Source organism: Coffea arabica, chromosome 10e (genome assembly GCF_036785885.1).
Source record: "Coffea arabica cultivar ET-39 chromosome 10e, Coffea Arabica ET-39 HiFi, whole genome shotgun sequence".
NCBI classification, from domain to species: Eukaryota; Viridiplantae; Streptophyta; class Magnoliopsida; order Gentianales; family Rubiaceae; genus Coffea; species Coffea arabica.
Genome location: NC_092328.1, coordinates 31183150 through 31327328, shown reverse-complemented (window position 1 = coordinate 31327328; position 144179 = coordinate 31183150). Strand labels below are relative to the sequence as shown.

General features: G+C 39.1%; 1 protein-coding gene across 1 annotated transcript; it reads right to left on the bottom strand.

The window, feature by feature from the left end:
- Positions 1 to 45065: 45065 nt before the first annotated feature.
- On the bottom strand, positions 45066 to 120795 carry LOC140015195 (uncharacterized). Its single transcript, XM_072067104.1, has 6 exons — positions 120591 to 120795; positions 48163 to 49565; positions 47313 to 47652; positions 46004 to 46640; positions 45130 to 45640; positions 45066 to 45083 (listed from the first exon to the last, which is right to left on the bottom strand). The coding sequence occupies exons 1-6, from the start codon at positions 120793 to 120795 to the stop codon at positions 45066 to 45068; spliced, it is 3114 nt and encodes a 1037-aa protein (XP_071923205.1).
- Positions 120796 to 144179: the final 23384 nt, after the last annotated feature.

Below are 144179 nucleotides of genomic sequence, written 5' to 3'. Positions count from 1 at the left end.
ACTTTAAATTTGGAAGGTAAAATTTCCAGGGCGAAATTCTTTTAAGGGGGAGAGAGTGTGAGAACCCGTAATTTTTCTAATTTCTAGGTTTTATTATATTTCTAGGTTTTCTTATTTTCAATGATTTGTTTTCTGCACTTTCTGTATCCGGAAAATTTTCTAGATAAATTTTATGAGTAAATATAATTTTTAGATGATTTTTCTAGTATTGAATAGGTTTTGAGAAATTAAGAGTGAATACCGGACGTGGGACCCACTAGTGCGAAAAGTTCGGCAATTTTCGGCCAACTAGGTTAAGTTTTGGATACTGGATTTAATTTACCAGGTGTTAAGGGATAAGTAGAGGATGTTATTTGGATTGGTGTGAGAGGGAACAAAGAGATAGAGATTCATTAATTAGGTGACAAGTGTCACCATTTGGTTGGATTGACTTGTATGACCGCTATTCATGTCTTTACCAAATTAATATCAAAATTGACCAAAAATTTCCTTATTTTCTTCTCTCCTTGGCCGATTCTCTTCAAGCAACAAAAGGGAAAGAAAACTCTCCAAACTCTTGCTTCAATCTTGCTCAAATTCAACCAATCAACCGTTTAATCTTGTTTTTGTTCCATAGAAACCCTTAAGGGAGTGGTAGTGAGTTGTTTTGTGAAGTAATTTGGAAGATTTAAGTGCAAGGTTGCTCCATTCCTTTGGGTATCAAGGTGAGTAGTGAAGAAACTCCTTTTCTCTTTCCAATAATGCTTAATGAGCAACCTAAGTGAGTTAAAGTGATGATCTTTGGTGTTATTTCATGATTTTGGTTGAGATTGATGACACTTTCTATTTAATTAGGATTTTTCTGTTTTCATATGATTATTATTATGTGGTTATGTATGATGTTTGGAAATGATATTTGAGGAAGCTAGGAGGTGGAAAAAGTGATTAATTGCAAGAAATTTCTGTTTTGGAAGAAAATTGAAAAAACTAGGGTTCCTTGTTCTTCATTCTGTCCGAAATTTTAGGTCCTAGTTAGAGGCCGAATTGGACTTTGCTAAAAACATGAAAGTTGTAGGTATTGATGAGTTTGAAGTGCCTACAAAATTTCAGGTCATTTGGATTAGTGTAGAGTGAGATATGTTGTTTTTTCTGTTGCTGTTCTGGGTGATCAGAATGTGCGAACTGTGATTGTAATCGTCTGTTTTGACTGGAATTTCTTTGGATTTGGATGTTGGTGTCTTCTGATGAAATGTAGCTTGATGTCTTAGCTATCATATGCCTTTGGAATCAATGCATTTGGACCTGTGTAGACTGAGTTGGACGAATTACAGCATTGTGTGATTTGGGAACCTGCAATTACGGTTCTGGGTTGGTTTTCTGCATTTTTGACCTCGTTGTGCTAGGATTTGGACTGAGTGGCCTTCTACATTATTGTAGCCCTGTATTTTAGCTTCGAGATGGTGGGTCTTACACCCTCATCTGATAAGCGTAGCGCATTGTGTGCCATTACCGCATTAGGAGGCCAAAACTGTTTTTGGTGTTGGGACAAATGAGTTCCATTTCCTGATTTTCTGGTTTGCTTATATGTCTACATATGCATATGAAACCCTATTGGGGTTATGTTTGGCTTGGTTTTATGACGCGTTATCGAGTCTCATTGTACTTGTTTGTATGTTTTAAGGCTTACTTTTATTCCGATCATTTCCTAGTTAACTTTTACTTTGGGCCTAGTGAATGGCTTTTGGAAATGAGGTGAATTTTGTGTGAGATGTTGGGACTGATTCGAGGAAATAATGAAGCCTTTATGGCTGGAAAAGTAAGAAATTTAGGGGAAGTGCTGCCCGATTTTCTAGGCCGTTTGGTTCTTTTAAGTTGGATTTGCCTTTTGGTAGAAATAAAAGGGCTTTTGAGTTATTGAACCTAGGTCTTTATGCTATCTTTTGTTCCCAAAAATCATGTTTTGTACCCTTGCATTAGTAATTATTTGGCGAGGCATACGACTAGTAGTCGAGCCTCATGTGCATTGTGTTTACTCGATTACGGATGTGAAACCTTCAATTGGTTTATTTTGGTTATTTTAGGGTTTCTTGGCGATTAAGGCCAATCTGAAGTAAAAACTTTTGAAGTTGAGCCGGTGAGTGTACCACTCCCCTCCATTGCTGTTTAACTTGATTTCTGCTCTGCAATCTGTTTATTTGTTTGAGACGAGGGTGTACTTTATCACACTCGTTCTCTTGTCTGTTCATATGCCAATTTACTATGCAAAATTTGAATCTGTTATCTGTGTCTGCATCTGTTCGGATTTCTATGACCTATGAGCTCAGTCCTGTGGCTAAGTTATTCGAGTCGGGCCGGCAAGGGCCTGGACGATTAGATAACGAACCACGGTAGTCTGTTCGGGGATTTTGGGTATTGAGACCCTTGATTCCGGGTATACTCGAGTAGTACCATTTCTGTTCGGTTACGGTGAGCGGGCCCGGTAAAGGGGTGTTTGGTGGACGGAATTCGGTGTAAAGAGGGGTCTACGGACGTTTTGGTTCTATATACGTTGACGGAGAGTCAACCGGTTTGGATCAAGTACTGCGCTGGAAATTTGGCTCCTGAGAGCCACCCGTATCCTTCTGATTTGAATCATTGGTTCCTTTGCTTTACATCTGGCATGTGTATCTGATTTGTTAAATGTGAAATGCCATGATTTTTCTGCTATATGTTTGGTACCTCATTGAGCGCAAGCTCACCCCTTTCTGTTCCTTTTTGTTTTCCTTACAGGAAAATAAACCCTTTTGGTCTGCATTTGACAAATGGCTGCCAAATTGAGCTAGTTGAACATATCTTTTGTATAGCTCATGTATTAAAACCCTAAGTGTACTTTTGGGGCGTTTTCTCATTTGATTTGGCAAACCGTGTATATGTATTAACTTTTGAAAACTTTTGTATGTCATTTTGGATTGAAATTTTGGATTGTAATCACTAAAGTTCAGATGTGAATGTTTGCGTGCTCTTTCGGTTGGGTTCTGACGGGTCGGTTACTATCATGGCCGACTCCGGATTTCATTTTTTTCTTATTTTGGGTTATTTTTCCATTTTGACTTGTTTACGCTCGTTTGTAAGTTCCGGATCGCAATAGATAGTTCTAGTCTGCATCGTTAGTCCTGACGAGAGCTGGGCAGGCAGCCCGCTAACCCCTTTGGTTCGCCTTAGGGGAAAGTGGGGCTGTTACAAGTGGTATCAGAGCCAGGTTCGCGTGGTCTCTGCGCGGAGTGAGCTTGGGCCAAGTGGTGTATGGTCCTGATTGCATGAATATGTCTAAGTGCTCGTTTGAGCGTAAGTTACGAACCAGACATGTCATAAGTGTAAAGATCTTTATCATGGGATTTGAGGAAGATAGATATGTATGTCGGGTAGGAATCTGTAATATAGATGATTTACTCTTGGGACTGGCCAGCTCGAGAGGTGAATTGTCTTATTTCGGATTCTTGTGCCTGAGTACTCCAGAGTTGAAACGGTGTTAAGTATGTGAGATTTGCATTTTGGCAACATGAATAGGCTTTGTTTGGCTGGAATGAGTCCATGAGGTTATTGGATATCTAGTTTGCATGGTAAGTGACGTGAGGGATCGGACGGGGTTATTTTAATTGGGTCTGGGACTATATCGCCTTTACTCTTGATTTGCTTTGATACCGCTATGACATAACAGTGGTTTGAGTATTGTGCATAGGATTATCTGTCTAATTTGGCATGTATTGGTGTATTTGATTAACCGTTTTCTTGATACATGGTGTGTTATATGTGCATATGTCATTGGTGTAATTGGTGTGCTAGAATTTGATTACTTTTGTCACTTTACTGTATTTATGCGTTGAATTACCTTGGGGAAGGCCATTGGTTACTTTAAATTTGGAAGGTAAAATTTCCAGGGCGAAATTCTTTTAAGGGGGAGAGAGTGTGAGAACCCGTAATTTTTCTAATTTCTAGGTTTTATTATATTTCTAGGTTTTCTTATTTTCAATGATTTGTTTTCTGCACTTTCTGTATCCGGAAAATTTTCTAGATAAATTTTATGAGTAAATATAATTTTTAGATGATTTTTCTAGTATTGAATAGGTTTTGAGAAATTAAGAGTGAATACCGGACGTGGGACCCACTAGTGCGAAAAGTTCGGCAATTTTCGGCCAACTAGGTTAAGTTTTGGATACTGGATTTAATTTACCAGGTGTTAAGGGATAAGTAGAGGATGTTATTTGGATTGGTGTGAGAGGGAACAAAGAGATAGAGATTCATTAATTAGGTGACAAGTGTCACCATTTGGTTGGATTGACTTGTATGACCGCTATTCATGTCTTTACCAAATTAATATCAAAATTGACCAAAAATTTCCTTATTTTCTTCTCTCCTTGGCCGATTCTCTTCAAGCAACAAAAGGGAAAGAAAACTCTCCAAACTCTTGCTTCAATCTTGCTCAAATTCAACCAATCAACCGTTTAATCTTGTTTTTGTTCCATAGAAACCCTTAAGGGAGTGGTAGTGAGTTGTTTTGTGAAGTAATTTGGAAGATTTAAGTGCAAGGTTGCTCCATTCCTTTGGGTATCAAGGTGAGTAGTGAAGAAACTCCTTTTCTCTTTCCAATAATGCTTAATGAGCAACCTAAGTGAGTTAAAGTGATGATCTTTGGTGTTATTTCATGATTTTGGTTGAGATTGATGACACTTTCTATTTAATTAGGATTTTTCTGTTTTCATATGATTATTATTATGTGGTTATGTATGATGTTTGGAAATGATATTTGAGGAAGCTAGGAGGTGGAAAAAGTGATTAATTGCAAGAAATTTCTGTTTTGGAAGAAAATTGAAAAAACTAGGGTTCCTTGTTCTTCATTCTGTCCGAAATTTTAGGTCCTAGTTAGAGGCCGAATTGGACTTTGCTCAAAACATGAAAGTTGTAGGTATTGATGAGTTTGAAGTGCCTACAAAATTTCAGGTCATTTGGATTAGTGTAGAGTGAGATATGTCGTTTTTTCTGTTGCTGTTCTGGGTGATCAGAATGTGCGAACTGTGATTGTAATCGTCTGTTTTGACTGGAATTTCTTTGGATTTGGATGTTGGTGTCTTCTGATGAAATGTAGCTTGATGTCTTAGCTATCATATGCCTTTGGAATCAATGCATTTGGACCTGTGTAGACTGAGTTGGACGAATTACAGCATTGTGTGATTTGGGAACCTGCAATTACGGTTCTGGGTTGGTTTTCTGCATTTTTGACCTCGTTGTGCTAGGATTTGGACTGAGTGGTCTTCTACATTATTGTAGCCCTGTCTTTTAGCTTCGAGATGGTGGGTCTTACACCCTCATCTGATAAGCGTAGCGCATTGTGTGCCATTACCGCATTAGGAGGCCAAAACTGTTTTTGGTGTTGGGACAAATGAGTTCCATTTCCTGATTTTCTGGTTTGCTTATATGTCTACATATGCATATGAAACCCTATTGGGGTTATGTTTGGCTTGGTTTTATGACGCGTTATCGAGTCTCATTGTACTTGTTTGTATGTTTTAAGGCTTACTTTTATTCCGATCATTTCCTAGTTAACTTTTACTTTGGGCCTAGTGAATGGCTTTTGGAAATGAGGTGAATTTTGTGTGAGATGTTGGGACTGATTCGAGGAAATAATGAAGCCTTTATGGCTGGAAAAGTAAGAAATTTAGGGGAAGTGCTGCCCGATTTTCTAGGCCGTTTGGTTCTTTTAAGTTGGATTTGCCTTTTGGTAGAAATAAAAGGGCTTTTGAGTTATTGAACCTAGGTCTTTATGCTATCTTTTGTTCCCAAAAATCATGTTTTGTACCCTTGCATTAGTAATTATTTGGCGAGGCATACGACTAGTAGTCGAGCCTCATGTGCATTGTGTTTACTCGATTACGGATGTGAAACCTTCAATTGGTTTATTTTGGTTATTTTAGGGTTTCTTGGCGATTAAGGCCAATCTGAAGTAAAAACTTTTGAAGTTGAGCCGGTGAGTGTACCACTCCCCTCCATTGCTGTTTAACTTGATTTCTGCTCTGCAATCTGTTTATTTGTTTGAGACGAGGGTGTACTTTATCACACTCGTTCTCTTGTCTGTTCATATGCCAATTTACTATGCAAAATTTGAATCTGTTATCTGTGTCTGCATCTGTTCGGATTTCTATGACCTATGAGCTCAGTCCTGTGGCTAAGTTATTCGAGTCGGGCCGGCAAGGGCCTGGACGATTAGATAACGAACCACGGTAGTCTGTTCGGGGATTTTGGGTATTGAGACCCTTGATTCCGGGTATACTCGAGTAGTACCATTTCTGTTCGGTTACGGTGAGCGGGCCCGGTAAAGGGGTGTTTGGTGGACGGAATTCGGTGTAAAGAGGGGTCTACGGACGTTTTGGTTCTATATACGTTGACGGAGAGTCAACCGGTTTGGATCAAGTACTGCGCTGGAAATTTGGCTCCTGAGAGCCACCCGTATCCTTCTGATTTGAATCATTGGTTCCTTTGCTTTACATCTGGCATGTGTATCTGATTTGTTAAATGTGAAATGCCATGATTTTTCTGCTATATGTTTGGTACCTCATTGAGCGCAAGCTCACCCCTTTCTGTTCCTTTTTGTTTTCCTTACAGGAAAATAAACCCTTTTGGTCTGCATTTGACAAATGGCTGCCAAATTGAGCTAGTTGAACATATCTTTTGTATAGCTCATGTATTAAAACCCTAAGTGTACTTTTGGGGCGTTTTCTCATTTGATTTGGCAAACCGTGTATATGTATTAACTTTTGAAAACTTTTGTATGTCATTTTGGATTGAAATTTTGGATTGTAATCACTAAAGTTCAGATGTGAATGTTTGCGTGCTCTTTCGGTTGGGTTCTGACGGGTCGGTTACTATCATGGCCGACTCCGGATTTCATTTTTTTCTTATTTTGGGTTATTTTTCCATTTTGACTTGTTTACGCTCGTTTGTAAGTTCCGGATCGCAATAGATAGTTCTAGTCTGCATCGTTAGTCCTGACGAGAGCTGGGCAGGCAGCCCGCTAACCCCTTTGGTTCGCCTTAGGGGAAAGTGGGGCTGTTACAAGTGGTATCAGAGCCAGGTTCGCGTGGTCTCTGCGCGGAGTGAGCTTGGGCCAAGTGGTGTATGGTCCTGATTGCATGAATATGTCTAAGTGCTCGTTTGAGCGTAAGTTACGAACCAGACATGTCATAAGTGTAAAGATCTTTATCATGGGATTTGAGGAAGATAGATATGTATGTCGGGTAGGAATCTGTAATATAGATGATTTACTCTTGGGACTTGCCAGCTCGAGAGGTGAATTGTCTTATTTCGGATTCTTGTGCCTGAGTACTCCAGAGTTGAAACGGTGTTAAGTATGTGAGATTTGCATTTTGGCAACATGAATAGGCTTTGTTTGGCTGGAATGAGTCCATGAGGTTATTGGATATCTAGTTTGCATGGTAAGTGACGTGAGGGATCGGACGGGGTTATTTTAATTGGGTCTGGGACTATATCGCCTTTACTCTTGATTTGCTTTGATACCGCTATGACATAACAGTGGTTTGAGTATTGTGCATAGGATTATCTGTCTAATTTGGCATGTATTGGTGTATTTGATTAACCGTTTTCTTGATACATGGTGTGTTATATGTGCATATGTCATTGGTGTAATTGGTGTGCTAGAATTTGATTACTTTTGTCACTTTACTGTATTTATGCGTTGAATTACCTTGGGGAAGGCCATTGGTTACTTTAAATTTGGAAGGTAAAATTTCCAGGGCGAAATTCTTTTAAGGGGGAGAGAGTGTGAGAACCCGTAATTTTTCTAATTTCTAGGTTTTATTATATTTCTAGGTTTTCTTATTTTCAATGATTTGTTTTCTGCACTTTCTGTATCCGGAAAATTTTCTAGATAAATTTTATGAGTAAATATAATTTTTAGATGATTTTTCTAGTATTGAATAGGTTTTGAGAAATTAAGAGTGAATACCGGACGTGGGACCCACTAGTGCGAAAAGTTCGGCAATTTTCGGCCAACTAGGTTAAGTTTTGGATACTGGATTTAATTTACCAGGTGTTAAGGGATAAGTAGAGGATGTTATTTGGATTGGTGTGAGAGGGAACAAAGAGATAGAGATTCATTAATTAGGTGACAAGTGTCACCATTTGGTTGGATTGACTTGTATGACCGCTATTCATGTCTTTACCAAATTAATATCAAAATTGACCAAAAATTTCCTTATTTTCTTCTCTCCTTGGCCGATTCTCTTCAAGCAACAAAAGGGAAAGAAAACTCTCCAAACTCTTGCTTCAATCTTGCTCAAATTCAACCAATCAACCGTTTAATCTTGTTTTTGTTCCATAGAAACCCTTAAGGGAGTGGTAGTGAGTTGTTTTGTGAAGTAATTTGGAAGATTTAAGTGCAAGGTTGCTCCATTCCTTTGGGTATCAAGGTGAGTAGTGAAGAAACTCCTTTTCTCTTTCCAATAATGCTTAATGAGCAACCTAAGTGAGTTAAAGTGATGATCTTTGGTGTTATTTCATGATTTTGGTTGAGATTGATGACACTTTCTATTTAATTAGGATTTTTCTGTTTTCATATGATTATTATTATGTGGTTATGTATGATGTTTGGAAATGATATTTGAGGAAGCTAGGAGGTGGAAAAAGTGATTAATTGCAAGAAATTTCTGTTTTGGAAGAAAATTGAAAAAACTAGGGTTCCTTGTTCTTCATTCTGTCCGAAATTTTAGGTCCTAGTTAGAGGCCGAATTGGACTTTGCTCAAAACATGAAAGTTGTAGGTATTGATGAGTTTGAAGTGCCTACAAAATTTCAGGTCATTTGGATTAGTGTAGAGTGAGATATGTCGTTTTTTCTGTTGCTGTTCTGGGTGATCAGAATGTGCGAACTGTGATTGTAATCGTCTGTTTTGACTGGAATTTCTTTGGATTTGGATGTTGGTGTCTTCTGATGAAATGTAGCTTGATGTCTTAGCTATCATATGCCTTTGGAATCAATGCATTTGGACCTGTGTAGACTGAGTTGGACGAATTACAGCATTGTGTGATTTGGGAACCTGCAATTACGGTTCTGGGTTGGTTTTCTGCATTTTTGACCTCGTTGTGCTAGGATTTGGACTGAGTGGTCTTCTACATTATTGTAGCCCTGTCTTTTAGCTTCGAGATGGTGGGTCTTACACCCTCATCTGATAAGCGTAGCGCATTGTGTGCCATTACCGCATTAGGAGGCCAAAACTGTTTTTGGTGTTGGGACAAATGAGTTCCATTTCCTGATTTTCTGGTTTGCTTATATGTCTACATATGCATATGAAACCCTATTGGGGTTATGTTTGGCTTGGTTTTATGACGCGTTATCGAGTCTCATTGTACTTGTTTGTATGTTTTAAGGCTTACTTTTATTCCGATCATTTCCTAGTTAACTTTTACTTTGGGCCTAGTGAATGGCTTTTGGAAATGAGGTGAATTTTGTGTGAGATGTTGGGACTGATTCGAGGAAATAATGAAGCCTTTATGGCTGGAAAAGTAAGAAATTTAGGGGAAGTGCTGCCCGATTTTCTAGGCCGTTTGGTTCTTTTAAGTTGGATTTGCCTTTTGGTAGAAATAAAAGGGCTTTTGAGTTATTGAACCTAGGTCTTTATGCTATCTTTTGTTCCCAAAAATCATGTTTTGTACCCTTGCATTAGTAATTATTTGGCGAGGCATACGACTAGTAGTCGAGCCTCATGTGCATTGTGTTTACTCGATTACGGATGTGAAACCTTCAATTGGTTTATTTTGGTTATTTTAGGGTTTCTTGGCGATTAAGGCCAATCTGAAGTAAAAACTTTTGAAGTTGAGCCGGTGAGTGTACCACTCCCCTCCATTGCTGTTTAACTTGATTTCTGCTCTGCAATCTGTTTATTTGTTTGAGACGAGGGTGTACTTTATCACACTCGTTCTCTTGTCTGTTCATATGCCAATTTACTATGCAAAATTTGAATCTGTTATCTGTGTCTGCATCTGTTCGGATTTCTATGACCTATGAGCTCAGTCCTGTGGCTAAGTTATTCGAGTCGGGCCGGCAAGGGCCTGGACGATTAGATAACGAACCACGGTAGTCTGTTCGGGGATTTTGGGTATTGAGACCCTTGATTCCGGGTATACTCGAGTAGTACCATTTCTGTTCGGTTACGGTGAGCGGGCCCGGTAAAGGGGTGTTTGGTGGACGGAATTCGGTGTAAAGAGGGGTCTACGGACGTTTTGGTTCTATATACGTTGACGGAGAGTCAACCGGTTTGGATCAAGTACTGCGCTGGAAATTTGGCTCCTGAGAGCCACCCGTATCCTTCTGATTTGAATCATTGGTTCCTTTGCTTTACATCTGGCATGTGTATCTGATTTGTTAAATGTGAAATGCCATGATTTTTCTGCTATATGTTTGGTACCTCATTGAGCGCAAGCTCACCCCTTTCTGTTCCTTTTTGTTTTCCTTACAGGAAAATAAACCCTTTTGGTCTGCATTTGACAAATGGCTGCCAAATTGAGCTAGTTGAACATATCTTTTGTATAGCTCATGTATTAAAACCCTAAGTGTACTTTTGGGGCGTTTTCTCATTTGATTTGGCAAACCGTGTATATGTATTAACTTTTGAAAACTTTTGTATGTCATTTTGGATTGAAATTTTGGATTGTAATCACTAAAGTTCAGATGTGAATGTTTGCGTGCTCTTTCGGTTGGGTTCTGACGGGTCGGTTACTATCATGGCCGACTCCGGATTTCATTTTTTTCTTATTTTGGGTTATTTTTCCATTTTGACTTGTTTACGCTCGTTTGTAAGTTCCGGATCGCAATAGATAGTTCTAGTCTGCATCGTTAGTCCTGACGAGAGCTGGGCAGGCAGCCCGCTAACCCCTTTGGTTCGCCTTAGGGGAAAGTGGGGCTGTTACAAGTGGTATCAGAGCCAGGTTCGCGTGGTCTCTGCGCGGAGTGAGCTTGGGCCAAGTGGTGTATGGTCCTGATTGCATGAATATGTCTAAGTGCTCGTTTGAGCGTAAGTTACGAACCAGACATGTCATAAGTGTAAAGATCTTTATCATGGGATTTGAGGAAGATAGATATGTATGTCGGGTAGGAATCTGTAATATAGATGATTTACTCTTGGGACTGGCCAGCTCGAGAGGTGAATTGTCTTATTTCGGATTCTTGTGCCTGAGTACTCCAGAGTTGAAACGGTGTTAAGTATGTGAGATTTGCATTTTGGCAACATGAATAGGCTTTGTTTGGCTGGAATGAGTCCATGAGGTTATTGGATATCTAGTTTGCATGGTAAGTGACGTGAGGGATCGGACGGGGTTATTTTAATTGGGTCTGGGACTATATCGCCTTTACTCTTGATTTGCTTTGATACCGCTATGACATAACAGTGGTTTGAGTATTGTGCATAGGATTATCTGTCTAATTTGGCATGTATTGGTGTATTTGATTAACCGTTTTCTTGATACATGGTGTGTTATATGTGCATATGTCATTGGTGTAATTGGTGTGCTAGAATTTGATTACTTTTGTCACTTTACTGTATTTATGCGTTGAATTACCTTGGGGAAGGCCATTGGTTACTTTAAATTTGGAAGGTAAAATTTCCAGGGCGAAATTCTTTTAAGGGGGAGAGAGTGTGAGAACCCGTAATTTTTCTAATTTCTAGGTTTTATTATATTTCTAGGTTTTCTTATTTTCAATGATTTGTTTTCTGCACTTTCTGTATCCGGAAAATTTTCTAGATAAATTTTATGAGTAAATATAATTTTTAGATGATTTTTCTAGTATTGAATAGGTTTTGAGAAATTAAGAGTGAATACCGGACGTGGGACCCACTAGTGCGAAAAGTTCGGCAATTTTCGGCCAACTAGGTTAAGTTTTGGATACTGGATTTAATTTACCAGGTGTTAAGGGATAAGTAGAGGATGTTATTTGGATTGGTGTGAGAGGGAACAAAGAGATAGAGATTCATTAATTAGGTGACAAGTGTCACCATTTGGTTGGATTGACTTGTATGACCGCTATTCATGTCTTTACCAAATTAATATCAAAATTGACCAAAAATTTCCTTATTTTCTTCTCTCCTTGGCCGATTCTCTTCAAGCAACAAAAGGGAAAGAAAACTCTCCAAACTCTTGCTTCAATCTTGCTCAAATTCAACCAATCAACCGTTTAATCTTGTTTTTGTTCCATAGAAACCCTTAAGGGAGTGGTAGTGAGTTGTTTTGTGAAGTAATTTGGAAGATTTAAGTGCAAGGTTGCTCCATTCCTTTGGGTATCAAGGTGAGTAGTGAAGAAACTCCTTTTCTCTTTCCAATAATGCTTAATGAGCAACCTAAGTGAGTTAAAGTGATGATCTTTGGTGTTATTTCATGATTTTGGTTGAGATTGATGACACTTTCTATTTAATTAGGATTTTTCTGTTTTCATATGATTATTATTATGTGGTTATGTATGATGTTTGGAAATGATATTTGAGGAAGCTAGGAGGTGGAAAAAGTGATTAATTGCAAGAAATTTCTGTTTTGGAAGAAAATTGAAAAAACTAGGGTTCCTTGTTCTTCATTCTGTCCGAAATTTTAGGTCCTAGTTAGAGGCCGAATTGGACTTTGCTCAAAACATGAAAGTTGTAGGTATTGATGAGTTTGAAGTGCCTACAAAATTTCAGGTCATTTGGATTAGTGTAGAGTGAGATATGTCGTTTTTTCTGTTGCTGTTCTGGGTGATCAGAATGTGCGAACTGTGATTGTAATCGTCTGTTTTGACTGGAATTTCTTTGGATTTGGATGTTGGTGTCTTCTGATGAAATGTAGCTTGATGTCTTAGCTATCATATGCCTTTGGAATCAATGCATTTGGACCTGTGTAGACTGAGTTGGACGAATTACAGCATTGTGTGATTTGGGAACCTGCAATTACGGTTCTGGGTTGGTTTTCTGCATTTTTGACCTCGTTGTGCTAGGATTTGGACTGAGTGGTCTTCTACATTATTGTAGCCCTGTCTTTTAGCTTCGAGATGGTGGGTCTTACACCCTCATCTGATAAGCGTAGCGCATTGTGTGCCATTACCGCATTAGGAGGCCAAAACTGTTTTTGGTGTTGGGACAAATGAGTTCCATTTCCTGATTTTCTGGTTTGCTTATATGTCTACATATGCATATGAAACCCTATTGGGGTTATGTTTGGCTTGGTTTTATGACGCGTTATCGAGTCTCATTGTACTTGTTTGTATGTTTTAAGGCTTACTTTTATTCCGATCATTTCCTAGTTAACTTTTACTTTGGGCCTAGTGAATGGCTTTTGGAAATGAGGTGAATTTTGTGTGAGATGTTGGGACTGATTCGAGGAAATAATGAAGCCTTTATGGCTGGAAAAGTAAGAAATTTAGGGGAAGTGCTGCCCGATTTTCTAGGCCGTTTGGTTCTTTTAAGTTGGATTTGCCTTTTGGTAGAAATAAAAGGGCTTTTGAGTTATTGAACCTAGGTCTTTATGCTATCTTTTGTTCCCAAAAATCATGTTTTGTACCCTTGCATTAGTAATTATTTGGCGAGGCATACGACTAGTAGTCGAGCCTCATGTGCATTGTGTTTACTCGATTACGGATGTGAAACCTTCAATTGGTTTATTTTGGTTATTTTAGGGTTTCTTGGCGATTAAGGCCAATCTGAAGTAAAAACTTTTGAAGTTGAGCCGGTGAGTGTACCACTCCCCTCCATTGCTGTTTAACTTGATTTCTGCTCAGCAATCTGTTTATTTGTTTGAGACGAGGGTGTACTTTATCACACTCGTTCTCTTGTCTGTTCATATGCCAATTTACTATGCAAAATTTGAATCTGTTATCTGTGTCTGCATCTGTTCGGATTTCTATGACCTATGAGCTCAGTCCTGTGGCTAAGTTATTCGAGTCGGGCCGGCAAGGGCCTGGACGATTAGATAACGAACCACGGTAGTCTGTTCGGGGATTTTGGGTATTGAGACCCTTGATTCCGGGTATACTCGAGTAGTACCATTTCTGTTCGGTTACGGTGAGCGGGCCCGGTAAAGGGGTGTTTGGTGGACGGAATTCGGTGTAAAGAGGGGTCTACGGACGTTTTGGTTCTATATACGTTGACGGAGAGTCAACCGGTTTGGATCAAGTACTGCGCTGGAAATTTGGCTCCTGAGAGCCACCCGTATCCTTCTGATTTGAATCATTGGTTCCTTTGCTTTACATCTGGCATGTGTATCTGATTTGTTAAATGTGAAATGCCATGATTTTTCTGCTATATGTTTGGTACCTCATTGAGCGCAAGCTCACCCCTTTCTGTTCCTTTTTGTTTTCCTTACAGGAAAATAAACCCTTTTGGTCTGCATTTGACAAATGGCTGCCAAATTGAGCTAGTTGAACATATCTTTTGTATAGCTCATGTATTAAAACCCTAAGTGTACTTTTGGGGCGTTTTCTCATTTGATTTGGCAAACCGTGTATATGTATTAACTTTTGAAAACTTTTGTATGTCATTTTGGATTGAAATTTTGGATTGTAATCACTAAAGTTCAGATGTGAATGTTTGCGTGCTCTTTCGGTTGGGTTCTGACGGGTCGGTTACTATCATGGCCGACTCCGGATTTCATTTTTTTCTTATTTTGGGTTATTTTTCCATTTTGACTTGTTTACGCTCGTTTGTAAGTTCCGGATCGCAATAGATAGTTCTAGTCTGCATCGTTAGTCCTGACGAGAGCTGGGCAGGCAGCCCGCTAACCCCTTTGGTTCGCCTTAGGGGAAAGTGGGGCTGTTACAAGTGGTATCAGAGCCAGGTTCGCGTGGTCTCTGCGCGGAGTGAGCTTGGGCCAAGTGGTGTATGGTCCTGATTGCATGAATATGTCTAAGTGCTCGTTTGAGCGTAAGTTACGAACCAGACATGTCATAAGTGTAAAGATCTTTATCATGGGATTTGAGGAAGATAGATATGTATGTCGGGTAGGAATCTGTAATATAGATGATTTACTCTTGGGACTGGCCAGCTCGAGAGGTGAATTGTCTTATTTCGGATTCTTGTGCCTGAGTACTCCAGAGTTGAAACGGTGTTAAGTATGTGAGATTTGCATTTTGGCAACATGAATAGGCTTTGTTTGGCTGGAATGAGTCCATGAGGTTATTGGATATCTAGTTTGCATGGTAAGTGACGTGAGGGATCGGACGGGGTTATTTTAATTGGGTCTGGGACTATATCGCCTTTACTCTTGATTTGCTTTGATACCGCTATGACATAACAGTGGTTTGAGTATTGTGCATAGGATTATCTGTCTAATTTGGCATGTATTGGTGTATTTGATTAACCGTTTTCTTGATACATGGTGTGTTATATGTGCATATGTCATTGGTGTAATTGGTGTGCTAGAATTTGATTACTTTTGTCACTTTACTGTATTTATGCGTTGAATTACCTTGGGGAAGGCCATTGGTTACTTTAAATTTGGAAGGTAAAATTTCCAGGGCGAAATTCTTTTAAGGGGGAGAGAGTGTGAGAACCCGTAATTTTTCTAATTTCTAGGTTTTATTATATTTCTAGGTTTTCTTATTTTCAATGATTTGTTTTCTGCACTTTCTGTATCCGGAAAATTTTCTAGATAAATTTTATGAGTAAATATAATTTTTAGATGATTTTTCTAGTATTGAATAGGTTTTGAGAAATTAAGAGTGAATACCGGACGTGGGACCCACTAGTGCGAAAAGTTCGGCAATTTTCGGCCAACTAGGTTAAGTTTTGGATACTGGATTTAATTTACCAGGTGTTAAGGGATAAGTAGAGGATGTTATTTGGATTGGTGTGAGAGGGAACAAAGAGATAGAGATTCATTAATTAGGTGACAAGTGTCACCATTTGGTTGGATTGACTTGTATGACCGCTATTCATGTCTTTACCAAATTAATATCAAAATTGACCAAAAATTTCCTTATTTTCTTCTCTCCTTGGCCGATTCTCTTCAAGCAACAAAAGGGAAAGAAAACTCTCCAAACTCTTGCTTCAATCTTGCTCAAATTCAACCAATCAACCGTTTAATCTTGTTTTTGTTCCATAGAAACCCTTAAGGGAGTGGTAGTGAGTTGTTTTGTGAAGTAATTTGGAAGATTTAAGTGCAAGGTTGCTCCATTCCTTTGGGTATCAAGGTGAGTAGTGAAGAAACTCCTTTTCTCTTTCCAATAATGCTTAATGAGCAACCTAAGTGAGTTAAAGTGATGATCTTTGGTGTTATTTCATGATTTTGGTTGAGATTGATGACACTTTCTATTTAATTAGGATTTTTCTGTTTTCATATGATTATTATTATGTGGTTATGTATGATGTTTGGAAATGATATTTGAGGAAGCTAGGAGGTGGAAAAAGTGATTAATTGCAAGAAATTTCTGTTTTGGAAGAAAATTGAAAAAACTAGGGTTCCTTGTTCTTCATTCTGTCCGAAATTTTAGGTCCTAGTTAGAGGCCGAATTGGACTTTGCTCAAAACATGAAAGTTGTAGGTATTGATGAGTTTGAAGTGCCTACAAAATTTCAGGTCATTTGGATTAGTGTAGAGTGAGATATGTCGTTTTTTCTGTTGCTGTTCTGGGTGATCAGAATGTGCGAACTGTGATTGTAATCGTCTGTTTTGACTGGAATTTCTTTGGATTTGGATGTTGGTGTCTTCTGATGAAATGTAGCTTGATGTCTTAGCTATCATATGCCTTTGGAATCAATGCATTTGGACCTGTGTAGACTGAGTTGGACGAATTACAGCATTGTGTGATTTGGGAACCTGCAATTACGGTTCTGGGTTGGTTTTCTGCATTTTTGACCTCGTTGTGCTAGGATTTGGACTGAGTGGCCTTCTACATTATTGTAGCCCTGTATTTTAGCTTCGAGATGGTGGGTCTTACACCCTCATCTGATAAGCGTAGCGCATTGTGTGCCATTACCGCATTAGGAGGCCAAAACTGTTTTTGGTGTTGGGACAAATGAGTTCCATTTCCGGATTTTATGGTTTGCTTATATGTCTATATATGCATATGAAACCCTATTGGGGTTATGTTTGGCTTGGTTTTATGACGCGTTATCGAGTCTCATTGTACTTGTTTGTATGTTTTAAGGCTTACTTTTATTCCGGTCATTTCCTAGTTAACTTTTACTTTGGGCCTAGTGAATGGCTTTTGGAAATGAGGTGAATTTTGTGTGAGATGTTGGGACTGATTCGAGGAAATAATGAAGCCTTTATGGCTGGAAAAGTAAGAAATTTAGGGGAAGTGCTGCCCGATTTTCTAGGCCGTTTGGTTCTTTTAAGTTGGATTTGCCTTTTGGTAGAAATAAAAGGGCTTTTGAGTTATTGAACCTAGGTCTTTATGCTATCTTTTGTTCCCAAAAATCATGTTTTGTACCCTTGCATTAGTAATTATTTGGCGAGGCATACGACTAGTAGTCGAGCCTCATGTGCATTGTGTTTACTCGATTACGGATGTGAAACCTTCAATTGGTTTATTTTGGTTATTTTAGGGTTTCTTGGCGATTAAGGCCAATCTGAAGTAAAAACTTTTGAAGTTGAGCCGGTGAGTGTACCACTCCCCTCCATTGCTGTTTAACTTGATTTCTGCTCTGCAATCTGTTTATTTGTTTGAGACGAGGGTGTACTTTATCACACTCGTTCTCTTGTCTGTTCATATGCCAATTTACTATGCAAAATTTGAATCTGTTATCTGTGTCTGCATCTGTTCGGATTTCTATGACCTATGAGCTCAGTCCTGTGGCTAAGTTATTCGAGTCGGGCCGGCAAGGGCCTGGACGATTAGATAACGAACCACGGTAGTCTGTTCGGGGATTTTGGGTATTGAGACCCTTGATTCCGGGTATACTCGAGTAGTACCATTTCTGTTCGGTTACGGTGAGCGGGCCCGGTAAAGGGGTGTTTGGTGGACGGAATTCGGTGTAAAGAGGGGTCTACGGACGTTTTGGTTCTATATACGTTGACGGAGAGTCAACCGGTTTGGATCAAGTACTGCGCTGGAAATTTGGCTCCTGAGAGCCACCCGTATCCTTCTGATTTGAATCATTGGTTCCTTTGCTTTACATCTGGCATGTGTATCTGATTTGTTAAATGTGAAATGCCATGATTTTTCTGCTATATGTTTGGTACCTCATTGAGCGCAAGCTCACCCCTTTCTGTTCCTTTTTGTTTTCCTTACAGGAAAATAAACCCTTTTGGTCTGCATTTGACAAATGGCTGCCAAATTGAGCTAGTTGAACATATCTTTTGTATAGCTCATGTATTAAAACCCTAAGTGTACTTTTGGGGCGTTTTCTCATTTGATTTGGCAAACCGTGTATATGTATTAACTTTTGAAAACTTTTGTATGTCATTTTGGATTGAAATTTTGGATTGTAATCACTAAAGTTCAGATGTGAATGTTTGCGTGCTCTTTCGGTTGGGTTCTGACGGGTCGGTTACTATCATGGCCGACTCCGGATTTCATTTTTTTCTTATTTTGGGTTATTTTTCCATTTTGACTTGTTTACGCTCGTTTGTAAGTTCCGGATCGCAATAGATAGTTCTAGTCTGCATCGTTAGTCCTGACGAGAGCTGGGCAGGCAGCCCGCTAACCCCTTTGGTTCGCCTTAGGGGAAAGTGGGGCTGTTACAAGTGGTATCAGAGCCAGGTTCGCGTGGTCTCTGCGCGGAGTGAGCTTGGGCCAAGTGGTGTATGGTCCTGATTGCATGAATATGTCTAAGTGCTCGTTTGAGCGTAAGTTACGAACCAGACATGTCATAAGTGTAAAGATCTTTATCATGGGATTTGAGGAAGATAGATATGTATGTCGGGTAGGAATCTGTAATATAGATGATTTACTCTTGGGACTGGCCAGCTCGAGAGGTGAATTGTCTTATTTCGGATTCTTGTGCCTGAGTACTCCAGAGTTGAAACGGTGTTAAGTATGTGAGATTTGCATTTTGGCAACATGAATAGGCTTTGTTTGGCTGGAATGAGTCCATGAGGTTATTGGATATCTAGTTTGCATGGTAAGTGACGTGAGGGATCGGACGGGGTTATTTTAATTGGGTCTGGGACTATATCGCCTTTACTCTTGATTTGCTTTGATACCGCTATGACATAACAGTGGTTTGAGTATTGTGCATAGGATTATCTGTCTAATTTGGCATGTATTGGTGTATTTGATTAACCGTTTTCTTGATACATGGTGTGTTATATGTGCATATGTCATTGGTGTAATTGGTGTGCTAGAATTTGATTACTTTTGTCACTTTACTGTATTTATGCGTTGAATTACCTTGGGGAAGGCCATTGGTTACTTTAAATTTGGAAGGTAAAATTTCCAGGGCGAAATTCTTTTAAGGGGGAGAGAGTGTGAGAACCCGTAATTTTTCTAATTTCTAGGTTTTATTATATTTCTAGGTTTTCTTATTTTCAATGATTTGTTTTCTGCACTTTCTGTATCCGGAAAATTTTCTAGATAAATTTTATGAGTAAATATAATTTTTAGATGATTTTTCTAGTATTGAATAGGTTTTGAGAAATTAAGAGTGAATACCGGACGTGGGACCCACTAGTGCGAAAAGTTCGGCAATTTTCGGCCAACTAGGTTAAGTTTTGGATACTGGATTTAATTTACCAGGTGTTAAGGGATAAGTAGAGGATGTTATTTGGATTGGTGTGAGAGGGAACAAAGAGATAGAGATTCATTAATTAGGTGACAAGTGTCACCATTTGGTTGGATTGACTTGTATGACCGCTATTCATGTCTTTACCAAATTAATATCAAAATTGACCAAAAATTTCCTTATTTTCTTCTCTCCTTGGCCGATTCTCTTCAAGCAACAAAAGGGAAAGAAAACTCTCCAAACTCTTGCTTCAATCTTGCTCAAATTCAACCAATCAACCGTTTAATCTTGTTTTTGTTCCATAGAAACCCTTAAGGGAGTGGTAGTGAGTTGTTTTGTGAAGTAATTTGGAAGATTTAAGTGCAAGGTTGCTCCATTCCTTTGGGTATCAAGGTGAGTAGTGAAGAAACTCCTTTTCTCTTTCCAATAATGCTTAATGAGCAACCTAAGTGAGTTAAAGTGATGATCTTTGGTGTTATTTCATGATTTTGGTTGAGATTGATGACACTTTCTATTTAATTAGGATTTTTCTGTTTTCATATGATTATTATTATGTGGTTATGTATGATGTTTGGAAATGATATTTGAGGAAGCTAGGAGGTGGAAAAAGTGATTAATTGCAAGAAATTTCTGTTTTGGAAGAAAATTGAAAAAACTAGGGTTCCTTGTTCTTCATTCTGTCCGAAATTTTAGGTCCTAGTTAGAGGCCGAATTGGACTTTGCTAAAAACATGAAAGTTGTAGGTATTGATGAGTTTGAAGTGCCTACAAAATTTCAGGTCATTTGGATTAGTGTAGAGTGAGATATGTTGTTTTTTCTGTTGCTGTTCTGGGTGATCAGAATGTGCGAACTGTGATTGTAATCGTCTGTTTTGACTGGAATTTCTTTGGATTTGGATGTTGGTGTCTTCTGATGAAATGTAGCTTGATGTCTTAGCTATCATATGCCTTTGGAATCAATGCATTTGGACCTGTGTAGACTGAGTTGGACGAATTACAGCATTGTGTGATTTGGGAACCTGCAATTACGGTTCTGGGTTGGTTTTCTGCATTTTTGACCTCGTTGTGCTAGGATTTGGACTGAGTGGCCTTCTACATTATTGTAGCCCTGTATTTTAGCTTCGAGATGGTGGGTCTTACACCCTCATCTGATAAGCGTAGCGCATTGTGTGCCATTACCGCATTAGGAGGCCAAAACTGTTTTTGGTGTTGGGACAAATGAGTTCCATTTCCTGATTTTCTGGTTTGCTTATATGTCTACATATGCATATGAAACCCTATTGGGGTTATGTTTGGCTTGGTTTTATGACGCGTTATCGAGTCTCATTGTACTTGTTTGTATGTTTTAAGGCTTACTTTTATTCCGATCATTTCCTAGTTAACTTTTACTTTGGGCCTAGTGAATGGCTTTTGGAAATGAGGTGAATTTTGTGTGAGATGTTGGGACTGATTCGAGGAAATAATGAAGCCTTTATGGCTGGAAAAGTAAGAAATTTAGGGGAAGTGCTGCCCGATTTTCTAGGCCGTTTGGTTCTTTTAAGTTGGATTTGCCTTTTGGTAGAAATAAAAGGGCTTTTGAGTTATTGAACCTAGGTCTTTATGCTATCTTTTGTTCCCAAAAATCATGTTTTGTACCCTTGCATTAGTAATTATTTGGCGAGGCATACGACTAGTAGTCGAGCCTCATGTGCATTGTGTTTACTCGATTACGGATGTGAAACCTTCAATTGGTTTATTTTGGTTATTTTAGGGTTTCTTGGCGATTAAGGCCAATCTGAAGTAAAAACTTTTGAAGTTGAGCCGGTGAGTGTACCACTCCCCTCCATTGCTGTTTAACTTGATTTCTGCTCTGCAATCTGTTTATTTGTTTGAGACGAGGGTGTACTTTATCACACTCGTTCTCTTGTCTGTTCATATGCCAATTTACTATGCAAAATTTGAATCTGTTATCTGTGTCTGCATCTGTTCGGATTTCTATGACCTATGAGCTCAGTCCTGTGGCTAAGTTATTCGAGTCGGGCCGGCAAGGGCCTGGACGATTAGATAACGAACCACGGTAGTCTGTTCGGGGATTTTGGGTATTGAGACCCTTGATTCCGGGTATACTCGAGTAGTACCATTTCTGTTCGGTTACGGTGAGCGGGCCCGGTAAAGGGGTGTTTGGTGGACGGAATTCGGTGTAAAGAGGGGTCTACGGACGTTTTGGTTCTATATACGTTGACGGAGAGTCAACCGGTTTGGATCAAGTACTGCGCTGGAAATTTGGCTCCTGAGAGCCACCCGTATCCTTCTGATTTGAATCATTGGTTCCTTTGCTTTACATCTGGCATGTGTATCTGATTTGTTAAATGTGAAATGCCATGATTTTTCTGCTATATGTTTGGTACCTCATTGAGCGCAAGCTCACCCCTTTCTGTTCCTTTTTGTTTTCCTTACAGGAAAATAAACCCTTTTGGTCTGCATTTGACAAATGGCTGCCAAATTGAGCTAGTTGAACATATCTTTTGTATAGCTCATGTATTAAAACCCTAAGTGTACTTTTGGGGCGTTTTCTCATTTGATTTGGCAAACCGTGTATATGTATTAACTTTTGAAAACTTTTGTATGTCATTTTGGATTGAAATTTTGGATTGTAATCACTAAAGTTCAGATGTGAATGTTTGCGTGCTCTTTCGGTTGGGTTCTGACGGGTCGGTTACTATCATGGCCGACTCCGGATTTCATTTTTTTCTTATTTTGGGTTATTTTTCCATTTTGACTTGTTTACGCTCGTTTGTAAGTTCCGGATCGCAATAGATAGTTCTAGTCTGCATCGTTAGTCCTGACGAGAGCTGGGCAGGCAGCCCGCTAACCCCTTTGGTTCGCCTTAGGGGAAAGTGGGGCTGTTACAAGTGGTATCAGAGCCAGGTTCGCGTGGTCTCTGCGCGGAGTGAGCTTGGGCCAAGTGGTGTATGGTCCTGATTGCATGAATATGTCTAAGTGCTCGTTTGAGCGTAAGTTACGAACCAGACATGTCATAAGTGTAAAGATCTTTATCATGGGATTTGAGGAAGATAGATATGTATGTCGGGTAGGAATCTGTAATATAGATGATTTACTCTTGGGACTTGCCAGCTCGAGAGGTGAATTGTCTTATTTCGGATTCTTGTGCCTGAGTACTCCAGAGTTGAAACGGTGTTAAGTATGTGAGATTTGCATTTTGGCAACATGAATAGGCTTTGTTTGGCTGGAATGAGTCCATGAGGTTATTGGATATCTAGTTTGCATGGTAAGTGACGTGAGGGATCGGACGGGGTTATTTTAATTGGGTCTGGGACTATATCGCCTTTACTCTTGATTTGCTTTGATACCGCTATGACATAACAGTGGTTTGAGTATTGTGCATAGGATTATCTGTCTAATTTGGCATGTATTGGTGTATTTGATTAACCGTTTTCTTGATACATGGTGTGTTATATGTGCATATGTCATTGGTGTAATTGGTGTGCTAGAATTTGATTACTTTTGTCACTTTACTGTATTTATGCGTTGAATTACCTTGGGGAAGGCCATTGGTTACTTTAAATTTGGAAGGTAAAATTTCCAGGGCGAAATTCTTTTAAGGGGGAGAGAGTGTGAGAACCCGTAATTTTTCTAATTTCTAGGTTTTATTATATTTCTAGGTTTTCTTATTTTCAATGATTTGTTTTCTGCACTTTCTGTATCCGGAAAATTTTCTAGATAAATTTTATGAGTAAATATAATTTTTAGATGATTTTTCTAGTATTGAATAGGTTTTGAGAAATTAAGAGTGAATACCGGACGTGGGACCCACTAGTGCGAAAAGTTCGGCAATTTTCGGCCAACTAGGTTAAGTTTTGGATACTGGATTTAATTTACCAGGTGTTAAGGGATAAGTAGAGGATGTTATTTGGATTGGTGTGAGAGGGAACAAAGAGATAGAGATTCATTAATTAGGTGACAAGTGTCACCATTTGGTTGGATTGACTTGTATGACCGCTATTCATGTCTTTACCAAATTAATATCAAAATTGACCAAAAATTTCCTTATTTTCTTCTCTCCTTGGCCGATTCTCTTCAAGCAACAAAAGGGAAAGAAAACTCTCCAAACTCTTGCTTCAATCTTGCTCAAATTCAACCAATCAACCGTTTAATCTTGTTTTTGTTCCATAGAAACCCTTAAGGGAGTGGTAGTGAGTTGTTTTGTGAAGTAATTTGGAAGATTTAAGTGCAAGGTTGCTCCATTCCTTTGGGTATCAAGGTGAGTAGTGAAGAAACTCCTTTTCTCTTTCCAATAATGCTTAATGAGCAACCTAAGTGAGTTAAAGTGATGATCTTTGGTGTTATTTCATGATTTTGGTTGAGATTGATGACACTTTCTATTTAATTAGGATTTTTCTGTTTTCATATGATTATTATTATGTGGTTATGTATGATGTTTGGAAATGATATTTGAGGAAGCTAGGAGGTGGAAAAAGTGATTAATTGCAAGAAATTTCTGTTTTGGAAGAAAATTGAAAAAACTAGGGTTCCTTGTTCTTCATTCTGTCCGAAATTTTAGGTCCTAGTTAGAGGCCGAATTGGACTTTGCTAAAAACATGAAAGTTGTAGGTATTGATGAGTTTGAAGTGCCTACAAAATTTCAGGTCATTTGGATTAGTGTAGAGTGAGATATGTTGTTTTTTCTGTTGCTGTTCTGGGTGATCAGAATGTGCGAACTGTGATTGTAATCGTCTGTTTTGACTGGAATTTCTTTGGATTTGGATGTTGGTGTCTTCTGATGAAATGTAGCTTGATGTCTTAGCTATCATATGCCTTTGGAATCAATGCATTTGGACCTGTGTAGACTGAGTTGGACGAATTACAGCATTGTGTGATTTGGGAACCTGCAATTACGGTTCTGGGTTGGTTTTCTGCATTTTTGACCTCGTTGTGCTAGGATTTGGACTGAGTGGCCTTCTACATTATTGTAGCCCTGTATTTTAGCTTCGAGATGGTGGGTCTTACACCCTCATCTGATAAGCGTAGCGCATTGTGTGCCATTACCGCATTAGGAGGCCAAAACTGTTTTTGGTGTTGGGACAAATGAGTTCCATTTCCTGATTTTCTGGTTTGCTTATATGTCTACATATGCATATGAAACCCTATTGGGGTTATGTTTGGCTTGGTTTTATGACGCGTTATCGAGTCTCATTGTACTTGTTTGTATGTTTTAAGGCTTACTTTTATTCCGATCATTTCCTAGTTAACTTTTACTTTGGGCCTAGTGAATGGCTTTTGGAAATGAGGTGAATTTTGTGTGAGATGTTGGGACTGATTCGAGGAAATAATGAAGCCTTTATGGCTGGAAAAGTAAGAAATTTAGGGGAAGTGCTGCCCGATTTTCTAGGCCGTTTGGTTCTTTTAAGTTGGATTTGCCTTTTGGTAGAAATAAAAGGGCTTTTGAGTTATTGAACCTAGGTCTTTATGCTATCTTTTGTTCCCAAAAATCATGTTTTGTACCCTTGCATTAGTAATTATTTGGCGAGGCATACGACTAGTAGTCGAGCCTCATGTGCATTGTGTTTACTCGATTACGGATGTGAAACCTTCAATTGGTTTATTTTGGTTATTTTAGGGTTTCTTGGCGATTAAGGCCAATCTGAAGTAAAAACTTTTGAAGTTGAGCCGGTGAGTGTACCACTCCCCTCCATTGCTGTTTAACTTGATTTCTGCTCTGCAATCTGTTTATTTGTTTGAGACGAGGGTGTACTTTATCACACTCGTTCTCTTGTCTGTTCATATGCCAATTTACTATGCAAAATTTGAATCTGTTATCTGTGTCTGCATCTGTTCGGATTTCTATGACCTATGAGCTCAGTCCTGTGGCTAAGTTATTCGAGTCGGGCCGGCAAGGGCCTGGACGATTAGATAACGAACCACGGTAGTCTGTTCGGGGATTTTGGGTATTGAGACCCTTGATTCCGGGTATACTCGAGTAGTACCATTTCTGTTCGGTTACGGTGAGCGGGCCCGGTAAAGGGGTGTTTGGTGGACGGAATTCGGTGTAAAGAGGGGTCTACGGACGTTTTGGTTCTATATACGTTGACGGAGAGTCAACCGGTTTGGATCAAGTACTGCGCTGGAAATTTGGCTCCTGAGAGCCACCCGTATCCTTCTGATTTGAATCATTGGTTCCTTTGCTTTACATCTGGCATGTGTATCTGATTTGTTAAATGTGAAATGCCATGATTTTTCTGCTATATGTTTGGTACCTCATTGAGCGCAAGCTCACCCCTTTCTGTTCCTTTTTGTTTTCCTTACAGGAAAATAAACCCTTTTGGTCTGCATTTGACAAATGGCTGCCAAATTGAGCTAGTTGAACATATCTTTTGTATAGCTCATGTATTAAAACCCTAAGTGTACTTTTGGGGCGTTTTCTCATTTGATTTGGCAAACCGTGTATATGTATTAACTTTTGAAAACTTTTGTATGTCATTTTGGATTGAAATTTTGGATTGTAATCACTAAAGTTCAGATGTGAATGTTTGCGTGCTCTTTCGGTTGGGTTCTGACGGGTCGGTTACTATCATGGCCGACTCCGGATTTCATTTTTTTCTTATTTTGGGTTATTTTTCCATTTTGACTTGTTTACGCTCGTTTGTAAGTTCCGGATCGCAATAGATAGTTCTAGTCTGCATCGTTAGTCCTGACGAGAGCTGGGCAGGCAGCCCGCTAACCCCTTTGGTTCGCCTTAGGGGAAAGTGGGGCTGTTACAAGTGGTATCAGAGCCAGGTTCGCGTGGTCTCTGCGCGGAGTGAGCTTGGGCCAAGTGGTGTATGGTCCTGATTGCATGAATATGTCTAAGTGCTCGTTTGAGCGTAAGTTACGAACCAGACATGTCATAAGTGTAAAGATCTTTATCATGGGATTTGAGGAAGATAGATATGTATGTCGGGTAGGAATCTGTAATATAGATGATTTACTCTTGGGACTTGCCAGCTCGAGAGGTGAATTGTCTTATTTCGGATTCTTGTGCCTGAGTACTCCAGAGTTGAAACGGTGTTAAGTATGTGAGATTTGCATTTTGGCAACATGAATAGGCTTTGTTTGGCTGGAATGAGTCCATGAGGTTATTGGATATCTAGTTTGCATGGTAAGTGACGTGAGGGATCGGACGGGGTTATTTTAATTGGGTCTGGGACTATATCGCCTTTACTCTTGATTTGCTTTGATACCGCTATGACATAACAGTGGTTTGAGTATTGTGCATAGGATTATCTGTCTAATTTGGCATGTATTGGTGTATTTGATTAACCGTTTTCTTGATACATGGTGTGTTATATGTGCATATGTCATTGGTGTAATTGGTGTGCTAGAATTTGATTACTTTTGTCACTTTACTGTATTTATGCGTTGAATTACCTTGGGGAAGGCCATTGGTTACTTTAAATTTGGAAGGTAAAATTTCCAGGGCGAAATTCTTTTAAGGGGGAGAGAGTGTGAGAACCCGTAATTTTTCTAATTTCTAGGTTTTATTATATTTCTAGGTTTTCTTATTTTCAATGATTTGTTTTCTGCACTTTCTGTATCCGGAAAATTTTCTAGATAAATTTTATGAGTAAATATAATTTTTAGATGATTTTTCTAGTATTGAATAGGTTTTGAGAAATTAAGAGTGAATACCGGACGTGGGACCCACTAGTGCGAAAAGTTCGGCAATTTTCGGCCAACTAGGTTAAGTTTTGGATACTGGATTTAATTTACCAGGTGTTAAGGGATAAGTAGAGGATGTTATTTGGATTGGTGTGAGAGGGAACAAAGAGATAGAGATTCATTAATTAGGTGACAAGTGTCACCATTTGGTTGGATTGACTTGTATGACCGCTATTCATGTCTTTACCAAATTAATATCAAAATTGACCAAAAATTTCCTTATTTTCTTCTCTCCTTGGCCGATTCTCTTCAAGCAACAAAAGGGAAAGAAAACTCTCCAAACTCTTGCTTCAATCTTGCTCAAATTCAACCAATCAACCGTTTAATCTTGTTTTTGTTCCATAGAAACCCTTAAGGGAGTGGTAGTGAGTTGTTTTGTGAAGTAATTTGGAAGATTTAAGTGCAAGGTTGCTCCATTCCTTTGGGTATCAAGGTGAGTAGTGAAGAAACTCCTTTTCTCTTTCCAATAATGCTTAATGAGCAACCTAAGTGAGTTAAAGTGATGATCTTTGGTGTTATTTCATGATTTTGGTTGAGATTGATGACACTTTCTATTTAATTAGGATTTTTCTGTTTTCATATGATTATTATTATGTGGTTATGTATGATGTTTGGAAATGATATTTGAGGAAGCTAGGAGGTGGAAAAAGTGATTAATTGCAAGAAATTTCTGTTTTGGAAGAAAATTGAAAAAACTAGGGTTCCTTGTTCTTCATTCTGTCCGAAATTTTAGGTCCTAGTTAGAGGCCGAATTGGACTTTGCTCAAAACATGAAAGTTGTAGGTATTGATGAGTTTGAAGTGCCTACAAAATTTCAGGTCATTTGGATTAGTGTAGAGTGAGATATGTCGTTTTTTCTGTTGCTGTTCTGGGTGATCAGAATGTGCGAACTGTGATTGTAATCGTCTGTTTTGACTGGAATTTCTTTGGATTTGGATGTTGGTGTCTTCTGATGAAATGTAGCTTGATGTCTTAGCTATCATATGCCTTTGGAATCAATGCATTTGGACCTGTGTAGACTGAGTTGGACGAATTACAGCATTGTGTGATTTGGGAACCTGCAATTACGGTTCTGGGTTGGTTTTCTGCATTTTTGACCTCGTTGTGCTAGGATTTGGACTGAGTGGTCTTCTACATTATTGTAGCCCTGTCTTTTAGCTTCGAGATGGTGGGTCTTACACCCTCATCTGATAAGCGTAGCGCATTGTGTGCCATTACCGCATTAGGAGGCCAAAACTGTTTTTGGTGTTGGGACAAATGAGTTCCATTTCCTGATTTTCTGGTTTGCTTATATGTCTACATATGCATATGAAACCCTATTGGGGTTATGTTTGGCTTGGTTTTATGACGCGTTATCGAGTCTCATTGTACTTGTTTGTATGTTTTAAGGCTTACTTTTATTCCGATCATTTCCTAGTTAACTTTTACTTTGGGCCTAGTGAATGGCTTTTGGAAATGAGGTGAATTTTGTGTGAGATGTTGGGACTGATTCGAGGAAATAATGAAGCCTTTATGGCTGGAAAAGTAAGAAATTTAGGGGAAGTGCTGCCCGATTTTCTAGGCCGTTTGGTTCTTTTAAGTTGGATTTGCCTTTTGGTAGAAATAAAAGGGCTTTTGAGTTATTGAACCTAGGTCTTTATGCTATCTTTTGTTCCCAAAAATCATGTTTTGTACCCTTGCATTAGTAATTATTTGGCGAGGCATACGACTAGTAGTCGAGCCTCATGTGCATTGTGTTTACTCGATTACGGATGTGAAACCTTCAATTGGTTTATTTTGGTTATTTTAGGGTTTCTTGGCGATTAAGGCCAATCTGAAGTAAAAACTTTTGAAGTTGAGCCGGTGAGTGTACCACTCCCCTCCATTGCTGTTTAACTTGATTTCTGCTCTGCAATCTGTTTATTTGTTTGAGACGAGGGTGTACTTTATCACACTCGTTCTCTTGTCTGTTCATATGCCAATTTACTATGCAAAATTTGAATCTGTTATCTGTGTCTGCATCTGTTCGGATTTCTATGACCTATGAGCTCAGTCCTGTGGCTAAGTTATTCGAGTCGGGCCGGCAAGGGCCTGGACGATTAGATAACGAACCACGGTAGTCTGTTCGGGGATTTTGGGTATTGAGACCCTTGATTCCGGGTATACTCGAGTAGTACCATTTCTGTTCGGTTACGGTGAGCGGGCCCGGTAAAGGGGTGTTTGGTGGACGGAATTCGGTGTAAAGAGGGGTCTACGGACGTTTTGGTTCTATATACGTTGACGGAGAGTCAACCGGTTTGGATCAAGTACTGCGCTGGAAATTTGGCTCCTGAGAGCCACCCGTATCCTTCTGATTTGAATCATTGGTTCCTTTGCTTTACATCTGGCATGTGTATCTGATTTGTTAAATGTGAAATGCCATGATTTTTCTGCTATATGTTTGGTACCTCATTGAGCGCAAGCTCACCCCTTTCTGTTCCTTTTTGTTTTCCTTACAGGAAAATAAACCCTTTTGGTCTGCATTTGACAAATGGCTGCCAAATTGAGCTAGTTGAACATATCTTTTGTATAGCTCATGTATTAAAACCCTAAGTGTACTTTTGGGGCGTTTTCTCATTTGATTTGGCAAACCGTGTATATGTATTAACTTTTGAAAACTTTTGTATGTCATTTTGGATTGAAATTTTGGATTGTAATCACTAAAGTTCAGATGTGAATGTTTGCGTGCTCTTTCGGTTGGGTTCTGACGGGTCGGTTACTATCATGGCCGACTCCGGATTTCATTTTTTTCTTATTTTGGGTTATTTTTCCATTTTGACTTGTTTACGCTCGTTTGTAAGTTCCGGATCGCAATAGATAGTTCTAGTCTGCATCGTTAGTCCTGACGAGAGCTGGGCAGGCAGCCCGCTAACCCCTTTGGTTCGCCTTAGGGGAAAGTGGGGCTGTTACAAGTGGTATCAGAGCCAGGTTCGCGTGGTCTCTGCGCGGAGTGAGCTTGGGCCAAGTGGTGTATGGTCCTGATTGCATGAATATGTCTAAGTGCTCGTTTGAGCGTAAGTTACGAACCAGACATGTCATAAGTGTAAAGATCTTTATCATGGGATTTGAGGAAGATAGATATGTATGTCGGGTAGGAATCTGTAATATAGATGATTTACTCTTGGGACTTGCCAGCTCGAGAGGTGAATTGTCTTATTTCGGATTCTTGTGCCTGAGTACTCCAGAGTTGAAACGGTGTTAAGTATGTGAGATTTGCATTTTGGCAACATGAATAGGCTTTGTTTGGCTGGAATGAGTCCATGAGGTTATTGGATATCTAGTTTGCATGGTAAGTGACGTGAGGGATCGGACGGGGTTATTTTAATTGGGTCTGGGACTATATCGCCTTTACTCTTGATTTGCTTTGATACCGCTATGACATAACAGTGGTTTGAGTATTGTGCATAGGATTATCTGTCTAATTTGGCATGTATTGGTGTATTTGATTAACCGTTTTCTTGATACATGGTGTGTTATATGTGCATATGTCATTGGTGTAATTGGTGTGCTAGAATTTGATTACTTTTGTCACTTTACTGTATTTATGCGTTGAATTACCTTGGGGAAGGCCATTGGTTACTTTAAATTTGGAAGGTAAAATTTCCAGGGCGAAATTCTTTTAAGGGGGAGAGAGTGTGAGAACCCGTAATTTTTCTAATTTCTAGGTTTTATTATATTTCTAGGTTTTCTTATTTTCAATGATTTGTTTTCTGCACTTTCTGTATCCGGAAAATTTTCTAGATAAATTTTATGAGTAAATATAATTTTTAGATGATTTTTCTAGTATTGAATAGGTTTTGAGAAATTAAGAGTGAATACCGGACGTGGGACCCACTAGTGCGAAAAGTTCGGCAATTTTCGGCCAACTAGGTTAAGTTTTGGATACTGGATTTAATTTACCAGGTGTTAAGGGATAAGTAGAGGATGTTATTTGGATTGGTGTGAGAGGGAACAAAGAGATAGAGATTCATTAATTAGGTGACAAGTGTCACCATTTGGTTGGATTGACTTGTATGACCGCTATTCATGTCTTTACCAAATTAATATCAAAATTGACCAAAAATTTCCTTATTTTCTTCTCTCCTTGGCCGATTCTCTTCAAGCAACAAAAGGGAAAGAAAACTCTCCAAACTCTTGCTTCAATCTTGCTCAAATTCAACCAATCAACCGTTTAATCTTGTTTTTGTTCCATAGAAACCCTTAAGGGAGTGGTAGTGAGTTGTTTTGTGAAGTAATTTGGAAGATTTAAGTGCAAGGTTGCTCCATTCCTTTGGGTATCAAGGTGAGTAGTGAAGAAACTCCTTTTCTCTTTCCAATAATGCTTAATGAGCAACCTAAGTGAGTTAAAGTGATGATCTTTGGTGTTATTTCATGATTTTGGTTGAGATTGATGACACTTTCTATTTAATTAGGATTTTTCTGTTTTCATATGATTATTATTATGTGGTTATGTATGATGTTTGGAAATGATATTTGAGGAAGCTAGGAGGTGGAAAAAGTGATTAATTGCAAGAAATTTCTGTTTTGGAAGAAAATTGAAAAAACTAGGGTTCCTTGTTCTTCATTCTGTCCGAAATTTTAGGTCCTAGTTAGAGGCCGAATTGGACTTTGCTCAAAACATGAAAGTTGTAGGTATTGATGAGTTTGAAGTGCCTACAAAATTTCAGGTCATTTGGATTAGTGTAGAGTGAGATATGTCGTTTTTTCTGTTGCTGTTCTGGGTGATCAGAATGTGCGAACTGTGATTGTAATCGTCTGTTTTGACTGGAATTTCTTTGGATTTGGATGTTGGTGTCTTCTGATGAAATGTAGCTTGATGTCTTAGCTATCATATGCCTTTGGAATCAATGCATTTGGACCTGTGTAGACTGAGTTGGACGAATTACAGCATTGTGTGATTTGGGAACCTGCAATTACGGTTCTGGGTTGGTTTTCTGCATTTTTGACCTCGTTGTGCTAGGATTTGGACTGAGTGGTCTTCTACATTATTGTAGCCCTGTCTTTTAGCTTCGAGATGGTGGGTCTTACACCCTCATCTGATAAGCGTAGCGCATTGTGTGCCATTACCGCATTAGGAGGCCAAAACTGTTTTTGGTGTTGGGACAAATGAGTTCCATTTCCTGATTTTCTGGTTTGCTTATATGTCTACATATGCATATGAAACCCTATTGGGGTTATGTTTGGCTTGGTTTTATGACGCGTTATCGAGTCTCATTGTACTTGTTTGTATGTTTTAAGGCTTACTTTTATTCCGATCATTTCCTAGTTAACTTTTACTTTGGGCCTAGTGAATGGCTTTTGGAAATGAGGTGAATTTTGTGTGAGATGTTGGGACTGATTCGAGGAAATAATGAAGCCTTTATGGCTGGAAAAGTAAGAAATTTAGGGGAAGTGCTGCCCGATTTTCTAGGCCGTTTGGTTCTTTTAAGTTGGATTTGCCTTTTGGTAGAAATAAAAGGGCTTTTGAGTTATTGAACCTAGGTCTTTATGCTATCTTTTGTTCCCAAAAATCATGTTTTGTACCCTTGCATTAGTAATTATTTGGCGAGGCATACGACTAGTAGTCGAGCCTCATGTGCATTGTGTTTACTCGATTACGGATGTGAAACCTTCAATTGGTTTATTTTGGTTATTTTAGGGTTTCTTGGCGATTAAGGCCAATCTGAAGTAAAAACTTTTGAAGTTGAGCCGGTGAGTGTACCACTCCCCTCCATTGCTGTTTAACTTGATTTCTGCTCAGCAATCTGTTTATTTGTTTGAGACGAGGGTGTACTTTATCACACTCGTTCTCTTGTCTGTTCATATGCCAATTTACTATGCAAAATTTGAATCTGTTATCTGTGTCTGCATCTGTTCGGATTTCTATGACCTATGAGCTCAGTCCTGTGGCTAAGTTATTCGAGTCGGGCCGGCAAGGGCCTGGACGATTAGATAACGAACCACGGTAGTCTGTTCGGGGATTTTGGGTATTGAGACCCTTGATTCCGGGTATACTCGAGTATTACCATTTCTGTTCGGTTACGGTGAGCGGGCCCGGTAAAGGGGTGTTTGGTGGACGGAATTCGGTGTAAAGAGGGGTCTACGGACGTTTTGGTTCTATATACGTTGACGGAGAGTCAACCGGTTTGGATCAAGTACTGCGCTGGAAATTTGGCTCCTGAGAGCCACCCGTATCCTTCTGATTTGAATCATTGGTTCCTTTGCTTTACATCTGGCATGTGTATCTGATTTGTTAAATGTGAAATGCCATGATTTTTCTGCTATATGTTTGGTACCTCATTGAGCGCAAGCTCACCCCTTTCTGTTCCTTTTTGTTTTCCTTACAGGAAAATAAACCCTTTTGGTCTGGATTTGACAAATGGCTGCCAAATTGAGCTAGTTGAACATATCTTTTGTATAGCTCATGTATTAAAACCCTAAGTGTACTTTTGGGGCATTTTCTCATTTGATTTGGCAAACCGTGTATATTTATTAACTTTTGAAAACTTTTGTATGTCATTTTGGATTGAAATTTTGGATTGTAATCACTAAAGTTCAGATGTGAATGTTTGCGTGCTCTTTCGGTTGGGTTCTGACGGGTCGGTTACTATCATGGCCGACTCCGGATTTCATTTTTTTCTTATTTTGGGTTATTTTTCCATTTTGACTTGTTTACGCTCGTTTGTAAGTTCCGGATCGCAATAGATAGTTCTAGTCTGCATCGTTAGTCCTGGCGAGAGATGGGCAGGCAGCCCGCTAACCCCTTTGGTTCGCCTTAGGGGAAAGTGGGGCTGTTACATAAATTGCCAGAGCCGTGCGATTTCCAGGAGCCTCTACTGTTTCGTTTAGCAGCCTAGGTGCTTTCAGGTAGTCATGGATCCTTTTCAATCTTAGTTTGACAAAATTTTCTTCCTTTCCTAAGTGTTGTCGATGCTTGAGGACGAGGACTGTAAATCATCCTTCTCTTTCTTTAGTCGTCGAAGTTGTGACCTGTTTGTCGTTCTTGTTTTTGTTTGTCGCTTGACTGAGGATGCCATGAACTTGTTTGCTATCAAAGCTGTGTTAGAATCTTCTTGTTGCAAACTTAGGAACCAAAAAGCTGTTAGCTTTTGTGCTTTCTTTCCCTTGTGAAACTGAATGAGTGTGGTTCGTGAGTTGCAAGTGTCGTTCTTAGTATCTTGTTTGTTCACGTGATTTGGGTCTTAGGCTGTTTTCTTCAAGTTTTAGGTTTAAAGTTGGCAGATGTTCATACGCCTTTATACTGCCGAACTTCAGTTGGGATTGGATGATTCCGTTCCATTTTCCCTGCTGCATTTCATGTTGCACTGCTGTATTTAATCTTCCCTCTCCCCTTCGTCCCAAGTCTTTGTGCTGGAGTGAGTTAGGAGTTGTATTAAGTCCCTTTTAGTTCATTACATTGAAGCTTAGAGTAGCCAAGAGTTACCCTTGATCATGTTGCAGCTGTGCGAACAGCTTCCATTTTCTCTCGAGCTGCTGAAGTTTGTTTTTTTGGTTTGTTTTTTTTTTTCCTGTTTTGGGTCTGATATCTGGAAGGGCTAGAGTTCAGGTTTTGACGAATATTCAGGGCATTTAGATTGTGTTGCTTTGCTGCATTTTCATGTTCAGAGACCTTGTTGAACCTTCCCGCTCCCCTTTGTCCCAGATTCATGTGTATAAATAAGTCATGGCATGTTTTGAGTCATTTTGTTTTTTCGTTGTTTCTAGTTAAAGGTATTAGCATCAATTTGAGCAACTAAAAATGTTGCAGCAATGCTGATAGCTCGCGTTTAATTGTAGTAAAGTGAAGTATGAACAGGCTTTTCTTTTTCTTTTGATTGCTGAGAGTCTCAATTGCAGAAATTCTTGCTGCATTTTTCTTGTGTGAGTGCATGTTTCTTGTTCCCATTGATTGGATTCTATCGGATGGGATGAAGGGAGTACTCAGCTACCTTTGGTTAATGATGTTGGAAGATGTATGTAATTTTGGTAACTAAATGCTGGGTTAGTTTGCAATCTTTCCTTTGTGTTAAGATGAGCTGCAAAGTTGCAGCAAACATGTTTTTTGCTTGTTGACTGTTTTTGGAGTGTTTGAACATTTCTTCAAGACTTGCATAATTGTTTTTTTTTAATTTTGTTTGAATTAGGATGTGGAATATATGTGTTTTGTTGCTTAAGTTAAATTTCGAAGTCTAGATGACAAGTTTTGAATCAAAGTTTTCCTTGTTTGAATTGAAATGGTAACAGGTTGGTATTGCAGAAGCATATGTTTCGTAGGTTTGCATGGGTTGCATGAAAAAGTTCACAAAAATCGCACTTTGACCCCCCAAGTTCCCCTTGGTTTCACTATGACCCAACCAATTGAATAATTTCATCAATTTGATCCTTCGCAGTTTTGATTTTTGCAACTTCATTGCTTGTTTGCTTTAATTAATTACCATAGTTTGTTTAATTGCATTTAATTCGTGACTTTAGGGGCTTTATGATCAAGTGAGCTTTGTTTTGCACATTTCTTTTAATTTTTCTTAATTAAAGTGGTACCTTGACCTTTTTATTGTTTTGAAGCCATTTTTCCTTCATTTGATCACCATTGCAAGGGAGGTACACTCTATCCCTTATTTTGACCTTATCTGACCCTATGTGATCCAATGTGCCAAGTGAAAATTTCATGACTACTTTGCTTTCCTTGCTTTTCCTTAATTCCTTTCATTTATTTCATTTACTTTTGCTTTTTGTTAAGTTGTGCTTTTATTTATTTATGGGGTATGTGTACACCTCTTGGCTTGTAATAGATAGGGCTTGGAGAGCATTTTTGTCCATTTTCCCCTTCCCCTTTTTGTTTTAGTTAGCAAAAATGTGATAGGTTCATTAGATTGATTGTTTGCTTTTGTTGCTACGTGTTAATTTGCTTTATTAGGCTCTTGCATTTAGTCGAGCATGCTAAGTGTTATGTGCTACGTGTTTATGGGTGATTGGCATGTCTACTTGCTTTCTATAGTCATGGATGAATGTAATGGATGAATGCGCGCCACCACACTAGTCCAACGCTAGTTGTGGCTCATTGTCCCGTTTTCCACTAGTCCAACGCTAGTAGGAATGCATAGATATGGGCTAGTCCAACGCTAGACCCTTAGGGATTTCCCTCACTAGTTCATACTTGCATGTTTCACTACATTTCATGCATTTTTAAGTTTTCTAGCATTTGGCATGCTCCTCCAACCCTTTCCCCTTCATTTTAGGCTTTTGCATCCTCATGCTAGATATAGGGTACATTTGCCTGAGAGCCCCCTTTCGATAAGGGAAACGAGCGAGTGTGGCTACAAAATAGCCTTAGCACGCTAGTTCTTCCTTCTAATCAAAGGGAAAATTAAAGTCGTGAAATTATGAGTCATTCCCGTACCCGACTTGATGCATTCCTCTAGGTTCATGCACTCTCATTCTTATCATATCACTTCCTCACTCTTTTATCCACATTTTCTCAACTTATATTTTTCTCAATCCACATGCCATGTTTGCACATTTTTCTTCTCTTATCATTTATTTTCTACCTCACAAATTGCACCCAATTGCACTTACATGTATCTACTATCATGTTTTCATCCATTTGCACACAAACACCTTTATTTTCCCAATCTGCACACATGCACTTGTCTTACATTCGCACACATGCACGTTTTCTTACATTTTCACACTTGCACTCATATTTGAGTCTTCATTTGCATCATTCGCGACCTCTATGAGGACTTTCCTTATTGGCCACCACAACTCATGTGGTTGGGACCAAAAAGCCTCGTAAGAGACATTTTAGATTTAGGATTGCATTTCTTTTTCATATCCATTAGTCATATCCAACATGCAACGCATATTTTGGGTAGAAGAATTAGGAAACGTAGGGCTAAATCGCGCAACTAGCTCTGGCTAGGGTAAGGGAGTGCCTTAGGCTTTGCCTTTGCCTTCTCCCTTATCAAATGTGACCCCCGATCCCTTTCTTCGGTTACGTAGACCTAAAAGTTCTTAAAAAGGGGTTTGTTTACTTTGCTTTTCAAAAATTTCATTTTTGGGTGACTTGGTACACCCTAACTCTATACCAAGTGGCGACTCCATTTTCCATGCAAAAAACCCTTTTTGAACTTTGTTTGGCCAAATCGTCGCATTTTCAAGTCCCACGGCCTTTTATTTTCATTTTCACACACATTCACATACATATTCCACACACTATTTTCACACCATTTCAAAAAGTGGGGCGCGACAGTTGGCGACTCCACTGGGGACTTCCTAAGTGGGTCCAGGCATTTGATTTAGCTATTCTTTTCCTTTTTCTACCCTTTTTATGCATAGCATTTGTAAAAGCCCCACTTTCCCCTAAGGCGAACCAAAGGGGTTAGCGGACTGCCTGCCCAGCTCTCGCCAGGACTACGGATCAGTTCACGTCGATCTAATACGTTCCGGAACATACCCACGCGCGTAAACAAGTCAAAATCACAAAATAAAAAAAAATGAAAATCGAAGCCGATGATGAACAATACCGCCCACGTCAGAATCCAGATACTAGGCCGAGAGTAGCCAAAATTTTTCTTTTGCCGTTTGAAATACGAGTTGATCCGAAATTCAACCAAATATCAACCAAACATACATACATTGAAATGTAACATTTACAAGCCAAAGCGGCTTATCAAAAACCATTCATTACGAATATACATGTTCGGTTTGCCAATCAAAAGAAAGTGAACCCAATACACATTAGGGTTTCATTCAAAGAGCTATCCAAAAGATACATTTAAATGAGCTCAACTTGACAACCAACAAGTATAACCTTTCCAAAAGTGGTCATTTTCCTGTAAGGAAAACAAATGGAATGGAATGAGCTTAAGCCCAGTGAGTTACTACCACATAAGCAACAAAGATCACATAAGCATAATCTTTCATTTCAAGTACACAATTAAGAAGTAAAACAAGTCGGTAAAAGGATACGGACGGCTCTCAAGAGCCCATTTCCACGCTTACATTCTTGATCCAATCTCATTGACTCTCCGTCAACGTTTATGAGTACCAACCGTAGAACCCACTTCACTCCCATCCCTTCCACCAAACATACCCCAACCGGGCCCGCACTCCAATCAGTAGCTTTTGGTAATACTCGAGTTTACCGGAATCAAGAGTCTCATTACTACAAGATTCCCCAGTACAGTCCCCGTGGCATGTCAATTTTCACGACCAAGCCCCCGCCGGCTCGATTCAATTGACTACCAATGGGGTTGAGCTCAGTAGTACAGTAAGGCCGTTGGATACTCGTCCAAACGACACCAAATCAGTTTTTCATGAAGTGAATTCAATATCTCATATAGCAAGTGCAGTATATCAGTGAAGCGGTAAACAGTCATTAACGGTATCACAAGGGGTGAGGGCGGTCAAGTACACCCTCACCTCAATCAATTCCAATAGCCAAATAAGCCTTCAAGGCATCAAAATCACATATAGCAAAGCCACATTGTAACATTCAAGTGAGTAGTATACTCACCAATCAAGTAAGTGTTGTTTCATGCACGTCCGTCAAAAGTATTTCGTGAACCACCGTCACGTCCTAGAACACGCAAACAGGTACAATGAGACTCGATAACAAGTCATAAAGCAATGCCAATCACAACCCCAATAGGGTTTTATAAACATATACAAGCATCATAGGCAACCAGAAAATCCGGAAATGCAATTAACTTTGGCCCTGAAAAAAAATAGTTTTGTCCTCATTTTGCAGTAATGGCACCGATTTCACTACGATTATCGGATGAGGGTACAAGACCCACCGTTTCGAAGCTAAGAAACAGGGCTACAACAATGTAGAAGGTCACTCAGTCCAATTCCTAGCAAAACTAGGTCAAATATGCAAAATACCAAACCAGAACCTTAATTGCAGGTTTACAAATTACACTATGCTGTAATTAGTCCAACTCAGTCTATACAAGTCCAAATTCATTGATTCCAAAGGCATGCGGTAGCTAAGAAATCAAGATACATTTCATCAGAAGACCTCAAGAACCAAATCCAAATAAATTCCAGCCAAAACCACCAATTACAGACGCAGTTCTTACATCCTGATGAACCCAGAACAGCAATAGTAATTTCGACTTTTCTCAGTCCACACAACTCTGATTGACCTGAAATTTTACAGACACCTCACACACATCAATACCTACAACTTTTATGTTTTAAGAAATGGCCAATTCTGCCTTTATCTAGGACCTAAAATTTCGGACAGAATGCCCCCCTCAAGAACCCTAGTTTTCTGAAATTTCTTCCAAACCAGAAATTGGTTGCAAATACCAATCATGTACACCTACTAGAGTCATTAACCATCATTTCCAACCATCATAGATAGACACAACATCATGATCACATTAAACCAGAAAAATCACCAATAAATTGAAAACTTCATCAATTCATCCAAAAGCAAGAAATAAACCACAAAATTCATCCCTTTAGCTACCACTAGGCACAAGTTAAGCTTCATTAAGTGTAGGAGAAAGTTCAATCACCACTCACCTAGTAAACAAGAGAGGGAGAGTTGTAGGTCACCTTAGCTCCTCCAAACACTTCACCAAACAAACCACTAACACCTAGTGAAAGGGTTTTATGGAGTAGAAACAAGTTTAGGTGATTGCTTTGGATGATTTGCAGTAGATGGATGCCAAGATTTTGAAGAGTTTCTTCCTTCCTAAGCTCAAGGTGGCCGGCCAAGAAGATGAAGACAAGAGTGAATTTTTTTGTGATTTTTGGAGATATTTAACCACATGGTCAACAGGTCAAAAAAAATGAATAGTAAGTCATAAAGGTACAACCAATCCCAACATGACAAGTGTCACTTCATTAATGCATTCATATCCTTCTTTTTTCCTCTCACATCCTCTACTTATCTCTTAACACCCGATAAATTTCAACCAGTATTCGAAACCTAACCTAATTGGCCGAATTTTTCCGAACTTTTCGCACTAGTGGGTCCCACGTCCGACATATATCCTTAATTTTTCAAAAACTCTCCAATACTAGAAAAATCATCTAAAAACATAATTACTCATAAAATTCACCAGGAAAATTTTTCCTAAGCCAGAAAATGCAGAAAACATGTCTTTAAAGGGGAAAAACCCTAGGAAATTATTAGGGAATTTACGGGTTCTCACAGCATTTGGATATTAGGGTTGCATTTTCCCTTTTTAGGACTTTTTGCATCGCGCGCGTATCAAGCTATTCCCCCACTCACGTATGTATGATCAGTTGTTTGGATGTACGTTGTACTTGTTTTATCTCGCGCTTTGCATTGCATTTGGAGGGGGTGTGTGTCACCTTTAGAGCCTCGCGTTGGTTCTCAGCCCCTTCCCTCAAATAGGGAACACTTCATACGTGCATGTTTATTTACTGTTATCCCATTTTATTTTATTTTTCGTGGGCTCTTTCCCACACCGCCTTGTAGGACTAGGTATGTGGATGGTGTGCTCTGCGCCCATAGCAGTACCTAGGGGACCGCTCGAGCCACCGACCGAGGATCTTGGGATTGATGACCCATTCCCTTAGGTCTGAAGGCTTGGGGACCTTTCTAAACCTTATCGAGTCTAGTTGCATTAGTGAACCCCAGCCTCATGCATCCATGTTAGAGTTTTCCTAGGTTAGAGTCAGCCTCACCCTTTTTAAGCACATTAGGCACGAGGGAAGGGGTTCCGCCCCTTTTACTTGTTTTTATTGTATCTCTTTTCGTAATTGCTCCCAATATGTTATGTGTACTATCAATTGCACTAACCATTTCTTTATTTTCTTGGCCTGCATTCATGTGCTTTAGCAATAAGAGGCCTTTTTGGCACTCTTTTAGTGACTTACCCACTAGATAACTCACATGTTTAAATTTCGGTCATTACACTTAATTTTCAATAAGTACATTTCATTTTAGACCTTTTCCCCCGATGCATTATTTATGTCCTTTAGGCCATATTCGTCACATATTTATATCGCTTTAATAAACTGGCATCATGCATAAACCCTAGAAGGGAATGCCATTTAGGGGATCCTGTGTTAGGAATAAGCCACCTTGTGTCTCGGATACTTAATCCAAGGAGACTTGCACGTTTACATTTTGTACCATCCAAAGGGGTAGTGCACAAGGTAAGGTAGGATCCGGTCATTTTCATAGAGCGATCTTTGGAATATGAGCGTCTAATAATCACTTCTTGGCCACTTTATCAAAACTGGTAAAAATCCCTGGCGTAAAGGACATTAATTGGAACAAATTCACAAATCATTCCTCGCTATTGAGTCGATAAATAAACTGAGGCCAAAATTTGATTTTAGAAGGCTCATAGACTAATGCATTGCAATAAGCCGTCAATTCCATTCAGTCCATTGGATCATTTTATTCATCAATTTCATCCAGTCCATTTTATCAATTTGTTCATTTTTAGGGCAACCTAGTCGATTTTGAATTCATTTGACTAGTCTATCCATTTTAGGGCAATCTAGTCGATTTTTGAATAAGATCACCAATTTCATTCGATTCATTTGATTAATTTACCCATTCTTAGGTCAATTCAATCAATTTTGAATAAATTCAAATCATGAGATTCGTTCAATTTCATTTTGACCAGTTTACCCTTTTTAGGGTGATTTAGTCAATTTTTCGATCCATTTGACCGATTTGCCTAGTTTTAGGGCAATTTGGTCGGTTTTGAATAAATCATTATTTCACTCGATCTGTTTGATCAATTGATTTCATTCAATTCATTTGATTCATTTTAGGGTTATCCATTCAATTTTCAATAAATAATCAAATTTCATTCAATGAATTTGATCATTTTACCCCTTTTGACACATCATGCGTCGATCAAAATAAGCAATTCATTCGGACTTTGTCCTCATTTTTTAGGACGAATATTTCTTCTCACTCCAAATTGGCCAAATTTTTCAAATCATTGTTCACTCAATCAATTGATCGGATTCATCAGGTATGGTATAGTGCCTACCCTAGAGGATTGCATTTTCATGCTAGGCCTACCCTTGGCATAAAAAGGGTTCCCCCATAAGACATGCATACCGATTTTTTTATTCTTACTTACTGACTCTGGGTCTTTTTCCTTTTGTTTTTCCCCTCCCCCTGCATTCATAAAATATTTCAATAAGGGTAAAATACCTTTCTATATCTGATAACAATTTTGATCTGATAAAGTTTGAAAATTACAAGTGTTACTTGATTCTTAGGCAGGCCCTACAATGTGAATTCGGAAATTCATTTGAAAGCACTCGTGCAAGACATCTAAGGGATTTCATTGCTCAAAGAAAAAAAGGGATATTAAGAGAGAAAATGTGTATACATGTGCAAAGGAATTTTGTAGAATGTTTCTCATATGTATTGCTTTTAAAATTTTTCAAACATTGGCAATAATGAAGCTTTTGTTCAGACAATTATTTGTTTTGTATAATACTCGTGTACATTTCATTCTTTATTGAGTTCATTAAGAGATTTCATGGTGAATTTTAAGAAATAAGCTCAAATTGAGATTTTTTTTCCAACCTTTTGTCTGGAAACTCACAAATGTATACACCAGATTGGTGATCCGAGCTATGCAATAAGAGTGCTTAGAATTAAAAGAGGTCACTCAAAAGACCCAATACGATACCTTTTTTCTCTTTCACTGTACAATTCATATTTTGCCCACTTCTATTAACCCCAAAATAAAATCAGTCACATTGACTGATAAATTGCAAATTGGGGCAATCTTTGTTTGAAAATGCTCACTGGTCTAACCAGATTCAATCACATCTAAGTGAAAGCAAAAATGTGCATTATTCTTGTTTATTTTGAAAATTTGGAATGATACTTTGAGCATTCGTTTCTCTACCTATACAGATTTTATCATTTGCTCTCCCATTTGAGCCTAAAAAGAATAATTTCGTTTCAAATAAGTGCCTTGATGATCACTACCCTACATTGGAAAATTTTCAAATATCAAAAACGGGAATGGATTCTCAATGACCATTTCGTTACTTTGGTTGTCATGAGGTGTAAGAATGATACTTTGGCCATCGTTTCTACAACCTAAACACTATTTATCCCTTGTATCCTCATTTGAGCTAAAATTGGTGGTTCTTTTCAAAAACACTTACGATCGCACCCCACATTGGGGAGGGAGATTGGAGAATTTTTCAAAAAGGGGAAAGGCAAAAATGCTAGAATAAGGAGGGAACCTCAAATTGGGGAAATTTGATTCCACTTGGGTTCCAATTTTGAAAAAAAGAAAAGAAAAGGAAGAGTTTTGCCGGCGCGGATCGCCTATGTTTCACAGATATGGGTGAACAAGGGTCTTCCTCAGTCAGATAATTCAGATACATGCCGGAAATTTCCCATTAATGAAAGTTTTCTTTCAGAGTTATTGTAAGGAACGGAATAAAAGTCAGGCCCTCTTCTTTTCCAGTCAAACATTCTATCCCTAGTTATCCCTTTTGAGCCTTCAGAATAAAATATTTCATTTGGCAACCCCTGAGAATCGCAAACCCCACACTGGGGCAAGTTTGAGTTGAAAAGGAAAATTTCAAGAAGTGAAAAAGTGAAAAGCAACAAAATCAAGAGACAAAAGAAGAAAAGAGAACCTCAGTTCAAAAATAACTGGGGCAAATTCTGTGAAAGTTCAAAAGAATGGCAGAAGGCTAAAAAATCAAAAGAAGAAAGAAAATGAGAGAAAAAGCCTCAGTTGAGCATAAACCGGGGCAAATTCTGATTTAACCCTAAAATAGGGTTGGCACAACAATGCGATCTCAGATTACTTAAACCACTCTTGAATTTTGCCTTCAAGCCTTAACTTTCCTAAACACCCCACCTGACCCCATTACAAAAGCCGAAAGTCCTGACTTCTGTTCTTTGCAATGGCCCTGTCAAGAAAATTTCTGATGCCGGAAAATTTTAGCTGTATTTTTGAATTGCTTGAGTATGGGTGATGTGCGACGGATCTAGACGAACACCAAGTTGGGATGATTTGCGGAACTTTGACCCTTCTAGAATCACAAGCCACGAACTAAGGAGGTTCCTTAACCCAAGACTAGCAAATTTAGTGAACCAAAAGTATAGATAGAAGAACGCCACAATCAAGGAGACTACTTGATTGATAAGTTCGATGAACAACTTGAGATTAATTCTCAAGTATTCAAAGAAAATTCTCTTGAGGCAAGAGAGAGTGAATAAACTCACGAATGTTTTATAAAATCTGAATTGTCTTTAATGAATGAAAACCTAGGCTATATATAGCCTTACAGGACTCAAACCCTAGAATGTCCAATGGATGACCTTGCCCTTCATTAAGGGTGAAAATATCTAACAACTAATTGACTAAAATTAAGACTCTGAATTCGGCCAAAGTGAAGTGAAATTGACCGAAATTAATAATGCTAACAAACAACTAATAATGGTAACTAAAACCCTAATTAGCAAGCTAGTGCTCCGTGAACTAGTCTTCACTTGGTTCTTCCATTTGAAGGAAAGTGTATAGAGTAGTTTCTCCATTATGTAATCCTTCAATGGTCCTCAAGTCATCACCAACTCGTTCTTGAATCGTGCAAACAAGAGCTTGAAGTGATTCTTGAATTCTCCTAGCACGCGCTCTTGTAATTGGACCACTGGGTATTTGCATGACCTGAGCACTAGAAGTTTGAGCAGCCTTGAGCCCCTCCTCATTAGTCCCCTCCTCTTGAAGGCGATTTGTCCTCAAATCAAACTCATCGTCTGCATGAAAAGGACTCAAGTCAGATACATTAAAAGTAGCATGTACCCCATACTCACCTGGAAGTTCAAGTTTGTAGGCATTGTCATTTATACGCTCCAGGACTTGGAATGGACCATCTCCCCGTGGAAGTAGCTTACTACGCCGTTTGATTGGAAACCTCTCTTTGCGCATGTGTATCCATACCCAATCGCCAGGCTCAAAGACCATCTTGCGGCGCCTCTTGTTGGCACTTTGGATGCATTGAAGTGTACGCTTCTCGATGTTGGCTCGCACCTTAGTGTGTAACTTACGTACATATGCAGCCTTGGTCTTACCATCCAAGTTAACTCTCTCATGAACAGGTAAAGGAGTTAAATCCAAAGGTGTGAGAGGGTTAAAACCATACATAATTTCAAACGGCGAATAACGTGTAGCAGAATGGACAGTGCGATTGTATGCAAATTCCACATGTGGTAAACAATCTTCCCAAGATTTAATGTTCTTTTTAATAACTGCGAGCAATAGGGTAGATAAAGTCCTATTAACCACTTCGGTTTGACCATCAATTTGTGGGTGGCTAGAAGTAGAAAATAGCAATTTAGTACCTAGTTTACACCACAAAGTTTTCCAAAAGTAGCTAAGGAATTTGGCGTCCCTATCGGAAACAATAGTGCGTGGCATGCCATGTAATCTAACTATCTCACGAAAGAATAAATCTGCAACATGCTTAGCATCATCTGTTTTAAGACAAGGAATAAAATGGGCCATTTTGGAGAAACGGTCAACTACCACATAGATTGAATCATGTCCTTTTCTAGTCCTAGGTAGTCCAAGCACAAAATCCATTGACAGATCAACCCATGGTTCATGTGGAATTGGCAAAGGCGTATAGAGACCATAAGGGTGTACCTTTGATTTTGCTTGGTGACAAGTCACGCACCTTTCAATGTGGCGTTCCACGTCACTCCTCATGCGTGGCCAGAAGAAATGTTCTTGGAGAATCATTAAGGTCTTGGCAATGCCGAAGTGTCCCATTCGCCCTCCTCCATGAGATTCTCTTACTAAGAGTGTGCGCATGGAGCTCTTGGGAATGCAAAGCTTGTCCTTGTAGTATAAGAACCCCTGAGAGATGAAATAATGCTCACGAGAGTGTCGTGGCAAAGAGGAAAAAATCTCACCAAAATCTGAGTCAGTTGCATAAAGTTCTTTAAGAAATTCAAAACGAAGCAACTTAGCATCTAATGTAGTGAGAAGTGTATGCCTTCGCGAGAGTGCATCAGCCACTACATTCGTCTTACCTGTCTTGTATTTGATCACAAAGGTAAAACTGTCAATGAAGGTAATCCATCGTGCATGTCGCTTACTTAACTTGTCTTGAGACTTGATATGCTTGAGCGACTCATGATCGGTGTGCAAGACAAACTCACGAGGGCGAAGGTAATGTTGCCATGTTTGTAGAGCTCGCACTAAGGCCATTAGTTCCTTATCATAGGTCGAGTAGTTTAGAGCAGCTCCATTCAACTTCTCGCTAAAGTAGGCAACTGGACGGCCCTCTTGAAGTAAAACAGCGCCAATACCTATACCAGAAGCATCACACTCTACTTCAAAAGCTTTGTCAAAATTAGGTAAACTAAGAACAGGTGCATGTGTGAGCTTGTGTTTAAGTAATTGGAAAGACTTAGCTTGTTCCTCTCCCCAATGAAATTGCACATCTTTCTTGACAATTGACGTAAGTGGGGCAGCAATTGTGCTAAAATCCTTGACAAAACGCCTATAGAAGCTTGCCAAGCCATGGAAACTTCTCACCTCACTTACATTGGTAGGGGTTGGCCATTCACTAATAGCCTTCACCTTGTCTTGATCAACATGAATTCCCTGCTCACTTACAACATAGCCTAGGAAAACCAATTGATTTGTGCCAAAGGTACACTTCTTAAGGTTAGCATAGAGGCTCGCCTTGCGAAGTGCATCTAGGACCATTTGTAAATGCACAACATGCTCATCTAGACTCTTACTATAGATCAAAATGTCATCAAAGTAAACGACCACAAATTTACCAATGAAAGAACGTAAAACATGATTCATGAGTCTCATAAAAGTACTTGGTGCATTGGTTAGCCCAAAAGGCATGACCAACCACTCAAAAAGTCCATGTTTTGTCTTAAATGCAGTTTTCCATTCATCTCCTTCTTTCATGCGAATTTGATGGTAACCACTTTTCAAATCAATCTTAGTAAAAATGATTGCACCATGTAATTCATCAAGCATGTCATCCAAACGAGGTATGGGATGGCGGTACTTTACCGTGATGGCATTAATTGCCCTACAATCAGTGCACATTCTCCATCCTCCATCTTTCTTTGGAACAAGTAGAACTGGTACAGCACAAGGGCTTAGACTCTCTGTAATCCAACCCTTACTAAGCAACTCCTCCACTTGTCGTTGTTGCTCCTTGGTTTCCTCAGGATTGGTCCTATATGGTGCCTTGTTTGGAAGGGAAGATCCAGGAATGAAATCAATTTGATGTTCAATTCCCCTTAATGGAGGCATTCCATTAGGTATATCCTCAGGAAAGACGTCTTGATACTCCTGTAAGAGGTTAGTAATAACACTAGGCAAAGAAGCATCAAGAGCATTAGTGAGTAAGGATTCCTTGCCAAATAAAATAAATAAAACCTGATTAGAATGCAAGGCCTGTCTCACATCTTTCACCTTGGCAAGCATGCTGGGTTTTCTCTCCTGTGTGGGCTCTAAGGCCGAATGAGAGTGATCCAACTTGCTTGAAGAAGGGTCGGCCAATACTAATTTCTTAGCTTTGACGTTGTCCTTCTTGGTGGTAGTATGCAAGTCATACTCTTTTTGTAGACTACCTTGATCCTCATGCACTTGTTGAGGTGTAAGAGGTGCAAGTGTAATCTTTTTACAATTATGTATGAAAGAGTATTTGTTCAAGAAACCATCAAAAGTGACTCTTTTGTCAAATTGCCAAGGACGCCCTAAGAGTATATGTGCAGCTTGCATTGGTACTACATCACACATAACATCATCTTCATACCTACCAATGCGAAAAGTAACCAAAACTTGTTTATGTCCACGTACCTCTCCACTATTGTTTAACCACTGAAGCTTGTAGGGACGGGGGTGCTCACTAGTTGGCAAGTTTAGTTTCTCCACCATCAATGCACTAGCAACATTAGTGCAACTGCCGGGGTCAATCACCAAGCTGCATACCTTGTTGGTCACATGGCACCTAGTGTAAAAGATGTTGTCACGTTGAAGCTCATCTTTACTAGCTTGAGTAGCTAGTGCCCTTCTTGCTACCAATCCAACTTTGTCTTGAGTTGGAACTTCCTCTATCTCATCTTCCTCTTCAACCAAGGGAGGCATGTCTTTGTAATCCTCCTCTTCATCCTCGGTGACAATGTCTCCATTTGGTAGTACAAGCATGGTCCTTGGGTTTGGACATTGACTTGCAATATGCCCAGCTCCTTGACACCTCCAACATTTGGTGTCACGATTCCTAGGTTTTGAAGTTTCAATCGTTGGCTTGGAAACAACCTTGGAGTCGGTTTTGGTAAAAGGTGGCCGTGAGCTTGACCCTTGGTCGTGCTTGGGTTTTGGAGTGTTCCAAGCATTCGGACCTCTCTCTTCCCTTCTAGGCTGGAATGGTCGAGTAAACGTTTGTGGATGAGGGTTATAATTTCTGGTTGTACCCCTCCTCTTGAGCCTTTGCTCAATCTTGATAGCCTTTTCCACCATATCTTCTATCTCTACATAGTATTGAAGCTCAAGTTGATCGGCTATTTCAACCCTCAGACCACTGAGAAATCTTGCCATTGTAGCCTCTCGATCTTCTTGAATATCAGCTCTCAACATGGAGATTTCCATGTCCTTGTAGTAGTCCTCAACTGAGCGTTGACCTTGTGTCAAGGTTTGAAGTTTTTGGTGCAAGTCTCTATGGTAGTGACTTGGTACAAATCGCTTCTTCATCAGTCTCTTAAGCTCAGTCCAAGTAGTTATAGCTGGTTCTCCACACCTTCTCCTGCTTGTAGCCACTTGTTCCCACCAAACTATGGCATAGTCGGTGAATTCTACTACGGCAAGTCTCAATTTTTGTGCATCGGTGTAGTCATTACAATCGAATACTAGCTCCACTCGACTTTCCCATTCAAGGTATGTATCCGGATCAGATTTGCCTTGGAATGGAGGAATCTTCATCTTAATCCCTTTGATCGCATCACCAATGGCTCTTGTGTTTCTCCTCGGTCTTCTTTGCTCGAATGCCTCATGATCCGAATCGGCATTGGAATCACTAGATTCCTCCAGGGTGGATTTTCCCCTAGATTTCCTAGAAGAAACCCTAGATGAACTTAGTTGATCAATCTGCTCATGGATTGTTTCCAGCCTTTGGTCAAATCTCCTCTGCATTTCCTTCCACATATCATCCATTTTACGTGATAACTGAGCAATGGTAAGTTCATTTTCCTGAGACATGGTGAAACCTGCAAAACTTGACAAATTGTTAGTAGAAAATGCCTCACTTGCTCCCTTAAGTGTTTCACTCCTCTCGTGTTTTCACTCAAGTGCTTATATCACTCTAATGCTCTCACCAATTCACTTCTCAAGCCACTTGATTTTTTCCTTTGAAGAAATCAGAAATTTTCTCAAAGAAGTTCAATCGAACCTTAATCAAATAGTATCCAATTGTACCAAAGGAACAAGAAGCAAGAGTAGAAACGGAAAGCTCAAGTAATGAATTCGATAAGGAATGGAATGTCCAAGTACAATGATGGAGTTTCCCAAGTGTTTACTTAATTTCCTAATTGATTTTGGGAACCAAGTTAGGTGTTGGATTTATTTGGAAAATTCCTTAAAGTCGGCTAACCAAATCAGAATTGTTACCAAAAAATTTCCAGATTTCGTACCCCTTAACCTTCCTCAAAATCGGCTATACCAAATCAGGGTTATTTCCAAAAATTTTCCAGATTTCCTTCTCCTTATGCCTTTCCTAAAGTCGGCTGGTCAACCAAGTGTAAAACAGATTTTGGTAGCTTCCTATTCTACCCGAAACTATCCTCCAAAAAATTCCAGAATTTCCTCTTCTTAAATCCCTCTCAAAGTCGGCTAGAACTTCCTAAAAAATTGTCCTGATTTGGTAGCTTCTAAATTTTCCAGAATTTCCTCTTTTTAAAGCCGATCCTTACCCCCAAAATTTTCGTTCCTTACTCTCCCTCAACAAAATAATTCGGCCCCCCTCCTCTTTGCTCCACACAAGGACAGTTTCGTCGCGTGGTTCTAGTCAATGGCTTCACAAGATGATACAAGCGACGTCACTCAAGAATTCCCCAAGCGGCCTGCTCAAGAAATTCCCAAGAAGTTTACTCCTAAGCCAAGGAAGCCCCGTATGGATGCGAGGACGTGCAAGAAACTTTTTATACGAAGAGAGGTGCAAATTTTCAAGAATCAAGATGGTCAAGATCCTCAAAAATCTCAACGGGTGATACAAGTGATCAAGGCTCAAGGTGCTCAAGATTTTCAAGAGAAGGTTGGTCAAAACTTTTGAGTAGTCTTTTCTTGATGTAATTTTCTGGTTTGTTGGAACAATTGCAACACGACAGAATTTGGCAAATAAAAGTGCGGCTTCCTTCTTTGTTGTTTGCTACCCGAATGCCTTTTCCCTTTTCCTTTTTTTTGTTTTTTTGTTTTTTTTTTTGACTTCAAGAACACACAATTACTCGGCTGTTTTTGGGTAAAAATTCCAGAATCTAATGTCAATCCAATGTTCTCCTTCAATCCTCCAATAATTATCAAGACATGTATCAAAATTTCAAGACTTCAAGATTAGTTTCAAGAAACTCAAGAAACCCTAGATTATGGTAGTCCCTCTTCAAGATTCCAACCCCAAACAAGTTTACCCACAAAAATCAGTTTAGGAAATTAATGAAAACAACTTGGTGGAATAAACTAAAGTTTGGACAGATTTGGCAAGAAACTTGCGCCCAAGGAAACCCTAGTTGCAAGTGAAAACCCTAGCCGTCGCAATTTTTTTTTTTTATCCAAACAGAATATGCAAGGCACACACTCGGTTACACTTGAAGGCAGGCTTCAAGACAGAATCACACAACAAGTAATGCACGAAGTGGACAAGAAGCAAAGAAAACAAAGAGCGACGCAACAAGAACAAGCAAGGCAGACAAAATTTTTATTTTTTTTTTGTAATAATAATCGGACTTGATACAAAGAGAGACACGACCAGTTTTGTAAAATAAAATTGATTTAGAAAGCTTACGAACAAACTCAACGGGATATACTTGATGTCGTCGACTAGCTCTGGATACTAACTGATGTGCGACGGATCTAGACGAACACCAAGTTGGGATGATTTGCGGAACTTTAACCCTTCTAGAATCACAAGCCACGAACTAAGGAGGTTCCTTAACCCAAGACTAGCAAATTTAGTGAACCAAAAGTATAGATAGAAGAACGCCACAATCAAGGAGACTACTTGATTGATAAGTTCGATGAACAACTTGAGATTAATTCTCAAGTATTCAAAGAAAATTCTCTTGAGGTAAGAGAGAGTGAATAAACTCACGAATGTTTTATAAAATCTGAATTGTCTTTAATGAATGAAAACCTAGGCTATATATAGCCTTACAGGACTCAAACCCTAGAATGTCCAATGGACGACCTTGCCCTTCATTAAGGGTGAAAATATCTAACTAATTGACTAAAATTAAGACTCTGAATTCGGCCAAAGTGAAGTGAAAATTGACCGAAATTAATAATGCTAACAAACAACTAATAATGGTAACTAAAACCCTAATTAGCAAGCTAGTGCTCCGTGAACTAGTCTTCACTTAGTTCTTCCATTTGAAGGAAAGTGTATAGAGTAGTTTCTCCATTATGTAATCCTTCAATGGTCCTCAAGTCATCACCAACTCGTTCTTGAATCGTGCAAACAAGAGCTTGAAGTGATTCTTGAATTCTCCTAGCACGCGCTCTTGTAATTGGACCACTGGGTATTTGCATGACCTGAGCACTAGAAGTTTGAGCAGCCTTGAGCCCCTCCTCATTAATGGGGTTGACGCTACTCACCATGTGAAAACCCACCAAGTTGAGGGAAAGGAAAAAGAGGCAAAAAGCAAAGCAAGAAAAGTAAATGCAAGAAAAATGCAGAAAATTCGACGCTGAAGTCCCTGGTGAATGATGAGAAGAATACAAACAAATTCTGAGATCTTTGAGTTCAAAATAGGGGCAATTTTGGAAAAAATGCGATCTTCGGTGCAATGTCCTTGAAAGACTTATCCTTTAACTATCGTTTCAAGCCACATTACAAGCTAATAAAGTCCATCGTTGACTTATTCCTTTATGACAACCCAAAGTGAGGATTATGCTCATAAGAAATCCATCGATCACTCATGATCATAAGGGTATAACCAATTTTTGCATGTTTAGCTATCGCTTCTACCCATTTTGTTGCAAGCCTATAAAGCTTATACGTTGACTAACTTTTCTTAAGAAATAAGGGTGACGAACTCTTTGCTTTCACTAAGATGTGGTATTGAAGGGATTATATACCATTTGGGCACAAGAATAAGACAAATCTTGACCTCTCATTTCCAAATCAGAAATAATGTCCCACTTTATTGGTCCTGAAAGATGAGCCAACAAAAGGTAGTGACCCGCTACTCTAAACACATATGTTAAAAGTAAGGAAGAAATCTTCTGAAATTTGGCGTTATTCTGAGAAATTCATCATGAAATTTCTGCATGAGTTCAAACTCAACGTTCAAAAGATTACTTTCTAAATTTTGGAAAATGCGATTTCTCTTTGTTCAAATAAATGGGGAATCATCTGAACAAATTTTTGCAATCAAATGGGCCCACACTAGGGCAAAAATTTTCATTTGCAAGATTTCGCAAAATAAGCCCACACTGGGGCAAAATTTTTATATAGTCCATTTGAGGATTTCATCAAAGACTCAAGCAAGACTTTCAAATCAGTCACACTACTCTTTCCATGAGTAGTAGTTGCATTAATTTTTAAAATAATTTAAGTGCATGTTTACTTTGGCAAGCCCCCTGTGCAGGTATCCATGGCCGAAATCGACGAAGGAGCCTAAGTCAGAATCTTACGAATCAAGGCCTCAAGGAGGAGCAACCATGCCGTAATGAAAATCAATTGATCGGTTGCACAATAATTGGTGGAAACTGGGGCAAATTATTTCTTGAAAAGAATCTCAAAAAAAAATCAAACTTGAATTTAATTTCTTGTTCCTTGACAAATTTCAATTTGATCTCAGCGCCCGTCGCGCACCCTTCCATTCCCCATTCGTGACAACCACATTGGATTCACTGACTTCAACCACCGTTAGCATCGAGTCTATCTCACTAACGTGTGCGTTTTAATTCAACCACCGTTAGCATCGAGTCTATCTCACTAACGTGTGCGTTTTTACTCAACCACCGTTAGCATCGAGTCTATCTCACTAACTTGTGCGTTTTTACTCAACCACCGTTAGCATCGAGTCTATCTCACTAACGTGTGCGTTTTTCATTCCACCACCGTTAGCATCGAGTCTATCTCACTAACGTGTACGTTTTTGTTCAAACACCGTTAGCATCGAGTCTATCTCACTAACGTGTGCGTTTTTCGTTCCACCACCGTTAGCATCGAGTCTATCTCACTAACGTGTGTGTTTTATTCTATCTCCGGCAGGCTCGGGTGCTATCCCACTGACCGACCGATTCTCAAGGCAGGCTTGGGTTTAATCCCACTGACCAATCCATCACTGGGGCAAATCTTTGGATAATTTTTCAAGCAAGCCTTATACAGTTTCTTCATACGTACCCGCATTTCATTTCCATCGCCACTAGCCGTGGGTCAGTCCCACTAGTGCGCATTTCTTTTGCATCGCCACTAGCCGTGGGTCAGTCCCACTAGTGTGCATTTTTCTTTTTCATCGCCACTAGCCGTGGGTCAGTCCCACTAGTGTGCATCATGATTTTAATTTTATTCGGGTCAGCCCCATGATTTTTAATTTTATTCGGGTCAGTCCCATGATTTTAAGCTTATTCGGGTCAGTCCCATGATTTTAAGTTTTATTCGGGTCAATCTCATGATTTTAAGTTTTATTCGGGTCAGTCCCATGATTTTAAACTTTGTTCGGGTCAGTCCCATGATTTTAAGTTTGTTCGGGTCAGTCCCATGATTTTAAATTTTATTCGGGTCAGTCCCATGATTTTAAATTTCATGTTGGGGTCAGTCCCCTCGGGTCAGTCCCGATTTAAATTCATGTCGGGGTCAGTCCCCTTTTAAATTTCCTGTCGGGGTCAGTCCTCTTTTAAATTTTCTGTTCGGGTCAGTCCCGTTTAAATTTTCTGTTCGGGTAAGTCCCATTTTAAATTTTGTTAAAGGGCTCAGTTCTCGTTTCAAGAACGGTAGTCGTTCGACTAGCTGCAGCCGAATAACACAGGTAAGTATTTGGTGTCTAATTTTTTGTCTCAAGTTTTTTCAAAACTCAGACAAAGAGGGGCAAACTGTAGACACCAAAATTTTAATTTATTTCATTTTTACTATCGGCTATTTTATTTTATTTTTATTTTATTATTTCTTTATTATTTTTATTATTTATTTATTTAGCTTTATTTTTATTATTTTTCAGGAAAAAGAAAAATGCCCACAAAAATTTGTTTTAATCATTTTTGAGTTTAATTTGAAGAATAGGAAAAATGTAATTGATATTTTTGAAAGTTTTAGTTTTTTTAATTTGTTTGTAACTAGGTTTATTTATGTAAATTGATTTTAGAAAAATGAAAATGAAAAATGAAAAAAAAGGAAAAAGAAAAGAGGAAGTTGTTCCATGCGCGCGGCAAGCACACGCCATTTCCTTTCCTGCAAAAATACAAGAGGAAGTTCATCACTCAAGGACAAGATCAAAGGGGTAGCAATGAACCACATAAGCTCATTTTTGAGCAGGGCCATCTAAGCCTTTCATCGTAGGTTTTGGGGCCTTTAAATAGATGAAACACAACCAAAAGCAGACAGGGGAGTGACGGCTGAAAATCTGAAAAGAGAGGAAGGACTGAATGACGGCTGGGGTTTTGAGGGAAAGAAACCTACGGGCTGGACAGGAAAACCGAGAGATAAGAGAGAGAGCTAGAGAGAGTTTTTGGAGAGTTGACGGCTGCAGAGGAAAAAAGAGCTACGAGGGTTCTGGGGAGAGAGCTTTTGGTGACGGCTGGGGAACGGCTGATGGAGGTTGGACGGCTGGAAAAAAGGCAGTTTTGAGGGAGTGGCTAGAAAAGAGAGAACGAGAGAGAGAGCTGGGAGGAGGGCTTCGGCTGGAAATCAGAAAAGGAAAAGGAAGGATCTTCGGTTGGCATCGCCTGCATCAGCGCTGGAGTCTCTTGCAACCCAGTTCGTGAATTTAAATTGCCAGAGCCATGCGATTTCCAGGAGCCTCTACTGTTTCGTTTAGCAGCCTAGGTGCTTTCAGGTAGTCATGGATCCTTTTCAATCTTAGTTTGACAAAATTTTCTTCCTTTCCTAAGTGTTGTCGATGCTTGAGGACGAGGACTGTAAATCATCCTTCTCTTTCTTTAGTCGTCGAAGTTGTGACCTGTTTGTCATTCTTGTTTTTGTTTGTCGCTTGACTGAGGATGCCATGAACTTGTTTTCTATCAAAGCTGTGTCAGAATCTTCTTGTTGCAAACTTAGGAACCAAAAAGCTGTTAGCTTTCGTGCTTTCTTTCCCTTGTGAAACTGAATGAGTGTGGTTCGTGAGTTGCAAGTGTCGTTCTTAGTATCTTGTTTGTTCACATGATTTGGGTCTTAGGCTGTTTTCTTGAAGTTTTAGGTTTAAAGTTGGCAGATGTTCATACGCCTTTATACTGCCAAACTTCAGTTGGGATTGGATGATTCCGTTCCATTTTCCCTGCTGCATTTCATGTTGCACTGCTGTATTTAATCTTCCCTCTCCACTTCGTCCCAAGTCTTTGTGCTGGAGTGAGTTAGGAGTTGTATTAAGTCCCTTTTAGTTCATTACATTGAAGCTTAGAGTAGCCAAGAGTTACCCTTGATCATGTTGCAGCTGTGCGAACAGCTTCCTTTTTCTCTCGAGCTGCTGAAGTTTGTTCTTTTGGTTTGTTTTTTTTTCCTGTTTTGGGTCTGATATCTTGAAGGGCTAGAGTTCAGGTTTTAACGAATATTAAGGGCATTTAGATTGTGTTGCTTTGCTGCATTTTCATGTTCAGAGACCTTGTTGAACCTTCCCGCTCCCCTTTGTCCCAGATTCATGTGTATAAATAAGTCATGGCATGTTTTGAGTCATTTTGTTTTTTCGTTGTTTCTAGTTAAAGGTATTAGCATCAATTTGAGCAACTAAAAATGTTGCAGCAATGCTGATAGCTCGCGTTTAATTGTAGTAAAGTGAAGTATGAACAGGCTTTTCTTTTTCTTTTGATTGCCGAGAGTCTCAATTGCAGAAATTCTTGCTGCATTTTTCTTGTGTGAGTGCATGTTTCTTGTTCCCATTGATTGGATTCTATCGGATGGGATGAAGGGAGTACTCAGCTACCTTTGGTTAATGATGTTGGAAGATGTATGTAATTTTGGTAACTAAATGCTGGGTTAGTTTGCAATCTTTCCTTTGTGTTAAGATGAGCTGCAAAGTTGCAGCAAACATGTTTTTTGCTTGTTGACTGTTTTTGGACTGTTTGAACATTTCTTCAAGACTTGCATAATTGTTTTTTTTTTAAATTTTGTTTGAATTAGGATGTGGAATATATGTGTTTTGTTGCTTAAGTTAAATTTCGAAGTCTAGATGACAAGTTTTGAATCAAAGTTTTCCTTGTTTGAATTGAAATGGTAACAGGTTGGTATTGCAGAAGCATATGTTTCGTAGGTTTGCATGGGTTGCATGAAAAAGTTCACAAAAATTGCACTTTGACTCCCCAAGTTCCCCTTTGTTTCACTATGACCCAACCAATTGAATAATTTCATCAATTTGATCCTTCGCAGTTTTGATTTTTGCAACTTCATTGCTTGTTTGCTTTAATTAATTACCATAGTTTGTTTAATTGCATTTAATTCGTGACTTTAGGGGCTTTATGATCAAGTGAGCTTTGTTTTGCACATTTCTTTTAATTTTTCTTAATTAAAGTGGTACCTTGACCTTTTTATTGTTTTGAAGCCATTTTTCCTTCATTTGATCACCATTGCAAGGGAGGTACACTCTATCCCTTATTTTGACCTTATCTGACCCTATGTGATCCAATGTGCTAAGTGAAAATTGCATGTCTACTTTGCTTTCCTTGCTTTTCCTTAATTCCTTTCATTTATTTCATTTACTTTTGCTTTTTGTTAAGTTGTGCTTTTATTTATTTATAGAGTATGTGTACACCTCTTGGCTTGTAATAGATAGGGCTTGGAGAGCATTTTTGTCCATTTTCCCCTTCCCCTTTTTGTTTTAGTTAGCAAAAATGTGATAGGTTCATTAGATTGATTGTTTGCTTTTGTTGCTACGTGTTAATTTGATTTATTAGGCTCTTGCATTTAGTCGAGCATGCTAAGTGTTATGTGCTACGTGTTTATGGGTGATTGGCATGTCTACTTGCTTTCTATAGTCATGGATGAATGTAATGGATGAATGCGCGCCACCACACTAGTCCAACGCTAGTTGTGGCTCATTGTCCCGTTTTCCACTAGTCCAACGCTAGTAGGAATGCATAGATATGGGCTAGTCCAACGCTAGACCCTTAGGGATTTCCCTCGCTAGTTCATACTTGCATGTTTCACTACATTTCATGCATTTTTAAGTTTTCTAGCATTTGGCATGCTCCTCCAACCCTTTCCCCTTCATTTTAGGCTTTTGCATCCTCATGCTAGATATAGGGTAAATTTGGCTGAGAGCCCCCTTTCGATAAGGGAAACGAGCGAGTGTGGCTACAAAATAGCCTTAGCACGCTAGTTCTTCCTTCTAATCAAAGGGAAAATTAAAGTCGTGAAATTAGGAGTCATTCCCGTACCCGACTTGATGCATTCCTCTAGGTTCATGCACTCTCATTCTTATCATATCACTTCCTCACTCTTTTATCCACATTTTCTCAACTTATATTTTTCTCAATCCACATGCCATGTTTGCACATTTTTCTTCACAGTTGTGCTTAATGGCTGCTGGAAAATTTAGCTAACCAAATGTTTGAGCGGAAAATATTAAATTGTTTCCAGATTTCACCAGTTGATGTTGAATATTTTCCCTTGGCATATAATGGTTTCGAAACGCAGGAAAAGGTGTATTTTAAGATATATAAGTTGTTTAACTATGAAACATTGGATATTTTGGAAGTTTGAATCGAATTGATGAAGTGTAAACCTGGAAAATTTTCCAGCCTTAGCCGAGTTTGATAAGGAATTACTTATTGATTCCTTTATAGAGTTTGGGGCTGTGAAAGATTATATTATTGTTGATATCGCTTTATAATACCTTGAGATGGTCATGCATTTGAATTTTGGGGTGACAATTTGATACTATGGATGAAATTTCTTGGCTTTGGTTCAAATACTTGGGTATGAGGTTGTTGCAAATTTGGTCCTTGGTTTAGATACCTGTTAGTAAATTTAAACACTTGAAATGTTAGCTTTATTGCTATAAAAACGAATTGATGGTCGTCAAAGGCTAATGATTGATGAAGCCCTTGGCCATGTGAATGATTTTATAAGTATTACTGGGTGATGAAATTTAATTGCTAGAAATTCTTGGAGGCCTTGCTTTTATTTTTATTTGTTTAAGCTGAGCTTGCTGAAACCAAGTGCTAATGATTGATGAAGCCTTGGTCATTCATTTTATTTTTATCAGAAATGCATTTGTTGAAATCTAGGGCTAATGATTGACGAAGCCCTAGTGATTTGCTATGTGATTTTGCCATATTTGATCCATAACATGATTTCGAAACGGAATCGGAGCTGTGGAAGTCGTTTCGACCTTGCGAACTCGAGTAGCTGTGATCAAAATTAATCAAAAATATTTTCCAGCTAGTATTATATTATAAAACTCCATATCTAGTGATTTGCCTAAAACTTTCCAACTCGATAATCTCCTTTAGCTCAAACTAGCCTTGATAGCTATAGTAAATAAGTTCTATAGCTTTTGGAAACTCTAAGTCTTATTTTAGTTCTTTTTCTTTCTTTAAGCTTTGCACTTGGATAGTTAACTATAGGAAAAGTTCCAAAATACGAGCTTTACTAATTTTAGTGAAAAGCTTGGGAGACTTGCTCGGCAAGAAACCCTATTTTAGGAAAAATAGTTTTTAAGGATAATTTTTGCAAAAGCCGTAACTTTAGAGAAATGTTCAAAGTAACTTTCTAACATTGTTGTTAAGAGATTTGTCGACTTATTTCAAGAAAATAATACTAGTTACCCTTTTCTAAGGAAAAATACCTCAAGAAAAACTATAAGAAACATTTCTACTACTTTTGTCAAGTTTCAACCTAAGTAGATTTTTGAATTTACTGTGGTAAAGTAAACTAGTAATATATTAGATAAACCTCGATGTGTATAAGCTTAAAAACTGAATAAAAACTCATAGTTTCAACATTTGATATTTTAGGATATAGCGAGGACTTGGACTACGATTCCCGGCTTGACCTTTGAACTTCACTCTTGGTGAGTGTTCCTTGTTTGTTAGATTTCCTTGACTTATTGGCTTGATCTTATTGCTTGATAATGTGTTAAATGCTTTCAATGATTGTCAAAACGAGTTTTCAAGGCGAGTGTGTACTTTATCGCACTTAGCCTAAATGATTATGAAATTTTAATGATTGGATGATTGACATGTTACTTGCGCATGAATGTAAGCCTTTTGGGGCTGAACTGGCCATTGCCCTTGTTACCGGTCGTCTCGAGCCAGAAGCGGACTCGGTCGGGCGATTAGGGACCTGGGTGAACGTTTCGGTATACTCGAGTATTACCCTGTAGGTTGGTGGAGTCTGGCCAAAAGCCAGGGACGGGGTGAATGAAAGGAATGAACGAATGAATGAACGAGGGGTTTTACTTATACAAAATGCATTTTGCAAATGACTGGAGGAATAAGGGGAAATGTCAGGAGAACGAACGAACATATGGCTCCCTGTGAGCCCGTATCCTTTTCATGAATGTGTTTATTGCTTTATTTGTACTTGTCTCTTTAATTATTGGTTATATGTAATGAATGCATTGATTTTCTTGTTGCCTATGTGTTGTTCGGAACCTCACTGAGCTTTAGCTCACCACACGATATTTGTTTTCCTTAACAGGTTCCGGAAATCGAGAGACTTGAAGTCTATCTTATCGTTTTGTAAATATTATTTCGAATCATACTTGTATCTTCGTTTTGGGTTGTCACTTGAAGCTAGAAAAGTGCAAACCCTAAGATTTGGCTTGTATGAATTTTAGCTGAGCTTTATGAACTTACTGTGTGGTTTGTATTGTATATTTGAAATTATGTGGTGATCTGGTCAGAGATGTATTTAGGAGTGAACGGGTGGATGTTCAATGGTAAGGTTATCTCTGAAGTTAATGTGTTTTAGTATTCAAGTCGCTTAAAGGTTGGCATGTTCGGATGGCGAATTGTGTTTTGGTTTAAGTTATACGTGGATAATTGGTCGGTTTGCTTGTGCGAGTCCTGGCGAGAGCTAGGCAAGCGACCCGCCAACCCTCTGGTTCGCCTTAGGGAGAAGTGGGGCCGTCACACTTGACTTGGTGTCGATCGGACGAGTATCCAACGACTACAAATGTTATCATCGAGCTCAACCCCATTGGTAGTTGATTGAATCGAGCCGGCAAGGGTTTGGTCGTGACAATTAATGAGCCTTGGGTAAAGTTATAAGGAATCTTGTAGTATGAGAGACTCTCGATTCCGGTATACTCGAGTAATACCACAATGCAAGTGTTTGGAGTGCAGGCCCGGTAGGGGGTTGTTAGGTGGAAGGAATGGGAGAGAAGTGGAGTCTACGGTTGGTTACTTTTGAACATTGACGGAGAGTCAATGACGCCCGATCAAGAAATGCAAACGAGGAAAGGGCTCTTGAGAGCCATCTGTATCCTTTTATCACCATAATTGAAGTGTGCCTTTGCTTATTTTTACTAAATTGAATGAAAGCTTGATGCTTATATGCACTTGGGTGCGTAAGTGATAGTATCTCACTGGGCAATTAGCTCACACCGTTCCTTTTGTTTTCCTTACAGGAATATGACTCTTTTTGGAATGAATCTTGATAGATGGTTGCCGAATGAACTAGATGTATATTTCTTTTGTATTGTATATGAAGTGAAACCCTAAATGTATCTTTAGGGCCGTTTTCACTTTAAATTTGGCAAACCGTGTATATGTTAACTTTTGAAAACTTTTGTATGTCACTTTGGATTGTAATTACTAAAGTTCAAGATGTGAATGTTTGTTTGATATTCGGTTGGGTTCTGATGGGTCGGTTACTATTCATGGCCGACTCCGGATTTCATTTTTTTTATTTTGGGTTATTTCGCCCTTTTGCCTTGTTTACGGGCGTTATAAGTTCCGGAACGCGATAGACCGCTCTAAACTGCATCGTTAGTCCTGGCGAGAGCTGGGCAGGCAGTCTGCTAACCCCTTTGGTTCGCCTTAGGGGAAGGTGGGGCTGTCACAATCTGGGTGTCAACTCCTTCATAAGAAATGTAGATCTTGGTTTTGGCTTCGAAACGGTATAAATTGCGTCGAAATCCGAGTTCCGTAGCTCCTGTTATGACCAAAACAAGATCGATCGTCAGAACTGCATTGAATCTGGACAGTTCTGACGGGTACTTTGACACCCAACTTTCGTTCTGTTCTGAATGGATTCAGGTCTTGGCCAAAACATCAAAGTTTTATCCTTATGTCTCAGCTTTCTAATGCCTTTGGAATTTCCTGATTTGGATTTGTGAGCTGGGAGTTATGGTCCAGCAAACATACCCTGTTCGTTACTCTAGAGTGCGAATTCCTGGAACGGTTTTCTGTACTTTCGACCTATTTCCGTTTAGATCCGAATTGAGGTGTCTTCATGAAAACTGTAACCCTTACTCTTAGCTTCGCAACGGTGTCTCACCTACCTTGATCCGACATTCCTAGCCTAACTTTTGATCAAAACAGTTTGGGATGGCAAATCTGGCCGTTTCCGTTTGCCGTTTCCGCACTTACGTTTGTCCAACTTGCCGTTTCCGCACTTGCACGTGCCGATTTTGCCGTTTTGCTTGTTTTAGGCATATTAGTAGCCGTTTATGATATTATGTGATGCAATCTTCTATTTCAGACGGTGGTGAGTTAGGTGGAGCCGGTGGGGCCTACTAGCTACTCCTCGCGGCACAAATTTTGAACTTTTGTTCTTTTGTTCGTTGAGTAAGTATTCAGGCTGCTCTTATGTGTTAGTTGCTTATGTGTTTTGATATGTATGAAAAGGGTATCTAGGCGAGGGTGTACTTTATCGTACTCGACCTAAATCCTAATTTACGCACATATTTGTACATGGCATATGTATATGAATCATTTTGGAACTAAACCCCTTGAGCTTGTGGCTCGGGGTGACTTTTGAGTAAATTTTGTGAAGTTTGTGAGTTTGGGGCCCGATCTCATGACCTAGATGGACTATTCGAGTCGGTTAGGGCTTGGTCGAAGTCAGTCCAACCTGGTTTGAGGTCACCAAGTTTGTGAATCCGGTTCACCGATTATGTGGACCAAGTTTGTGAACCGAGCTTGTGAACCAAGCTCAATTTCGTTCGCTCGAGCAAGTTTGTGAGGTGTCTGGCCAGAGAGGGTGATACGGTGTACGGTGGGAGTACAAATGAAGTTCTACGGACCATTATTTGTGGTCGACGGAGTGTCGGCAGGAGGTCACACATGGCAAACGATCTGGCTTTGGAGCCACCTGTATCCTTATTATGTGATGTTACTTTTCTGCTTTTGCTTTACTCTTACTATGTAACTGTTGTTACGTGAAATTTACGCTTTTGCCCCTGTTTACTTACTAAGCATATAGCTTACCCCTTTCCTTTTGTTTTCCTTAGCAGGGGCCGACGCGGGGACTTTTGGCACGTACACTGAGTATAGTTAGGTGTACTTGTCGAGATAGACGTTTAAGTCGTTTCTTTTGTTTTGATGGCCTGTATAAGACCCCTTTATTGGGTCTACTTTAGATATTGGGTGACTAACTTATAGTGATGTAGTAAACTGAATACCTATGTTTGAGAATGTGAATCGAATTCTTTTGGGATTGTATAAAGTATGTATAGTACTCTTTTGGATTTTCTAGCTTTTATTGTTTTAAGTTTTGAGTCCTGGGGCGAGCTAGGCAGGCGGTCCGCAGATACCCTTGGGTTCGCCCTTGGGAGAAGTGGGGTCGTCACAGAGGCAATATTCTATCCGAGAGTGCAATTATCTTGGAGAATTAAGAATGATCAATAGTAGATTAAGAAAAGTTAATTGAGGAATTAGAGGTGAATGAGTTCTGATTAAGCTTATACCGTGTTCACACCGAAAGTTTTCAAAAATCGCACCGCACGACAAATTGGAGGTTTGAGGAATCAATATGTGTGAGTACTCATGGTTTTATCTCCAAAATAGTTATTTTTATGATTAGTTACCCAAGTATTAGTTAGTTATACTATCGTTATAAGAATTTCTTAGAAATTTTGCTTTAATGCGCGCGAGTCGGAAGTTCGCGTTTTCACGCGCGCGACTAATTGAAGGACTTTAGAAATTTATTGTTAAACTATTAAGAGTGGATAATAATAGTGTTAAAGGAAGTGCATTAAAGGTTTAGTGCACAAGTGAAACAAACCCGAGAGGAAATGGGTACGAAATGCGTGCGTACGCGCACTATTGAGAGTTGACTTTTGTGCCAAAATTTGAACTACAACTACCAAGCTTCTCCATGAAGCTTTACCATCAGCTACACTCTCTCTCTCTTTCCTCTCAAGCTGCCAAAATTCCTTAGCCAAGAAGAAGGAGAAGAGCTCTCTCATTTCACTCCAAATCTTGCGCATTTCACTCCAAATTCACCACAAACTCACAACAACTTGGAGATTCACTTGGACTAGGAAGGGAGCATCTTTCTCACGGTTTCTTGGAGCTTTTGGTGACCCAAAATTTCTGATTTTTCATCATCTAAGAGGTAGTGATCATCTAACCCTTGAATCTTGGTTCTAATGGATTAAATTTGGCCTTGGAGCAACTCCATGTGGGTGTCTTTATTTGGTTGAAAATGCTTGGAGTGGGCTCTATGAAATCCCACAATGGACATGTTGGAATTATATGATTATTTTGGGTGTTATTTATCTTGATTAAGTGTTAAAAAAGTGGATATAAGTTGAAAAGGTGGAAGGAAAATCAAAGGAAAATTGCATGAGAAGCTTAGCCGATTCTGCCCTGTTTTTACCGAGCCCTTGGTTCGATTTTTTTGTGATCAAATGACCTTGAATTTGTTGTAGATATGTTGTATAGGATGTCTGAAAGTTTCCACAAAAAAATCACTTGATTTGGTTGGGTAAAAGTTTGGATTTCGAAAATCTTCAAAACCTAGAAAACGGGTAACAGGGGTTCTCTGACAGTAAACTTTGGACGATCATAACTCTTTGTTCAGACGTCAAAATCAAGTGCCGTTTGAGGCATTTGAAACTAGACACTTTTAGTTTTCTAACGGTATAAAATACATCCCCTGATTTGAACTGAGTGAGCCGTACTAGTTCTTCAAAATTACCTGTTCAGTTTTACGGCTGTGCTAGAGAGTCAGTGATGTGTTGGGAATTGTTGCTTGAATTTGAGCTAGATATGAACTGAATTTCAAAATGATTTTTCCTGATGAAATGTATTCTTATGAATGTAGTTTCCAATGCCACCAACCATGCCCAATTCCAAGTTGAAATGACTGAGGTATGGCCAAATTTCAGAACCGCACCAATGATAGAAAACCCTAATTGTGGCTAGCCGAATGGATTAGCTCGAATTGGGACTTGTTATTTTGAAACTTTTTGGTGTTAATCACCTACCAAATGTATGTTGGATATTTCCTAGACCTTTTCTTCATAAATGAACCATGTTTGAGATGATTTCATTGGCCAGAGGTTCGAAAAGAAAAATGGAAGCATGAAGGCAGCTTTGTCTTTGGATTTCCTTAAACTTTGGTAGTTTAGTTAACTACCTTCCCTTGTGAATTTTTAAGCGAAATTTGGTAGAGGAGTAGTCCTCATATGGAAGTTGAATTGTACCAATTTTGGTGTTATTCTAAGACTGTTTTGATGTACAAATAAGTTACCAAAGTTATTCGTCCAAATCTGGAAAATTGCCCAACAGCCCTCATTTTGAACCAACTTTGAGCTGCTCTATCTTGGCACTCAAAACTCTGATTCTTGTTCCGTTTGTTGTGTTTTAAACTTTTATGGTAACTCTAATTGAGTTTCAAATTTTAGAGGCTAGTTCTATGAGAACCCAAAAATTTTCACATTTTCTCAACATTATTTTATTTCTTTGCCTACATTTTATACTTTCCTTGGAAATATTAAAATTTTTATGCATTTTTACAAGCAAGCATAGTTTTAAAATCATTTTTCCTAGTATGAGTTAGTGTACGTTAATTTGAAGTGCGTTATAGACGTGGGACCCGCTAGTGCGATATAATTTTGGTGACTAAGTGATTTTTGTGCTAAGTGTTATTATTATACAAGGTGCTAGAGGATAATTAGAGGGTTGTATATGATGTAACAATTGGAAGCCAAGGGATTAGAGAAAACACTAGAAGGGCCAAGTGTTGCAAGCCCATTGGAGGTTGGACTTTGACCTAATTTTCACCTTTACTAAAAACCAAATTTTGACCAAAAATTTCTTCATTTTTCTTGCTTCTTGGCTGACTTTCTTGAGGGGAGAAACAAGAGAGAGCTCTTCAATTTTTTTCTTCCAAACTTGCTCAAATCTTGAGTTGTAGCCAACCAAAATTGAAACTGCACCATACAAGTGCTTATTAAGGAAGGTTGAAGGAGTTGGTGGAGTGATTGTGGGAGGAAAGATACTAAGCTACCATTTTTTGTTTGAGTTTCCAAGATATTTTTCCAAGAACCTCCTCTTTACTTCAATTAATTGCTAATTAGTGGTTTAAAGTTGTAGTTTTGGTAGTTTTTGAGCATATTTCATAGTTGGAAGTAGTATTATGAAAATTTCAGTCTTAGGGTTTTTCACATCCCCTGTTCTGATCGGTTTTGTTTAACTAGGTTAGAGGCTGAATTAGGCTTACCACAAAACAATAAGTTGTAGAGAATGATATTTTATAGTTGCCTATAAAATTTCAGCTCAATCGGAGCAACGTAGCCTGTGAAAAGACTGAAATACCCTGACTGCCCTAGGTGAATCCAGTGATTAGTTTTGAATATTTCACCAATTTGATCGTGTCTTTTCACCTTGATACGTACTTGTAACAGCCCCACTTTCCCCTAAGGCGAACCAAAGGGGTTAGCGGACTGCCTGCCCAGCTCTCGCCAGGACTACGAATCCGTTTACGTCAATCTAATACGTTCCGGAACTTACCAATGCGCGCAACCAAGTCAAAATGGCAACATAACCCAAAATAAGAAAATGAAATCCGGAGTCGGCCATGATAGTAACCGACCCGTCAGAACCCAACCGAAAGAGCACGCAAACATTCACATCTGAACTTTAGCGATTACAATCCAAAATGACATAAAAAAGTTTTCAAAAGTTAATACATATACACGGTTTGCCAAATCAAAAGAGAAAACGCCCCAAAAGTACACTTAGGGTTTTACTACATGAGCTATACAAAAGATATGTTCAACTAGCTCAATTTGGCAGCCATTTGTCAAATCCAGACCAAAAGGGTTTATTTTCCTGTAAGGAAAACAAAAGGAACAGAAAGGGGTGAGCTTGCGCTCAATGAGGTACCAAACATATAGCAGAAAAATCATGGCATTTCACATTTAACAAATCAGATACACATGCCAGATGTAAAGCAAAGGAACCAATGATTCAAATCAGAAGGATACGGGTGGCTCTCAGGAGCCAAATTTCCAGCGCAGTACTTGATCCAAACCGGTTGACTCTCCGTCAACGTATATAGAACCAAAACGTCCGTAGACTCCTCTTTACACCGAATTCCGTCCACCAAACACCCCTTTACCGGGCCCGCTGTGAGAGCCCGTATTTCCCTAATATTTTTCCCTAGGGTTTTCCCCTTTAATGGCATGTTTTCTGCATTTTCTGGCTAGAAATATTTTCTTGGGGAAATTTTATGAGCAATTATAGTTTTTAGATAATTTTTCTAGTATTGGAGAATTTTTAGAAAATTAAGAATATATATTGGATGTGGGACCCACTAGTGCGAAAAGTTCGGAAAAATTCGGCCAATAAGGTTAAGTTTCGGATACTGTGAAAAATTTATCGGGTGTTAAGAGATAAGTAGTGTGTGTGAAGTGATTGAGGTAAGAGAGAAAAGAAAGATAAGAATGCATTTAATGAGGACAAGTGTCATCTTCTCATTAGTTGGACTTTAAGAAACACTATTCACTTTCTTGACTTTTTTTTTTGACCAAAGGATTAAATATCAAAAATTGCACAAAATGCACCATTTTTCTCTCCTTGTGGCCGGTTCTCCTTGAGCAAAGAAGGAATGAAATTTTTCAACTTTCAAGCTTCCATATGCTTCAATCTTCTACAAACAAAAGCCTAGATTAGATTCTACTCCATAAAAACCTTTCTTCTAGTGATAGTAAGTGTATTAGTGAAGTTTGTTTGAAGCTCTAAGGTGGCCAACATCTCTCTCTCTCTTGTTACTTGGTAAGTGATGCTAGAACACTCTACTACACCTAATGATGTTTATGTTATGCTTAGAAGTAGCTTGAGTGATGGAATATGTGATTTATTTCTTGATTTGAAGAGTTTTGGTGAAGTTTTCCATTTTATGATGAATTTTCTGGTTTCATATGATTTTGATGTTGTGGACTAGTATGATGGTTGGTAATAAGGGGCTTTGGCTCTAGTAGGTGTGAATTGTGGTTAAATGCAATCAATTTTGGGTTTGGAATGAAATGTGAAAAGTTAGGGTTCATGAACCCCTAATCTGTCCGAAATTTTAGGTCATATATAGAGGCCGAATTGGACTTTGCTCAAAACATAAAAGTTGTAGGTATTGATGAGTATGAAGTGCCTGCAAAATTTCAGGGCATTTGGAGTAGTATAGAGTGAGTTATGCCGTTTTTACTGTTGCTGTTTTTGGTGAACAGAATGTCCGAACTGCGATAGCAATTGTCTGTTTTGACTGGAATTGGTTTGGATTCTGTTGTTGGTGTCTTCTAATGAAATGTATCTGGATATCTTAGCTTTCATGTGCCTTTGGAATCAATGCAATTGGACCTGTGTAGGCTGAGATAGACGTATTACAGTTTTGTGTGATTTGGGAACCTGCAATTGCGGTTCTGGCTGGGTTTTCTGCATTTTTGACCTAGTTGTGCTAGGATTTGGACTGAGAGGCCTTCTACATTGTTGTAGCCCTGTTTCATAGCTTCGAAATGGTGGGTCTTACACCCCCAACCGATAATTGTAGTGAGAGTTGTGCCATTACCGCATTATGACGTCAAAACCGGTTTTCTTATCAAGGCCTACATTAAAGCCTTTTCTTAATTTCTGGTTGCCTATGATGCTTATTTATGCATATGAAACCCTATTAGGGTTAAGATTGGTATGGCTTTATGACTCGTTATCGAGTCTCCATGTTTTTGTTTGCATGTTTAGGGCTCGCTCACATTCCGGTCTTTTCCTAGCTAACTTTTGTACTTGTACTACTTTGAGCCTAGTGAGCGGCTTTTAGGAAATGAGATGACTTTTGTGTGAAATGTTGGGACTGATTGGAGGAAATAATGAAGCCTTAATGGCTGGAAAAGTAAGAATTTGAGGGACGGTGCTGCCCGATTTTCTAGGCCGTTTGGTTCCTTAAAGTAGATTTGCCTTTTGGTGGAAATGAAAGGCTTTTGGGTTGTTTGCGCCTAAGTCTTCATGTTACCTTTTTGTTTCCAAGAAAATCATGTTTTCCACCCTTGCATTAGTAATTATTTTGGCGAGGCATATGACTAGTAGTCGAGCCTCATGTGCATTGTGTTTACCCGATTCTGGAAGTAAAACCTTCAATTGGTTTATTTTGATTATTTTAGGGTTTCTTGGCGATTAAGGCCAATCTGAAGTGAAAACTTTTGAAGTTAAGCCGGTGAGTGTACCACTCCCCTCCATTGCTGTTTAACTTGATTTCTGCTCTGAAATCTGTTTATTTGTTCGAGACGAGGGTGTACTTTATCACACTCGTTCTCTAGTCTGTTCATATGCCAATTTACTATGCAAAATTTGAATCTGTTATCTGTGTCTGCATCTGTTCGGATTTCTATGACCTATGAGCTCAATCCTGTGGTTAAGTTATTCAAGTCGGGTCGGCAAGGGCCTGGACGATTAGATAACGAACCACGGTAGTCTGTTTTGGGATCTTTGGGTATTGAGACCCTTGATTCCGGGTATACTCGAGTATTACCATTTCTGTTCGGTTACGGTGAGCGGGCCCGGTAAAGGGGTGTTTGGTGGACGGAATTCGGTGTAAAGAGGGGTCTACGGACGCGTTGGTTCTATATACGTTGACGGAGAGTCAACCGGTTTGGATCAAGTACTGCGCTGGGAAAATTTGGCTCCTGAGAGCCACCCGTATCCTTCTGATTTGAATTATTGGTTCTTTTGTTTTACCTCTGACATGTGTACCTGATTTGTTAAATGTGAAATGCCATGCTTTTAATGCTATCTGTTTGGTATCTCATTGAGCGCAAGCTCACCCCTTTCTGTTCCTTTTGTTTTCCTTACAGGAAAATAAACCCCTTTTGGTCTGGATTTGACAAATGGCTGCCAAATTGAGCTAGTTGAACATATCTTTTGTATAGCTCATGTATTAAAACCCTAAGTGTACTTTTGGGGCGTTTTCTCTTTTGATTTGGCAAATTTGAAAACTTTTGTATGTCATTTTGATTTGTAAACGCTAAAGTTCAGATGTGAATGTTTGTTGGCTATTTCGGTTGGGTTCTGACGGGTCGGTCACTATTCATGGCCGACTCCGGATTTCATTTGTTTTTTATTTTGGGTTATTTTACCATTTTGACTCGTTTACGCTCGTTCGTAAGTTCCGGATCGCTATAGATAGTTCTAGTCTGCATCGTGAGTCCTGGCGAGAGCTGGGCAGGCAGTCCGCTCACCCCTTTGGTTCGCCTTAGGGGAAAGTGGGGCTGTTACACCCGCTCACCTCAAACGAACAAAATGGTAATACTCGAGTATACCCGGAATCAAGGGTCTCAATACCCAAAATCCCCGAACAGACTACCGTGGTTTGTTATCTAATCGTCCAGGCCCTTGCCGGCCCGACTCGAATAACTTAGCCACAGGATTGAGCTCATAGGTCATAGAAATCCGAACAGATGCAGACACAGATAACAGATTCAGATACAGATACTAAATAGCAGATTCAGATAGCAGATTCAGACGGCAGATTCAGATAGGCACTCAAAATTGGCATATGAACAGATAGAAGAACGAGTGTGATAAAGTACACCCTCGTCTCAAACAAATTTAACAGATTGCAGAGCAGAAATCAAGTTAGACAGCAATGGAGGGGAGTGGTACACTCACCGGCTCAACTTCAAAAGTTTTTACTTCAGATTGGCCTTAATCGCCAAGAAACCCTAAAATAACCAAAATAAACCAATTGAAGGTTTCACATCCGTAATCGAGTAAACACAATGCACATGAGGCTCGACTACTAGTCGTATGCCTCGCCAAATAATTACTAATGCAAGGGTACAAAACATGATTTTTGGGAACAAAAGATAGCATAAAGACCTAGGTTCAATAACCCAAAAGCCCTTTTATTTCTACCAAAAGGCAAATCCAACTTAAAAGAACCAAACGGCCTAGAAAATCGGGCAGCACTTCCCCTAAATTTCTTACTTTTCCAGCCATTAAGGCTTCATTATTTCCTCGAATCAGTCCCAACATCTCACACAAAATTCACCTCATTTCCAAAAGCCATTCACTAGGCCCAAAGTAAAAGTTAACTAGGAAATGACCGGAATAAAAGTAAGCCTTAAAACATACAAACAAGTACAATGAGACTCGATAACGCGTCATAAAGCCAAGCCAAACATAACCCCAATAGGGTTTCATATGCATATATAGACATATAAGCAAACCAGAAAATCAGGAAATGGAACTCATTTGTCCCAACACCAAAAACAGTTTTGGCCTCCTAATGCGGTAATGGCACACAATGCGCTACGCTTATCGGATGAGGGTGTAAGACCCACCATCTCGAATCTAAAAGACAGGGCTACAACAATGTAGAAGGCCACTCAGTCCAAATCCTAGCACAACTAGGTCAAAAATGCAGAAAACCAACCCAGAACCGTAATTGCAGGTTCCCAAATCACACAATGCTGTAATTCGTCCAACTCAGTCTACACAGGTCCAAATGCATTGATTCCAAAGGCATATGATAGCTAAGACATCAAGCTACATTTCATCAGAAGATGATAGCTAAGACATCAAGCTACATTTCATCAGAAGACACCAACATCAAAATCCAAATCAATTCCAGTCAAAACATACGATTACAATCACAGTTCGCACATTCTGATCACCCAGAACAGCAACAGAAAAAACGACATATCTCACTCTACACTAATCCAAATGATCTGAAATTTTGTAGGCACTTCAAACTAATCTATACCTACAACGTTCATGTTTTGACCAAAGTCCAATTCGGCCTCTAACCCTATGATCCAAAACCGGACAGAATTAGGGGTTATCAACCCTAACTTTTCTCATTTCAATCCAAACCCAAAATTGATTGCAATTATCAATAATTCACACCTACTAGAGTCATTATAAGCCATTGTCAATCATCAAAAACAGCCACAACATCCCATTCATATTAAACCAGAAAATTCCTCAATAAAATAAAAACTTCACCAAATCACTTCAAATCAAGGAATAAATCACACATTCCATCACTCAAGTCACCATTAGGCACAAAATAAACATCATTAGCTATAAGAGGATGTTCAATCATCATTTACCTAGTAAACAAGAGAAGAGGAGTTGTAGACCACGTTAGCTCTTCCAAAAACTTCACCAAACTCACCACTAACACTAAATGGAAAGATTGTATGGAGTGGAAACTAGTTTGTGTGATTGATTTGGATGATTTGAGCTAGTGGAAAGCTTGAAGATTGAAGAAGTTTTCTTCCTTCTTGGCAAGAGAGAGGGCCGGCCACAAGGTGAAAGAAAATGGTTATTTTTTGTGAAATTTTTAGATATTTAACCAATTTTGGTCAAAAGTCAAAAAAAGTGAATAGTGTTCTTAAGTCAAAACCAATCACCAAGTGACACGTGGCACTCCATTAATGCATTCCTATCCTTTCTTTTCTCTCTCACATCAATCATTTCACACACTCTACTTATCTCTTAACACCCGATAAATTTTACACAGTATCCGAAATTTAACCTAATTGGCCGAATTTTCCCCAACTTTTCGCACTAGTGGGTCCCACGTCCATTATATACTCTTAGTTTCTCAAAAACTAACCGATACTAGAAAAATCATTTAAAAGCTATATTTACTCATAAAATTTATTTGCACAATTTTTCGAATAAAGAAAAGGTGGAAAAACGTATAATTAAAAGAAATTAAAACCTAGAAATTAAGAAAATTACGGGTCCTCACAGTACTGAACTAGCGTTTACCCAAAACATGAAAGTTGTATTGATATGTCTTAGCTTTCCAACGGCCCTGAAAACTCCTTAATCAGACTTCGGTAGCCTGAGTTATTGTCAGTTACGCATAGTGCGGTTAACTAGCCCGAATGTGAGATTCTGGTTCTGTAAATTGAAATTTTGACTTAGATACACTACAAACTGGACTGAGTCATCTTCATCAAAGTTGTAAGACTTTGTCTTAGCTTCGAAATGGTATACATTTCACCCCAATCCAATAAGCGTAGCTTTGGTTGTGCCCGTTATGCTAAGCGACGGCAAATCTGTCTTTTGTTTTATAACTTAAACTTCATTTCCGGACATTTTCCTAGTTTGATTTTGTACTTGTATGACTTTGAGCCTATTGAATGGATATTGAAATGAGATGATTTTGTGTATGACTTTGGGGCTGATTGCAGAAAAGAATGAAGCCATAAATGGCTGGAAAATGGGTAAATACAAAGGGCGTGCTGCCCAAATTTACGCTCAAGAACTAGGTAGATATACTTGCGACTTGAGTGAGGCTTGAGAGTGAATACCACGTGAACCATCTACGGTATTTGTGTCTTCTTTTATCCAGGTATATAAGTTAGAATTCGGCCGAAACTGGTACCCTTGGAAAAATGAAATTTTCGACTAATAGAAATACGTTTTCTTTGTCACTTCAACTCAAATGGAGATTTTAAAGTTTTACGAGTGAGCATAAGTTTTACAAATATTTTACTTATGTCCTCTTTTCACTACCAAAACCATATTTATACTTTGTACTAGTACGTATTCGAATTTTCTTTGAATCACTTACATCTTTGATGGTTGAAGCATAATGTGTTCTTTTGATTATATTAGGGTCCTTGGTGATTGAGGGTGTTATCTGGAAGGATATTTTGGATGTTATTTTGCGTAAATAAGTGAGCGTTCCTTATTTGTTATATTTTCATTGACTATGTAGCTTGTTCTTGATTATATGACTTGTTATGAACGAATGATAACATGTTAAATGTTTTCAATGATTGCTTAAGATGAGTTTTCTAGGCGAGTGTGTACTTTATCGCACTCGACCTAAATGAATGTGAAATTTTCAATGATTAAATAATTAAATGCTAGTTGCGCATGAATGTAAGCCATTTGGCTGAACTGGACCCTTGCCCTTCGTTGCCGGTCGACTCGAGCCAGAAGCGGACTCGGTCGGGCGATTTGGTGACCCTGGGTGAACGTTTGGTATACTCGAGTATTACTAAACCTGGCCACATCCAGGAGGGGGTGAAATGAAATGAATGAACGAATGTCAATATAAATGAAGGGTTTTACTTATCAAAATGCATTTTCAAACGAATGGAGGAATAAGGAAATGAAAGGAGAATGAATGAATGAATGAATGGCTCCATGTGAGCACGTATCCTTTTAATGAATGTTATTATTGCTTTATATTGTCATGTTTCTGGAATTACTTGCTATCTATGGTTAATGTATTGAACTCATTGTTTGTTTATGTGTCTGGAACCTCACTGGGCTTTTAGCTCATTCCGTTAGTTTTGTTTTCCTTACAGGGGATGTGAGCAAGGGCGAGAGACATGTATAAAATAGCATAGCGTAGTCCTTTTGAAGTTATCTTTTGCAATTGTGCTCGCTCTAGTGCTTGGTTAGGGTTGGAAGTATTGAGAACCTAAAGCTTTTGTACATTTGGGATTGTATTACTTTTGAGATAGAAATGAATATAAGTAAACGTTTCAAGTTTGGGAATTGGTTTTGTTTTATTTTTCCTCGAGGTTTTGTCTTATTTTATCTGAATAGAGTGATCGAGTCCTGGCGAGAGCTGGGCAGGCGGTCCGTCAAACCCTTTGGTTCGCCTTAGGGGAAGGTGGGGCTGTCACAAGTTCACATTCTGTGAATTTTACCGAATTTCCAAAGTTTACCAAAAATCAACCCCGAATCTGTCTTGGAAGTGCAAGTCAGTAGCTTTAAGCCAAAATTTGAGTGTCTTCCATTTAGAATCATGGAAAAGTGTCTTCTAAGAACTTTTAGTACTTTGGAAGTAGTTTCCAACGGTATCAATTTTTCCAATTTTGGACCTACAGAGAGTGAGATATGATTTTTCAAAAAATGCACCTCAAATCTGAAATTTCTGAACTTAAAGGAAATTGAGTTTTTAGAACTCTCCATTTTCCTTCGATATTGGTTGACCGTTTTACACTTGGTTTCAAAGATGAAAATCAGATTTTCCTTGTGTTATTACATCCCAATTTAGAGCCTCGATTTACGAGTAATGAAGGCTCATTTTCATAATATTTTCTTAGATTGTATAAGTGTACAATCTTCCTTGATAATTAGGGATTTTAAGCGATAGTGTGTGATAGACAATTATTGTGTTCTTAGGCATTCAAAGGGGCCTTCAAGAGGACCTCACTACGGACTTTTAAACACTTGAATTGTGCACCACTCTCTCTCATTTTGACTAGGTGAGTGTCAAGTGTATGTGAACTTGTTATGTGCTTAATCGTTATTAGTGATTGAATATTTTAAAAATCTTGAGTCGAGTGTGTACTTTACCACACTCGTTCTCATTTAAGTGAAGTGCACTTGAATTACTTGACATGAAATACTTGAAATGAATATTTACGTGAAGTGTACGTCAATTACTTGACATGAAATACTTGAAGTAAATATTTACGTGAAGTGTACTTGAATTACTTGAAGTGAATTACTTGAAGTGACTTGTTAAGTGAATGAAGTGAAGTGTTTCAATGATTAATTATGCTATGTGTAGACACCAAAATTTTAATTTATTTCATTTTATTTTTATTTTATTATTTCTTTATTATTTTTATTATTTATTTATTTAGCTTTATTTTTATTATTTTTCAAGAAAAAGAAAAATGCCCACAAAAATTTGTTTTAATCATTTTTGAGTTTTAATTTGAAGAAGAGGAAAAATGTAATTGATATTTTTGAAAGTTTTAGTTTTTTTAATTTGTTTGTAACTAGGTTTATTTATGTAAATTGATTTTAGAAAAATGAAAATGAAAAATGAAAAAAAAGGAAAAAGAAAAGAGGGAGCTGTTCCATGCGCGCGGCAAGCACACGCCATTTCATTTCCTGCAAAAATACAAGAGGAAGTTCATCACTTAAGGACAAGATCAAAGGGGCAGCAATGAACCACATAAGCTCATTTTTTAGCAGGGCCATCTAAGCCTTTCATCGTAGGTTTTGGGGCCTTTAAATAGATGAAACACAACCAAAAGCAGACAGGGGAGTGACGGCTGAAAATCTGAAAAGAGAGGAAGGACTGAATGACGGCTGGGGTTTTGAGGGAAAAAAACCTACGGGCTGGACAGGAAAACCGAGAGATAAGAGAGAGAGCTAGAGAGAGTTTTTGGAGAGTTGACGGCTGCAGAGGAAAAAAGAGCTACGAGGGTTCTGGGGAGAGAGCTTTTGGTGACGGCTAGGGAACGGCTGATGGAGGTTGGACGGCTGGAAAAAAGGCAGTTTTGAGGGAGTGGCTAGAAAAGAGAGAACGAGAGAGAGAGCTGGGAGGAGGGCTTCGGCTGGAAATCAGAAAAGGAAAAGGAAGGATCTTCGGTTGGCATCGCCTGCATCAGCGCTGGAGTCTCTTGCAACCCAGTTCGTGGATTTAAATTGCCAGAGCCGTACGATTTCCAGGAGCCTCTACTGTTTCGTTTAGCAGCCTAGGTGCTTTCAGGTAGTCATGGATCCTTTTCAATCTTAGTTTGACAAAATTTTCTTCCTTTCCTAAGTGTTGTCGATGCTTGAGGACGAGGACTGTAAATCATCCTTCTCTTTCTTTAGTCGTCGAAGTTGTGACCTGTTTGTCGTTCTTGTTTTTGTTTGTCGCTTGACTGAGGATGCCATGAACTTGTTTGCTATCAAAGCTGTGTTAGAATCTTCTTGTTGCAAACTTAGGAACCAAAAAGCTGTTAGCTTTTGTGCTTTCTTTCCCTTGTGAAACTGAATGAGTGTGGTTCGTGAGTTGCAAGTGTCGTTCTTAGTATCTTGTTTGTTCACGTGATTTGGGTCTTAGGCTGTTTTCTTGAAGTTTTAGGTTTAAAGTTGGCAGATGTTCATACGCCTTTATACTGCCGAACTTCAGTTGGGATTGGATGATTCCGTTCCATTTTCCCTGCTGCATTTCATGTTGCACTGCTGTATTTAATCTTCCCTCTCCCCTTCGTCCCAAGTCTTTGTGCTGGAGTGAGTTAGGAGTTGTATTAAGTCCCTTTTAGTTCATTACATTGAAGCTTAGAGTAGCCAAGAGTTACCCTTGATCATGTTGCAGCTGTGCGAACAGCTTCCATTTTCTCTCGAGCTGCTGAAGTTTGTTTTTTTGGTTTGTTTTTTTTTTTCCTGTTTTGGGTCTGATATCTTGAAGGGCTAGAGTTCAGGTTTTGACGAATATTCAGGGCATTTAGATTGTGTTGCTTTGCTGCATTTTCATGTTCAGAGACCTTGTTGAACCTTCCCGCTCCCCTTTGTCCCAGATTCATGTGTATAAATAAGTCATGGCATGTTTTGAGTCATTTTGTTTTTTCGTTGTTTCTAGTTAAAGGTATTAGCATCAATTTGAGCAACTAAAAATGTTGCAGCAATGCTGATAGCTCGCGTTTAATTGTTGTAAAGTGAAGTATGAACAGGCTTTTCTTTTTCTTTTGATTGCCGAGAGTCTCAATTGCAGAAATTCTTGCTGCATTTTTCTTGTGTGAGTGCATGTTTCTTGTTCCCATTGATTGGATTCTATCGGATGGGATGAAGGGAGTACTCAGCTACCTTTGGTTAATGATGTTGGAAGATGTATGTAATTTTGGTAACTAAATGCTGGGTTAGTTTGCAATCTTTCCTTTGTGTTAAGATGAGCTGCAAAGTTGCAGCAAACATGTTTTTTGCTTGTTGACTGTTTTTGGACTGTTTGAACATTTCTTCAAGACTTGCATAATTGTTTTTTTTTGAAATTTTGTTTGAATTTGGATGTGGAATATATGTGTTTTGTTGCTTAAGTTAAATTTCGAAGTCTAGATGACAAGTTTTGAATCAAAGTTTTCGTTGTTTGAATTGAAATGGTAACAGGTTGGTATTGCAGAAGCATATGTTTCGTAGGTTTGCATGGGTTGCATGAAAAAGTTCACAAAAATTACACTTTGACCCCCCAAGTTCCCCTTTGTTTCACTATGACCCAACCAATTGAATAATTTCATCAATTTGATCCTTCGCAGTTTTGATTTTTGCAACTTCATTGCTTGTTTGCTTTAATTAATTACCATAGTTTGTTTAATTGCATTTAATTCGTGACTTTAGGGGCTTTATGATCAAGTGAGCTTTGTTTTGCACATTTCTTTTAATTTTTCTTAATTAAAGTGGTACCTTGACCTTTTTATTGTTTTGAAGCCATTTTTCCTTCATTTAATCACCATTGCAAGGGAGGTACACTCTATCCCTTATTTTGACCTTATCTGACCCTATGTGATCCAATGTGCTAAGTGAAAATTGCATGTCTACTTTGCTTTCCTTGCTTTTCCTTAATTCCTTTCATTTATTTCATTTACTTTTGCTTTTTGTTAAGTTGTGCTTTTATTTATTTATGGGGTATGTGTACACCTCTTGGCTTGTAATAGATAGGGCTTGGAGAGCATTTTTGTCCATTTTCCCCTTCCCCTTTTTGTTTTAGTTAGCAAAAATGTGATAGGTTCATTAGATTGATTGTTTGCTTTTATTGCTACGTGTTAATTTGCTTTATTAGGCTCTTGCATTTAGTCGAGCATGCTAAGTGTTATGTGCTACGTGTTTATGGGTGATTGGCATGTCTACTTGCTTTCTATAGTCATGGATGAATGTAATGGATGAATGTGCGCCACCACACTAGTCCAACGCTAGTTGTGGCTCATTGTCCCGTTTTCCACTAGTCCAACGCTAGTAGGAATGCATAGATATGGGCTAGTCCAACGCTAGACCCTTAGGGATTTCCCTCGCTAGTTCATACTTGCATGTTTCACTACATTTCATGCATTTTTAAATTTTCTAGCATTTGGCATGCTCCTCCAACCCTTTCCCCTTCATTTTAGGCTTTTGCATCCTCATGCTAGATATAGGGTACATTTGCCTGAGAGCCCCCTTTCGATAAGGGAAACGAGCGAGTGTGGCTACAAAATAGCCTTAGCACGCTAGTTCTTCCTTCTAATCAAAGGGAAAATTAAAGTCGTGAAATTAGGAGTCATTCCCGTACCCGACTTGATGCATTCCTCTAGGTTCATGCACTCTCATTCTTATCATATCACTTCCTCACTCTTTTATCCACATTTTCTCAACTTATATTTTTCTCAATCCACATGCCATGTTTGCACATTTTTCTTCTCTTATCATTTATTTTCTACCTCACAAATTGCACCCAATTGCACTTATATGTATCTACTATCATGTTTTCATCCATTTGCACACAAACACCTTTATTTTCCCAATCTGCACACATGCACGTTTTCTTACATTTTCACACTTGCACTCATATTTGAGTCTTCATTTGCATCATTCGCGACCTCTATGAGGACTTTCCTTATTGGCCACCACAACTCATGTGGTTGGGACCAAAAAGCCTCGTAAGAGACATTTTAGATTTAGGATTGCATTTCTTTTTCATATCCATTAGTCATATCCAACATGCAACGCATATTTTGGGTAGAAGAATTAGGAAACGTAGGGCTAAATCGCGCAACTAGCTCTGGCTAGGGTAAGGGAGTGCCTTAGGCTTTGCCTTTGCCTTCTCCCTTATCAAATGTGACCCCCGATCCCTTTCTTCGGTTACGTAGACCTAAAAGTTCTTAAAAAGGGGTTTGTTTACTTTGCTTTTCAAAAATTTCATTTTTGGGTGACTTGGTACACCCTAACTCTATACCAAGTGGCGACTCCATTTTCCATGCAAAAAACCCTTTTTGAACTTTGTTTGGCCAAATCGTCGCATTTTCAAGTCCCACGGCCTTTTATTTTCATTTTCACACACATTCACATACATATTCCACACACTATTTTCACACCATTTCAAAAAGTGGGGCGCGACACTATGATTGCATAAGTCGATTGGAGTGAATCTCCTCGACTCCTAGTGATACTAGTGGGGGACGCCCAAATCTCATCAGCCGACCTTGCGACTCGAGCCGGCATGGGCTCGGTCGAGAAGCTTGGTGAGCCATGAGAAACGTGTATAAGCTTGATCTAATGGGGAGATCTTGCTTGGCATACTCGAACAGTATCGCCTATAACAAAAGAACGTGTGGGCCCGAATCAGGGGCAGTAAAGGTGAATGGGGAACGAGTAAGTGAAGTTCTACGGATTATAACCTACCCGATTAACGGAGTGTCAACTCGTGGAGGTTCTGGATCGTGCAAGTAGAAAATAGCTCCTGAGAGTTCTTATATCCTTGAATTGTTTCTGTTTACATTTTCTCGCCTGAATTGTTATTTACTTGAATATTACTGTTTTACTTGTTAAATGTGATTGTTACTTGGACAACGTGCTTGCATGTGTGTTTCTTGGCCTCACGAGCAATCGCTCACCCCATAGATTTGTTTTCCTTAACAGGATCGGAATGGAAGAAGTTAAGGCAAGGCCGACTTCAGGCACTTTTGTATTAGGGTTTCAATGGTAATCGACTAGATACTTTTGAAAGTTGTATACTTTGGGGAAAGTGATTGTATTTTGAAATTATGATGCAAGGTTAAATATTCGTGTATGGAAATGACTTTGTACCCTTGTTCCGACTTTCATTGTTAGTATTACACTATAAGTTGAACTGGAATTGTACCGAGTCCTGGCAAAAGCTGGGCAGGCATCCCGCAGATACTCATTGGTTCGCCTTAGGGAGAAGTGGGGGCGTCACAGAACTTTGTGCGAGAGTTTAATGAGAAATATCTTCCACCAATAGTGTGACAGCCCCACTTTCCCCTAAGGTGAACCAAAGGGGTCGGCGGACCGCCTGTCCAACTCTCACCAGGACTCGATCACTCTATTCAGATAAAATAAGACAAAACCTCGAGGAAAAGTAAAACAAAACCAATTCCCAAACTTGAAACGCTTACTTACATTCATTTCTATCTCAAAAGTAATACAATCCCAAATGTACAAAAGCTTTAGGTTCCCAATACTTCCAACCCTAACCAAGCACTAGAGCGAGTACAATTGAAAAAGATAACTTCAAAAGGACTAGGCTATACTATTCTATACAAGTCTCTCGCCCTTGCTAGCATCCCCTGTAAGGAAAACAAAACTAACGGAATGAACAAAAACCCAGTGAGGTTCCAGACACATAAATAAACAATGAGTTCAATACATAACCATAGATAGCAAGTAATTCCAGAAACATGACAATATAAAGCAATAATAACATTCATTAAAAGGATACGTGCTCACATGGAGCCATTCATTCATTCATTCATTCTCCTTTCATTTCCTTATTCCTCCATTCGTTTGAAAATGCATTTTGATAAGTAAAACCCTTCATTTACATTGACATTCGTTCATTCATTTCATTTCACCCCCTCCTGGACATTGACCAGGCTCCACCAGACTACAAGGTAATACTCAAGTATACCAAACGTTCACCCAGGGTCACTAAATCGCCCGACCGAGTCCGCTTCTGGCTCAAGTCGATCAGTAACGAAGGGCAGGGCCCAGTTCAGCCAAGAGGCTTACATTCATGCACATATAATTATTCAATCATTGAAAATTTCACATTCATTTAGGTCAAGTGCGATAAAGTACACACTCACCTAGAAAACTAATTTTAAGCAATCATTGAAAATATTTAACATGTTATCATTCATCCATAACAAGTCACATAGTCAAGAACAAGCCACATAGTCAATGAAAATATAACAAACAAGGAACACTCACCTATTTACGCAAAATAACGTTCAAAATATCCTTTCGGATAACACCCTCAATCACCAAGGAACCCTAATATAATCAAAAGAACACATTATGCTTCAACCATCAATGATGTAAGTGATTCAAAGAAAATTTGAATACGTACTAGTACAAAGTATAAATATGGTTTTGGTAGTGAAAAGAGGACATAAGTAAAATATTTGTAAAACTTATGCTCACTCATAAAACTTTAAAATCTCCATTTGAGTCGAAGTGACAAAGAAAACGTATTTCTATTAGTCGAAAATTTTATTTTTCCGAGGGTACCAGTTTCGACCGAATTCTAACTTATATACTTTGATAGAAGAAGACGTAAATACCCTAGATGGTTCCCGTGGTATTCGCTCTCAAGCCTTACTCAAGTCGCAAGTATATCTACCTAGTTCTTGAGCGTAAATTTGGGCAGCACGCCCTTTGTATTTACCCATTTTTCAGCCATTTATGGTTTCATTCTTTTCCGCAATCAGCCCCAAAGTCATACACAAAATCATCTCATTTCAATAGCCATTCAATAGGCTCAAAGTCATACAAGTACAAAATCAAACTAGGAAAATGTCCGGAAATGAAGTTTAAGTTATAAAACAAAAGACAGATTTGCCGTCTCTTAGCATAATGGGCACAACCAAAGCTACGCTTATCGTATTGGGGTGAAATTTATACCATTTCGAAGATAAGACAAAGGCCTACAACTTTGATGAATACGACTCTGTCCAGTTTGTAGTGTATCTGAGTCAAAATTTCAATTTACAGAACCAAAATCTCACATTCGGGTTAGATAACCGCACTATGCGTAGCCGACAATAACTCAGGCTACCGAAGTCCGATTTACACGTTTTTAGTGCCTTTGGAAAGCTAAGACATAGCACTACAACTTTCATGTTTTGGCTAAATGTTAGTTCAGTACGTATCAAGGTGAAAAGACACGATCAGATTGGTAAAATGTTCAAAACTAATCACTGGATTCACCTAGGGCAGTCAGAGTATTTTGGTCTTTTCACAGGTAACATTGCTCCGATTGAGCTGAAATTTTATAGGAAACTATAAAATATCATTCCTTACAACTTTCATGTTTTGTACTAAACCTAATTCGACCTCTAACCTAGTTAAACAAAACCGATCAGAACAGGGGAGGTGAAAAATCCTAAGACTGAAATTTCCATAATACTACTTCCAACTATGAAATATGCTCAAAAACTACCAAAACTACAACTTTAAACCACTAATTAGCAATTAATTGAAGTAAAGAGGAGGTTCTTGGCAAAATACCTTGGAAACTCAAAAAAAATGGTAGCTTAGTATCTTTCCTCCCACAATCAGTCCACCAACTCCTTCAACCTTCCTTAATAAGCACTTGTATGGTGTAGTTTCAAGTTTGGTTGGCTACAAATCAAGATTTGAGCAAGTTTGGAAGCAAGAAATTGAAGAGCTCTCTCTTGTTTCTCCCCTCAAGAAAGTCGGCTAAGAAGCAAGAAAAATGAAGAAATTTTTTGTCAAAATTTGGTTTTTAGTAAAGGTGAAAATTATGTCAAAGTCCAACCTCCAATGGGTTTGCAACACTTGGCCCTTCTAGTGTTTTCTCTAATCCTTTGGCTTCCAATTGTTATATCATATACAAACATCTAATTATCCTCTAGCACCTTGTATAATAATAACACTTAGCACAAAAATCACTTAGTCACCAAAATTGTATCGCACTAGTGGGTCTCACGTCTGTAACGCACTTCAAATTAACGTACACTAACTCATACTAGGAAAAATGATTTTAAAACTGTACTTGCTTGTAAAAATGCCTAGAAATCTTAATATTTCCAAGGAAAGTATAAAATGTAGGCAAAGAAATAAAATAATGCTGAGAAAATGTGAAAATTTTTTGGTTCTCACACTCTCTCCCCCTTAAGAAATTTCGTCCTCAAATTTTTTACCTTCCGTTGCCTCAAATGACCCCGGAACTTGTTGCTGGTCTACGGCATAAACCTATGCTGATACTTTTGTTCGGTTTCCTCTTTCATTAGTTCGTTTCGGTTTGGTTCCTTCCACTTGTTGAGTACTACCCTCTCGTGGCTGTTTCTTCGGACAATTGCTAGGTTGATGATTGCTACACCCACAAATCAAACACTTTCCCCCTTTCCACCAGCAATCATTCTCAATGTGATTTGCTTTTCTACAGTATCCACAGGCCAATTGAGGAGCTACTGTTTGACCTTCTCGAGAAATTTCCTTTGATCTGATCTGACTTCCTTTCGTAGACCCTTCATCTAATGCTCCTAATGTCCAAGGTGGGCGAGGTAAATGGTTCACTTTTTGCACTTTGGAGGGCATTATCTTTTCTCCAGATTTCTCAGGTATGCTGCTCGATGTACCTCTTTTCCGCATTTGAAAGGCTTTTACTTGTGCTTTCGCATCCTCAATTCTTTGAGCCTTCTCAAGAGCCTCTGTAAAAGTATTAACTTGAACCGCTACTAATGCTCTTGGATTTCCAAATTTAGTCCTTGTATAAATCGTCTTATTCTCCTTCGCTCCGTAACCACCAATTCGGAAGCGAATTTAGACAGTCTAGTAAATTTGGTCTCATATTCGGCCACACTCAGGGTTCCCTGACGCAACTCAATAAACTCGTCCGCTCTCCTTTCTTGGACCAAAGATGGGAGATAGTTTTCGTTAAATTTTCTTACAAAGTTCGTCCATGTTCATACCGTCTGTTCTCTTTTCCACTTGGCCTTAATTACATTCCACCACGCTCGGGCCGGTCCTTCGAACTGAAACACAGCAAAGTTCACTTGTCTTTGCTCCGTGTAGTTCAAAGCTGCGAAGATGTTAATTATTGCCTCCAACCACTGTTCAGCTATATCCGGATCAAGCCCTCCATGAAATTTCGGAGGTAGAAACTTTTGGAACCTCTCAAAAGCCCTATCCTCTCCTATCTCAGGATTTCGAGGTTGATTCACTGGCATTTGACCTTGTTGATCTACCAGTCGTGCTAAGATATTTGTCATTTGTTGCATCGCCGTCACCATTTGATCTCCGACTTCAACCCTCGGTCCTTGTTCTTGCTCAGCAACGGTTTCTCTTTCTTCTCTGGGTTCCTGGGCTCGCATAGCTCCACGGCCACGACCACGTCCATGACTACGTCTCCCCTCCATACTTTTTTTTCCTCTCTCTCTTCTTTTCTTTCCAAAAGGTAATTGAAGAAATAAACGAAGTAAATTGACTAAAATCACAAGATCTAACGCACCAAAGACGCAGAAAGACATATCTACAACATAACACTCCATATATACAAAGGGACATATCAAGTTAGATAGATAATCAAAAGCAGTCACATCACACATGTAGGTATTAACATACCACAAACAAAAGGCATGGAGTAACGATACAAGGCAAATCAAGAGAAAAAGGTGATATCGTCCCAGTTTCAGGTAAAAGAATCCTGTCCGGTCTCTCACGTCACTTTCTATCCAACTAGACGTCCGTTGACCTCTTGTACTCATTCTAGCCAAACAAAGCCTGTTTCTGTTCCCAAAATACAAGTACTCGGGCACGGGAATCCGAAATAAGATAATTCACATCTCGAGTTGGCCAATCCCAAGAGTAAACTATCTACAATCGAAGTTCCTACCTGACGTACCTGTCTATGGTCCTCAGATACCATGAGAAAGATTGAAGGCCTATAACATTTATGATTCATAGCTTATGCTCGAATGAGCACTTAGTCCTTCATACTTATTCACCACTTGGCCCAAGCTCACTCCCTGCAGAGACCACGCGAAGCAGGCTATGATACCAACTGTGACAGCCCCACCTTCCCCTAAAGCGAACCAAAGGGGTCGACGGACCGCCTGCCCAACTCTCGCCAGGATTCTATCACTCTATTCAGATAAAATAAGACAAAACCTCGAGGAAACGTAAAACAAAACCAATTCCCAAACTTGAAATGCTTAATTACATTCATTTCTATCTTAAAAGTAATACAATCCCAAATGTACAAAAGCTTTAGGTTCCCAATACTTCCAACCCTAACCAAGCACTAGAGTGAGTACAATTGCAAAAGATAACTTCAAAAAGACTAGGCTATGCCATTCTATACAAGTCTCTCGCCCTTGCTCGCATCCCCTGTAAGGAAAACAAAACTAACGGAATGAGCTAAAAGCCCAGTGAGGTTCCAAACGCATAAACAAACAATGAGTTCAATACATAACCATAGATTGCAAGTAATTCTAGAAACATGACAATATAAAGCAATAATAACATTCATTAAAAGGATACGTGCTCACATGGAGCCATTCATTCATTCATTCATTCATTCTCCTTTCATTTCCTTATTCCTCCATTCATTTGAAAATGCATTTTGAAAAGTAAAACCCTTCATTTACATTGATATTCGTTCATTCATTTCATTTCACCCCCTCCTGGACGTTGGCCAGGCTCCACCAGACTATAAGGTAATACTCGAGTATACCTGTGACAGCCCCACCTCCCCCTAAGGCGAACCAGAGGGTTCGGCGGGCCGCCTGCCCAGCTCTCGCCGGGACTCAGTCGTTCACTACAATGCTCAAATGAATTACAATATAAATCTCAAATATTACATCAAATTCTCCAATAATTACATGTCAAAAGCAAAGCGGAAATAATGCCCAACTATACATAAAATGATTAGTCAATCCAAATTGTACAAAATATAGGCCATCCAGTCACGTGCACAAGTACTACAAGTCCTTCCTTCGCCTTGAGCCCTGTGGAGGGGAATAAAATATTTTTGGGGTGAGCTAGAAGCTCAGCGAGTAACCAGTAAAATCCTTAAACAAATATATTTCACAATGTTGCATTTCGATCATTTCGATGATGTCATGATTCAGAGATCAAATGTTCGTTTAGTGCTCTCGTGAGCCAGGGAAATCATAGCACTTGAACACCCAACGCTCAAATAGATCATTTAACATTAACATTAACATTAAGAGGGAGCCCCTTTTTGAGCTCCAGATAAACATGAACATGAACCATAAACAGAGTGGAGACGTTGGTGTCCAGCACAAGACTTTCCCAGAACTCATTGAAGCCAAATCATGTCATGAACTCACATGCAAGCACGCATGATATGCAATCGAGTACATAATGCAAGAAACATTTCACAAGTACTTTGGAAATAGTTTAGGGTCACTCACCTCCACGGCTCAGAAATCATCCAGCATATAACATTGCCTTGCTCAAATCCAAGTCTTAGATCACAAACTCAATGCAAACAAATCCCTTCAAAGTTCGGACAGCACTTCCCCTGAATTTGCTAACTTTTCCAGCCATCATGGCTTCATTATTTCCTCATTCCAACCCAAAGGTACACACACAACAATAAGTTCATCCAATCGCCATTCAGCAAGCTCCAAGTAGTACTAGTACAAGTCAAGCTAGGGAAAAGTCCGGAAATGAAAGTTAAGCTCAAAACCAGAAAAACAGTTTTGACGTCATTTTACAGTAATGGTACCAAAGGCGCTACGATTGTCGGATGAAGGTACAAGACCCACCATTTCGAAGCTAAGAGACAGGGTTACAATATTGCAGAAGGTCACTCAACCCAGTTCCGAGTGTAACCAGGTCAAAAATGCAAGATACTATACCAGAATCACAAAAACAGATTCACAGAACGCATTCTAGCGAAAACATCATAAAACAGGCTATCCAAGTCCAAATCCAGAAATTCCAAAACCAGCTGAAAGCTAAGAAACAGGGATAAATTTCATCAGAATACCTCAACAACCAATTCGGAAGAAATTCCAGCCAAAACAACCAATTACAGGCGCAATTCTTACATTCGGGTAAAACCAGAACAGCAATAGTAATTTCGACTTTTCTCATTCTACACTACTCCGATTAACCTGAAATTTTGTAGGCACCTCTAAAATGTCATTCCCGACAACGTTCATGTTTTAAGCAAAGGCCAATGCGGCCTCTAAATAGGAGCTAAGAATTCGGGCATAATGTTCCTTCACAAAACCGAAATTTCTGAAATGTCTTCCAAAACTGAAATTGATTGCAATTGACCACTTTTTCCACCTCATAGAGTCCTTAAACATCATTTCCAATCATCATATATAACCACACAACCATGTTCATATTAAAACAGAAAAATCCCCAAAAATTATAAAACTTCATCAAGTCAACCACAACTCAAGATATAATCCATCAAACCATCTCTTTAGCCATCACAAGTCACTAATTTAGCATAATTAAGAACAAAGAAAGGATTGCTAGACATGAACCTTGAAATATCAAGAAAGTTGATGGCTTAGTCCTTTGCCTTCTCTAATCACTCCACCACTACCTTCAATCTTCCTAAACAAGTGACTTTTGTGGAGGAATTTGAAAGTTTAACGGTTGATTCACAAGATTGAGCAAGAAATGGAGTTGGAGTTGAAGGCTTTCTTCTTGTACTTTTGCTCCAAGAGGTTCGGCCAAGACAAGCTTAAAATGGAGAAAAATTAGTCAATCTTTTGAGGTTTAGTAAAGGTGATGCAAATTAGTCAAAGTCCAACTTTGAATAAGAAGGTGACACATGTCACCTTTTGGTTTAAAACTTATCTTTTTGTCTCTCCAATACAAATATCTTAACACTTTGTAAAATAATATCACTTAATACAAAATTCCAACAAGTTGTCAAAAATATAATGCATTTACCGCACTTGCGGGTCCCACGTTCAAAATACGTTTTTAATTACTCAAAAACTAACCGATACTAGAAAAATCATTTTAAAACTATCTTTGCTCATAACTTTATCTGGGGAATTTTTCTAATCAAGAAAATGTAGAAAAGGCGGGCGATTAAAAAATAAACCGTAGAAAATTAGAAAATTTCCGGGTTCTCAAACTCATTTTTTTTCGGGGCGTCACAATCTCCCCTCCTTAAAAGAATGTCGTCCTCGACATTCCCTCTTGTACCAATCAAGTCGAGACATCCCGCAAGAATCACTAATATTGCAAACCAAACCCACAGTCCGGCATCCTAAACTTCAAGCCTAGGATACACTACAGAGATCTGAAGCCTAAGCTCTGATACCAACTGTGACAGCCCCACCTCCCCCTAAGGCGAACCAGAGGGTTCGGCGGGCCGCCTGCCCAGCTCTCGCCGGGACTCAGTCGTTCACTACAATCCTCAAATGAATTACAATATAAATCTCAAATATTACATCAAATTCTCCAATAATTACATGTCAAAAGCAAAGCGGAAATAATTCCCAACTATACATAAAATGATTAGTCAATCCAAATTGTACAAAATATAGGCCATCCAGTCACGTGCACAAGTACTACAAGTCCTTCCTTCGCCTTGAGCCCTGTGGAGGGGAATAAAATATTTTTGGGGTGAGCTAGAAGCTCAGCGAGTAACCAGTAAAATCCTTAAACAAATATATTTCACAATGTTGCATTTCGATCATTTCGATGATGTCATGATTCAGAGATCAAATGTTCGTTTAGTGCTCTCGTGAGCCAGGGAAATCATAGCACTTGAACACCCAACGCTCAAATAGATCATTTAACATTAACATTAACATTAAGAGGGAGCCCCTTTTTGAGCTCCAGATAAACATGAACATGAACCATAAACAGAGTGGAGACGTTGGTGTCCAGCACAAGACTTTCCCAGAACTCATTGAAGCCAAATCATGTCATGAACTCACATGCAAGCACGCATGATATGCAATCGAGTACATAATGCAAGAAACATTTCACAAGTACTTTGGAAATAGTTTAGGGTCACTCACCTCCACGGCTCAGAAATCATCCAGCATATAACATTGCCTTGCTCAAATCCAAGTCTTAGATCACAAACTCAATGCAAACAAATCCCTTCAAAGTTCGGACAGCACTTCCCCTGAATTTGCTAACTTTTCCAGCCATCATGGCTTCATTATTTCCTCATTCCAACCCAAAGGTACACACACAACAATAAGTTCATCCAATCGCCATTCAGCAAGCTCCAAGTAGTACTAGTACAAGTCAAGCTAGGGAAAAGTCCGGAAATGAAAGTTAAGCTCAAAACCAGAAAAATAGTTTTGACGTCATTTTGCGGTAATGGTACCAAAGGCGCTAAGATTGTCGGATGAAGGTACAAGACCCACCATTTCGAAGCTAAGAGACAGGGCTACAATATTGCAGAAGGTCACTCAACCCAGTTCCGAGTGTAACCAGGTCAAAAATGCAAGATACTATACCAGAATCACAAAAACAGATTCACAGAACGCATTCAAGCGAAAACATCATAAAACAGGCTATCCAAGTCCAAATCCAGAAATTCCAAAACCAGCTGAAAGCTAAGAAACAGGGATAAATTTCATCAGAATACCTCAACAACCAATTCGGAAGAAATTCCAGCCAAAACAACCAATTACAGGCGCAATTCTTACATTCGGGTAAAACCAGAACAGCAATAGTAATTTCGACTTTTCTCATTCTACACTACTCCGATTAACCTGAAATTTTGTAGGCACCTCTAAAATGTCATTCCCGACAACGTTCATGTTTTAAGCAAAGGCCAATGCGGCCTCTAAATAGGAGCTAAGAATTCGGGCATAATGTTCCTTCACAAAACCGAAATTTCTGAAATGTCTTCCAAAACTGAAATTGATTGCAATTGACCACTTTTTCCACCTCATAGAGTCCTTAAACATCATTTCCAATCATCATATATAACCACACAACCATGTTCATATTAAAACAGAAAAATCCCCAAAAATTATAAAACTTCATCAAGTCAACCACAACTCAAGATATAATCCATCAAACCATCTCTTTAGCCATCACAAGTCACTAATTTAGCATAATTAAGAACAAAGAAAGGATTGCTAGACATGAACCTTGAAATATCAAGAAAGTTGATGGCTTAGTCCTTTGCCTTCTCTAATCACTCCACCACTACCTTCAATCTTCCTAAACAAGTGACTTTTGTGGAGGAATTTGAAAGTTTAACGGTTGATTCACAAGATTGAGCAAGAAATGGAGTTGGAGTTGAAGGCTTTCTTCTTGTACTTTTGCTCCAAGAGGTTCGGCCAAGACAAGCTTAAAATGGAGAAAAATTAGTCAATCTTTTGAGGTTTAGTAAAGGTGATGCAAATTAGTCAAAGTCCAACTTTGAATAAGAAGGTGACACATGTCACCTTTTGGTTTAAAACTTATCTTTTTGTCTCTCCAATACAAATATCTTAACACTTTGTAAAATAATATCACTTAATACAAAATTCCAACAAGTTGTCAAAAATATAATGCATTTACCGCACTTGCGGGTCCCACGTTCAAAATACGTTTTTAATTACTCAAAAACTAACCGATACTAGAAAAATCATTTTAAAACTATCTTTGCTCATAACTTTATCTGGGGAATTTTTCTAATCAAGAAAATGTAGAAAAGGCGGGCGATTAAAAAATAAACCGTAGAAAATTAGAAAATTTCCGGGTTCTCAAACTCATTTTTTTTCGGGGCGTCACAATCTCCCCTCCTTAAAAGAATGTCGTCCTCGACATTCCCTCTTGTACCAATCAAGTCGAGACATCCCGCAAGAATCACTAATATTGCAAACCAAACCCACAGTCCGGCATCCTAAACTTCAAGCCTAGGATACACTACAGAGATCTGAAGCCTAAGCTCTGATACCAACTGTGACAGCCCCACCTCCCCCTAAGGCGAACCAGAGGGTTCGGCGGGCCGCCTGCCCAGCTCTCGCCGGGACTCAGTCGTTCACTACAATCCTCAAATGAATTACAATATAAATCTCAAATATTACATCAAATTCTCCAATAATTACATGTCAAAAGCAAAGCGGAAATAATTCCCAACTATACATAAAATGATTAGTCAATCCAAATTGTACAAAATATAGGCCATCCAGTCACGTGCACAAGTACTACAAGTCCTTCCTTCGCCTTGAGCCCTGTGGAGGGGAATAAAATATTTTTGGGGTGAGCTAGAAGCTCAGCGAGTAACCAGTAAAATCCTTAAACAAATATATTTCACAATGTTGCATTTCGATCATTTCGATGATGTCATGATTCAGAGATCAAATGTTCGTTTAGTGCTCTCGTGAGCCAGGGAAATCATAGCACTTGAACACCCAACGCTCAAATAGATCATTTAACATTAACATTAACATTAAGAGGGAGCCCCTTTTTGAGCTCCAGATAAACATGAACATGAACCATAAACAGAGTGGAGACGTTGGTGTCCAGCACAAGACTTTCCCAGAACTCATTGAAGCCAAATCATGTCATGAACTCACATGCAAGCACGCATGATATGCAATCGAGTACATAATGCAAGAAACATTTCACAAGTACTTTGGAAATAGTTTAGGGTCACTCACCTCCACGGCTCAGAAATCATCCAGCATATAACATTGCCTTGCTCAAATCCAAGTCTTAGATCACAAACTCAATGCAAACAAATCCCTTCAAAGTTCGGACAGCACTTCCCCTGAATTTGCTAACTTTTCCAGCCATCATGGCTTCATTATTTCCTCATTCCAACCCAAAGGTACACACACAACAATAAGTTCATCCAATCGCCATTCAGCAAGCTCCAAGTAGTACTAGTACAAGTCAAGCTAGGGAAAAGTCCGGAAATGAAAGTTAAGCTCAAAACCAGAAAAATAGTTTTGACGTCATTTTGCGGTAATGGTACCAAAGGCGCTAAGATTGTCGGATGAAGGTACAAGACCCACCATTTCGAAGCTAAGAGACAGGGCTACAATATTGCAGAAGGTCACTCAACCCAGTTCCGAGTGTAACCAGGTCAAAAATGCAAGATACTATACCAGAATCACAAAAACAGATTCACAGAACGCATTCAAGCGAAAACATCATAAAACAGGCTATCCAAGTCCAAATCCAGAAATTCCAAAACCAGCTGAAAGCTAAGAAACAGGGATAAATTTCATCAGAATACCTCAACAACCAATTCGGAAGAAATTCCAGCCAAAACAACCAATTACAGGCGCAATTCTTACATTCGGGTAAAACCAGAACAGCAATAGTAATTTCGACTTTTCTCATTCTACACTACTCCGATTAACCTGAAATTTTGTAGGCACCTCTAAAATGTCATTCCCGACAACGTTCATGTTTTAAGCAAAGGCCAATGCGGCCTCTAAATAGGAGCTAAGAATTCGGGCATAATGTTCCTTCACAAAACCGAAATTTCTGAAATGTCTTCCAAAACTGAAATTGATTGCAATTGACCACTTTTTCCACCTCATAGAGTCCTTAAACATCATTTCCAATCATCATATATAACCACACAACCATGTTCATATTAAAACAGAAAAATCCCCAAAAATTATAAAACTTCATCAAGTCAACCACAACTCAAGATATAATCCATCAAACCATCTCTTTAGCCATCACAAGTCACTAATTTAGCATAATTAAGAACAAAGAAAGGATTGCTAGACATGAACCTTGAAATATCAAGAAAGTTGATGGCTTAGTCCTTTGCCTTCTCTAATCACTCCACCACTACCTTCAATCTTCCTAAACAAGTGACTTTTGTGGAGGAATTTGAAAGTTTAACGGTTGATTCACAAGATTGAGCAAGAAATGGAGTTGGAGTTGAAGGCTTTCTTCTTGTACTTTTGCTCCAAGAGGTTCGGCCAAGACAAGCTTAAAATGGAGAAAAATTAGTCAATCTTTTGAGGTTTAGTAAAGGTGATGCAAATTAGTCAAAGTCCAACTTTGAATAAGAAGGTGACACATGTCACCTTTTGGTTTAAAACTTATCTTTTTGTCTCTCCAATACAAATATCTTAACACTTTGTAAAATAATATCACTTAATACAAAATTCCAACAAGTTGTCAAAAATATAATGCATTTACCGCACTTGCGGGTCCCACGTTCAAAATACGTTTTTAATTACTCAAAAACTAACCGATACTAGAAAAATCATTTTAAAACTATCTTTGCTCATAACTTTATCTGGGGAATTTTTCTAATCAAGAAAATGTAGAAAAGGCGGGCGATTAAAAAATAAACCGTAGAAAATTAGAAAATTTCCGGGTTCTCAAACTCATTTTTTTTCGGGGCGTCACAATCTCCCCTCCTTAAAAGAATGTCGTCCTCGACATTCCCTCTTGTACCAATCAAGTCGAGACATCCCGCAAGAATCACTAATATTGCAAACCAAACCCACAGTCCGGCATCCTAAACTTCAAGCCTAGGATACACTACAGAGATCTGAAGCCTAAGCTCTGATACCAACTGTGACAGCCCCACCTCCCCCTAAGGCGAACCAGAGGGTTCGGCGGGCCGCCTGCCCAGCTCTCGCCGGGACTCAGTCGTTCACTACAATCCTCAAATGAATTACAATATAAATCTCAAATATTACATCAAATTCTCCAATAATTACATGTCAAAAGCAAAGCGGAAATAATTCCCAACTATACATAAAATGATTAGTCAATCCAAATTGTACAAAATATAGGCCATCCAGTCACGTGCACAAGTACTACAAGTCCTTCCTTCGCCTTGAGCCCTGTGGAGGGGAATAAAATATTTTTGGGGTGAGCTAGAAGCTCAGCGAGTAACCAGTAAAATCCTTAAACAAATATATTTCACAATGTTGCATTTCGATCATTTCGATGATGTCATGATTCAGAGATCAAATGTTCGTTTAGTGCTCTCGTGAGCCAGGGAAATCATAGCACTTGAACACCCAACGCTCAAATAGATCATTTAACATTAACATTAACATTAAGAGGGAGCCCCTTTTTGAGCTCCAGATAAACATGAACATGAACCATAAACAGAGTGGAGACGTTGGTGTCCAGCACAAGACTTTCCCAGAACTCATTGAAGCCAAATCATGTCATGAACTCACATGCAAGCACGCATGATATGCAATCGAGTACATAATGCAAGAAACATTTCACAAGTACTTTGGAAATAGTTTAGGGTCACTCACCTCCACGGCTCAGAAATCATCCAGCATATAACATTGCCTTGCTCAAATCCAAGTCTTAGATCACAAACTCAATGCAAACAAATCCCTTCAAAGTTCGGACAGCACTTCCCCTGAATTTGCTAACTTTTCCAGCCATCATGGCTTCATTATTTCCTCATTCCAACCCAAAGGTACACACACAACAATAAGTTCATCCAATCGCCATTCAGCAAGCTCCAAGTAGTACTAGTACAAGTCAAGCTAGGGAAAAGTCCGGAAATGAAAGTTAAGCTCAAAACCAGAAAAACAGTTTTGACGTCATTTTACGGTAATGGTACCAAAGGAGCTACGATTGTCGGATGATGGTACAAGACCCACCATTTCGAAACTAAGAGACAGGGATACAATATTGCAGAAGGTCACTCAACCCAGTTCCGAGTGTAACCAGGTCAAAAATGCAAGATACTATACCAGAATCACAAAAACAGATTCACAGAACGCATTCTAGCGAAAACATCATAAAACAGGCTATCAAAGTCCAAATCCAGAAATTCCAAAACCAGCTGAAAGCTAAGAAACAGGGATAAATTTCATCAGAATACCTCAACAACCAATTCGGAAGAAATTCCAGCCAAAACAACCAATTACAGGCGCAATTCTTACATTCGGGTAAAACCAGAACAGCAATAGTAATTTCGACTTTTCTCATTCTACACTACTCCGATTAACCTGAAATTTTGTAGGCACCTCTAAAATGTCATTCCCGACAACGTTCATGTTTTAAGCAAAGGCCAATTCGGCCTCTAAATAGGAGCTAAGAATTCGGGCATAATGTTCCTTCACAAAACCTAATTTTCTGAAATGTCTTCCAAAACAGAAATTGATTGCAATTGACCACTTTTTCCACCTCATAGAGTCCTTAAACATCATTTCCAATCATCATATATAACCACACAACCATGTTCATATTAAAACAGAAAAATCCCCAAAAATTATAAAACTTCATCAAGTCAACCACAACTCAAGATATAATCCATCAAACCATCTCTTTAGCCATCACAAGTCACTAATTTAGCATAATTAAGAACAAAGAAAGGATTGCTAGACATGAACCTTGAAATATCAAGAAAGTTGATGGCTTAGTCCTTTGCCTTCTCTAATCACTCCACCACTACCTTCAATCTTCCTAAACAAGTGACTTTTGTGGAGGAATTTGAAAGTTTAACGGTTGATTCACAAGATTGAGCAAGAAATGGAGTTGGAGTTGAAGGCTTTCTTCTTGTATTTTTGCTCCAAGAGGTTCGGCCAAGACAAGCTTAAAATGGAGAAAAATTAGTCAATCTTTTGAGGTTTAGTAAAGGTGATGCAAATTAGTCAAAGTCCAACTTTGAATAAGAAGGTGACACATGTCACCTTTTGGTTTAAAACTTATCTTTTTGTCTCTCCAATACAAATATCTTAACACTTTGTAAAATAATATCACTTAATACAAAATTCCAACAAGTTGTCAAAAATATAATGCATTTACCGCACTTGCGGGTCCCACGTTCAAAATACGTTTTTAATTACTCAAAAACTAACCGATACTAGAAAAATCATTTTAAAACTATCTTTGCTCATAACTTTATCTGGGGAATTTTTCTAATCAAGAAAATGTAGAAAAGGCGGGCGATTAAAAAATAAACCGTAGAAAATTAGAAAATTTCCGGGTTCTCAAACTCATTTTTTTTCGGGGCGTCACAATCTCCCCTCCTTAAAAGAATGTCGTCCTCGACATTCCCTCTTGTACCAATCAAGTCGAGACATCCCGCAAGAATCACTAATATTGCAAACCAAACCCACAGTCCGGCATCCTAAACTTCAAGCCTAGGATACACTACAGAGATCTGAAGCCTAAGCTCTGATACCAACTGTGACAGCCCCACCTCCCCCTAAGGCGAACCAGAGGGTTCGGCGGGCCGCCTGCCCAGCTCTCGCCGGGACTCAGTCGTTCACTACAATCCTCAAATGAATTACAATATAAATCTCAAATATTACATCAAATTCTCCAATAATTACATGTCAAAAGCAAAGCGGAAATAATTCCCAACTATACATAAAATGATTAGTCAATCCAAATTGTACAAAATATAGGCCATCCAGTCACGTGCACAAGTACTACAAGTCCTTCCTTCGCCTTGAGCCCTGTGGAGGGGAATAAAATATTTTTGGGGTGAGCTAGAAGCTCAGCGAGTAACCAGTAAAATCCTTAAACAAATATATTTCACAATGTTGCATTTCGATCATTTCGATGATGTCATGATTCATAGATCAAATGTTCGTTTAGTGCTCTCGTGAGCCAGGGAAATCATAGCACTTGAACACCCAACGCTCCAATAGATCATTTAACATTAACATTAACATTAAGAGGGAGCCCCTTTTTGAGCTCCAGATAAACATGAACATGAACCATAAACAGAGTGGAGACGTTGGTGTCCAGCACAAGACTTTCCCAGAACTCATTGAAGCCAAATCATGTCATGAACTCACATGCAAGCACGCATGATATGCAATCGAGTACATAATGCAAGAAACATTTCACAAGTACTTTGGAAATAGTTTAGGGTCACTCACCTCCACGGCTCAGAAATCATCCAGCATATAACATTGCCTTGCTCAAATCCAAGTCTTAGATCACAAACTCAATGCAAACAAATCCCTTCAAAGTTCGGACAGCACTTCCCCTGAATTTGCTAACTTTTCCAGCCATCATGGCTTCATTATTTCCTCATTCCAACCCAAAGGTACACACACAACAATAAGTTCATCCAATCGCCATTCAGCAAGCTCCAAGTAGTACTAGTACAAGTCAAGCTAGGGAAAAGTCCGGAAATGAAAGTTAAGCTCAAAACCAGAAAAACAGTTTTGACGTCATTTTACGGTAATGGTACCAAAGGAGCTACGATTGTCGGATGATGGTACAAGACCCACCATTTCGAAACTAAGAGACAGGGATACAATATTGCAGAAGGTCACTCAACCCAGTTCCGAGTGTAACCAGGTCAAAAATGCAAGATACTATACCAGAATCACAAAAACAGATTCACAGAACGCATTCTAGCGAAAACATCATAAAACAGGCTATCCAAGTCCAAATCCAGAAATTCCAAAACCAGCTGAAAGCTAAGAAACAGGGATAAATTTCATCAGAATACCTCAACAACCAATTCGGAAGAAATTCCAGCCAAAACAACCAATTACAGGCGCAATTCTTACATTCGGGTAAAACCAGAACAGCAATAGTAATTTTGACTTTTCTCATTCTACACTACTCCGATTAACCTGAAATTTTGTAGGCACCTCTAAAATGTCATTCCCGACAACGTTCATGTTTTAAGCAAAGGCCAATTCGGCCTCTAAATAGGAGCTAAGAATTCGGGCATAATGTTCCTTCACAAAACCTAATTTTCTGAAATGTCTTCCAAAACAGAAATTGATTGCAATTGACCACTTTTTCCACCTCATAGAGTCCTTAAACATAATTTCCAATCATCATATATAACCACACAACCATGTTCATATTAAAACAGAAAAATCCCCAAAAATTATAAAACTTCATCAAGTCAACCAGAACTCAAGATATAATCCATCAAACCATCTCTTTAGCCATCACAAGTCACTAATTTAGCATAATTAAGAACAAAGAAAGGATTGCTAGACATGAACCTTGAAATATCAAGAAAGTTGATGGCTTAGTCCTTTGCCTTCTCTAATCACTCCACCACTACCTTCAATCTTCCTAAACAAGTGACTTTTGTGGAGGAATTTGAAAGTTTAACTGTTGATTCACAAGATTGAGCAAGAAATGGAGTTGGAGTTGAAGGCTTTCTTCTTGTATTTTTGCTCCAAGAGGTTCGGCCAAGACAAGCTTAAAATGGAGAAAAATTAGTCAATCTTTTGAGGTTTAGTAAAGGTGATGCAAATTAGTCAAAGTCCAACTTTGAATAAGAAGGTGACACATGTCACCTTTTGGTTTAAAACTTATCTTTTTGTCTCTCCAATACAAATATCTTAACACTTTGTAAAATAATATCACTTAATACAAAATTCCAACAAGTTGTCAAAAATATAATGCATTTACCGCACTTGCGGGTCCCACGTTCAAAATACGTTTTTAATTACTCAAAAACTAACCGATACTAGAAAAATCATTTTAAAACTATCTTTGCTCATAACTTTATCTGGGGAATTTTTCTAATCAAGAAAATGTAGAAAAGGCGGGCGATTAAAAAATAAACCGTAGAAAATTAGAAAATTTCCGGGTTCTCAAACTCATTTTTTTTCGGGGCGTCACAATCTCCCCTCCTTAAAAGAATGTCGTCCTCGACATTCCCTCTTGTACCAATCAAGTCGAGACATCCCGCAAGAATCACTAATATTGCAAACCAAACCCACAGTCCGGCATCCTAAACTTCAAGCCTAGGATACACTACAGAGATCTGAAGCCTAAGCTCTGATACCAACTGTGACAGCCCCACCTCCCCCTAAGGCGAACCAGAGGGTTCGGCGGGCCGCCTGCCCAGCTCTCGCCGGGACTCAGTCGTTCACTACAATCCTCAAATGAATTACAATATAAATCTCAAATATTACATCAAATTCTCCAATAATTACATGTCAAAAGCAAAGCGGAAATAATTCCCAACTATACATAAAATGATTAGTCAATCCAAATTGTACAAAATATAGGCCATCCAGTCACGTGCACAAGTACTACAAGTCCTTCCTTCGCCTTGAGCCCTGTGGAGGGGAATAAAATATTTTTGGGGTGAGCTAGAAGCTCAGCGAGGAACCAGTAAAATCCTTAAACAAATATATTTCACAATGTTGCATTTCGATCATTTCGATGATGTCATGATTCAGAGATCAAATGTTCGTTTAGTGCTCTCGTGAGCCAGGGAAATCATAGCACTTGAACACCCAACGCTCAAATAGATCATTTAACATTAACATTAACATTAAGAGGGAGCCCCTTTTTGAGCTCCAGATAAACATGAACATGAACCAGAAACAGAGTGGAGACGTTGGTGTCCAGCACAAGACTTTCCCAGAACTCATTGAAGCCAAATCATGTCATGAACTCACATGCAAGCACGCATGATATGCAATCGAGTACATAATGCAAGAAACATTTCACAAGTACTTTGGAAATAGTTTAGGGTCACTCACCTCCACGGCTCAGAAATCATCCAGCATATAACATTGCCTTGCTCAAATCCAAGTCTTAGATCACAAACTCAATGCAAACAAATCCCTTCAAAGTTCGGACAGCACTTCCCCTGAATTTGCTAACTTTTCCAGCCATCATGGCTTCATTATTTCCTCATTCCAACCCAAAGGTACACACACAACAATAAGTTCATCCAATCGCCATTCAGCAAGCTCCAAGTAGTACTAGTACAAGTCAAGCTAGGGAAAAGTCCGGAAATGAAAGTTAAGCTCAAAACCAGAAAAACAGTTTTGACGTCATTTTACGGTAATGGTACCAAAGGCGCTACGATTGTCGGATGATGGTACAAGACCCACCATTTCGAAACTAAGAGACAGGGCTACAATATTGCAGAAGGTCACTCAACCCAGTTCCGAGTGTAACCAGGTCAAAAATGCAAGATACTATACCAGAATCACAAAAACAGATTCACAGAACGCATTCTAGCGAAAACATCATAAAACAGGCTATCCAAGTCCAAATCCAGAAATTCCAAAACCAGCTGAAAGCTAAGAAACAGGGATAAATTTCATCAGAATACCTCAACAACCAATTCGGAAGAAATTCCAGCCAAAACAACCAATTACAGGCGCAATTCTTACATTCGGGTAAAACCAGAACAGCAATAGTAATTTCGACTTTTCTCATTCTACACTATTCCGATTAACCTGAAATTTTGTAGGCATCTCTAAAATGTCATTCCCGACAACGTTCATGTTTTAAGCAAAGGCCAATTCGGCCTCTAAATAGGAGCTAAGAATTCGGGCATAATGTTCCTTCACAAAACCTAATTTTCTGAAATGTCTTCCAAAACAGAAATTGATTGCAATTGACCACTTTTTCCACCTCATAGAGTCCTTAAACATCATTTCCAATCATCATATATAACCACACAACCATGTTCATATTAAAACAGAAAAATCCCCAAAAATTATAAAATTTCATCAAGTCAACCAGAACTCAAGATATAATCCATCAAACCATCTCTTTAGCCATCACAAGTCACTAATTTAGCATAATTAAGAACAAAGAAAGGATTGCTAGACATGAACCTTGAAATATCAAGAAAGTTGATGGCTTAGTCCTTTGCCTTCTCTAATCACTCCACCACTACCTTCAATCTTCCTAAACAAGTGACTTTTGTGGAGGAATTTGAAAGTTTAACTGTTGATTCACAAGATTGAGCAAGAAATGGAGTTGGAGTTGAAGGCTTTCTTCTTGTATTTTTGATCCAAGAGGTTCGGCCAAGACAAGCTTAAAATGGAGAAAAATTAGTCAATCTTTTGAGGTTTAGTAAAGGTGATGCAAATTAGTCAAAGTCCAACTTTGAATAAGAAGGTGACACATGTCACCTTTTGGTTTAAAACTTATCTTTTTGTCTCTCCAATACAAATATCTTAACACTTTGTAAAATAATATCACTTAATACAAAATTCCAACAAGTTGTCAAAAATATAATGCATTTACCGCACTTGCGGGTCCCACGTTCAAAATACGTTTTTAATTACTCAAAAACTAACCGATACTAGAAAAATCATTTTAAAACTATCTTTGCTCATAACTTTATCTGGGGAATTTTTCTAATCAAGAAAATGTAGAAAAGGCGGGCGATTAAAAAATAAACCGTAGAAAATTAGAAAATTTCCGGGTTCTCAAACTCATTTTTTTTCGGGGCGTCACAATCTCCCCTCCTTAAAAGAATGTCGTCCTCGACATTCCCTCTTGTACCAATCAAGTCGAGACATCCCGCAAGAATCACTAATATTGCAAACCAAACCCACAGTCCGGCATCCTAAACTTCAAGCCTAGGATACACTACAGAGATCTGAAGCCTAAGCTCTGATACCAACTGTGACAGCCCCACCTCCCCCTAAGGCGAACCAGAGGGTTCGGCGGGCCGCCTGCCCAGCTCTCGCCGGGACTCAGTCGTTCACTACAATCCTCAAATGAATTACAATATAAATCTCAAATATTACATCAAATTCTCCAATAATTACATGTCAAAAGCAAAGCGGAAATAATTCCCAACTATACATAAAATGATTAGTCAATCCAAATTGTACAAAATATAGGCCATCCAGTCACGTGCACAAGTACTACAAGTCCTTCCTTCGCCTTGAACCCTGTGGAGGGGAATAAAATATTTTTGGGGTGAGCTAGAAGCTCAGCGAGTAACCAGTAAAATCCTTAAACAAATATATTTCACAATGTTGCATTTCGATCATTTCGATGATGTCATGATTCAGAGATCAAATGTTCGTTTAGTGCTCTCGTGAGCCAGGGAAATCATAGCACTTGAACACCCAACGCTCCAATAGATCATTTAACATTAACATTAACATTAAGAGGGAGCCCCTTTTTGAGCTCCAGATAAACATGAACATGAACCATAAACAGAGTGGAGACGTTGGTGTCCAGCACAAGACTTTCCCAGAACTCATTGAAGCCAAATCATGTCATGAACTCACATGCAAGCACGCATGATATGCAATCGAGTACATAATGCAAGAAACATTTCACAAGTACTTTGGAAATAGTTTAGGGTCACTCACCTCCACGGCTCAGAAATCATCCAGCATATAACATTGCCTTGCTCAAATCCAAGTCTTAGATCACAAACTCAATGCAAACAAATCCCTTCAAAGTTCGGACAGCACTTCCCCTGAATTTGCTAACTTTTCCAGCCATCATGGCTTCATTATTTCCTCATTCCAACCCAAAGGTACACACACAACAATAAGTTCATCCAATCACCATTCAGCAAGCTCCAAGTAGTTCTAGTACAAGTCAAGCTAGGGAAAAGTCCGGAAATGAAAGTTAAGCTCAAAACCAGAAAAACAGTTTTGACGTCATTTTACGGTAATGGTACCAAAGGCGCTACGATTGTCGGATGAAGGTACAAGACCCACCATTTCGAAACTAAGAGACAGGGCTACAATATTGCAGAAGGTCACTCAACCCAGTTCCGAGTGTAACCAGGTCAAAAATGCAAGATACTATACCAGAATCACAAAAACAGATTCACAGAACGCATTCTAGCGAAAACATCATAAAACAGGCTATCCAAGTCCAAATCCAGAAATTCCAAAACCAGCTGAAAGCTAAGAAACAGGGATAAATTTCATCAGAATACCTCAACAACCAATTCGGAAGAAATTCCAGCCAAAACAACCAATTACAGGCGCAATTCTTACATTCGGGTAAAACCAGAACAGCAATAGTAATTTCAACTTTTCTCATTCTACACTACTCCGATTAACCTGAAATTTTGTAGGCACCTCTAAAATGTCATTCCCGACAACGTTCATGTTTTAAGCAAAGGCCAATTCGGCCTCTAAATAGGAGCTAAGAATTCGGGCATAATGTTCCTTCACAAAACCTAATTTTCTGAAATGTCTTCCAAAACAGAAATTGATTGCAATTGACCACTTTTTCCACCTCATAGAGTCCTTAAACATCATTTCCAATCATCATATATAACCACACAACCATGTTCATATTAAAACAGAAAAATCCCCAAAAATTATAAAACTTCATCAAGTCAACCACAACTCAAGATATAATCCATCAAACCATCTCTTTAGCCATCACAAGTCACTAATTTAGCATAATTAAGAACAAAGAAAGGATTGCTAGACATGAACCTTGAAATATCAAGAAAGTTGATGGCTTAGTCCTTTGCCTTCTCTAATCACTCCACCACTACCTTCAATCTTCCTAAACAAGTGACTTTTGTGGAGGAATTTGAAAGTTTAACGGTTGATTCACAAGATTGAGCAAGAAATGGAGTTGGAGTTGAAGGCTTTCTTCTTGTACTTTTGCTCCAAGAGGTTCGGCCAAGACAAGCTTAAAATGGAGAAAAATTAGTCAATTTTTTGAGGTTTAGTAAAGGTGATGCAAATTAGTCAAAGTCCAACTTTGAATAAGAAGGTGACACATGTCACCTTTTGGTTTAAAACTTATCTTTTTGTCTCTCCAATACAAATATCTTAACACTTTGTAAAATAATATCACTTAATACAAAATTCCAACAAGTTGTCAAAAATATAATGCATTTACCGCACTTGCGGGTCCCACGTTCAAAATACGTTTTTAATTACTCAAAAACTAACCGATACTAGAAAAATCATTTTAAAACTATCTTTGCTCATAACTTTATCTGGGGAATTTTTCTAATCAAGAAAATGTAGAAAAGGCGGGCGATTAAAAAATAAATCGTAGAAAATTAGAAAATTTCCGGGTTCTCAAACTCATTTTTTTTCGGGGAGTCACAATACGAAACGTTCACCCAGGATCACTAAATCGCCCGATCGAGACCGCTTCTGGCTCGAGTCGATCAGTAACGAAGGGCAGGACCCAGTTCAGCCAAGAAGCTTACATTCATGCACATATATTCATTCAATCATTGAAAATTTCACATTCATTTAGGTCGAGTGCGATAAAGTACACACTCGCCTAGAAAACTCATTTTATGCACTCATTGAAAACATTTAACATGTTATCATTCATCCATAACAAGTCATATAATCAAGAACAAGCCACATAGTCAATGAAAATATGACAAACAAGGAACACTCACCTATTTACGCAAAATAACGTCCAAAATATCCTTCCGGATAACACCCTCAATCACCAAGGAACCCTAATATAATCAAAAGAACACATTATGCTTCAACCATCAAAGATGTAAGTGAAAAGATGACATAAGTAAAATATTTGTAAAACTTATGCTCACTCGTAAAACTTTAAAATCTCCATTTGAGTCGAAGTGACAAAGAAAACTTATTTCTATTAGTCGAAAATTTTATTTTTCCAAGGGTACCAGTTTCGGCCGAATCCTAACTTATATACCTCGATAAAGGAAGACGCAAATACCCTAAATGGTTCACGTGGTATTCGCTCTCAAACCTTACTCAAGTTGCAAGTATATTTACCTAGTTCTTGAGCGTAAATTTGGGCAGCACGCCCTTTGTATTTACCCATTTTTCAGCCATTTATGGCTTCATTCTTTTCCGCAATCAGCCCCAAAGTCATACATAAAATCATCTCATTTCAATAGCCGTTTGATAGGTTCAAAATCATACAAGTTCAAAATCAAACTAGAAAAATGTCCGGAAATGAAGCTTAAGTTATAAAACAAAAGACAGATTTGCCGTCGCTTAGCGTAACGGGCACAACCAAAGCTACGCTTATCTGATTGGGGTGAAATTTATACTGTTTTTAAGCTAAGACAATGGCCTACAACTTTGATGAAGATGACTCAGTCCAGTTTGTAGTGTATCTAAGTCAAAATTTCAATTTACAAAACCAGAATCTCATATTCAGGCTAGATAACTGCACTATGCGTAACCAACAATAACTCAGGCTACCAAAGTCTGATTAAGGCGTTTTCAGGGCCGTTGGAAAGCTAAGACATAGCACTACAACTTTCATGTTTTGGGTAAACGCTAGTTCAGTACATATCAAGGTGGAAAGACACGATCAAATTGGTGAAATATTGAAAACTAATCACTAGATTCACCTAGGGCAGTCAGGGTATTTCAGTCTTTTCACAGGCTACGTTGCTCCGATTGAGCTGAAATTTTATAGGAAACTATAAAATATCATTCTCTACAACTTTCATGTTTTGTACTAAGCCTAATTCGGCCTCTAACCTAGTTAAAAAAAACCGATCAAAACAGGGGAGGTGAAAAACCCTAAGACTGAAATTTCCATAATACTACTTCCAACTATGAAATATGCTCATAAACTACCAAAACTACAACTTTAAACCACTAATTAGCAATTAATTGAAGTAAAGAGGAGGTTCTTGGCAAAATACCTTGGAAATTCAAAAAAAATCGCAGCTTAGTATCTTTCCTCCCACAATCACTCCACCAACTCCTTCAACCTTCCTTAATAAGCACTTGTATGGTGCAGTTTCAATTTTGGTTGGCTACAACTCAAGATTTGAGCAAGTTTGGAAGCAAAAAATTGAAGAGCTCTCTCTTGTTTCTCCCCTCAAGAAAGTCAGCCAAGAAGCAAGAAAAATGAAGAAATTTTTGGTCAAAATTTGGTTTTTAGTAAAGGTGAAAATTAGGTCAAAGTCCAACCTCCAATGGGCTTGCAACACTTGGCCCTTCTAGTGTTTTCTCTAATCCTTTGGCTTCCAATTGTTACATCATATACAAACCTCTAATTATCCTCTAGCACCTTGTATAATAATAACACTTAGAAGAAAAATCACTTAGTCACCAAGATTATATCGCACTAGTGGGTCCCACGTGTATAACGCACTTCAAATTAACGTACACTAACTCATACTAGGAAAAATGATTTAAAACTGTGCTTGCTTGTAAAAATGCATAGAAATTTTAATATTTCCAAGGAAAGTATAAAATATAGGCAAAGAAATAAAATAATGCTGGGAAAATGTGAAAATTTTTGGGTTCTCACAAATAGTCCAAGAGAAAAGGGAGGACGTTTTCATTAGACTACGTCAGGAAGGTTTAAGTGTATGTGAGTATGAGATTCAGTTCACCAAGTTATCTAAATTTGCTCCTGAATTGATAACTACGGAGCAAAGAAGGGTGAGACGATTTGTATAGGGGTTAAATGTAGAAATACAAGAGATTTTGGCGGTGGCACAAATTAATATTTTCACGGAGGTTCTTGAGAAAGCCCAGAGGATAGAAATTGCAAGGGTGCAAGTGAAGGTTTTTCATGCAAGAAAGAAAGGTGTGTCTAGTAGAGACCAAGGGCAGGAACAAGGTGATCAAAATATGCCATCCCCTAAGGTGGGTCGAGGAGTTGGTGGTGTGAAAATTTCGGGGACATCTAAGGAGTTACTCCGAGAGGAGCCCCAGGTGGAAGAGGACAACTGGAAGGTGCCTCACAAGGAGATCAAACATCAATCCCTCACTCATTTTGTGGATATTGTGGAAAGACCAATCATACTGAAGATAATTGTTGGCGAAAGGCACAGAAATGTTTATGGTGTGGTAGTGCTGACCACTAGATTGTAACTTGTCTCCTCTTCAGTGAGACTCAACAGTTAGATAGGTCAAACCCTAAATAACCAAATGTATGAGGGAATAGATCCAGAGTGCCTGCCAGAGTATATACCTTAAACCACCAGTAAGTGCCTAACCCGTCTAAAGCGGTGGATGGTATAATTCATGTTTTCCATTGTCTGGCTAAAATTTTGGCTAATAGTGAGACCTGGGAACTAGAGACGGTTATGTAAGAGACAAAAATACCCTGAGCTATTTGCGAATAAGTGTATGAATTTTGAGGTCGAAATTCCCTTAAGTGGGAGAGAATGTGAGGACTTGAAAATTCACATATATTTTCCTTATAATTCTCTTTTATTTTGAATAAGTTAATTTATAATTCCTTTGCTACTAATTTACTCCCTCATTAGTTATAATAAATAATAGAATCGACAGTTTTACTTTTACTTTTATAGTTAGAGTAAATTAGGGTTTTTGTGCACTTTGGTCATGTGATCACTTGGTGAGGTATGTGTACTAAATTTGGTGGATAAGAGTGAGTATTAGGTAAAAAGAAGTGTGTGATTAGAAGTTCTAATAATAAGTTAGTGAATCATAAATTTAAAACAAAAGTACAAGGGAATTAAGGAAAATAGGCTTGAACCGACGTGCGCCGTTTGTTATCGGTTGAGTATCCCGTTTGACCAATATTTTCTTACCTTAATCTCCTTGATTTTATTTCATTCAATTCTCCCTAATTTGACCCTAAGACCAGCCAAAATTTTTGACCCAAAAACAAGAGGAAAGACACAAAAAAAGAATAGAAAAATTGCTGATGACAAGTGTTGGCAATCCAAGCATGTTTGACCAAGACCATTTTCTTTCTTCTTATCTTCTTCTTGGCCAAATTTTCTTCATTTCTTTCTTCATGGTGGCCGAACCTTGAGAGGAGAAAAAGAGAGAGGGAGGTTCAATTTTCATCTTGATTCTTGCCTTGTTTGAGTTGAAATCACAAAAACTAAACCGATTAAACTAGCACCAAGGGAGTTAGGAGGGCTAGAGTGGAGAGTTTCTTTGGAGAAATAGCTTGGTTCTTCACTTCTCAAGAGGTTTTGAAGGTATAGATTCAACAACTTCCTTTCTCTTTCTTATTCTTGCAAAATATGGTATTGATGACTTGAATCTTGGAATATTATGGATGATACTCTAGGTTTGGTGTGGATTAGTGAAATTTCAGCTAGGGTTTTGCAATTTTCAGCCTTGATTTATGTTGTTTCACTATAATATGTTGGTTTTGAATTTGGTTTTGGACTTGTGAGGTGATAAGTAGCCTTATTGTTTCTTTTTATCTTTAAAAGAGGAAATTCCAGCTTTCTTAAGAATTTTCCAGCTTTGGTATTAGATGATTATTTGCTAGAAATGAGTTACAATTTGGATGGATTTTAGCCTAGATTAAGAACTATCTTTATATTCTTACTTATGGTGATTGAGTTGGGCTGATTTGAGAAGAAAGTGAAGCTTGAAAATGGCTGAAAAATTAGGCAAAAATAAGGGAAATGCTACCCCTTTTTCCTCTCGTGGGATAAGTGAGCGAAAGTGAAATAGGGATGTGACTTGTGAGCGATTTGGGACTTAGTTATGTAGGGATACTTAAGTGACCTTGTGGGAGTTTAGGATAGAAAAGAAAAGAAACGAAAGCTTAAGTTATGAGAAAAGAGAAGAGATTGTTATGTTGTCTGGGAGTTTTAAGAATTAATGGAATAATTTTGGACATAGAAGTCATTAAATATTTGTTCAAAACCTTTTTAAGGACAAAATAGGTATTTTAAAAAAATTATCAAACTTTCTCCAAACTTTCTTCCCATTTCCTTCCGATTTAGGAAGAAGCATTTTGATAACTATTCATCATTTCTTTTCTTTCCTACTTAAAACTAACAAATGAAGCAAAAGTAAACTTTGTGACAGCCCCACCTTCCCTAGGGCGTACCCAAGGGTTTGGCAGACCACCTGTCCAACTCTCGCTAGAACTCAGTCACACATCATGAAGTGTACAAAATGATAATCTTAATAATACAAGCGGTATCAATTATATCCTTCAATAAAGGTACATTCACAGACCTCCAATGTCCCCACAATCTATAATACCACCAAAGAGTCACACTTGCAAAAATCAAAGCAAACAAGCTGGCTAGACATCTATGAAGTACTCACTTGAGCAAGTAACAAATTTAGAAGAAATCAAGGCCTTCCTCAATCTAACCTTTCATGTTCTCATCCCTATAAGGAAAACAAATTTGCATCGAATGAGCTAAAAGCCCAGTGAGGTTCCAAGTAATCAAGCAGGTAACATAATAGGCTAGGTACCATACACTGGATATCAAGAAACAAGTCAAACTCAAATAGATCATGACCCAGTATGTGGTTAAACAAGTAGCCAAATAGATCATGTAAAAGTGTACCGTAAAGAACACATTCATGGCAAAGGATATAGGTTGCTCTCAGGAGCAAGTTCCCCTGCAGTTTGAACAATGTCCGTTGACTCTCCGTCAACCACAAAAGTATAATGTCCGTAGATCACCACTTTACACCAATTTTTGTCCACCAAACATACCCCTTACCGGGCCCGAACATCAAAGAAGTACCCAAGGTTCGTCGATCTCCTCGACCAAGTCCTTGCCGGCTTGATTCGACCAACTAGCCCTGGGTTGGACTTATAGTTCCAGATATTCAGTAATTCAGAATCTGGCTTATAACTCCAAGTATTCAGGTAATCAAGAGTGGAGTCGTTGGCTATCGTCCAACGCTCACGTAGTAATGATTGGAGACGTTAGTTGTCACTTAACAATCCGTATTCAGTAATATCAGTGTTCAAGTGATAAATTCCAGTCAGGAGTAAATAGATTAGGAACTCGTCTTTTTACCCAAAGTTGTCCAACTTACCCAACCGCTCTAGGGCAGGTCTCAAGCAAGAGATCCAACGAGGGCTCAATTCAGCCGTTGCCGACTTACAATCACACATACACATGAGTAACGCTAGATTCCCCTTACTCGACATCTCGGATAAGGTTCAACCGCTACAAGAGAAATTTAGCCGGTTACTATTCAATCACCACAAGAGAAATGCAGCCGATCTACAGTTCAACCGCTGTAAGAGGAATGCAGCTGGTCTACAATCATGCACATAAACAGGCAAGTCCACATGTAGGATCGATTATTTCAAGTTCATGGAGGTCGAGTGCGAATAAGAACACATTCGCCTCGCCATACTCAAGTCATAAGAAATGTACAGCAATTAACATTCTTAAGCATTCTAAGTATTTCATGTCAATAAACGGGTCACATACAAATCAAGTTACTTGTTCACGCATGAATGAGATATCAAGTGTTTAGTCAAGTTAGATCAATTGAGTGTATATAAGAGTACACTCGCCTAAACAGGTTCAAGTCGCAAATAAACTCAACATATCATATTCCAAGCATTTCAAGTATTTCAAGTCCAAACAGTTGACAATCGGGTGGGTGCGAAAACCTAATCAAACAAGAAAACTGGAGGAAAACTCCAGATATCAGAAATTTCTTTAGCAAATCCGGCCAAATATTGGCTAGATTCAAGGCCGGATTGACAGGAAAGACTTTAAAATTTTTTATGCTCACTGCGTCAAATTCGGTCGACAATCCGGTCGGGAATTCGGTCAGAAAGTGGCCGGATTTTGCCACATTTCAGTTATAACAAAATGGCTAGTACCTATTTTAACAAAATCTCAAAGTTTAGTCGAGTTAGGTCAAGTGCAATAAAGTACACATTTACCTATGCGACGATAAATCAAGTACCTAACAATTTCTAGCAACAGTGACAAGGTAACTGTGAGAACCCGTATATTTTCTTATTTTCTAGGTTTTATGTTAATTAATCGCATGTTATTCTGCATTTTCTTTATTAGAAAAATCTTCCAGGTAATTTGTATGAGTAAATATAGTTTTTAGATGATTTTTCTAGTATCGGTTAGTTTTTGAGAAATTAAGAGCGTATATCGGACGTGGGACCAGCTAGTGCAGAAAGTTCAAAAAAATTCGACCAATTAGGTTATGTTTTGTATACCGAGATTAATTTACTAGGTGATAAGAGGTTACTTAGTTGTATTATTGTTGGATTAGCATTGGGGGGAAAAAGGATAAGCTTTAGGGCCAAAAGGTGACAAGTGTTACCATGCCATTTATTCTTGGACTTTGACTAACTTTCCTACTTTACTATTTAATCAAAATTTGACCAAAAATTCATCACATTTTGCTCCCCTTTGGTCGAACCTCTTGCTCAAGAAAAAAAAAATCCTCCAACTTCCTACTTCATAATCTTGCTCCAATCTTCAACTCAAACCGATAAAACTTCAAATCACTCCATAAAATCCCTTTGCTAAGTGGTCTTGAGGTAGTTGGGGAAGTGGTTTGAGAAACAAAGGTGCTTAGTTGGCTCTTCTCTTGAGTTGTAAGGTGAGTAGCACAGGAGTTCATTCTTTGGTCTTGCTAATGTTAAATTGGTAGCTTGTGTTAGTCAAAGATGTGATTTGGTGAAAGATTTCATGACTTTTAGTTGAGATTGGTGACTTTTATATTTATTCTTAAATTTTTCTGTTTTCATATGTTTAATATTGTGTGGCCATGGGTGATGACTTGGGATAGCTTAGAATGAAGCTATTGTGCGTAAATTGTAGCTAATTGCGGAAAATTTCCACTTTGTGCGGAAAATTCCAGATTAGGGTTTCATTTTTCCCCAATTCTGCCCGGTACTGTTACACCTAGTTAGAGGCTGATTTGGCCTTAGCACAAAACATTAAAGTTGTAGAGAATGATTTTTGTGGTAGTCTACAAAATTTCAGCTCAATCGGAGCAACGTAACCTGTGAAAAGACCGAAATACCCCTGCTGCCCTGTTTCTATCCGAACATGCTAATCAGCTTTTGTAATTGGTTGTTTTGACCAGGAATACTATGGATTTGGTTCTTGATATCTTTTAAGACTTATAGCCTTGTATCTTAGCTTTCAAATGGTTTTGGAATCACTTGAATTGGAGTTGTATATGCTGAGATATGATTGAATGAATCAGGACTGCTAGTTGAACTGCGAACTGGAAAATTTGGGGTTGTTTTGGTAAATTTGACCTAGATACATTGCAAACTGGACTGAGTGGCCTTCTTCAACACTGTAGCCCTTTCTCTTAGCTTTGAAACAGTGTAAATTATACCTCAATCTGACTAGTGTCGCTTCAGTTGTGTTAGTTCTGCTAAGTAACAGCAAATCTGCCTTTTGTTTTCCAACCTAAACGTCATTTCCACACATGTCCTAGCTTGATTTGGTAATCATATGACATTGAGCCTATTGAGTGGCTATTTATGTTGTGTGTAATGTTGGGATTGATTGAGGAAAACAATGAAGCCATAAATGGTTGGGAAATAGGTAAATACAAAGGGCGTGCTGCCCAAATTTTCGCTCGAGGGCAAAGTTTCTATTTGAACTTGTATATTTTTCGTTTGGCCAATACTAATACTATGACCGTTTTCCATTTTAAAATATGATCCTTCTTCAATTGGAAACTCCAAATGTGTACTTACTCTTACCCAAATAAAGAGGAGTGGTTTAGGATTTTCTTGGGTATTTTGACCTCCTTTTGTTCATGAATTTCATTAAGACCTTTAGTGTATAATATCTACTTGAATATGAGATGATTTTTAACCATATAAACGATTCAAAAAATAGTATTTCTTAGCCTATCTAGTTGGATTCCGACTTGTCTTTAGTTTGGTTTTACGTTTGGTCTACAAAACCCTAATTATTCTTGTCCACGGGTCCAAATGTCCTCGTTTCACTTTAAAGTATTTTTATACGTTCTACTCATCAATTGTTGAGTTTCTTTGATTTCACCTAATTGTTTGTACTAGATGAACTGTAATAGTCTTTCTCGTTTAATCTTAGGTTTTCTCGGTGACTAAGGATAATATCCGGAAGAATATTTTACACGTTGTTTTGCGTACATAGGTGAGTGTTCCTTGTTTGTTATATTCTCCTTGACTTCATGACTTGTTGTTATTGTTTGATAATGTGTTAAGTGTTTCCAATGATTTCCAAAATGAATTTTCTAGGCGAGCGTGTACTTTATCGCGCTCGACCTAAATGAAACGCAAAATTTTCAACGATTTAATGATTGATACATTAGTTGTACATGATGTAAGCCTTGTGGCTGAACTGGGCCCTGCCCTTCGTTACTGATTGACTCGAGCCAGGAGCGGACTCAGTTGGACGATATGGTGACCCTGGGTGTGAACGTTGGTATACTCGAGTATTACCTTGTAGGTTGGTGGAGCCTGACCAACGTCCAGGAGGGGGTGAATGAAATGAACGATCGAACGAGGGTTTTACTTACTAAAATGCATTTTCAAATGATTGGAGGAATAAGGGGAATGACAGGAGAACGAACGAACGAACAAATGAATGGCTCCCTGTGAGCCCGTATCCTTTTAATGTATGTGTTATTATCGCTTTCCATTGTAAATGTTTCTTGAATTATTGATTATCGATGGTTAATGTATTGGCTTTGTTATTGAATATGTGTTCGGGACCTCACTGAGCTTTTAGCTCACCCCTTTAGTTTTGTTTTCCTTAACAGGGGGATGCGAGCAAGGACGAGAGCCCAGTGTAGGTTAGCCTAGTCTAGTTTTTTGTTTTGTAATGGTTCTCGCCCTAGTGCTTGGCACGGGCTGGATGTATGACGAATTGAGAACCTTTGTATATTCGACATTTGTACTTCTTTTTGAGATAGAAATGTATATAAGTTTCGCTTTAAGTTTTGGATTGTTTTTTCATTTGATCTTGTGGTTTTATTTCGGATTTGATTGAGGTTCGACTGAGTCCCGACGAGAGTTGGGCAGGCGGTCCGCCAAACTCTCTGGTTCGCCTTAGGGGGAGGTGGGACTGTCACATTATTCTACTGACTTTCTTGATCAGTAGAATAATGTGACAGCCCCACCTCCCCCTAAGGCGAACCAGAGTGTTCGGCGGACCGCCCGCCCAGCTCTCGCCAGCACTCAGTCATACCTCCATCAAAACCGAAATAAAACTGTAAGAATAAAAAGGAAACGGAAGGGCCGCCGCCATGCAGGATCCAACCAAGTACAAGGAAACTTTGTTCGCCAAGAAAGTAGGTACATTCCCGAATACATATGTTACATAAACATGAGGAAACACTTCAAAATCTACATATTAGTAAGTTTACAGATCCAATAAAAAAAATTGTATTAAGATACATTTAGAGTTTTCCATACATCGAGGAGCTACACAAAAGAAGATTAAAACTAGCTCAACTCATGCTTCAAAATATCAGAGTCTCCAAAAGGTGGTTTCCTGTAAGGAAAACAAGGATAACGGAACGGGGTGAGTTAGAAGCTCAACAAGGTACCAAAATAATAACAGTCAAGAACCAAAGAACTTCATGCTCAATTAATCACATAGGTGTATCAAATAAGGAGATGAGCAAAATAACTTAGATAGAAAGGATACATGTGGCTCTCAGGAGCCAAATCCCCGTTGCAGTACTTGATCCGACAACGTTGACCCTCCGTCAACTTCCAAATAAGGAAACCAGTCCAGTAGAACACCACTTTAACGCCAAATCCTGTTCACCAAACATACCCCCTTACCGGGCCCGAACGCCAAATAGAAATAGGAATGGTAATACTCGAGTATACCGGAATCAAGAGTCTCAATACTCAAAGATTCCATAAAAATAGGCACCTACGGATTGTCAATTTCCTCAACCAAGCCCTTGCATGGCTCGATTTAATTAAGTCCCCATGAGGTTGAGCTCAGGTTTAACAAGGAGGTCGTTGGACACACTTCCAAATGACATTATAACAAGTGCAGGTAACAGGCTCAAGTCCATAATTCAAGCTACCAAAGTCCAATTTGAGTGATTCCAAAGCCATCCAAAAGCTAAGATACCAGGCTATATTTCTTAAGAAGACATCAACAACCAAATCAGTAGTATTCCCAATCAAATTAACCAATTACCAAAGCTGCTTACCAGGTTCGGACAAAAATAGGGCAGCAGGGGTATTTCATTCTTTTCATAGGTTACATTGCTCTGATTGGCCTAAAATTTTACAGGCATCTATAAAATATTATTCCCTACAACTTTCATGTTTTAATCCAAAGCTAATTCGGCCTCTAACTGGTTGAAACAGTATCGGGCAGAATGGGTTCAGTTGCAACCCTAATTTCCGAAATTTCCTTTCAAAGCGGAAATTTTCCGCAAATAGCCACAAGTTACACCCTAAGGCTTCATTCTAAACCATTCCCAACCATCATCCACGGCCACACAATATTAATCATATGAAAACAAAAAAATCATGAATAAATATAAAACTTCACCAATTTCTACCAAAAATCATGAAACGACACCTAATATCATCACTTCATCTCACATAAGTCACTAATTAAGCATTATTGAGAAGAAAGAGAGGTCCCTTAGCTACTCACCTTAACAACCAAAGAAATGAGACAACTTAACACCTTAATCTTCCGAACCACTCCACCACTCACCTTAATCCCACTAAGAGAGAGGTTTTTATGGAGTAAATCAAGATTCTAACGGTTGATTTGTGAGATTGAGCAAGAAATAGAAGGAAGAAATTGAAGAGGTTTCCTTTCTTTTTCCTTGGAGAGGTTCTGTGACGACCCCACTTCTCCCAAGGGCGAACCCAAGGGTATCGGCGGGCCGCCTGCCTAGCTCGCGCCAGGACTCAAAACCTAAAGTTCGAAAGAGCACTAAATACAATATATACAATCCCAAAAGAGTTATAATTACATTCTCCAAAAGTATCGAGTCAAACCACCAAAACAAAAACAAACATCCTAACTGTTCAACTATTACAAGCCAATCTAACTATACTAGTATACGAGCCAAAAGTCCCCGCGTCGACCCCTGCTAAGGAAAACAAAAGGAATGGGGTAAGCTATATGCTTAGTAAGTAAACAGGGGCGAAAGCATAAATTTCACATAACAGTTACACAATAAGAGTAAAGCAAAAGCAGAAAAGTAACATCACATAATAAGGATACAGGTGGCTCCAAAGCCAACTCATATGCCATGCGTGATCTCCTGCCGACACTCCGTCGACTGCAAATAATAGTCCGTAGAACTTCACTTGTACACCCACCGACACCTTATCACCCTCACTGGCCAGTCACCTCACAAACTTGCCCGGGCGAACGAAATCACAAACTTGAGCTTGAGTCACAAGCTCGGGTCACAAACTTGGTCACCTTCTCGGTGAACCGGATTCACAAAATTGGTTCATAACATGAACCTACAAACTTGGTGACCTCAGACTAAGTTGGACTGCCTTCGACCAAGCCCTTACCGGCTCGAATAGTCCAACCAGGTCAAGAGTTCGCCCCAAACTCACAAACTTCACAAAATTATTCAAAATCACAAACTTTGCAAACTTTACAAACTTTATTCGAAAGTCGCCCCGAGCCACAAGCTCAAGGGTTTTGGTTCCAAAAGGTTCATATACATATGCCAAGTATAATTATACATTCAAATTAGGGTTTAGGTCGAGTGCGATAAAGTACACCCTCGCCAAAGTGCCCTTTTCACATATCTCAAACACATAGCAAAGAAAACACACCAAACTGGCCTGAATACTTACACAGAAACTGAAATAGCAAAAGTACGAAGTCGGATCGAAATGAACAGCTAGTAGTGGGCCCCACCAGTTCCGCCCAGCTCACCACCGTCTGAAATAGAAGATTGTGTCACATAATATCGCAAACGACTACTATCGTGCCTAAAACAAGCAAAACGGCAAAAACGGCACGCGCGCACGTAAATATGACGAACGGAAACGGAGACGGCCGTTAGCGGAAACGGCAGATTTGACACTCGTTTCTAGTTTACTCATAAGTTGAGCTACGAATATCGGATTAAGGCGTATGAGACGCCATATCGAAGATTAAATGATGAAAAACAACTGTTATGAAGACATCCAGAACTGAAACTGGAGGCTTTAGTCCCAAATGAACCAAACACAATCACTTACGAAATCTGGCCAATGCACAAATGGTCAGTTTTGAGTGCAAACTGTTTTCTATGCTACACATGGTCAAAAGAGCTGAAAATTGGCAGTTAGATAGTTCATTCCAAATGGAACAACTTTCATGAAGGTCGGCAATCCAAATTCGGAACGGAAATTGGTCATCAGGACCAAAACAGATTTCTGGTCATTTTCACGGGCAGGCCTTGTTTGCTCGGCTATATCTCAGGTTTTATAAATCTGATTCATGAAATTCCAAGGGCGTTAGAAAGCTCTGATATAGGGCTATAAGTTTGGTGTTTTGGTCGGAAGCCCAAACAGCTTGTAACTCAGTCAAATGTGAAGCCAAAGTTCCAGCCATAAACTTTCCAAAAACGTACCAGAATCACAAACCGTATTTGACCTCAATATGCGGTAATGGCACCAAATTCACTACGGTTATCGTATGGGGGTGTAAGACCCACCGTTTCGAAGCTATGAAACAGGGCTACAACAATGTAGAAGGCCACTCAGTCCAAATCCTAGCACAACTAGGTCAAATATGCAAAATACGAAACCAGAATTACCAAAACAGGTTTGCAAGACACACAAAACTGTAATACGTCAATCTCAGCCTACACAGGTCCAAATGCCGAAATTCCAAAGGCATAAGTTAACTAAGACATCCAGCTACATTTCCTCAGAAGACACCAACTTCAAAATCCAAACCAATTCCAGTCAAAACAGGCAATTACTATCGCAGTTCGGACATTCTGTGCACCAAAAACAGCAACAGTAAAAACGGCATAACTCACTCTACACTACTCCAAATGACCTGAAATTTTGTAGGCACCTCTAAAATGTCATTCCCTACAACTTTCATGTTTTAAGAAAAGGCCAATTCGGCCTCTATCTAGGACCTAAAAATTCGGACAGAATGTTCATCACAAAACCCTAATTTTCCAGAAATTCTTCCAAATCCAAAATTGATTGCAATTATCAACTATGCACACCTACTAGTGTCATTATAGGCCATTGCCAATCATCATAAACAACCACACCATCATAATCCAATTAAACCAGAAAAATCATCAATAAAATAAAAACTTCACCAAATCACTTCAAACCAAGATAAAAACCAGAAATTTCAGCACTTTGATCACTAATAAGCATAACTTAAGCTTCATTAAGTGCAAGAGGGAATTCACACACCACTCACCTAGTAACAAGAGAGGTAGAGATGTTGGACACCTTAACTCTTCCAAAAAGCTTCACCAAATCAACCACTAACACCAACTAGAAAGATTTTATGGAATAGAAACTAATCTAGGCAATTGTTTTTGGAAGATTGAACCAAATGGAAGCTAAAATGGTGAAGTATTTCTTTCTTCTTAGCCCAAGGGAGAACCGGCCATGGAGGGAAAAGAAAATGGTGAATTTTGGTGATTTTTGAAGATATTTAACAACTTGGTCAAAAGTCAAAAAAAAAATGAAATAGTAATTCATAAGTCTTCTCCAATGAAATGGTGACACTTGTCACCACCATTAATGCATTCCTATCCTTTCTTTTCTCTCTCACATCAATCATTTCACACACTCTACTTATCTCTTAACACCCGATAAATTTTACACAGTATCCGAAACTTAACCTTATTGGCCGAATTTTTCCGAACTTTTCGCACTAGTGGGTCCCACGTCCGATATACGTTCGTAATTTCTCAAAAACTAACTAATACTAGAAAAATCATCTAAAAACTATATTTACTCAAATAAAATTATCTGGGGAATTTTCTAATAAAGAAAATGTAGAAAAACGGGTTTTCAATCTTAACCGGAACTTAGGGTTTAAATCTTAATCCCTACTTAGGGTTTTCGAAATACTCCCAAAACCAAACGTTACCGCCAAATTAATGAATATATCAACGTAGTACGAACTGGGGCCTCACAGGTTCGGCCACAAGAAACTTGCAAGATGATGAATTTTGGTCAATTTTTGATTTATTGGTAAAGTTGGTCCAAGGGTCAAAGTCCAACCAAATCACAAAGTGACACTTGTCACTCTCATTAATGCTACTCTATCATTTTGTCTCTCCAACCTTAACACATTTGGTAACCTCTAATCATCTCTTAACACCTGCTAAATTAAACCCTGTATAAAAAACGTAACCTAATTGGCCGACTTTTACCGAACTTTTCGCACTAGCGAGGCACACGCCCGATATACACTCCTAAAATCTCATTAACTAATTTATACTAGAAAAATGATTTTGAAACCAGATTGACTCATAAAAATTATCTAGAAAATTTTTCTAACAAAGAAAATATAAAAAAGGCGTGCAAGTAATTAAAATAAAGGCTTGAAAATAAGAAAATTTCTGGGTTCTCAAACTCTCTCCTCCTAAAAAGAATTTCGTCCTCGAAATACCTTATCATCGTCTTTTTCGGAATACAAAAATTTTACTACTTCCTTCTCACAGTCAAATTGAGTATCATACTTAACTAACCAATCTGTACCCCTTCACTAACCAGGCTCATTGAATTCTTTGGTATAGTTTCTTCTTCCTTGCCAAATTGCAATTCCTCCTATACCATTCTAGTAGGCGAACGGTAGAATACCAGAATCTTACCCTCCACGTACTCAAATGGGTCAGAGACTTGATGTTGTTCTAAGGAGTACACCCAAGCTGACACTTTTGATCCATTCTTTTCCCCCTTCGACTGGTCAGGGTTGGGGGTGGTTGGCTGTTGGATCCTACTCCCTTCCCGAGATTGGCCTGGACAATTTACGATTTGATGGTCTGCGCTACCACAACGCAGGCATTTTCTTCCTTTCTTCCAGCAGACGTTCTCCGTGTGATTCGGCTTCCTACAGTACCCGCAAGGACCACGAGAAGCGGAGACTGAGTCTCTTTGTAAGGCACCACTTGACATTCTCGGTAATTGTACTCCCCCGTTTCTCCTTCCAATCTTAGGAGGCGTACCCTTATCCCCTTGCTCTGAGGTACTTCCAGAAAATCCCCTTTTCTTAGCTTGAAAGTTTCTAACTTGAAATCTTACGCTTTCAACTCGTTGAGCTTTCTCTACCGCATCACTAAAGGTATTGAGTTGGGCTACAGCCAGGTCTTTCTGAATCTCAACGTTTAATCCTTGGACAAAACGCCTTATCCTCCTTTGCTCGATCACAATTAACACGGGAGCGAACTTGGACAACTTGGTGAATTGGCTCTCACATTCGGTGATGGTTTGAGTTCCCTAGTGGAGTCTAATAAACTCATCTTCTTTCTTTTCCTGGATCAGAGGTGGAAAATACTTCGTGTTGAACTCTCTCATAAAATTCACCCACGTCCTTGGGGTTTGTTCTCTTTCCCATTTCATCCTTATGATGTTCCACCAAGATCGGGCCGCTCCCTCCAGTTGGAAGACGGCAAATGTCACCTGTCGCTCCTCAGTGTAGTGTAGCGCGGCAAAGATATCAATCATCTTCTCTAACAATCTCTCGGCCACATCGGGGTCTAGTCCTCCAAGGAATTTCAGTGGCGAGAACTTCTGAAATCGTTCGAGAGCTCTATCCTCACCCTCTATATGATTACCAAGGTTCCCTTGCTGATTAATAGGATTTTGGCCTTGATGTCCTACCACGTGAGCCAAAAGGTCGGTCATACATTGGATAGCGGCAGCCACCTGAATGTTAGGATCCATTCCAGGTTCAGGATTAGGTCCAGACATTAGTTCCCGATTTTCTCCTTCATTTGATGTTCCATGCCCTCGGCCCCGGCCACTACGAGTACCCTCCATTTGGCTTAACCGGTCTAGGGTCGAAACACGAATACAATATTAAAACAAAAGTATACAAGTACGGTGATAAAAGTAGGCCATAGACATATAGCATGTCTTTAGCAGATAAATCACACAGTAACAGTCAATCAGATTCAAACAAAAGGTATCGCATGAAAGTTATTAAGAGAACAATGTACTAACTAGGCCAATGGTACACAAGCAACTAATCAAAAACTTCCTCTCTCAAGGCTCTGACCACAATCTATGAGAATAACACGATTTATATCCTAGGCAGGGTCAATCATCCTTAATGATACCCTAACACATCGCATGAAGTTCCATAGAATCAAATTCTAGTCCGCCCAAGTCATTACTAACCTAGGCGCTCATCTATTTAGTAGTCAGGTACAAGAATCCCAAAATAAAATAATTCACGACTCAGGTTGGCCAGTCCCAAGAGTAATTCATCTACAATCAAGATTCTTACCTGACCTACAGATCTACTATCCCAAAGCACCATGATAAAGGTTTATATCTTATAACACTTCACGATCCATAGCTTATGCTCAAAGAGCACTTATACATTCGTACACAGTCACGGAATCGGGACCATAACACCACTTTGCCCAAGCTCACTCCCCGCAGAGACCACGCGAAGCAGCTCTGATACCACCTGTGACAGCCCCACCTCACCCTAAGGCGAACCAAAGGGTTCGGCGGACCGCCTGCCCAACTCTCGCCAGGACTCAGTCATACCTCTATCAAAACCGGAATAAAACTGAAAGAATCAAAATGAAATGGAAGGGCCACCGCCATGCAGGATCCAACCAAGTACAAGGAAACTTTGTTTGCCATGAAAGTAGGTACATTCCCGAATACATATGTTACATAAACATGAGGAAACACTTCAAAATCTACATATTAGTAAGTTTACAGATCCAATAAAAAAAATATTGTATTAAGATACATTTAGGGTTTTCCATACATCGAGGAGCTACACAAAAGAAGATTAAAACTAGCTCAACTCATGCTTCAAAATATCAGAGTCTCCAAAAGTTGGTTTCCTGTAAGAAAAATAAGGATAACGGAACGGGGTGAGTTCGAAACTCAATGAGGTACCAAAATAATAGCAGTCAAGAACCAAGGAACTTCATGCTCAATTAATCACATAGGTGTATCAGATAAGGAGATGAGCAAAATAACTTAGATAGAAAGGATACATGTGGCTCTCAGGAGCCAAATCTCCGTTGCAGTACTTGATCCGACAACGTTGACCCTCCGTCAACTTCCAAATATGGAAACCAGTCCAGTAGAACACCACTTTAACGCCAAATCCCGTTCACCAAACATACCCCCTTACCGGGCCCGAACGCCAAATAGAACAGGAATGGTAATACTCGAGTATACCGGAATCAAGAGTCTCAATACTCAAAGATTCCATAAAAACAGGCACCCACGGATTGTCAATTTTCTCGACCAAGCCCTTACATAGCTCGATTTAATTAACTCCCCATGAGGTTGAGCTCAAGTTTAACAAGGAGGTCGTTGGACACACTTCCAAATGACATTATAACAAGTGCAGGTAACAAGCTCAAGTTCATAACAAGTACAAGTAATAGATTTCAGTTTGTACAACACAGGCAAGAGAACGAGTGTGATAAAGTACCCCCTCGTCTCAATCAAACTAAACAGGATTCATAGTCATTCATGTCATAGATTTCAAGTACAGATAACTCAAATAGCGACAATGCAAGGGAGTGGTACACTCACCAGTTCAAATAAGGATAACTTCAAAAGTTTCCTTCCCAAGTGTGGCTTTAATCGTCGGCACCTCCTAGAACAATCAAGGTAAACACTTAAGACTCGACTCCGAGACCTAGTATGGAATTCGCAAGTGAGACTCGGTTACGAGTCATATGCCTAGTGAAAAAAACCATTAATGCAAAGCGAAGAGGTGACCTCGAAGTGAAAAGGTAACAATTAGTCTTAAAGGCATGAACAACCTCAAAGCCCTACCTACAATGACTGACCAAATCCAAATTGGAAGTAGCTAATGAAAGTAAGATCAATACTAGGAAAATAGGATTTTCTAGTTTACACAACCCTATAAGAAAAATCATATCTCAAGTTTTGTAAGTCCAAAATTGATTTATACCGTTGGCAATTACATTCAAAGGGCTATAACTTTCCAGAGAACACCGTTGTAAGATTCAAAACACAAGGCAGTCAAATTCGAGCCTTAAGTTGCTGCTTCAACCAGTGAAAGACAGAACAGGTACAATATTTCAGTTAACTTTGAAAAATTACCATAAATGGTATAGACATAAACAGGGTCTGAAATTTACGTGGTTTATAACCCTATGAATCTAGTTTAAAACACAACAAACGAAACTCAATTCCAATATTTCTACATCAAGATATAGTAACCATTGTAAGATTCAAAACACAAGGCAGTCAAATTCGAGCCTTAAGTTGCTGTTTCAACCAGTGAAAGACAGAACAGGTACAATATTTCAGTCAACTTTGAAAAATTACCATAAATGGTACAGACATAAACAGGGTCTGAAATTTACATGGTTTATAACCCTATGAATCTAGTTTAAAACAAAACAAACGGAACTCAATTCTGACTTTCCTACATCAAGATATAGTAAATTTCCCGAGACTGTGCAGAAGCTCCGCGAAAATTTTGGCAGCATTTCCCTTGTCTTTCTTTACTTTCCAACCAAACCTCAACACCCACAAATCACAAGCTATCAAACACCTTTAATTAGAGCCACAATAAGGCTCGAATACAAGTCATAAACCGAATCCACATATCACTAGAGTAAAATCTCATGGAACGTATAAGTGCAAAATCAAACTAGGACATATGCGGAAACGAAGTTTGGGTTGGGAAACAAAAGGCAGATTTGCTGTTGCTTAGCGGAATTAACACAACTGAAGCTATCCTTGTCGGATTGAGGTGTAATTTACACCGTTTTGAAGCTAAGAGAAAGGGATAAAATGTTGAGGAAGGCTACTCAGTCTAGTTTGTAGTGCAACTAGGTCAAAATTTCAATGTACCAAACCAGAACCGTATAAACAGGTTAACGAACCGCATTCTGGTTAAATAACCATAATTCAGGCTACCAAAGTCCAATTTGAGTGATTCTAAAGACATACAAAAGCTAAGATACCAGGCTATATTTCTTAAGAAGACAAAAACAACCAAATCAGTAGTATTTCCAATCAAATTAACCAAGTACCAAAGCTGATTACCAGGTTCGGACAGAAACAGGGCAGCAGGGGTATTTCAGTCTTTTCATAGGATACGTTGCTCCGATTGGCCTGAAATTTTGTAGGCATCTATAAAATATCATTCCCTACAACTTTTATGTTTCAACTGAAAACTAATTCGGCATCTAACTGGGGGAAACAGTACCAGGTAGAATGGGTTCAATTGCAACCCTAATTTCCGAAATTTCCTTTCAAAGCGAAAATTTTCCGCAAATAGCCTCAAGTTACACCCTAAGGCTTCATTCTAAACCATTCTCAACCATTCCCAACCATCATCCATGGCCACACAATATTAATCATATGAAAACAGAAAAATCATGAATAAATATAAAACTTCACCAATTTCTACCAAAAATCATGAAACAACACCTAATATCATCACTTCATCTCACATAAGTCACTAATTAAGCATTATTGAGAAGAAAGAGAGGTCCCTTAGCTACTCACCTTCACAACCAAAGAAAGGAGACAACTTAACACCTTAATCTTCCAAACCACTCCACCACTCACCTTAATCCCACTAAGAGAGAGGTTTTTATGGAGTAAATCAAGATTCTAATGGTTGATTTGTGAGATTGAGCAAGAAATAGAAGGAAGAAATTGACGAGTTTTCCTTTCTTTTTCCTTGGAGAGGTTCGGCCACAAGAAGCTTGCAAGATGATGAATTTTGGTCAATTTTTGATTTATTGGTAAAGTTGGTCCAAGGGTCAAAGTCCAACCAAATCACAAAGTGACACTTTTCACTCTCATTAATGCTACTCTATCCTTTTGTCTCTCCAACCTGAATCCATTTGGTAACCTCTAATCATCTCTTAACACCTGCTAAATTAAATCCTGTATAAAAAACTTAACCTAATTGGCCGACTTTTACCGAACTTTCCGCACTAGCGGGGCCCATGCCCGGTTACACTCCTAAAATCTCATGAACTAACTTATACTAGAAAAATGATTTTGAAACCAGATTTACTCATAAAAATTATCTAGAAAATTTTTCTAACAAAGAAAATATAGAAAAGGCGTGCAAGTAATTAAAATAAAGGCTTGAAAATAAGAAAATTTCCGGGTTCTCACAAATAACCACCCGAATGGCCAACAAGTCAAATGCAGGCAAAGCAATTCATTTCATATCAATATCAAGAAGTTAACTACAAAGGATTGAGTATGATAAAGTACATCCTCGTCCCAAAGGTCATCAATTCAAGAGCAATTGCGTTAACCAAGCAAGCTTGTCATTCAAGTAAGGAGACATTCCACGTAAATACTTTCATGCACTTAGAACACTCACCTGTTAAGAAATCCAGAGCTTATTCATCAAGTTCCTTAGTTACCCTCACCTCCGATTTCCAATCCTAGGGCAACGAGTGAAAGTCGTTAACATTCTAGCTTCATTTTCCAACTCAAATGTAAGTTCATTAGGTGACCAAGTGGGTTGTTAAAATGACTAAATTCACCATGCAAGTTAGGCCAAAATGTAGTAAAAGGTCATAAGAAAATGAGTTAGACAAGTTCAAGAAAGTTGAACAAAAGAAAGTTCAAAAGTGTCTTCGAGGGTAAAACAATCGTGCCCACGTAGTCTTGGGAAAACGGTCATATCTCACTGTAGAAATGTCAGAATCATGTGCCGTTGGTGGCATTGGAAACTAGACTCGAAGGGTTTCCAACAGTATAAAATTCAAATTCTAGTTCCTCTCCTATCAATACCAGTGGTTTACGGAATTTGGCTGATTTTTCTATTCTAATCAGCTCAAAACCCTAACAAAGTTACTCTATTTCTTCTTGCCAACTTCACTCGTTTTGGCTCAAATTCATCCAATTCAATCTCCTAGAGTTCATATACAGGGAATCAAGTTATCTAGCACCATTGAAGCTTAAAATGCAACATACAAAATAATTAAATAAACCAAAACAGTCTAGCCAACAATGAAGAACCAAAACAGTCCACTAACTTGCTCAAAACAACCACTTTACTTGCTTCATTTCCATTTCAACTCACACCAAACCTTAAACCAATGTTTAGCCAAGTTTCTTAGGCTTAATTAAGGTGCAATGAGCCACAAAAATCAAGGAGAAACCTCCACTCCAAAGCCGGTCAGCCAAGAGAAAACAAAACAGTCCGCAAGTTCACATTCAACTCCTACCTCCATCCTTTCATTATAGCTAACTCAAACAACATTCCAAGAGGTATCCCTAACTTTAAAAGGATCCAAAACATGTTAATACATCAAGAAAAATCATATACAAAGCTTAAACAAATTATCAAACACATGACATGCTAAACAACCAACCCTACTTCCACTTGTTTAGCATAAGACATTTAACCACAAATAACATCCACACAACTCCTAGATTGCCATCAAAACCTCAAACACTTGATATAACACAATAAAGTTAAGATTTAAGGGTCATATACCTCTCCTATGTGAGGTTTGAATCACCCAATAAGCCACCAAAACCAAAAGTTCCAAGCTTGAATCACACACTAGTCTTGAAGGAAGTTCACTCAACTAACTCAAGTTCTTTCTCTTTTGATTTTTGCTCAAAGATCAAACTAGAGAAAATGGAGTTTTCTCTCTTCCCTTGGAAGCTCAAAGTGGCCGGCCATATGGAGGAGAAAATGGACCCAAGAATGGTTTAAATTCTTCTAATTTTCTTGGTCAAATAAGTTGGATGGTTTGGACCTTGCCACTTGTCTCAATCTTGGCCATTCTACCTCTAAACTTTGCCAAATAAGGTTACTACCCTCCAAATGTTTCCAAAGTCTAACTAACACCCCTAAACTATCACATAAAGTCTCACACACAATTAAAAGAATATTTGGTTATAGTATATATAGTGATATAAAATAATACCAAGTCAAGGAAATGTTTCAATTCTTGTTAAAGGTAATGAAATGCAATGCAAGGAAATGTCATAATTGATTTAGTCTTAGGGAAATGCAAGTAATTTAGGAGGATTTATATTTTTAAGTAAGGGTTCTCACAATAAGAAAGGTTGGAGTCAAAGTCAAAGATCCAAAGCTTTGTTGACAAACGTCCTCAAATGGTTAATCCTCATCTTGTTGTCTTCTAATCACTAAAATGTCTAGCCAATCTCTAATTATCTCTTAACACCTTATTAAATAATATTCCTTTGTATACAACTCCTTTTAATCTTCAAAATTTTATCACACTTACCACATTAGCGGTTCCCACTTCCATAATGTACTTTAAACTTAACATGTACTAACTTATACAAAGAATATGATTTAAAAACTTGACTCACTTATAAAAATATCGAGGAAATTAAGATGATAATTAAAGTAAAGAAAATGTTTGATAAGTAAAATGAATACTATTTAAACGAGTTTCATTTACTTGATTTTCTTTAAGCGAACTCCCATATTTTGAAACCCTAGTTGATTGTAAATTGTTAAACGGTATTTTATCGCAAATTTGGACTCCAGCCAGGGAGTTGATGTGAGGCCCCAGTCCGTCCGTAAGCTGATATGAGGGTTATTCGTAAATCGGTGGGATGGAATTCGGGTTTTAAGGCTAAGGAGTAAAACCCTAACCTCGGTTAAGGTTGAAAACCCTAGTTTATTTTATTAGAAAGTTTAAATAGGTTTTTTTTTCTTTATCGCCCGCCTTTTCTACATTTTTCTTTACTAGAACTTTCCCCAGATAATTCTTATGAGTAAATATAGGTTTTAGATGATTTTTCTAGTATCGGTTAGTTTTTGAGAAATTAAGGATATATAACGGACGTGGGACCCGATAGTACGAAATGTTCGGAAAAATTCGGCCAATTAGGTTAAGTTCCGGACACTGGGTGAAATTTATCGGGTGTTAAGAGATAAGTAGAGGTTGTGATGTGATTGATGTGAGAGAGAAAAAGGATAGAGATGCTTTAAATGGAGTGACAAATGTCACTATCTCATTGGTTGGACTTGTTGGACAACTATTCACTTTTTTGACTTTTACCATTTAGTTAAAATATCTCACAAAAAAATTACAAAAATTCACTCTTTTCTTCTCCTCCATGGCCGGCTCTCTCTTGAACAAAGAAGAAAGAAAACTCTTCCCATTTCTAGCTTCTATCTAGCTCAAATCTTCCAAAACAATCACATAAACTTGTTGCTACTCCATAAAATCTCTTCATTTGGTGTTAGTTAGTAGTTTGGTGAAGTGTTTGGAGAAGCTAAGGTGTCAAGCAACTCTCTCTCTCTTGTTTTACTAGGTGAGTAGTGAATGAACCTTCTCCTTCATCTAATGAAGCTTAATTGATGCCTAGTGATAGTTAAAGTGATGAATTTTGTGGTTATTTCTTGCTTTTGGATGAATTGATGAAGTTTTCAATTTATTGGTGATTTTTCTGGTTTAATATGATCATGATGGTTTGGCTATCTTTGATGATTGGAAATGATGTTTAATAACTCGAGTAGGTGTAAATGATTGATAATTGCAATCAATTTCTGTTTTGGAAGAAATTCTGGAAAATTAGGGTTCTTGGTTCTTCATTCTGTCCGAAATTTTTGGTCCTAGATAGAGGCCGAATTGGCCTTGGCTTAAAACATGAAAGTTGTAGGTATTGATGTTTTAAGGGTTCCTGTAAAATTTCAGGTCAATCGGAGTAGTGTAGAATGAGATAAGCCGAAATTACTATTGTTGTTCTGGGTTCATCAGGATGTTAGAACTGCGTCTGAAATGGGTTGTTTTGCCTGGAAATTTTTTGGATTTGGGTGTTGAGGTATTCTGATGAAATGTAGCCCTGTTTCTAAGCTTTCGGATGGCTTTGGAATTTCTGTATTTGGCCTTGTGTAGGCTGAGTTATGATGTTTGTATTAGAATACGGTTTGTGACCCTGTTTTGCGATTCTGGTATAGTGTCTTGCATTTTTGACCTTGTTACCTTCAAAACTGGACACAGTTTCCTTCTTCAACATTGTAGCCCCTTAAGTCCTGAATATTTCTGTAAAATTTCAGGTCAAACGGATTAGCGTATTCTGAGTTATAGACAGAACACTCAGGCCTGTTTTAGACATTAGTTTGTGTACGTTTTGAATTTCAGCTTCTGACCGTGGGTTTTCCGTTTTGATCCCGTACGATCTGGGTGTCAACTCCTTCGTAAGAAATGTAGATCTTGGTCTCAGCTTCGAAACGGTATCAAGTGCGTCGAAATCCGAGTTCCGTAGCTTCCGTTATGACCAAAACAAGATTGATCGTCAGAACTGCCTTGTATCTGGACAGTTCTGACGGGTACTTTGGCACTCAATTTTCGTTCTGTTCTGAGTGGATTCAGGTCTTGGCCAAAACATCAAAGTTTTACCCTTATGTCTCAGCTTTCTAATGCCTTTGGAATTTCCTGATTTGGACTTGTGAGTTAGAAGTTATGGTCCAGTAAACAGACCCTGTCTGTCATTCAAAGTGCAAACTTCTGGTACTGTTTTCCATGATTTCGACTTGTGTCGATTCGGATCTAGTTTAAGGTGTCTTCATGAGAATCGTAGGCCTTCCTCATAGCTTCGAAACGGTGTCTCGCTCACCTTGATCCGATATTCCTAGCCTAACCTTTGATCAAAACGGTTTGAGATGGCCGATTTGGCCGTTTCCGTTTGCCGTTCCGCGCGAGCGCGTGTGCCGATTTTTGCCGTTTTGCTTGTTTTGGATCTGTTTGTAGTCGTTAGTGATATAATGTGATAAAATCTTCTATTTCAGATAGTGGTGAGCTAGGCGGTACCGGTGGGGCCCACTACTAGCGAACGCGCGAAGAGATTTTCTTTAGTACTACTTTTGGTATTTTGAGTAAGTATTCAGGCCGCTCTTACGTGTTAGTTGCTTATGTGTTTCGATATACATGAAAAGGGTATCTAGGCGAGGGTGTACTTTATCGCACTCGACCTAAACCCGAATTTGTGCACATATTTGTACATGACATATGTATGTGACTCATTTTGGAACCCAACCCCTTGAGCTTGTGGCTCGGGGTGACTTTTGAATAATTTTGTGACGTTTGTGAGTTTGGGGCCCGATCTCGTGACCTAGATGGACTATTCGAGCCGGTTAGGGCTTGGTCGAAGTCAGTCCAACTTAGTCTGAGGTCACCGAGTTTGTGAATCCGGTTCACCGAGTTGTGAACCAAGTTTGTGACCCGAGCTTGTGACTCAAGCTCAAGTTTGTGATTTCGTTCGCCCGGGCAAGTTTGTGAGGTGACTGGCCAGCGAGAGTGATAAGGTGTCCGGTGGGTGTACAAGTGAAGTTCTACGGACCTTATTTATGGTCGACGGAGTGTCGACAGGAGATCACGCATGGCAAATGACTTGGCTTTGAAGCCATATGTATCCTTATAATGTGATGTTATTTTTCTGCTTTTGCTTTACTCCTACTGTGTAAATGTGGTTACGTGAAATTTACGTTTTTACCCCTGTTTACTTACTAAGCTTCTAGCTTACCCCGTTTCCTTTGTTTTCCTTAGCAGGGGATGACGCGGGGAACTTTGGGACTCTGCCGTTAGTATAGTTAGGTCTCGTTTGTAATAGTTGGATAGTTAGGATGTTTGTTTTTGTTTTGGTGGTTTGTATAAGGACCCTCCTTAGGGTCTACCTTCTACTGGTTGTTGTTATAGTATATTAGAGAGGTTTGACTTGATGCTTTTGAAGATGTAAATAGAACTTGTGGTGGTTGTATATATTATAGACAGTTCTCTTTTGGTTTACTATCATTTTATAAGTTTTGTGTTTCGAGTCCTGGCGCGAGCTAGGCAGGCGGCCCGCCGATACCCTTGGGTTCGCCCTTGGGAGAGGTGGGGTCGTCACAGTTGAACCCAAAGAGCGCCTAGGTTAGAGGACTTGGGCAATTGTGGGACATACGTGATAGGTTCATTAGGATTACGTGATTCTCTTTAAGTTGAATGATATATTTTAAGTTGAAATGTCGGTTAACTAACGAATTAATGTTTGTAGGTATGGATCCGGGCAGTTCTAGCGGCGTGGGACCGGGACCGAGACCTCCGAGTGGGAGGGGTTCGGATGACCGGGTGCTGCGTAAGCGGGCGATCCGCTATCGGAGGAGGCTTGGGGAGCCCTACACTTTGTATTCTCCCTTCGGCCAGGTGTCGCGCCGACCCTGTGCGTGCTGGTATACCTATAGCTATCCTGATGAGGTTGTCTTAGCGATGGATGACGAGCGTTATCACCTAGACCAGACGGTCGAGACTTTGAGGGCGCAGCTGGAGGAGGCTAGAGAGTTTAACCGCTGGCAGGTGTTGCGCGTTAGGGACCTGGAACGGGATCTCCGAGACACACACCAGCACCTCTTCGCTATGAAAAGGCAGCTCGGGGAGAGGGCCCGGAGTATCACGTTTGATTGTGGGGTCTTACTAGACATGGCCGCGGAGGCACCCCCACGAGCTACCGGGCCAGAGCAGATAGGTGAGCTAGGTACTTTAGGTTCCGTAGGGAACCGGGGCCCTAGGGGAGGCGTTTAGGGTCGCTTTCGTATTTTGATTAGCTGGCAGATTACTTTTGTTAGAACTGGCCTGGCTAATTTCTTTTGTTATCTGGTTGGCTGACTAGATTTTGGAGCCAGAGTGCTCGTGTGTATACTGGGTTTTGACCCGACTGGAGGTCGGGTAATTTGTATATCTTTTGGTGTGACTTTGTAAATAAATGTATATATTCGAGTATTATCTTTTGCACCTATCCTTTGCGTGCCTTTCGTGTATCTGTTTGTGTTTTGTTTTGTTTCTAGTCTGAATACTAAGCACACGTTATGCTTGGATCCATAGACTTTTGGCATTTAAATGGCCTCCGGTACTCTAGGTAGAGGTAGAGGGCGAGGACGAAGCCCTGAAATGGAACGTGAACAAGAGCCAGACCAAGTAGCTACAGCCATCCAGCGAATGGCTGACTTGATGGAACGTATGGTTGACCACGGATTGAATTTCGAGGACGAAATTGTCCTAAGTGGGGGAGATTGTGAGGCCCCAGTCCGTCCGTAAGCTGATATGAGGGTTATTCGTAAATCGGTGGGATGGAATTCGGGTTTTAAGGCTAAGGAGTAAAACCCTAACCTCGGTTAAGGTTGAAAACCCTAGTTTATTTTATTAGAAAGTTTAAGTAGGTTTTTTTTTCTTTATCGCCCGCCTTTTCTACATTTTTCTTTACTAGAACTTTCCCCAGATAATTCTTATGAGTAAATATAGGTTTTAGATGATTTTTCTAGTATCGGTTAGTTTTTGAGAAATTAAGGATATATAACGGACGTGGGACCCGATAGTACGAAATGTTCGGAAAAATTCGGCCAATTAGGTTAAGTTCCGGACACTGGGTGAAATTTATCGGGTGTTAAGAGATAAGTAGAGGTTGTGATGTGATTGATGTGAGAGAGAAAAAGGATAGAGATGCTTTAAATGGAGTGACAAATGTCACTATCTCATTGGTTGGACTTGTTGGACAACTATTCACTTTTTTGACTTTTACCATTTAGTTAAAATATCTCACAAAAAAATTACAAAAATTCACTCTTTTCTTCTCCTCCATGGCCGGCTCTCTCTTGAACAAAGAAGAAAGAAAACTCTTCCCATTTCTAGCTTCTATCTAGCTCAAATCTTCCAAAACAATCACATAAACTTGTTTCTACTCCATAAAATCTCTTCATTTGGTGTTAGTTAGTAGTTTGGTGAAGTGTTTGGAGAAGCTAAGGTGTCAAGCAACTCTCTCTCTCTTGTTTTACTAGGTGAGTAGTGAATGAACCTTCTCCTTCATCTAATGAAGCTTAATTGATGCCTAGTGATAGTTAAAGTGATGAATTTTGTGGTTATTTCTTGCTTTTGGATGAATTGATGAAGTTTTCAATTTATTGGTGATTTTTCTGGTTTAATATGATCATGATGGTTTGGCTATCTTTGATGATTGGAAATGATGTTTAATAACTCGAGTAGGTGTAAATGATTGATAATTGCAATCAATTTCTGTTTTGGAAGAAATTCTGGAAAATTAGGGTTCTTGGTTCTTCATTCTGTCCGAAATTTTTGGTCCTAGATAGAGGCCGAATTGGCCTTGGCTTAAAACATGAAAGTTGTAGGTATTGATGTTTTAAGGGTTCCTGTAAAATTTCAGGTCAATCGGAGTAGTGTAGAATGAGATAAGCCGAAATTACTATTGCTGTTCTGGGTTCATCAGGATGTTAGAACTGCGTCTGAAATGGGTTGTTTTGCCTGGAAATTTTTTGGATTTGAGTGTTGAGGTATTCTGATGAAATGTAGCCCTGTTTCTAAGCTTTCGGATGGCTTTGGAATTTCTGTATTTGGCCTTGTGTAGGCTGAGTTATGATGTTTGTATTAGAATACGGTTTGTGACCCTGTTTTGCGATTCTGGTATAGTGTCTTGCATTTTTGACCTTGTTACCTTCAAAACTGGACAATGTTTCCTTCTTCAACATTGTAGCCCCTTAAGTCCTGAATATTTCTGTAAAATTTCAGGTCAAACGGATTAGCGTATTCTGAGTTATAGACAGAACACTCAGGCCTGTTTTAGACATTAGTTTGTGTACGTTTTGAATTTCAGCTTCTGACCGTGGGTTTTCCGTTTTGATCCCGTACGATCTGGGTGTCAACTCCTTCGTAAGAAATGTAGATCTTGGTCTCAGCTTCGAAACGGTATCAAGTGCGTCGAAATCCGAGTTCCGTAGCTTCCGTTATGACCAAAACAAGATTGATCGTCAGAACTGCCTTGTATCTGGACAGTTCTGACGGGTACTTTGGCACTCAATTTTCGTTCTGTTCTGAGTGGATTCAGGTATTGGCCAAAACATCAAAGTTTTACCCTTATGTCTCAGCTTTCTAATGCCTTTGGAATTTCCTGATTTGGACTTGTGAGTTAGAAGTTATGGTCCAGTAAACAGACCCTGTCTGTCATTCAAAGTGCAAACTTCTGGTACAGTTTTCCATGATTTCGACTTGTGTCGATTCGGATCTAGTTTAAGGTGTCTTCATGAGAATCGTAGGCCTTCCTCATAGCTTCGAAACGGTGTCTCGCTCACCTTGATCCGATATTCCTAGCCTAACCTTTGATCAAAACGGTTTGAGATGGCCGATTTGGCCGTTTCCGTTTGCCGTTCCGCGCGAGCGCGTGTGCCGATTTTTGCCGTTTTGCTTGTTTTGGATCTGTTTGTAGTCGTTAGTGATATAATGTGATAAAATCTTCTATTTCAGATAGTGGTGAGCTAGGCGGTGCCGGTGGGGCCCACTACTAGCGAACGCGCGAAGAGATTTTCTTTAGTACTACTTTTGGTATTTTGAGTAAGTATTCAGGCCGCTCTTACGTGTTAGTTGCTTATGTGTTTCGATATACATGAAAAGGGTATCTAGGCGAGGGTGTACTTTATCGCACTCGACCTAAACCCGAATTTGTGCACATATTTGTACATGACATATGTATGTGACTCATTTTGGAACCCAACCCCTTGAGCTTGTGGCTCGGGGTGACTTTTGAATAATTTTGTGACGTTTGTGAGTTTGGGGCCCGATCTCGTGACCTAGATGGACTATTCGAGCCGGTTAGGGATTGGTCGAAGTCAGTCCAACTTAGTCTGAGGTCACCGAGTTTGTGAATCCGGTTCACCGAGTTGTGAACCAAGTTTGTGACCCGAGCTTGTGACTCAAGCTCAAGTTTGTGATTTCGTTCGCCCGGGCAAGTTTGTGAGGTGACTGGCCAGCGAGGGTGATAAGGTGTCCGGTGGGTGTACAAGTGAAGTTCTACGGACCTTATTTATGGTCGACGGAGTGTCGACAGGAGATCACGCATGGCAAATGACTTGGCTTTGAAGCCATATGTATCCTTATAATGTGATGTTATTTTTCTGCTTTTGCTTTACTCCTACTGTGTAAATGTGGTTACGTGAAATTTACGTTTTTACCCCTGTTTACTTACTAAGCTTCTAGCTTACCCCGTTTCCTTTGTTTTCCTTAGCAGGGGATGACGCGGGGAACTTTGGGACTCTGCCGTTAGTATAGTTAGGTCTCGTTTGTAATAGTTGGACAGTTAGGATGTTTGTTTTTGTTTTGGTGGTTTGTATAAGGACCCTCCTTAGGGTCTACCTTCTACTGGTTGTTGTTATAGTATATTAGAGAGGTTTGACTTGATGCTTTTGAAGATGTAAATAGAACTTGTGGTGGTTGTATATATTATAGACAGTTCTCTTTTGGTTTACTATCATTTTATAAGTTTTGTGTTTCGAGTCCTGGCGCGAGCTAGGCAGGCGGCCCGCCGATACCCTTGGGTTCGCCCTTGGGAGAGGTGGGGTCGTCACAGTTGAACCCAAAGAGCGCCTAGGTTAGAGGACTTGGGCAATTGTGGGACATACGTGATAGGTTCATTAGGATTACGTGATTCTCTTTAAGTTGAATGATATATTTTAAGTTGAAATGTCGGTTAACTAACGAATTAATGTTTGTAGGTATGGATCCGGGCAGTTCTAGCGGCGTGGGACCGGGACCGAGACCTCCGAGTGGGAGGGGTTCGGATGACCGGGTGCTGCGTAAGCGGGCGATCCGCTATCGGAGGAGGCTTGGGGAGCCCTACACTTTGTATTCTCCCTTCGGCCAGGTGTCGCGCCGACCCTGTGCGTGCTGGTATACCTATAGCTATCCTGATGAGGTTGTCTTAGCGATGGATGACGAGCGTTATCACCTAGACCAGACGGTCGAGACTTTGAGGGCGCAGCTGGAGGAGGCTAGAGAGTTTAACCGCTGGCAGGTGTTGCGCGTTAGGGACCTGGAACGGGATCTCCGAGACACACACCAGCACCTCTTCGCTATGAAAAGGCAGCTCGGGGAGAGGGCCCGGAGTATCACGTTTGATTGTGGGGTCTTACTAGACATGGCCGCGGAGGCACCCCCACGAGCTACCGGGCCAGAGCAGATAGGTGAGCTAGGTACTTTAGGTTCCGTAGGGAACCGGGGCCCTAGGGGAGGCGTTTAGGGTCGCTTTCGTATTTTGATTAGCTGGCAGATTACTTTTGTTAGAACTGGCCTGGCTAATTTCTTTTGTTATCTGGTTGGCTGACTAGATTTTGGAGCCAGAGTGCTCGTGTGTATACTGGGTTTTGACCCGACTGGAGGTCGGGTAATTTGTATATCTTTTGGTGTGACTTTGTAAATAAATGTATATATTCGAGTATTATCTTTTGCACCTATCCTTTGCGTGCCTTTCGTGTATCTGTTTGTGTTTTGTTTTGTTTCTAGTCTGAATACTAAGCACACGTTATGCTTGGATCCATAGACTTTTGGCATTTAAATGGCCTCCGGTACTCTAGGTAGAGGTAGAGGGCGAGGACGAAGCCCTGAAATGGAACGTGAACAAGAGCCAGACCAAGTAGCTACAGCCATCCAGCGAATGGCTGACTTGATGGAACGTATGGTTGACCACGGATTGAATTTCGAGGACGAAATTGTCCTAAGTGGGGGAGATTGTGAGGCCCCAGTCCGTCCGTAAGCTGATATGAGGGTTATTCGTAAATCGGTGGGATGGAATTCGGGTTTTAAGGCTAAGGAGTAAAACCCTAACCTCGGTTAAGGTTGAAAACCCTAGTTTATTTTATTAGAAAGTTTAAGTAGGTTTTTTTTTCTTTATCGCCCGCCTTTTCTACATTTTTCTTTACTAGAACTTTCCCCAGATAATTCTTATGAGTAAATATAGGTTTTAGATGATTTTTCTAGTATCGGTTAGTTTTTGAGAAATTAAGGATATATAACGGACGTGGGACCCGATAGTACGAAATGTTCGGAAAAATTCGGCCAATTAGGTTAAGTTCCGGACACTGGGTGAAATTTATCGGGTGTTAAGAGATAAGTAGAGGTTGTGATGTGATTGATGTGAGAGAGAAAAAGGATAGAGATGCTTTAAATGGAGTGACAAATGTCACTATCTCATTGGTTGGACTTGTTGGACAACTATTCACTTTTTTGACTTTTACCATTTAGTTAAAATATCTCACAAAAAAATTACAAAAATTCACTCTTTTCTTCTCCTCCATGGCCGGCTCTCTCTTGAACAAAGAAGAAAGAAAACTCTTCCCATTTCTAGCTTCTATCTAGCTCAAATCTTCCAAAACAATCACATAAACTTGTTTCTACTCCATAAAATCTCTTCATTTGGTGTTAGTTAGTAGTTTGGTGAAGTGTTTGGAGAAGCTAAGGTGTCAAGCAACTCTCTCTCTCTTGTTTTACTAGGTGAGTAGTGAATGAACCTTCTCCTTCATCTAATGAAGCTTAATTGATGCCTAGTGATAGTTAAAGTGATGAATTTTGTGGTTATTTCTTGCTTTTGGATGAATTGATGAAGTTTTCAATTTATTGGTGATTTTTCTGGTTTAATATGATCATGATGGTTTGGCTATCTTTGATGATTGGAAATGATGTTTAATAACTCGAGTAGGTGTAAATGATTGATAATTGCAATCAATTTCTGTTTTGGAAGAAATTCTGGAAAATTAGGGTTCTTGGTTCTTCATTCTGTCCGAAATTTTTGGTCCTAGATAGAGGCCGAATTGGCCTTGGCTTAAAACATGAAAGTTGTAGGTATTGATGTTTTAAGGGTTCCTGTAAAATTTCAGGTCAATCGGAGTAGTGTAGAATGAGATAAGCCGAAATTACTATTGCTGTTCTGGGTTCATCAGGATGTTAGAACTGCGTCTGAAATGGGTTGTTTTGCCTGGAAATTTTTTGGATTTGAGTGTTGAGGTATTCTGATGAAATGTAGCCCTGTTTCTAAGCTTTCGGATGGCTTTGGAATTTCTGTATTTGGCCTTGTGTAGGCTGAGTTATGATGTTTGTATTAGAATACGGTTTGTGACCCTGTTTTGCGATTCTGGTATAGTGTCTTGCATTTTTGACCTTGTTACCTTCAAAACTGGACAATGTTTCCTTCTTCAACATTGTAGCCCCTTAAGTCCTGAATATTTCTGTAAAATTTCAGGTCAAACGGATTAGCGTATTCTGAGTTATAGACAGAACACTCAGGCCTGTTTTAGACATTAGTTTGTGTACGTTTTGAATTTCAGCTTCTGACCGTGGGTTTTCCGTTTTGATCCCGTACGATCTGGGTGTCAACTCCTTCGTAAGAAATGTAGATCTTGGTCTCAGCTTCGAAACGGTATCAAGTGCGTCGAAATCCGAGTTCCGTAGCTTCCGTTATGACCAAAACAAGATTGATCGTCAGAACTGCCTTGTATCTGGACAGTTCTGACGGGTACTTTGGCACTCAATTTTCGTTCTGTTCTGAGTGGATTCAGGTCTTGGCCAAAACATCAAAGTTTTACCCTTATGTCTCAGCTTTCTAATGCCTTTGGAATTTCCTGATTTGGACTTGTGAGTTAGAAGTTATGGTCCAGTAAACAGACCCTGTCTGTCATTCAAAGTGCAAACTTCTGGTACTGTTTTCCATGATTTCGACTTGTGTCGATTCGGATCTAGTTTAAGGTGTCTTCATGAGAATCGTAGGCCTTCCTCATAGCTTCGAAACGGTGTCTCGCTCACCTTGATCCGATATTCCTAGCCTAACCTTTGATCAAAACGGTTTGAGATGGCCGATTTGGCCGTTTCCGTTTGCCGTTCCGCGCGAGCGCGTGTGCCGATTTTTGCCGTTTTGCTTGTTTTGGATCTGTTTGTAGTCGTTAGTGATATAATGTGATAAAATCTTCTATTTCAGATAGTGGTGAGCTAGGCGGTGCCGGTGGGGCCCACTACTAGCGAACGCGCGAAGAGATTTTCTTTAGTACTACTTTTGGTATTTTGAGTAAGTATTCAGGCCGCTCTTACGTGTTAGTTGCTTATGTGTTTCGATATACATGAAAAGGGTATCTAGACGAGGGTGTACTTTATCGCACTCGACCTAAACCCGAATTTGTGCACATATTTGTACATGACATATGTATGTGACTCATTTTGGAACCCAACCCCTTGAGCTTGTGGCTCGGGGTGACTTTTGAATAATTTTGTGACGTTTGTGAGTTTGGGGCCCGATCTCGTGACCTAGATGGACTATTCGAGCCGGTTAGGGCTTGGTCGAAGTCAGTCCAACTTAGTCTGAGGTCACCGAGTTTGTGAATCCGGTTCACCGAGTTGTGAACCAAGTTTGTGACCCGAGCTTGTGACTCAAGCTCAAGTTTGTGATTTCGTTCGCCCGGGCAAGTTTGTGAGGTGACTGGCCAGCGAGGGTGATAAGGTGTCCGGTGGGTGTACAAGTGAAGTTCTACGGACCTTATTTATGGTCGACGGAGTGTCGATAGGAGATCACGCATGGCAAATGACTTGGCTTTGAAGCCATATGTATCCTTATAATGTGATGTTATTTTTCTGCTTTTGCTTTACTCCTACTGTGTAAATGTGGTTACGTGAAATTTACGTTTTTACCCCTGTTTACTTACTAAGCTTCTAGCTTACCCCGTTTCCTTTGTTTTCCTTAGCAGGGGATGACGCGGGGAACTTTGGGACTCTGCCGTTAGTATAGTTAGGTCTCGTTTGTAATAGTTGGACAGTTAGGATGTTTGTTTTTGTTTTGGTGGTTTGTATAAGGACCCTCCTTAGGGTCTACCTTCTACTGGTTGTTGTTATAGTATATTAGAGAGGTTTGACTTGATGCTTTTGAAGATGTAAATAGAACTTGTGGTGGTTGTATATATTATAGACAGTTCTCTTTTGGTTTACTATCATTTTATAAGTTTTGTGTTTCGAGTCCTGGCGCGAGCTAGGCAGGCGGCCCGCCGATACCCTTGGGTTCGCCCTTGGGAGAGGTGGGGTCGTCACAGTTGAACCTGAGCTTGGTTTTGGAAAGCAATAACTCATTGATGAGTGTTTCCAAATGCATGTTTGAACTTATTACTTGAATGAATTGCTTGATTAACGTGATTGGACGATACTTAACTTGTTTGATAGGGTAAGGGTGTACTTTATCACACTTACTCTAATGTGACTTATTACTGTGCATTTGTTACAAATGATTTGATATATATATATATATATACGCATGACTTGAATACTGCCTGGAATCCTAACCCTATTGGTTAGTCAGTCGAATCGAGCCAATAAGGGCTTGGTCGAAGAGACTGGTGAACCATAGGTACTGTTTATTGTTTATTGTTTATTGTTTATTGTGTAATCCTTTGGATATGGTTCATTGGATTCGGTCTACTAGAGTATTACTATCACTATTACTTTGGAGTTCGGACCCGGTAGGGGGTTGATTGGTGGATGAAGTTTGGAGTTAAGTGGTAATCTACTGGACTGGTTACTCTACTTGAAAGTTGACAAAGTATCAACTACTATCCATTGGGATGAAGTAGGAGAGAGAAAGATTATAGATCCGGTCACAATACCATGGGTTGAGGAAGCCTACGAAAAGGTAAAGGTGTGACAGCCCTACCTCACCCTAAGGCGAACCAAAGGGTTCGGTGGACCGCCTGCCCAACTCTCGCTGGGACTACGGATTCGGAACAAACGTAAACCCTACCAAACGCTCAAAAGAACTTCGAAAAGATAAACATTTAGAACCCAATTGAGTCGAACTAAAAGATATAATCAATATTTGGTACAACATTCCCACGAAAAATCAAAACGAAATGGAAGTGCCACAGGACTACTAAGCTAATTACACCCTGAAAAACTTGTTCCGAAAGATAATACAGTGCTCGAGCACTATAACGACCGTTAAAAGAAACGAACCGAGGAACGAAAACAAGCCACAGATGAACAGTGACTGCCACGTCACAATCCGGCCGGAATCTAGTTGAATACAGATAACGTTATATAACTCTAGAGAATAAACATTTCCAAACCAAATATAATGTATGAACATGATTAAACAGTTTTATATACATACGTTTGTAATTTACAAATCAAAAGGGAAATATTTGGATCAATGTACATTTAGGGTTGTCCAACTCCCGAGAAGCTATACAAAAGAGTATTTATACTAGCTCATTTCATTTTTCAAAATGATCATTGCTCCAAAAGATGGTCCCCTGTAAGGAAAACAAGGATAACGGAACGGGGTGAGCTAGAAATTCAATGAGGTACCAAAAGCATAACCAGTAGAAATCATGAGGAATCACTTTTAAGGCACATATACACATCAAATAAGAGAAATGAATGAACACCACAAATTAAAGGATACAGGTGGCTCTCAGGAGCCAAATTCCCATTGCAATACTTGATCCAACCTCGTTGACCCTCCGTCAACGTTTAATGAAACACACATATCCATAGACCCCGCTTACTCCAAAATCCCGTTCACCAAACATACCCCTTACCGGGCCCAAACACCAAACAAGAACAGGAATGGTAATACTCGAGTATACCAGAAATCTAGAGTCTCCAATACCCAAAGATTTCCCACGAACAGGCACCCATGGATTGTCAAATTTTCTCGACCAAGCCCTTGCTGGCTCGATCCAATTGACTCCCCATGAGGTTGAGCTCAGATTTAATAGGAAGGTCGTTGGATACAATTCCAAACGACATCATATCAGGCACCAGTAACAAATTCAAGTAGATATAAGAAACAAGTCACACAGGTCAGAGAACAAGTGTGATAAAGTACACACTCGTCTCGTACAAAATAAATAATCGGTACAGGCATTCAAGTAACAAGTTACGAGTACAAATAACCAGCATAGCAATAATTCAGGGGAGTAGTACACTCACCAGTTTAAGCAAAGATACTCCAAAAGTTTCAACCAAAGTAACAAGTTGCGAGTACACTCACCAGCATAGCAATAATTCAGGGGAGTAATACACTCACCAGTTTAAGCAAAGATACTCCAAAAGTTTCAACCAAAGTAGGGCTCCAATCACCAAGAAACCCTAGAATAACCAAGGTAAGCAATTATGGTTCCCACAGCCACAAATCCAGTAAATAAAATGCACAAATGAGGCTCGACTACAAGTCGTGGAGCTCGCCAAATAATTACTAATGCAAGGGGGCAAAACATGATTTTGGGAACGAAAAGGTAACATGAAGACCTAGGGCTCGAACAACCCCAAAAGCCCATCTTATATATATCCCAAACCAAACCAAACTCGAAGAAATCCAACATTTCCAAAATTTGGACAGCATATCCCCTACATTTCCTTACTTTTTCATCCTACAATCAACACCAATTCATCTCAAATCAACCATATACAAATCATAGGCTATAAAACACACCTTTCGGCACAATAACCACAACTGAAGCTACACTTATCGGATTGAAATGAATTGTATGGCGTTTCGAAGCCAAGACATATACCTACATTTATTATGAAGACCTCCAAAGCCAAATCATGCATTTTCATGGTCAAAAATCAAAATTTCAGTGAGGACAGAAAACTGTCTGTGAAACAAGGCTTGTGGGCAGTCAAGGGTATTTCGGTCATTTAACTGGTTACAGTACTCCGATTGAGGTGAAATTATACCAGTAGCTAGCTAACTCAATTATCAACAACTTTCATGTTTTGGGCAAGGGCTGATTCGGCCTTTCTCAGGGATGAACGTACAGTGCAAAACAGGGCAGATTTTTGAAACCCTAAACCTGAAATTTCCGCACAAAACTGAAATTTTCCGCAAACAACCGCAATTAACGCACAAAGGCTCCATTTAACACAATTTAGAGCTATCAATCCAAGGCCAATCATAACCATCATATGAAAACAGAAAAATCCCCAAAAAAATCAGAAATTTATCTAACTCCACTTTAATCCATGAAATCTTCCATAAAACAACCTATTTAGCCAGCACAAGTCACTAATTTACCATTATTAGGAACAAAGAGTGAGTTTCCAAGCAAAATACCTTGACACCTCAAGAAAGGTAGTAGCTTAGGGTTTCCTCCTCCAAAACAACTCCACCAATACCTTCAAGCTTCCTTAGCAAGTCACTTTTATGGAGGAATTTGCAAATTAATCGGTTGAAACTCAAGATTTGGACAAGAATTTAAAGTTACAAGATGAAGTCTTCTTTCCTTTCTTCTCTCAAAGGGTTCGGCCAAGGGAGGAAATAAAATGAAGAAAGCTTGGTCAAAATTGATGTTTTAGTAAAGCTAAAGAAAGTTAGGCAAGTCCAACTTTGAATAGCAACGCAACACATGGCACTTTTTATGCTTAAAGTTATCTTCTTGTCTCCCCATGGTTAATCCATCTAGGTAACCTCTAATTATCTTCTAACACCTAGTAATTTAATCCCTTTATGCAAAACTTAACCTAATTGGCCGAATTTCTCTCACTTAATGCACTAACGGATCCCACGACCAATATACACTCCTTATTTCTCATGAACTAAATTATACTAGAAAAATAATTTAAAAACTATATTTACTTATAAAAATCTCTGAAAAATCAATATAATAGGGTATAATGAAGAAAATGCATGCAAGAAAATAAAATAAAATATTATGAAATAAAGAAGATTTACGGGTCCTCACAAAAGGTGATTCGTCAGAGGCTTCAAATAGCCCAAAGCCAACAAAAGAGCTATGCCGATCATCGAAGGAAGGATCTGGAGATTGAGATAGGAGATAAAGTGTTTCTTAGGGTTACTCCATTGAAAGGAAAATTTAAAGCAGGAAAAGGGAAAAATTTGCAACCAAGATACATAGGACCCTTTAATATACTCCAACGGATAGGAAAAGTGGCTTATCGACTAGAATTACTAGCTAGTTTGTCTCGGATTCATGATGTGTTTCATGTTTCTTTGCTTAAGAAATATCATCCGGATCCGACTCACATTTTGCCAGCAGAAGATATTGAACTGGACGAGTCTTTAGCCTATGAGGAACGACCTATTCGAATACTGGATAGGAAGGTGAAGGACTTGAGAAACAAGCAGATTCCACTGGTTAAGGTTCTATAGAGACACTATGAGATGGAGGAAGCAACCTGGGAGTTGGAGAAAGACATGCGAGAGAAGTATCCCGAGTTGTTTACGACAAAAGGTATGAATTTCGAGGTCGAAATTCGCTTAAGAGGGAGAGAGTGTGAGGACTTGTAAAATCCCTTATATTTTCTTTAAAATTCCCTTTTATTTGGAATTTATTCCTTTCTAATAGCCTTACTACTCATTCACCCCACAATAAGTGCAAACAAACATAGAATCAAGGGTTTTTCCTTTCATTTTCT

Excerpts from the sequence above, each read along its gene's own strand:
- LOC140015195 (XM_072067104.1), bottom strand. The coding sequence starts at position 120,795 with ATGGAGGGTACTCGTAGTGGCCGGGGCCGAGGGCATGGAACATCAAAT. Across the intron at positions 47,653-48,162 it reads GGTTAAACAATAGTGGAGAG|GAGTATCAAGACGTCTTTCC; the intron begins GTACGTGGACAT and ends AACCTCTTACAG. Across the intron at positions 45,641-46,003 it reads GTGGAACGCCACATTGAAAG|CCACCCACAAATTGATGGTC; the intron begins GTGCGTGACTTG and ends TTCTACTTCTAG.